We start from the raw sequence: 121,088 nt of genomic DNA on the forward strand, positions 1-121,088 counted from the left end.
TACACAGGGAAAGGGGCACAAACTGGAGATGTGCTCCAATTGTAGGCAAGATTTTCATTATCAGCAGTAGTGGGAAAACAGGTCTGCCCTTACCTGGATAGGCCAGGCTAGCCTGATCTCATCAGATATTGGAAGCTAAACAGCATTAGTCCTGGTTAGTATTTGGATGGGAGACCTTGAAGGAATATCAGGATTATGATGTAGAGACAGGCAATGGCAAACCACCTCCGAAGTCTCCTGCCTTTGAAACCCTACAGAATCACCATAAATCAGCTTTGACTTGATGGTACTTTCCACTCCCAGGAACAGGCTAATAGTTGTGTCAACAGCTTACCAAGACGGTCCTTATAATGCTATACTGCAGGACCTGACAAAATTTCCTTTAGTTCTAAGAACCAGGCCAAAAATGTATGTGCCATTCAAATTTTTCAGCTGTCAAGATTTGGTATTTCAGGGACTATATTTTCTCATTTTTCCAACCACAAAATCTAATCTTAACCTCTTCTGAGATTCTCATGATTTTATTAAAGTTATGATAAATGTTTTGAAGCATACGAACAAATATAGCAGTAACACTTATTGTTTAGCAAATTACCCAGCTTTACCATAATTCCATTATTTTTTTAAAGCCCCCTTGAATTGAATACTGGAGATAGTGTAAAAATCATCTAATGAAGTGTTCATCTTCAAAAAAGTTAAGTTTATATATAAACAATGTAAAGTACATATATAAACAATGTTCATATACATCAGGAGTTCTGAACCTGGCGGTCACAACCCCTAGGGGGGTCTAATGACCCTTTGCCAAAGGGTCATTGCTGCCCCGCTGCCTTCCTAATGACGACCAGTGATGCAGAGGGGAGGGGCGCCAGCACCAGTGAATCAGCCAGCACCCACACGCAGGCATAGAGCTCTGCCCCTGCGTGCAGGCAATGGCTGGTGTGCCGCCAGCACTGGCGCCCCCCCCCAATGGCCGCCTCAGGCTTCCGTGCTCGACAGTATGCCAGAGTGTGCAACCCTACAACAGTGAAGTTCCCAGGGCATAAACGATCGCGCCATTAGGTATGTTGAAAATCACTGATATACATAATAGAGCAAAGAATTCTGATGGAAAACTATAAAGCAGACTTGTCTGTGTACTAATGAGAAATGCTTCAATAAAATCACTGCTGGAAATACTAGATATCACAATTAAATTTCTAGATACCATGGAATCTGCTATACTGTAGAGCAGTATTCTCCAACTACCGGGCCATGGAGCCCTTGGTACCGGGCCACGGGGGGGGGGGGAAGGCATGGACGCCACTGGGCGCATCTCTCCCTGTGCCATAGAGCTCACTGTGCCAGGAGCGATTGGCAGCTGAATCGCTCAAGCCTGGGGGACAGGGAGGCCTGGGGACCAGGGGGGGAAGTGGGAGAGCACCGCTCTCCCTCTTCCCCCTGGTCCCCGGGCCTCCCTCCCCACCTCGGTCCCCCAGCCTGAAAAAGGTTGGGGACCACTGCTGTAGAGCACAGCAACAACCCTACTAATCTTCAAAACACATTTCTGTTTGCTGAATAGACATCAGACCTGAGGATACATCCTGCTCTGGAAAACTGGAAGTGGAAGTCAGTCCCGTGTATTTAATATTTGTATTGGACTATATTGCATTAATATTGGCTTTATTATATATTGTTGTAAGCCACCCCAAGATGCATAGTACAATAGGGGCGGACTATAAATATAAATATACTAGTAAAAAAGCCTGCTGCAGTCAGGAATACAGTGGGCGCTAGCGGGGTGATGGTGGGGGAGGTGGCATGCGGGTGGAGTGGCAGGGCTCGGGAGGCGTGAAGCATCCTCCCTCCCCTCTCACACACCTTTTGTTCGGGAAGGCGGTGGCGGGAGGGGGTGATGGCATGGGGGGTGGCAGTTGTTGTCTGGGGTGGGGAGGGTCATTGCCACCTCGAGACGTTCAGTGCTGCCTGATTGCCTCCAGCCCCACTGGCCCTCCGGCATAAGGACTGTGACGCCCCCATCGGTCCTCCAGCAGTGGCTCACTGTCAGCAATGCTGCTTCTCTGGTGGCAGCTTGGTGACGCCTGCGTTGGTTCTGCAGCACAGCTCATGGGCACTGGCTCTCCGCTAGTTGTCCTCTGCCACCTTGGTGCTGGCACTGCCGGTTATTGGGCGCCTTTGCCACTGCCGCCAGCGGCCAGGTGAGGTCGGCAGCAGGTGGGGAGGTGGCGGTGTGAGCAAGGTTGGGGATTGGGAGCTGGGCTGGTGTGCATGCATGGCAGCAGCCTAGTCAGGCCACCAGAGGTTTGCCACCCTTTGCAGCTGCTGAGCGTCTGGACAGGCGCTCCAGGGGACAGCCAGATCCAGGGGGCAGCCAGCTTTGCTGGGCACGGCCGGATTGGCCTGTGTGGGTGGAAGCGCAGTCTTAACACCAGATGTGTCCCAGAGAGTACTCTGCCCACAGGGGCCTTTCCCAAATATTAGGGAGAACAAATGGTAAGGATTAATAAATTTTGGCAGTAAGATATCCAGCTGTGTACCTGCACTAGAACTGGGAATGTTCTGGCAGGCAGTGCATAAGACTAATGCACTTGAAATTCTAGAAATATGCCATAGTTAAAACAAGAACCTACATTTCTGTGGTTGTGTGCTTTTTCATTTTGTATAGTTTTAATCTCGGGTTTTGAGAGAGAAAGAGAAAGAGAACATGAATAAACTTGAAAGGGTGAGGTTGGACATTTATCATGCCATTACTTAACATTCTAAAAAGAGAAAGTTGCCAGACACGTAAACTATTCTACGTATAATTTCACTAGAGTGCAAATACTTAGCTTTTCCTGATCTCTTTTGGTATGAACAAGTTGAAGTCTATGTCTTAAGAACTTTATACAAAAGCTATTTTACTTCGAATCTCCAGGGTCTGAATAAGAACTCTCAAAAGAGTAAAAGGAAAGTTGATTGGTTAATTTGCCAGATTAATTTTGGTCCTGCATGTAAAATTAAAGACTGATTTTCTATACTTGTAATATATAATATACAAGTAAGAGCTACAATTGAGAAACCAAGTATCTTGGATAGACGCCCTATTACAGTTTTTGAGAACAAAGAGTATAACTCTATAAGGCATGCTGGTACACTAACTGAAACTCCCAAAACTGTTTTAAAAAGTTATATATTTCTTACAAGGGAGAGTCAAGAACATAGTGAGATATAGATATTATCACTATACTTAGAGCAAATGTTATTTTCTCTAAGAAGTTAACTACTTTCATGTACTTAGAAGATATATGCCCTGACTGTTCAGCATAAACAACAAAGCCTATTCTATTTTCTTTACTTAGCCCGTAAGACCGTTTATGCACTGGAGGTTTCATGCCGGGCTGCAGGCTGGAGTTTTAGTCATGGCAAGTTGCCCTACCTTTCCTGCACCCACATGGGGGAGCATTTGGCCTGGTGCACCTCATCCGGCCTGGATTTGTGCTCCTGCATGGGAGCTGGGGCAGTGAAGGTCCCATGGCATAAACGGTCTAAATGATCTCTCCTTCAAGCCTCAGTTCATCTAATGTGTGTGTAAAGAGCCGTCATGCCACAGTTGACTTATGGAAGTTCCAGCAAATGGGTTTCAAGGCATGTGAGAAAAAGAGGTGGTTTGCCATTGCCTTCCTTTGCAGAGTCTTTCTTGATGGTCTCCTGTCCAAATACCCACCATGCTCAACAATCAAGATCTGGCTATACCATGCCACCTTCCCTTTCCAAAGTATCTGAAACAGGAATGGTATCATGTTAAGGTACACACACACACACAAATATTTAGTTAGCATATATATCAGTTTCATCATCAACTTGTTACTAAATAAAAATTAAAAGCTAGTGAAAAAAATCACAGAAACTTAATCAAATATAAGAGTATTAAAGGAATCCATACCTGGGTTTGAAAGAACAGGTGTCTCCTTTGTGGTATAGCCAACAATTCCTACTTTTTCTGAGCCAACATTTAATATGGAATAAGGATGGAAAAGTCCTGAAATTTTATTTGCCAATTGCTTGCTGGCTTTCATATTTGCACTTAAAATAGGGAATTTAATATTTTTAAGTAGTGGATCCAATAATCCATCCACACCATTGTCAAATTCATGATTTCCCAAGGCCTAAAAAAAGAGGTAGAAGATAGAAAATTATTTGCTATGGCCAGAAATCCTAATAAATTTTCATTCTTGTAAAAAATACTATTAAGAGAAATTGTTGCACATAGAACATGTTCTACAGATCTGTACTCAAGCAACACACTATATCTAAATTGAGATTTGATAAGGTTCTTCATGATGTTCTGTTAGATAAATTGAAGGACTGCAATCTGGATTTTCAGATAGTTAGGTGGGCACTCAAAGAGTTGTTGTCAATGGTGTCATCAGACTGGAGGGAGGTAAGTAGCGGGGTACCTCAGGGCTCGGTGCTCGGTCCGGTACTTTTTAACATATTTATTAATGATCTAGATGAGGGGGTGGAAGGATTACTCATCAAGTTTGCAGATGACACCAAATTGTGAGGACTGGCAAATACTCCGGAAGATAGAGACAGAGTTCAACGAGATCTGAACACAATGGAAAAATGGGCAAATGAGAACAAGATGCAATTTAATAAAGATAAGTGTAAAGTTCTGCATCTGGGTCAGAAAAATGAAAAGCATGCCTACTGGATGGGGGATATGCTTCTAGGTAACACTGTGTGTGAACGCGACCTTGGGGTACTTGTGGATTGTAAACTAAACATGAGCAGGCAGTGTGATGCAGCGGTAAAAAAGGCAAATGCCATTTTGGGCTGCATCAACAGGGGCCTCACATCAAAATCACAAGATGTCATAGTCCCATTGTATACGGCACTGGTCAGACCACACCTGGAGTACTGTGTGCAGGCCTCACTTCAAGAAGGATGTAGATAAAATTGAAAGGGTATAGAGGAGAGCAACGAGGATGATCTGGGGCCAAGGGACCAAGCCCTATGAAGATAGGTTGAAGAACTTGGGAATGTTCAGCCTGGAGAAAAGGAGGTTGAGAGGGGACATGATAGCCCTCTTTAAGTATTTGAAAGGTTGTCATTTGGAGGAGGGCAGGATGCAGTTTCCATTGGCTGCAGAGGAAAGGACATGCAGTAATGGGTTTAAACTACAAGTACAACGATATAGGCTAGATATCAGGAAAAAATTTTTCACAGTCAGAGTAGTTCAGCAGTGGAATAGGCTGCCTAAGGAGGTGGTGAGCTCCCCCTCACTGGCTGTCTTCAAGCAAAGGTTGGATACACACTTTTCTTGGATGCTTTAGGATGCTTTGGGCTGATCCTGCGTAGAGCAGGGGGTTGGACTAGATGGCCTGTATGGCCCCTCCCAACTCTATGTTTCTATGATTCTATGATTCTATATAGATGCAATAATATTTAAATATATACATCACTAACCATACTGAGATTTGACCACCCCATCCTTACCTGATTGGCTGTTCATGGGGCTGTGCCACCAACAGAGAGAGCACTCTGCCAATGAAGGCCAGTCAGCTCAAATTGCATGCAGACAACTCACTCCCTAACTGATCCCCCCTCCTGGAAATATTCCCTAATAGGAGAAATAGGAGATAAGAGATGACCCTCAGTCAGGAATGGCCCACTTTGGTAGTTTAGCCCTAATCAGAAGGGAATCCTCAGCCAGGAAAAGCTAGAAATCAGCTCTCCACATCCGGCTTCCTGCCAGGTACAGAGGCTTGCTGGGTAGAAGAGGAATCAGCCTCAGAGCATACCCTGCTGCCAGTAAGTTGTCCTGGTCTCCTGGTGTCTTTCAATTCAGAGGACATGGTGGTGGGAAGCGCGCTGCCTCCTGGGATAGCTTCTACGTGCCTTCTGGGGGAGGGGGCTGCTGCTGGCACAGAAATGCCCCCCTGCTGGCCCTCTGGGACTCAGAGCAGCCAGGAAAAGCCTCTGTCCTGGGAATATTTACTCAAGTGAGGTTCCAATTTGTAATATGATAAGTGAGAAATGCTTTGGGGGTAACCATCACAGGCAATTGCAGCACAAAAAATAATGCTGATTTGGGTGGGACTGGGAAGATGTAAGACTTTCCCTTTCCATATGGATACTACCTTGGTCTTGCTGCAATCTTTCCAAGACCATCGCAACAAAGCAAATTTGACACCAATGGCATGGAAGATGTAGAAACTTTAAATGAGGCACAGAAGCATCATGGGGACATGTGGAGGGGGAGACACTGGTCCATTCCGCACGACTTTAATATAGCACTAGTATTAGATTTTGTTTTCGCCAGTAAAACTACGTTCCACATGATGTCGTGAGCGATCTGCAACACTCCTGCAACACTAGCGCCAAAATCGCTTCATTGTAGTGATTTCCGGGGAATCCAGAAAAGTGCCAACAACCTGCAACACTTGCGAAAAAGACCTGTGCATTCTCAGTGTAGCGGTTGCTACAAAGTCCCTCCCCCTGGCTCTCTCCTCTGAACTTCCGGTGAAGCGATCGCCATTTCCCCCCCCCTCGGAGTGGGGAAAGCAACGAGCCAGCGAGGTTTGATTCACCTAGTGAGGCTTTTCCGGCTACAATCCCTCCACAGAAGTGCTTTAGAGCTCCCCTAAGTCCTCAAGCACAACACAGCCTCCTGTTTGCCAGTTCCCTTTAATTTTGCCCAAAAATCGCGCCCATGCAAGGGGGGATTTTTTTTTCACTCGGGGGAGCGTGGTAACGATGACTCGCCAGCTCACATGCCAGCTAGATGGGTCTCTACATTAGGAAGCATCAAGGCATATTCGTTGAAACGTGTGTTTTTTTTAACTGTGCTTAAAGGGAAAGGGGTTTTTTGGGAGCATGATAACAACCGCCCATTGGCTGTTCCATTTGATTGATGGCCAGGGGCGGGAACAAGCACAGAAAAAAATTGCTTCCTTTCTAGCGATTCCTGCGAGACTGGAAACCTGTGGGGAACAAATGAAACGCTACTGGATTCCACTAAAAATGAAGGTATGCGGAACGCCAAGATTCCACTATTTAAAGTAGCGCTTTGTGAAACCAATTGGCAACATTGGTCCTTGTGCGGAATGGCCCACTGTTTCCCAGTAGCATTAACCTAGTGGAAGATGATTTTATAACCTGTTTTTCACTGCCCAAAGGAGCCTCAGAGTAACTTATAATAGCCTTCCTTCCTCTCTTCCCAACAGACCCCCTGTGAATTAGGTAAGGCTGAGAGAGCTCTGAGAGAAACTGCTCTCAGAACAGGACTGTGACTAGCCCAAGGTCAACCAGCTGTCCCAAGGTCACCCAGCAGGTGGAGGAGCAGAGAATCAAATCCAGCTGGCCACCTTAGAAGCCACTGCTCTTAACCACTACACCAAGCTGTACGAATTGCCATTGTTTTAAAGCACTGTAGCTAGAGCACATGCAGAAGAAGCTGCTGCAGAAGGATGGTGTAAGTCTTTGTTGACATTCTCATTGCCTGTTATAGAATTATTTTTGTTTAAATTTCAGCCTTCTGGACAATGGCTTCTCAGAGCAATCCAAGGAGGCAGACACTGAGGTATTTTGTACATGGAGAGGTGATTGTCTGGTTAAGAAGGTTTGCAGTTTGAGAAGGGAGAAATGTTTTTGTCTTCTGTGTTCTCCATATGTTTGTGTTTGTGTGTGTAGTGGGGAGTGCTATACAGCCCCCCCCCATTCCCATCCCAAGCAGTTCTTTCTTCCAGAGGAAGTGATCTTTGCTGTCTGGAGCTGTCATTCCCCAAGTCCCTGGAGGCTGACATCCCTGATCCTCCCTGGGGCACTGTGCCACAGAGACCTCCCCACCCAAGCAGCCCTTTTATCTAGGGGAACTGATCTCTGCAGTCTGGAAAGGAGATTTCATTCTGGGGATTCTCCAGGTCCCCTCTGGAGGCTGGCATCCCTGAACAGTAATAGGGATGCTAGCCCCCACCTCAGACTGGGAGATCCCACTTCTGGGGTTTCTTGAAGCCTGAAGAATATTTCAGAGGTTTCTTAATGGTAAAAAAGTTGAAATAAACTGACATAGAAGCAATAACTGATAACCCCCCTAAGTTCTTTGCCATGTTTTCATGACTGGTTGTAACATACAAATGGTTTTACTTTGATATTGAACTGAACCGATGAACATACAGACTGAAAGGTTTTCAGTTCTTCAAGCAAATTTTGCTATCAATTAAATATTTTCATTGAAGGAAGAAACTGTGACAAGTTTTTTAATTATTTGATGTTTATTGTTATTAACAGTTACTGGCCCACAACATTTCTCTTTGTTTCCTACCTGGAAACTAGCATCCCTGCACCTCCATGAGATCCAAAGCCAGAGAGTCCCCCCTCCCAAGTAGCCCTTTTCTCCTGGAAATGACCTACGATTCCAGCAAATCCCCAGTTGCCCACTGGAGACTGGCATCCTGCAACCTCTCTGAGGCACAGTGCCACAGAGTTCCCCTCTTCCCAAGCAAGCCCTTTTATCTCCAGAAGCCTGGAGATGGGTTGTCATTTGAGAGTTCCCCCTCCAAAACAGCTCCCTGGGGAGCTGATCTCTATAGTCTGCAGATTCCAGGATATTTCCAGGCAGCACCTGGAGGTTGGTGACCCTAGGGTCAAGAATGTTCCTTGAAGTTTGGAGGTGGAGCCTCAAGAGCCCAGGGGTGGCCAGGAGATTTTGCCATGTAGCTAGCCCCCAGGAAGGCCACAGTGCAGATGTGCATCCTAGTGCCTGTTGTTTCCCTGGATGCAACAGGCTTTGCCTCTAGTTAAAAACCACTTTAGGCCTAAGAAATAGCCTCACATACAAAGTTTGACAAAATATCAAACAAGGACCAAATGACCCTAAACAAATACATTTCAGCACAATGCCTTTCTTCAATGGTCACGCATACACCTAAATTGTCAAATATAATAGCTTCAGACATATAATAAGTAATAGAATAAAAAAGATCCAGTAGATGTTGCTATAAAGGAAGAAAAAAGGGGAAAAGATGGGAATTGTCAGTATTGAATTTGGTGCATAATGATAAAAATATAATATCTATATTACATAAAGAAAAATAGTTTTAAATTTTGTTTTAAATAACTTACTGGTCACTCTAAGCCAGTGGTTCTCAACCTGGGGGTTGGGACCCCTTTGGGGGTCGAACAACCTTTTCACAGGGTCATGGCAGGGTGAGCAGCTTGGCCAGGGAGGGGGGGGCGCCACCACTGTTGCTGCTCCTCCTCAAGTTGCCCACCAATTTACATACAATTTATATACAGTCATGAACAATGGATTTTCACACCATTGGTCAGTTTCAGTTTAATTTCTGTGAAAGAACACTGGCATAATTTTATGGTTGGGGTCACCCCAACATGAGGAACTGTATTAAAGGGTTGCAGCATTAGGGAGGTTGAGAAACACTGCTCTAAGCCTTGGTTACCAAAGCTTACAAGTGTCTCTTGTTCAGTGTCATCTCTGATGTTTTTTCATAAAATGGTAGCAACTTACAGTTTAAGAAACCTTTTTTATTAATTGTTCTGGTTTATTCTTATTGGTAATGCTGCTTTTAGGCATGGATTAGATTTTAAATAAGTTTTAAAAGAACCTTTGAGTAATACAGGAATGTGGTTTATGAATGCCTTAAATCAGGCTTTCTCAACCGAAGTTTCATGAAACCCTGGGGTGTCTTGTATGGGTGGGAGTTCTTTAATTGTTAAAAATATTTTTAAAATGTGTTAAACATTTATCAGGTGATATGGCAATATATGGTCCTGTCACCCTCCCCCCCTCCCAAAATGGCCAACAATGAGAGTGGAAGGGGTGGGAAGGGGAAGGGCCCTGGGTGGGTATGTACACTGCTATGCTTCCCAACCATATTCTGCACAATTACCCCACTTTGGGAGTTTCTCGAAGCCTGAAGAACGTTTCAGCGGTTTTTCAATGGTAAAAAAGTTGAGAAATAAATAAACAAATAAATAAATTGTGAACTTGTGATGTTCATACTTCAAAATACCAGTACATTTTGTTAAACTCAGATCAGATTTTGATGGACTAACTTTCAGCTGAATTGTGTGCTGGTAAAAGAACTAGTTTCTTGGGTCACATGTTTGTATATAGGAAAATTTTGTATCTAGATAAAGAGCACCTAATAGTGAACAGAGTCCATGCCTATGAACAAATGCTGTTTCCATAGTACTGTGATATGGAGCCAAGCTTCAGTGTGGCATAAATCATACTCATAATTGTTTTGAAGTTATCCCTTAAGCAGTCAACTGAAACTGGACAAGTCCCAAGGGAAGATAAGTGTGGGAGGTAGTATTATTGAAGCAATGATATTCAATGATGATTCCATTGATTGCAGAAGAGATTTAATTCAAATTTTAGACCTGAAATGCTTCTAAATATGCTCTAGTCCACAAACCGAGTTTCTGATTTTTGATAGGGTCCACTTTTTGCAAGGTAGATGGCCTTTCATAACTGCAAACTATCCACTTGAACTAAACTGACACCCTCTAGATTCACAACACAGATGCACCTAGTCTTGAAAATGGTGAAGTGATTTCAGAATATTAAACACGATTCTGCATTTCATCATCCGCTGTTGAGATATAAAAGGAATATGAGCTCCTTTTCCTGGACTAAGCACCAATATTTATTCCTACAGTTTTTGGAATATATGGACCAATTTCAGCTCTGAATGAAAACACGGGACAAATTAATCAAGATGCTGAAAGAGCTATGATAAATTTCCCCCAGTGTTTTAAGATACGAACAGAATATATGTGAGGAAGTATGTATAATTTGGATTAGAGTTTGGGGAGAATGGGGGAGAAAGGTAGGGGGAATTTAAATGCTTCCCTGCTATGCAGTTTCAGGAATTAAAATTTGTGTAGGGCAATGCTGGAGGGCATTGTGTAAGGCAAGGCTCAGTGCTGGAGCATCTATAGTGCTCAAAGTGACCCTGGAGAGCCACTGCAATGCATAAAGCACATTTTGGTGTGTATGTGCATGGCTCCCCACCACCACCACAAACTGTTATTCCTCATATGAAGAAAACTAACCTGAGGACTTGTCATAACGTGGTGAATTTGTTAAACTGTACAAATACCTGTTTATAAAATCATCTTTATTTAGAAGAAGAAGAGTTGGTTCTTATATGCCGCTTTTCTCTACCCAAAGGAGTCTCAAAGCAGCTTACAGTCGCCTTCCCTTTGCTCTCTGCACAACAGACATCCTATGAGGTGGGTGAGGATGAGAGAGCCCTGATATTACTGCTCGGTCAGAATAGCTTTATCAGTGCTGTTGCAAGCCCAAGGTCACCCAGCTGGCTGCACGTGGGGGAGTGTGGAATCAAACCTGGCTCACCAGATCAGAAGTCTGCACTCCTAACTACTACACCAAGCTGGCTCTCCATTTACCATTATACAACCTAAGTGGAAAGAAAAAGAGTTTAAAGTGTTCTGTACTCCCATATATATATGGTGATTCTGGAATGTAGCAGAATCCTCAGATCTTAAGTTACAATACAATCTTAACCAGAGTGACGTTTCTCAAAGCCTACTGACCTCAACAATTTTAAGACTGCAATTCAATGAGACATCAGGAGTATTTTGCTCAAAAACCAGGTTCTGGTGTGGATACTGCTGTATGGAGTTTCCCAAGGTGCTTTCTGCACAAGGACCAATTTTGCTGAATGTTTGCAGTATGCTATATTTAATAGTGAAATTTCGTCATTCCGCATAACTTTAATACTACTGGAATATTGAAGACCCAGTAGCATTGTATTCATTCCACACATGTTTCTGGTCTCGCTGGAATCACAACAAAGGAAGCAATATTTTTCCATGCTTCTTCCCGCCCCTGGCTGCCAATCCAACAGAACAGCCAATGAACTGTTGCGTTTATGCTCCCAAGAAGCCCCTTTCCCAAAAAGCCGGTTAGCGAAACGTGGAAAAAACGCAGCTTCCTGGTGACCGGGGCGCAACCAGACACGGTGCTGGGATTGCCGCGTGCATAATCGGTTACTCTGGGTTTTGCTGCCGTTGCGCCCCGTCCCGTGCATAACTGGTGTGCTTTGTGTCTTCCCCCTCCACGTTTTCCATGTGACCTGAAATCGCTGGTTCGGCGGCCGTGCATAATGGGCCTTCGGGGTGATCAACCCCAAGCTCCTTATTTTTCTGGTATACCTAGGCAAATTTATGGCATTCCCACCTGCTTTCCTCCTTGAAGGGTTTTGGGCAAAAGCCAGGCTTTGAACCAGGGCAGTCTCTCAGGTTCTCAGGATGTATAAACTAGGGTGGATAAAAGCTCATATTAAGAAGGGCAAATATTTAAATCAGGGGTAGTCAAACTGCGGCCCTCCAGATGTCCATGGACTACAATTCCCAGGAGCCCCTGCCAGCATTCGCTGGCAGGGGCTCCTGGGAATTGTAGTCCATGGACATCTGGAGGGCCACAGTTTGACTACCCCTGGTTTAAATGACATCAGCATTTGCAATAAGAGAACAAGGCAAGAATTGAAAACAAAAAATACACAAAGGCAGCGCAAACCACCACGGAGTTACAACTTACACCCTTATCTATGGACTGCACTGTACTTTACAATTATGTCCAAGCAGAAAATCCTCTATCTGGGGCATGGATCATAAAGGTGTATCGCACATTTGTACCACCCATTCACAATCAAATTAGAGCTCAATGTTCATGTAAAAAGATAGGATCCGTTATTACCTATTGCCGTTATGGCTTGAAATATGCAGCTAAACAGATTTTCAGTGAGGATTTTTTAAAAAATTCATAGCAATCCATAAACCCACTATCAAATCAAGGCCAACATTGTTCTTTATGGACATTTAGTCCTGTGTTTTGGTTCATGATGGTCCCGTGAGGGTTGAGTTGGGAGAATCCATACAAAGCCAACAAGGTACCTTGTAGGTCAAACTGTAATCTTCTTTCATTTCCTAAACTTGTCTTCTACCCTCTATGGAGGACCATCCTCAAATACAAATGAGGAAAGGCAGAAAAGCATTTATGGGTGCTTGAACTACATCTATTTATATATCCCCTGTTCTTTTCCCCAACAGACACCCAAAGTCCTTAATGTTAACCTTTCCCCATTATAGCCTCAAAATAATACTGTGAGGTATATGATACTGAGGCAGAGTGACCAGCCCAAGGTCACCCAACAAACATCCATTGCACAGTTGGGATCTGAACCTAAGTCTCCAATATTATAACCATGATACCACATTCTCTTTTTATATTCCCTTTATACTGTGGGTCTTAAAGGGGCTTTTTGTTTGTTTGTTTTTGGAGGGGAGGAGGTTTTGTTATCGAATCATAGCTGACATGGCATTCCCAAAGGAAAGGTTTCAGGGCAAGACATTCAGAGGTGGTTTGCCAATGCTCTGGCTCTGCTTTGCAACCCAGGACTTTCACCCATCCAAACACAGGGGGGGGGGAGGGTGCTGACCCTGCTTAGCTTGGACTAAATGTATTATCAATTCATTAACAATTATAACAAACAAATAGAGCCAGCCCGGACTTAGTGCTGGCTATCCAACAGCAGCGTCAGTAATGCCTCCTTGATGTCAGTGACCTTTGCTTGAGCTTAAATTCAGTTTTGCACCGAGGGCGGTCTAGGTAAGTTTGTAACTTCCTCTTATTTCTACCCAAGGCAGAACAGGGAGCTAGCCTTTCCATCATACCCTAATGTACCCTAATGTACCCCTCCCTGTTTTTTAAACTGAAGATCGAGCCTGAAACACAACTTTGTTTATTTTTAATGGGTCATAAATAGAAGTTATGTCCAGGCTATAGCTGGAAAGCCAAGCTACAGCTACCACGAACAGAAGAATGCTCTCCATCGCAAAATTAGTTCCTATCAGTCGGCGACTATACCCCGCATCCCTTCCTTGTCATGACTCTCTCGCTCTCTCTCTTTGGGGCGTCTTCCTTCGCCAGCACCGTTCTCTCGCCTTGCTCTTTCCCCGCGAGGTTCCCAACCTCGCTGCAGAAGCGCTCAGCAAGCGGCACGGACGGGGGCCCGCCTGTGCGCCTGCTGCCGCCGGAGGCAGGGGGGCTGGCAGGACTCACCATCGCGTCGTAGCGCAGGAGGTTCATGAAGCGCACCACCTCCTGGCCCTTGAAGTAGCTGAACCAGACGGTGCCCTGGTACTGGTCGCCCGCGTCGAGGAGCAGCACGTGGGGGTGAGTGTCGCGGATGCGCCGGACCGCGGTGGCTCTGCGCGCCACGCCGCCGTAGCAGTCCTGCCCCACGCACTTGCCGGAGTCGCGGCTCGTCTGCTCCACCCGGGCATGGACGTCGTTGGTGTGCAGGATGGTGAGCTCGAGCGCCGCCGCCGAGGACGCCACGGCGAGCAACAGCAGCGGGAGCCTTTGCGCGCCTTTCTGCCGGCAGCGCTGCCGCTGCATGTTCCCAACACGCACGCGTTGCTCGCTCGCTCGCTCGCGGCGCACTGGCAGGCGCGGCCGGGGGCAGAAGCGCTTGAGGCTCAGGGTGCCAGGAGGGCGGGAAGAGAAACGGTGACGACCGCGCTGGGAAGAGCCGCCTGCCCGTGGAGGCGTTTGGCAGGCCTCGGTGGAAGCGGCCCTATCTGCCGTGCCCTGTCCTGTCCTGCCCTGCCCCGGGACGGCGGGGTGAGGTCGCGTTGCGGCTTCGACTGTGCTGTTCTGCCCCTCCTTTCCACGAATCTCCTTGAGAAATGTGGGCCTTTCCTGCCTCGGTTTGGGCTTACCTCGGCATTACATTAATACACCGTCCAGCGTCATTCAAAGGGCTCAGAGATGCATACGCAAAATTTGATCTCCGCAACAGTACCGCGAAGCCGACTAAGCTATGGCATAGCGCAATGGCTCTCAGAATGTTTAGGTCCGCTGCCCCCTTGGTTGCATAGATAGATCTCTGGTGCCCCCTACCCTATCCTACCTTACCCTACGATGTGTCGAAAGTATTGTTTAGGAGAGCAGTTGGCATGATCCACTCAGGAAGAAAATGATAATGCATTCCCAAACAGTAACAACTGCACATTTATTAAAATCCAATTACACGTTTTTCGAATAATATTTTTGCTTGGAGAAAAGCTGGATGACCACATTAAAACCACATTCTATCAAATATGATGTTGGGAATTCAACGAGGAACTTCTTAGCCACTGCCTGTAGTGCAATACATTTCTTTCTGTGACCAAAACTCTTTGTACAATTTACTAAACTTTGTCATTTTGTAACTCAATTAGTTCTTCCTCCGCTACCCCAGCTTCCTCAGTATCTGAAAACGGATTTGTTACCTAATCTGGAATTTCCATTTAAAGCCCATCCCAGACATATCTTTGTGCAGAATATCCAAATGGTCACAAAAATCTTGTATCCAACCTTTCTCTTTTAACTCAGACAGGCTCAAAAATTGGTATAGTTCATGACAGCCTACACTGCTGTTCAGAATTAACTTTGAAAAAAATGAAAAGATGAGCGATTTGGCCTTAATAAGACTGTCCTCATTTCCATGCAAGTACAAATTAATTTAGTTTAACTTTGCAAATAGTACTGATAAATACATTTCAGAGGGTAAATGTGTTGGTCTGCAGATTTGAATCCAGTAGCACCTTAGGAGGCATTCAGGTCTCAAAGGAATGTCATGCTCAATCTCTTTGAGTTTATCACTGGGTAAATCATTCATGTCTTCAGAAAACTCCACGACTGTATCAGGATAGTCATAAAAGAGTCACATAGTTGCCTCTTGATAGCCAACTTCAAAATAAAGCAGCAGATATTCAAAATCATTCTTCTGAAATATTCAGTTATTGAGAGCATGGATTGTAACTGCAGTGGTGACTGTAATGACTTTTGCAGGTAATTACTGAAGTTTTTTGCAACCAGATGCTGATAAATGACAGTGAATGGTGATGACACTTGCTTTTTTCAAGTTAGCAATACAACAACAGTAGTGACCTATCATTGATGGCGCTCCATCAGTTGCACAAGTAAGTATTAGAGTTCAAGTCCAGTGACACTTTCGAGACCAGCAATCTAGATAAAATAAGATGCTACTGGACTTGAACCTTAACTGTTCTGCAGCAGACCAAAACTGCTATCCACTGAAACTAGAAGGAAGTTAATAAGCAAAAATTCTCTTTGAAGAGCTGCTCAAAAACTTGAAATATGGATTCCTTGTTAACATCTGTTTTTAGTTGTCTTGCACATCATAACTCTTGTGCAGGTCCCCATGTGTATTGTTATTAGAATGTGTCCCTGGCAAAGTATACCCATTCCCTTCTGTTATGGATGAAGGGACAGTGGAGCTGGGAGACCAGAAAAATACTTCCCATGGTGAAGATTTCCTCTCCAGTTCTAGAACCCCCAATTAAGAGATCTCAGGAAGCAATCGTTGGAAAAAATCTCCCTCTGCCTGTGGCCTTGAAGGAGGTGTTAGAGCAGACAGTAACGACATCTGGTATAGAATAATTTGGCATGGAACTTCTGAGGAACCAAGGAATGCTAGTTCTTTCATATTCGTTAAGTCACCAACGCTGTGAGGCTGATGTATCAAAATTTGTTTTCAAAATTTGTTTTCAGGCATTTTCAGAAAATGTCACATCTCCTGAAATACAAGCCTTTTCTTTCAGAGCCCATATGACTTCTTTCTGTATATAAAACCAATCATTGGCAAAATATACAAAAGGCAATATAATGTATCACGTTTCAAAGGGGAATTTATTGTTAAAGTTACAAGCATGAGGTTGCTTCAGCTGCTTATGAGTCCAGTTTCTTTTTATGCAGTCAATGGAGAGTCCTAGGGATCTGTTTTGCTATGGTGCTTGCTTTCTCTGGCACAAGAATGTCTCCACCACCTGTAGAAGAGCTTGCAGTGGCAGACATTTCCATGTGCCACTAGCAAGGAATGTCACTGTCGGAACAGGCTATTGGGATCCATTCTGTAGTTTGTAGCTAATGGTCATTCCATTGCTAATTAAGGTTAACAAAAGAAATGTTATTTTTTAATTTTGATTCCCACAGGTAAAAAGAAAGAGACGCAGGTAATAGTTCAGAAAACCTCTTTAGTTAAGTGGAGATGATGGGTGCTTTTCCAGTAGTTTAAAGATGATAGTCATTTAAGGCAAAGTATATTTTGATTCGGCTTCATTTTCCCAAAGTTCTAATACACCTTTACTGTACTGACGGTTTCTAGTTTACCTGTCAGTGGGTTTGGTGCCAAGTACACGTAAGATCTTCAAGTCACAATGTGTGGCTCAGAAGGTCACAAGGTTCACACTGTTGCCACTCTCCCTTCCCACTTGTCCCTGTTTCCTGTCTCTTCTCTGTTCCTTCTCCAACCAACCTCATTAGCAGGACTGGGGGTGGAATTGTAGAGGAAAATATGAAAAAGATAACAAGTAACCATACCTTTGAACTGGATGAACTTTGTTTCCACATCTGCACTGTAAGAAACTGATATCAGATTAACAATTTTAAAAGACCTGTAGAACAACTTATTTGGCCTTGCAGTTGAAAATGCGTTATTTATTTTTCTTATATTTATATACAGCCCTCTCTTGCAGCTCAGGGAATGGCCCATGAGCCTCAGAAAGCTCTCTGTGGAGCTTCAGAATGTCTCCTTTCATCCTCATTATGTTGAGGGAGTTGTTCCTTTGAAGTATGAAGACTTGTGATAAAGGAGTTTTAATACGCTATGTTGTATGTTCACAAATTGTAACCAAGTGGTAAATCATCATAGGTTTTTTTTCTTGCTGCAGGTTACACCATCTCTTATTAGTTTGCCATAGGGCTTCCACAGAGGTAGCCATGTGTATCTGAAGCAGCAAAAATAAATGCAAGTCTTGTAGTGCCTTGAAGACCAACACATTTTTACATTCTTGCATAAGCTTTCATGAACTAGAGCTCACTGCTCCAGATGTAAACTTTGCATGTGAAGAAGACATCTCTAGTATACAAAAGATTATCCTGGATTTTTTTTTAATTCACCTAGCAAGAGATGGAACTTTAAGGTGCCATGGGACTCTTGCTAACCTTTGTGTGGCAAGACTCTTGCATCTTTAACACCTCCATGGCAGGCAGAAATTTGATGGCATGGAGATGTCATGATGAGAAAAATTCTAAAGGAGTAGCCATATTAATCTTGCGGTAAAAGTGAAAAAGAGTCCTCTTGTGGCATTTTGACACTAACAGTTTATTATGGCATAATCCTTTGTGGGCCCCTAGATGAAACTCCTGTTCTGGTATTTTGGCCTATGTCCACAAATCATCCCACACCCTAATGTGCATGAAGCCTGACTCAGAGTGATGCAAGATATCTCTAAGCTACAGAGGGGGAAAATCACAGCAAATTAGATTCCATTGGCTGGGGGGAAAGTGACAATTTGTGGAAAGAACCTGAAGAAAGAATGAGGAACAGGTGTTTCACTGAGAAGCCAACACTCAGAAGTGAAGAAATCACAGTTAAGGGCTTGTGACCAGCTTCATGTGCTGCCTTAAGAAAGAGGGAGGGAGATCGGAAAAGGTTAGGAGGAAGACAGCAAAGATGATTTGGGATTTGGAACATAAACCTAATTGATAATAGGTTGGAAGACAAGGGAAAGAAAGTCCTGCTCCTTTAACAGAGGCTTGCTATGTGAAAATGTGAATTTTCCCCTGATAATGATGTTATCTGTTCAGTCGCGTCCAACCCTCAGCGATTCTATAGGAAAGTTTTCACCATACGTCTCTGTCAATGTCTGCTTCTTTTAGTTGGTTCATGGTCATCCCTGTATGGGCTTTGATTGCGTTGAGCCAGCGGATCCTTTGGCGACCACATTTCCTTTTGCCGCGGACCATGCTGAGCATTTAGAGAGGTTTGTTCCTCTCTAAAACTATCTTGTTGGTAACTTTGCTGTCCATGGTATTCGCAGCCTTCGTCTCCAACACCATAATTCAAATGTATCTATTCTCCTCCTGTCTTCCTTCTTCAGGGTCCAGCTTTCACATCCATAGGTTGTTATGGGGAAGACAATGGCTTTGACTACATGGCAGTTTGTATTAAGGCTGATACATATTGCTTTTCCATATTTGGTTCATGCTTATAGCTTAAAGTTAATAGTATTCTATTAAGTGTCTATTAAAGTGATAGGGCTTTCCCCCCCCCTCCAGGCAATTAGCAATCCAAGGAAACACTTTCTAATGGGAATAGTTGATCAACATTGGAACTAATTAGCTTGGGGGTGGGGTGCTTTCCCTTACTGGAAGTCTTCAAACAGAGGCCCTGCAGCCACCTGTCATATATGTTCTCCTATATTAAGCAGGAGATTGGACTGCTTTAAAGGCCATTGCTTTCAAAGGATATTTAGAGCTATATAATTTCCTGCTTGGATCAGTAGTGGTACAATTAAGAGTAAAATGAGAGTCTATGGAGAGGAGGAAGTTGTGGGTGTGGATGAAGTTTGATGAAGGAGGACCATATTCACATAGACATGGAAACAGAAATATTACCCTCAGTTGGTTGAAATATCTTATGCTTAGTGGGTGAAAATGAGAAGTTGAAGCTTTTCATAGCATGGAGGCAAATACATCATCTGGTAAATAACATTTGCAGCAGATAAAACTGATACCAGAGGAAAAGCTAGAGGGGCCAGTTTAATAGCTGGGAATCCTAGTTCTGAGGAGGAGGGAATTTTTACAAAATGGGGCCAAACAAGAGAGTGTTACAGTACTATGCTGAGCATAGATGGAAAGGAGCCAAGGGGTGTTGACCGCTCCCATGTTTTGATGAAGCAGAAATCCCTTTGTGGTATTACGAATGTGTTAACATAAACCATTTTGGAATGAACTAACCACTCCCTATTAAGCCAAATGATTTTTTTTTTAATGTTGAATTGCTTTTTGTCATCTGAGCTTGTACTGAAACACACTAGGAAGATGCAGTCAATAGAGTTGTGAATTACCTGGAAGGCTGGGGGGGGGGGGAGTCCATTCCCTTTACTAGAGGCTGAATAAGTGATTTCATTCACCTTCACAAAGGACACTCAGTGTGACACTCCTTTTCACTGGGCGGGGGACTGCTGCCCCCAGGCTGGCTGTTCCCACCAAGACTGTACTCTGCTAGGGCCCCACACATTCTTAAACTGGCTCTGGTGCTACAGAGATTCAGGTGGGTAGCTATGTTGGTCTGAAGTAGCAGAACAAGATTTGAATCCAATGGCATCTTTTAAGACCAGCAAAGTTTTATTCAAGCTTTGTGTGCATGCATACTTCATTGTCGGAGGTAGTGTGCAAGCACACAAAAGCTCACATCTTGAATAATACTTTGTTGATCTAAAAAGGTGCCATTGGACTCAAATTTTGTTTTATTAACTTCCATGCCATGAAAAACCCATTTCAATACATTAATCCTCTATTAATGGAAACAGGTCATTTTTCTCCAGATCTGTTGACAATGCTGCTGCAAAAGCATATACCACAATAAAATTTGATTGTACTCAAGGTGCTTGAGAGCTGTTTGTGGTGATGGAAAAAGTGTTATTAATGAGTATATACATGGTCTTCTCTTGTCCCATGAAGTAACTGCTGCAACTGGCTTTCATAGCTTTGTGGTTAAGGCTCACAGTTTCCTAAGATGAAGAAGAGTTGGTTTTTATACCCCACTTTTCTCCACCAGGAGTCTCAAAGTGGCTTACAATTGCCTTCCCTTGCAGGCACCCTGCAAGATAGGTGGGGCTGAAAGAGCCCTGATGTTACTGCTCTGTGAGAGCAGCACTATCAGGCTGTGATGAGTCCAAGGTCACCCATCTGCTGGCTGCATGTGGAGGAGCAGGGAATCAAACCAATTCACCAGATTAGAAGCAGGCATTCTTAACCACTACACCAAGCTCTCATTTAAGCAGATTCAGGTAGGTCACTGTATCGGTCTGAAGCAAAATAAAGGTTGATTTCAATTGAACCTTTAAGACCAACAAAGTTTTACTAAAAGTATAAGCTTTCATGCCTGAAGAAGCTTATACCTTGATTAAGTCTTTGTTGGCCTTAAAGGTGCCATTGGACTCAAACTTTGTTCTCTTTTAAGCCTGGTTGTGTGGGTGTGAAAACATTGAGTCCTTCATTATAGATTGATGGACATATATATTTAAGGCCTCCTCTTGACATAAATAAATGCTCTATTTCACAGCAGTGTGTGGGTTTTTACTCCTTCCTCTTGTCTTTAAACCTTCCAACAGAGATGGCTTCAAAATCCCTGCAGCATCTCAACTAAACCTTTTCAACCACATCCCACTACTACACTACTGCCTGAATGTTCCTATGTCTCCCTAGAGACAGGAAATTCTGGTTCTGTGGGCAGATGTCAAAGTCACAACGGAAGCAGTAAGGAACACGTAGGACAAAACTAAACATGCTTCTGCATGTGAAAAATTATGCAGGGTAGGGTCTGTAAATCACAACTAAAGAATTGAAATAGATGTCTGCTTTCCCGCAAGGGCAGGATCTCTGAGTCTGAGGGACTCCAGCACAACAGCTAACTGTAAAGGTAGTATAGTTACTTAGGCTAAAAAAGCTGACAATATATTGGGATTGTAAGAAAGTTCAAATCTTGTTGCTGGACAGGAAATAAAGAAGTTCAAAAGCCCCAATAAAGTACAGAACAAACTCTTTTAGTGTTTTAATTCTATCCTGATTCAGATTCCTTAGCAGCTCAAAAGTTTTCTCCCTAATGCTTGTGATATCCAAAGATGGTAAAGCTATTCCAATGCTTCTTAACTTCATATCTACTAAGATGATCCAAGATGACTTGTGGGAGTCCTGCTGTGATCACTGTTGTAAAACTTAGCAAAGAATCATGATCTAGCAAAAACATTCTAAATTTAACTGCAACAGTCCAAGACGTCAGTGAAATGGAACTATAGCCTGCTTCTAAAACCAGTTGGAATTTTAAACACATTTTGGGACCCAACATAGGGCACAAAGTGATTCCACTTGAGCAGAAATTGCTGATACTTATAATGATGCTCCACAAAGCAGAAGAGGGTGGATTTTAGCATGATATACAGAAAGAGCCATACTGACTGTCTCAATGAAAAAAACCTTCAAATGGCAAAGAGATGAACTTTAATTCTCTCAAGCATGTAATTGTAATGTGCAGTTCATTTATTAGAGGACAGACAATTGTACCCCATATAATAACAAAAAGAGTGTGCCTGCTCAATAAGGTGACCATTTATAATCTTCCTTTTGAATTATAATGACCTTGACATTTTTACAATATAATTGACCTTTCTGTAAAGACGTTTTCATTCAATCAAATTACCTACAACTATACCCAGTTTCTCATACCCCCCCCCAGTATTTTGGCTATCAAAAATGTTTGCTTTATTAAAGTTTGGGAATAAAAGGACTCCCTACAACCATTGTGAGCCTCATGCAACTGTTGAGTTCCTTATAGGAGGAAGGTTTACAATTCCCCGTCTCAGACAAAGGATTAGAAGGGGCTGGAATATTTGCATCTAAAACTTCAAAAGGATTCATGGTAGCCACAGAAGATTAGGAGGTAAATCATCCAGTCATCTTTTGTTAAATTGTAATCATTTGTCTTTGACTGGCCTCTTTTTACCCTTACTTAATATTTTAATAAAAATTCATTCAAGGTCAAAACTTAGTTTATCCTATAAATCATATAATTATCAGTTTATTTGTGTATACCCTCTTCTAATGAAATTCTATAAAACCCAAATTAAAAATCCTTAACACAATTCCTAATACAGGAGAATAAACCCTCCTTTATAAATCCTTATCTTGTAAGGATAAGGTGCCAAACAATTTAGTTGTTATTTTACACCTGCTAGGGCGAACACCCTAATTTGGCAGGTTTCTACTTCTTGGGTGGAAGGATGACAGCCTGAAGCAGCCACAAAAATTATAATAAGCGTAAGAGGATTAGAAAATCATGTGTTAACTATCTGCATGTAAGGGATGAAGGAGTATGCAAGCTCCAAGATAATATATTCTAATTAAAAACAGCTTTCTCAACTAAACATCTTCCAAGGCTCAAGGACTACCTAATCTGAAACAACACAAAAATAAATAACACAAATGGAAAGGGAAAAAAAGAAACTCTTCTCATACACAGCCTAATGAATCTCTTTCCTGAGAACTGAAAAATAAGTAAATTCTTGTGTAAAAGAATGATAAGACATCCCAGATTAGGATCAGTTGCTCAAACAGCTTTTACTCTATACTGGGTTCTCAGATGTTTGATTCAGGAAATGCAGATAATGTACAAGAAGTTAAGCAATACTAAATAGAGCACCAAACAGGCATGCTCGACTTCCAAGTGGTGCACCAGAGGGGAGGGCAGTTACCTTAATAACAAAATAGTCACAGTGCAATAAGGAGTGATTTGGGGGGGACTAGGAGGTGACTCAGTCTTGTCTTCCTGCTTGTAGGAGAACCTGGTGAAGAGGGTGAGCTGATACAACTAGCAGAACTGTCTGCCAATATGAGACTGGCCAGTATGAGAAGAAGACAGGGTAGGGTCACCATGCTGAATGACATGACTGTAAAAATAATGGAGCAGGCAAGGATGCATAACGAGTAATCTGATGCACATGGAAGGAAAGGGAAGAACAGGAACTGAAAGCAAAGTTTGAGGATGGGGAGAAAGATCGGTCTTTGAGGAAGTTATGCAGCAAAATATGATTGTAATGATGTCTGCAGTAAATGCTATATCCGGTTTTGGGGATGTTTCCATAACATTCAGCGTTCCTTGTTAACTCAAACTCTCGTGCAACTGTGCACCAACCCAGCCACCTGGAACCGCAGCAAGAACCAGCACAACCAGCTGCCATGGATGCATCAGCAACCGCAGAGTTTGGCTGCTGGTACTGGATTCCTAGCAGGAGATGCTGCTGAGAATGCGGCCCCTCAGCTGACCACAAAAGCCACCAGTGGGTCAACTAAGCAACAGGGTAGAACCAAGAAAAGTGCACACACAATCTTTTATGAGCCAGAATAAATGTAACAGTTCTTTTGGATACTATGGTGTTTTATAGTGTGACAGGTAGACAATGGTCAAGGTTTAAAGGGTCTGCTAAGCGTTAATGTTCGTTCATTGTCATTACAAGAACATAATCTGTACTGGTTTGATGTTCTTTGTCTTTAATAAAGTTGAGGCAGCAGTATATTTTATTTTATTAAACTTTTTCAAACATAATTTATTAAACATTTGCAACTAATTATAGGACCTATATACAAAATTGCAGATAATAGGATATATGTCAGGGGAGGGGCGGGGGGCCAGGACTGAACAGTGCACCAAACAACAATAGCAAACAAATTACTTCTGCTCTTCCTCAGTTCTACTTTGTGCAGGGACCTCTGTCTTCTTTCTGTCGTGTACAGGGACTCTCACCTCCAGCATCCGTGTTGTTGTTGTTAGGTGCGAAGTCATGTCCGATCCATTGTGACCAGCAACTTAGCTGAATGTTAACTCAGTGCACTGTGGGGGCCAAAGAGTACATCAATGTTTAAGTGGTTTTGACGCTGGTTTTTTGACGTGCAGTTTTCTGTACATCTAAGGTAGTCTCATCTCCTCAAGCACCCCCACCCCTTGGATCTGATGTTGGCTCTGCCAATGGCTGCTCTGCGTCCCTTGATGTTCTTGAAAGCAATCACAAAGGCCATGTTATAGTGTTAACTCCTTTACTTTTCTGCAACTTTACTTGCCTGCCATACCCATCTTCCACCAAAGTACTGCTATATGCTAACCTGGCCTAGTTACTGGAGAGGACAGCTGCATCTCCTGCATCTGAGGTTCCTCTGTCTCCCCCATGCCTGGCCTCCTGCTCCACCCCAATCCTGTGGTGCTGCCATTGTCCCTGCAGCCTCTGGTTGCCTTGCCAGGCTTCCTCTAGACCAGGGGTAGTCAACCTGTGGTCCTCCAGATGTTCGTGGTCTACAATTCCCATGAGCTCCTGCCAGAGTTTGCTGGCAGGGGCTCATGGGAATTGTAGTCCATGAACATCTGGAGGACCACAGGTTGACTACCCCTGCTCTAGACCTTGTTGCATATTTTGGAACAGGAAAAACACGAAGGGGGACATTGTAAGGGGGGCATTGCCTCTTAGAAGCTTAACTATCACTAAAGAGCATTATGCATTGCACTGCACAGTTTGATTTCTGGGGGTTTGTGATATTAGGTTGCTTAAAGGGCTGATGTGTTTCCCCAACACATCCATCCTCCTCTCTCAATTACTACTAGAATCTGGGTGATTTCATCTTCCCCACCTTCTCAATTGCTGAGAAAACAAAAACAAAATAAAATTTTGTATATGTGACACCACCCTAACCATTAGTGGCCCTATAATAATTGGGAAAAGGGCCAGTGGGTGGGGCATGTCCAGCGCCCAGAGAGTATCTGGGCTTGGTTTCTGGCTGGCCCCTGGAGGAACCGCCCATCCTAGTTGACCGTGAGCCTTTCTGTGTCCATCGCCCCACATAAGCCTCACTGCCATGGCTGACATGTCTGCAGCCCCCCACCACCTCACCTGGTTGGTGGCAGGTAGGAGGAGCTGGTGGTGGTGCTGACAGTGAGGAGGCAGTGGCAAAGAGGCAGCCCGGCTAGAGACCGCTGAGAGGGGAAAGTGACAGTGCTGAGAGCAGAGAGGAGTCCATAGAGGTGGCAGCGGCCAACCCTGTGAGGAGCCGGCGGTGCCAGCGGGGAGGAGGTCACGGCCCTGGCTCCCCCACCTGACAGGTCGGGAATGAGGTGGTGGTGGTGGCGGCAGCAGCTGACCCCGGGCCTGCCAGCCCCAAGGGCAACATATGCTCACCCCTCCACCTTGGGAGGGGGAGGTGGGTGAGGGGAACAGAGGCTGCTCCGTGCCTCTGCAGAGCTGCCTTCTGCCCATACCTTTCTCCTGCTAGCACCTGCTACATTTAGGGCTGCAGCGGGCTTTCTTGCTAGTTAGGTTATAAAAAAGTACTAGTGTTGTACTCTCTAAAAGTGGAATATGAGAACTGTGATTCGCCATGCTGTGTTAGCTTTAAACTTGTAACAATGTCCCTTATGTGCTTTATACAGTGTGGGGGAAAATCACAATGCCACCTGTCATGTGTTAGGTTACATAGTGTGAGAAATGGAGTATGTTTTCCCCTCTTACCAGTGGTTTTACACACCCAACCATGTACTCAATTAAGCCAGTGATCTGACAGTAGCACAAGATGTGTTATCCACTGTTGAAATAGTTGCAATATGTGTGCAAGACATGGTGCTGCACCAGAAGATATAGCCTACATTGTACTTTTCTGTCTTAGTGGAGTAATGTGGATCTTTAAAGTGCACCTATTCATTTGATGTACCTAGCAATCTGCATTGAATTTGGAAAGCACATGCCCAGAGTGCATGCAGGAAACAACAAAGTCTCATGAGGCTTCTGGAGGGGGCAGGGAATTCAGGTCAAAATGGACCTTGCATTAAAATGCTACAAGCAGCCATTTGCCCAGCAGAAGTGCCTAACAAGGCTTGCTCAGACACAGCCATGAAGCTGATCCATTCTGTGTTAGGCAACCTTAAAAGCAGAATGGACTCTGGTAAGATAACTTGGCAGGAACTCACCCAAGTGCCATGGCACCTCCAAATACAGTCAACTGGCTGCATCCCACAGCTCCATCAACATGGCCAGAATGGAGAAATATACTGAGGATGGTCTCCTCCTCTGCCATCTGTCAAAACTGACCAAGAACCCCCCTGGCCATATCTGCTGTGTCGCAGCACTATTGTGTTTGACTGCTAGAGTGCTTTTACAGCAGTGGTCCCCAACCCGCGGGCGGCGAAGGACTTGGCGCCGGGCCGCAGCTCTCTCTTCCCGCCCCCCCCCGAAGCAAGAAGCTTGCCAGGCCGCGAGCAAATCGGCCATCGAAGTGGCCAATTAGCTCGCGGCCCGGCTAGCTTCTTGTTTCGGGAGGGGGGGGAAGAGAAGCTTGCCAAGCCGCAAGCTAATCGGCCACTTTGGCCGATTAGCTTTGCGGCCGATTTGCTGGCGGCCCGGAGGGGCCGGGAGCGGGAGCCGCGGCCGCCGGCATGGCAGCGGCGCAAACGTGCGTGTGTGGCAGTCCGCGCATGTGCGTTTGCGCTGGGGCTGCCACACGTGCGCGGGGCCCCGGGCCACCCTCTCCTGCCACTCAGTGGTCCGCAGCAACCGGAAGGTTGCGGACCACTGTTTTACAGGATAAATTCAAACTGTCCAATGGAGCTAAATTCTCTCCCGATTCCTCCTGCTATTTTCCCACCCCACAGCTGGGGACTGGACATGCATGGCAGTGGCCAGTATCCCCCCCCCCCGGCCACCCAGCTGGCTGAATGTGGAGTGGGGAATCAAACTGGTCCTCCAGATTAGAGGCTATTGCTCTTAAACACCCCACTATGCTTTTTACAAGATTGTTTAAGGGTATAAATGAGTTGAGTCTATTTTGGAGGGGGAATTTGAACTATACATATGTATTTGTGGCTGTTCATTTTTAATGAAAGATTCATCTGCCTTCCTTGTTTTATATCCATCCCACACTGGACTCAGTTGTGTAAAGCATGGGCATTTTAGCTAATATGCGACATGTTCTTTGAAGCAGAGAAAACCCTGAGCTTAAGGAAAGTGCCAAGTTCTAATAATTTCCTAATTCAGAAGTCTGCTGAAATATGTATGAATGTTACATGAGGAGAATTTTCAGGGCTAAGTGAACTGTCCAGTCATACCACATTCTTTAAAGTTCTCTGGTAATGTGGAAATCTTGGAAGAACTTCTGAACAAAGAATATGAAGAATTTGGTAGTATGGACCTTTTACCTTAATATATTCCTGTCTATAGCGTACATACATATTGTCATAACCCTGAGGAAGCACATCTCTGAAGAGACCAAAGCAGACTCAGAACTTGTCATAGAGATGAATAAAGTAGCTTTACTGGAAACCTTAAGGGAGTTCCTACAGGAAGTTGCCACCACAGATGTACATCTTATGGAGTCTTCCAGGAACAGATATGCTTGTGTCCCCCCTCCCTCTACCAGAGTTTTGCTCATCAAACTGGGATGGGCACATGACACCTTTGTACACACAAGTAGAGCTTAATGTTCATAGTAGCTAATATCTTGATGTCTTCACATGCATCTCACAAAAGAGGAAGACAAAACTGGAAAGAACATAACATCATGTAATAATATGATGTTCTTATAATAACGTAAGAATACAATGTCTTGATTCTCTACCTCTGTGGCTCTGGAGAAAGGGGATCAGCTTGAAGGGCTGTCCCCCGTTTTCCAGCACTGACAAAGCAGTGAGCAAGGAGCTCGTGATCTACTACGTGAAATGCTGCTGTGAGGTCAAGCAACACCAGCAGCACTGACCTGCCTTGATCCAGCTGTCATCAAAGGTCATTCATCAGGGCAACCAAAGCTATCTTCTCCCCATGACCAGGGCAGAAACCAGACTGGAATGGTTGAAGACCAGAATTTCCACCTTCCCCAGAAAAGCCAAATAAAAAATGGGGCAGTTGGCTGGCTGGATTCTGAGGACCCAATGATGTTTTTTTTTCCAGTAGAGGTCAAAGCACTGCATCTTTTAGCCCTTCCGGAAAAATCCCTGTGGACAGGGAGAGATTGATTATCTTCTAGAGGGGGCCAACTATTTTCATTGGTCAATTTGAGATATAACACAATATTTTAATTTATGTGAAACTTTTCTATCTTCCTAAGCAAGCCTTGAGTTTATCATCCAAGACTGGTTTCCTGTTCCATGGCATCTCTGATTTATTAACTGAAACATTTTACCCCACCTTTCCTTGTGGTTCAAGTGGGCTTACAATAGTAGCTGAAGAGCATTTCTGATTAAAACCAAAATAAAATCACAAACCCCAAATGTCTCCCTTGCCCACCCCGCCAAAAAAGATACCATTTAATCCCATCAAAAGCTTCAGCCAACAAGCAAGCCTTGCAGTGCCTCCTAAAGATGTCCGAGGGACTCCCATCTCCTCAGGGAACCTTTTCCACTGAGCAGGAACCATGAAGGAAAAGGCTGAAGCTCTGGTTAATACCAGACACTTTCCCCTAAATGGTGAGATTGCCAACAGTGGTGAGTAGGGAAGATCATGATGGGCTCACAAACAAAAGTTCATGATGAACTGTAGCCAGTTCATGGTTCATGATGTGAAGTTGCTGGCAGGTCAACCAGCACAAATTTCTGTAAATTTCCAAGCTATTTTTAAAATAAGAAGAGTTGGTTTTATACTACCATAGTACCCAAAGGAGTCTCCAAGTGGCTTACAATGACCCTCTCTTCTACTCTCCACAACAGCTACCCTCTGAGGTAGGTGAGGCTGAGAGAGCTCTAACAGAATTGGGCATATCAGCAGCAGTCTTTTCCTTGAAATGTGAGCCCTTGCCGGTTTATCCATGACCTGATCACATTCTGGTTAAATTACTGCAGAGTGTTCTCCTAAGGATTGTCTTTGAAGTCATTCTGCAAACTCCAAATAGTGCAATGCTGCTAATGGGTATGAGTCTATGGGCTGCAGAAACCACATCCTGCCATACCTTAAAGAGCTTAATTGGCAGCTAGTTCATTTGGGGGTATAATTCAAGGTTTTTCCCTGGAATAAGAACACTTAAAGGACTGCCTACTCCCATGGGAACATGCCTGATGGTTAAAGCTAGCAATAAATGCCCTGCTCTGTGTTTCCCTATCTTTTTAAGGACCTTTCTGCATAACCCATTTTATTCTTGATATTTACTGAATTTAGGCTGGGATGGCTAAATTTGAATGCTGTGCATACAGTCTGCACCTTTATGTTCCTTCCAATATTTCCATGTGGATTCTTGGAAGATAGACTCTGCATTTCAGTCGGAAGAGTCACAGTTAGTTTGGTGGGGAGCAGACCATCTTGTTTGCATGAATCTCCTGATTAGTCAGCTTCACTGGGGGGGGGGGGTGTTCATTGGAAGATGAAGGAGGTTTTTTTTATCTGTTGTGCTGTGTTGCCCACAGCCTTCAGTTGGGGGAGGTTGGGTGGTTTGCGTGCCTGCATACTTGCTTGCTTGCTTGTGTGGCCACCCAAGCAACTTTCTAGCCCTATGCCTGTGGATGTGTGAGTGCTTCTTCCCTTTCTCTGCAACCCAAAGCTTGCTCCTGTTCTATTAGTTGATTTGAACTGGATACCATCAACTGTTGTGAAAGTAGCAGGGAGCCTTAGGGAGAGAGCAGGGAGAAGGGACTACTTGGTGAACTCACCCCAGTTCCTCCCTCGTCCCACTCTGTGTCAGAAGCCACTGCTCCACAAATGACCCCAGTCTAGCATCCAGAATTCATTTTAGCTAAACTGAGTCAAGCTGTCAAAAAAGAAAATATTTGGAAGTTGGAAAACAGGAACAGATGGAGACTGTCAACATAAAGAGGGGGTGGGGTCCGAGAGGAAGGTACAGAGGGGGAGGTACAAGTACAGTGTGGGCAGTGTTGGATTGGAGGGGTGTAGAAGGGTGGCAGGGGGGGGGATAATCTGACAGAATCTTTATACTTTAGATTGAACTTCAGCTTTTGAGATGGGGGGAGACCACCCCAAGCGATATTCAAATAAGTTGGAGATAAATTGGCCAGAAAACGAACTGAAGATTGAAGTGAGGAAAAGTGATGCAGAAGCCAAAATTTATTCCATAGTGAACTTGAAAGGAAAGCAGAACAGATTTTTTTTAAAGATAGAAACACACTGTGAAAAATGCAAAAAAGACCCCAATAAAGCTAATGGTAATCAAAGAGAGGATCTCTTCTGTCGGGTTCTTCAGCTATGGAGTTCTATTATCACAGGTGATCATCTTGCACCTTATCAGGTGAATCTTTGGATGCCTCATTAAAAAAAAAATCTTACCATTTGACAGACACTGTTTTGTAATTTGTTAACTGTTTTGTAATTCTTGTGTACTCATTTTTAGTCTTGATGCCAAGCTGTTTTCTGTATGCTTTTATCTTACTACTTTTTATTCTACTGCTTTTGATTTTTTGATTTGATTGGTGGTGTAGAGTTAAATTTTAAACCATTGTTCCAAACTGTACCATAACACCTTCCCCCCATTATAAATAAAATTTAAGGGGGAAGTGTTCCAGATCTCAAGAAACACCACTTAAGAAAAATTGAAGGCAATGTCCACAAGTCTGCAAATATAACATGAGATGCCGTTTGTATATCCAGGTTAGATATATTACGTCAGGCAGTAAATGCAAACTCCTTTAAAAGGTTTTTGTTTACTCAGCACATTGCAAGGGACGTTTTACAGAGCCATCCTAGCCCAGCAGAACACCAGTTATGTAACTGCCTCCCCTAAGTGCTTCCAAATAGAGAACTGGTTCAAATCAAGAAATAACAGCATCCCTTATGACTTGCTAGGCAACTATGAAGTTGCTTCAAGAAAAAGTGTTTCAGACAGTGGTGTTTCAAGCTAACGTATTTTCTAAGGAACTTATAACAACCACCACATGTATACAGAGGCATCACTACAGCAATCCTATCAAGCTTCATAAGCAATATACTGAACATAGGTGGTGTCTAGTAAAACAAACGAAACATCCGAAGTATTTCATTGAGGACATGCTTCAAAAAGAGTGGACCATTCCTGCAGACCTCTGGGTCAAGGAAAGACATTTTATTGGGATGGTAACTTGAAGTGTATTCAGTGTTTGAATCTATTGAATTCACCAAGTCCTTAAAGTTGTCAAACTGCATTTTGTTCCTAAAAATAAGGAAAACATCACTTATAAAGCTATAAAATGTGATGATGTCATGAAAGAAAGGGTCATTAAGAATAAATATTCCCTCCAATCTTGCCATGTATACATCCACTATGCTGGCCACTGTTGGGCTACCCATGGCAACTCCCTTAATCTGGTAACAAACATTGTTTTGAAATCTAAAGTCATTGAATTCCAGAATGAGATCTAACAATTCCAATATATGGGAGGTGAAGTGAATCTCTAGCATTAAGATAACATTCAAGAACTTGCTTTGTCTCCTCATGAAGAATGGAGGTATATAAAGATTTTACAACAAAGGTAGCCAAAACTGCCTCCTTTGGAATATGTAAACCGTCCACTTTGGTAATAAAATCCTTAGTTTCCTTTATATATGAAGATTTATGTATTACAGCAAGTTGGAGGAAAAAATCCAAGGATTTTTAAAGGGGCTGTAGAAGTAAATTACTTCCACTAATAATAGGGTGTCCTTGTGCAGAGAAACCATGCTTGTATATTTTAGGTAACACATAACAAATGCTATACGGTAATTGAGATTAATCAAGAAGTTGTCAATACTCTCCTCTATAGTGCCCAAGCACACAGCCTCATATATTACAGTTTTTAATTTGTGCAGGTGGATCAAAGGCTAATGGTCCTGGAGTTGCCTATTGACTCCTAATAAACAATCCTTCTTATCTAAAATTACAATAGCACCACCTTTGTTGGCCTCTTTGATAACAATAGAAGAATCCTTAGTTAAATTATCCATAACTAATCTATCCTCCCTGCTGAGATTGTAATTTGGTCTATGGAAAGTACTTTCCAATGTATTAAGATCCCTCAATACTACACTTTTAAAGGTGGTACTAGCCTCATTGTCAACTTGTGGGACAAAGGATGATTTTGTCCTAAATGGGGAAGTTTTTTCACTTTCAGCTGCATTCCCAAACCAAGCTCTTAATTTGATAAAATATAACAATCAGTAGAAATTCTTGTTTGAAAGGAGCTGTATTTGGGAGTGGGAATGAATCCTAAACCCAAATGCATTAAATCGTTTTCTTTCCTAATGAATCGTGGGGATTAGCGATCCCCAACCTGTGGGCTGCGGACCACATGTGGTCCTTCGACTAATTGGAGGTGGGCCCCGAAGGACGCCTTCTCCCCCCCCCAGCCCTTTACAACACATTGTTGTGGCGTGTCTGTATCTTATTTTGAAGGGATGTTTAAACATTCCCATAGTGATCAGAGAGCGTTAGGGCAGTGGTTGAGATTAGAGGAGTAAACTACCCCCCCCATGGGCCTCAGTAAAAGGCGTTGAGTGGTCCCCGGAGCGTGGTCCCCGGTGATAAAAAGGTTGGGGACCACTGGTGGGGATGACAAGTTCAAAGTTACATTCCGCATCTCCCCTGCATCTTCAACCCCAAAAAGAACCTCTTATTGGAGTTCCTGAGTATTGATCTAAAAAAAGTCATTCCTGAATTTCTTCATCAAAAGTAGGCCTTAATTCACCATCTTTAACCACTCCTGTGGAGCGGAATAAATAAAAGAGTAAGCCCTAAGGGAGAGGAGAAAGGGCGGGCTCTGTCTGGCATGAAAACTCAGAGGGCCCAATCAGGAGCCACAAAGCCTCTGGACAGACCATCGGCGGGGCCATTTGGCAGGCGCAAAGCGCCTGCTGATTGGCCTCGCCAATTCCCGCCCTGGCAAAAAAGGAGCAACTGCGAGCCACTCATAGCGCAGCTCGCAGTTGCTCCCTTGCCGGCGGCCTGATGCGTCGGGAGGCACTTCTCTGGGGTTCCCTGGCGGTGGCCTGACACAGCGAGAGGCGCGAATCGCCTCCCGATGCATCAGGCCGCCGGCAAGGGAGCAACTGCGACCTTATCGCCAGGGCGGGAATCAGCGAGGCCAATAGGCAGGCGCTTTGCAATCGTCTGTCCAGAGGAAGGGGCCAATCGGCACCCTTCCTCATCCCAGACAAGATCAGCACCCTTCCTCATCCTCATCCCTGGACCGGGGGTTGGGGACCACTGACATAGTTAGTAACTTTGGCTGTCCATGGTATTCGCAGCATTCATCTCCAACACCATAATTCGAAAGGATCTATTCTCCTCCTGTCTTCTTTCTTCATCAGGGTCCAGCTTTCGCATCCATAGCTTGTTATGGGGAAAACAATGGTGTTGACTAGCCGGCACTTTGTATTAAGGCTGATATCCTTATCTTTCCATATTTGGTTCATGCTTAACATTGCATTCTGGCCCACTGTTATTCACTTTGATTTCATGGCTGCATCCACCACTTCAAGTGATCATATTTGGAAGGCATTAAAAGCATGGGGAATTATTCTTCTGTATGTTATATTGACTTTGATTGTATTTTCTGTATTTTTCATATTTTATATCTTTTCAGATGTAATATGCTGTGAAAAAAACAAAGGTGAAACAAGGTGTTCAATATTGGAACCTTGTTGTATATTGGAATATAAAATAAGACAACTTAAAAAAATCTTTTTGGGTTGGTTTTTGCCAGTCATACAACAATTTCTTTTGTTTTACTGATGTTGCTCCTCCATTCTTAACCAGGAAAGGTAGATCATCTGACCTGATTCAAGTATTGCTTTTAATAAATATTTAGAATCCTGCCTTTTTACAATCTGCCATAAGGTTGTGAGAGCTGAAATGCAAATCTAAATTTTGTCCACTCTTGATCTCCATTAGCTGCATTAATGGTTGCACTAATTGAATTTTCTCTCTCCTGATATGCCAATACAGTTTTTGTTACTCTCTGCAGGGAAGAAGGAGTTTAAACCTTTTCCAAGAGTCATAATAACAAAACAGAGCTTGCCCTTTCTGGATTAAGGTAAGTATTAATCACCACAGGTAGGGTTTTTTGCCCTTGTAAAAATGGTAATGACTGGGGAAGGCACTGGCAAGGCCACCCTGTATTGAGTCTGCCATGAAAACGCTGGAGGGCATCACCCCAAGGGTCAGACATGACTCCGTGCTTGCACAGGGGATACCTTTACCTTTTAAAAGCTGCTTCCACAGTGTTACTTACAAAATGGTAGGAAATGCCAGGCTTAAGCAAGCTGACTGGAAAAAATCCTTAACTCTGAGTTTTAAGCAGTATAGTTCTACTTGAAATTGCCTTATCCTAAATCTGGCCCATCTAAACTCCGTATTATCGCTGGTCTGACCAGCAGCGGATCTTTCTTTCTCACTAACTACTGCGTGAGATCCTTTGCAGATATCAGGGACTAGACCTGGGATTTTCTGCATTCCAAAACAAAAATATAATGCAGAGAGAGAGAGGGGGGCCTTTAAAGTTTAAAAGAAGGGGCACACCCATCATAAATGAATTCTCCCAAGAGTTTCAGAAAACACTAGAGAATCTCAAAATATGCATTTAAATTATTGTTACTTATCTCTTTTTCTCTCCTGACCATATTTTGATAACCAATCATGGTCAAGACTGACAAATTCCTGTGGCACCTAAAGTCTACCATTTATTTCAGTGTGAGCTTTTGTGAATCAGTACTCACTTATTCAAATACATAGAAAGGAAATTGTTTGGGGAATTTTTATGGGAGAAACTGAAGCAGCAGGTATGGAGGCGGGGAGAAGTTGAGGCAGAGATAAGCTTGGCAGGAATCTCATCATAACTCTTCCAAGTGTAATTTGAAATGAATGAAATGCAATTAGTTTTATACATAATTAGTTGGGCCAACTGATGGCCCAGACACAACTTTAAGGCAGGCTATGCAGGTGGGCTATGGGGAGAGAGGAGGTTGAATGGTCTCAGCAAATAGATTTTTTTTGGGGGGGGAGCCCTGCTTTCCCACACCTGCATAGCCAGCCAGCCATCTCTCATAAACCAGAGGTTCAGATTCAGTCCCCCAGTGTGGAACCAGGGGCCACTGCCCCATGGCTGCCTCTGTGTTTGGGGGCAGGGCCTGGGAAGGGAAAGCATTGCTGACGCCCTGGTCATTCCCAGAGCACTTTGGGTAGGGTTGCCAACTCCAGGTTTGGAAATACTTGGAGGTTTGAGGGCTGTGCCTGGACAGTGGGGTTTAGGGAGGGGAAGGGCCCTTGAAGAGTATAATGCCTTGCAGTCTACTTTCTGAAGCAGCCATTTTCTCCAGGAGCAGTGGAATAAATGTTTTAAAGAAATAAGTCATTTATGTAGTTCGGAGATCAGTTGTAATTCCAGATCTCCACCCCCACCTGGAGGACGCCAACCATAATTGGGGGCCTGGGGGGACAGTAACATCACTTTGGGTCTTCAACTGGAAGTGATGTCAAAGCATCAGCAAGAATGTTTCCCCTCTCCATTTCCCTCCTGCTGCTCACCAGGGCAAGGCAGGCCATGGAGGGCAGGAGTGACAATTCTGTGGGCACCTGGTAACCTTAGCCAGACTGAGTCAAGGATAGAGATTTATGGATTCCTGTAACTTTTAACTACAAGACACGCAACCATCTGTGACCTCCTTTCCTTCATAATATTTCTTTAAAAGGTCAGTTCTAATTTTAAACTTCACCCTATTTGGAGCTCACCACATTCCTGCAGCGAAATCAACCATTCCCTCCAGCCTGCCCCTGGAGTTGCCAGCTGCAGCTGGGGAAATTGCCAGCAGGGAGGCAATGCCATAGAGTCCACCCTCCAAACACTGCCGTTTGCTCCAAGGGATCTCTCCAGTAGTCCCAATATTACTTGTAATTCCTATGGCTGCCACCTCTAGGTTGGGAAATACTTGGAGCCTGAGGAAGGTGGGGTTTGGGGAGTGGAAGGACTTCAAAGGGGTATAGTTAGGGATGCCAGTCCGCAGGTGGGACCAGGAGATCCCCTGGAAGTATAGTTCCTCTCCAGAGATCAGTCCCCTTGTAGAAAATGGCTGCTTTGGAGGGCGGAATCCATAGTATTGTAGTCCTTGCCCCAAATCCTGCCCACTTCCAGATCTACCCCCTGTCTCTATGTATCACCCAACCCAGTACTGGCAACCCTAGACATAATACCATAGGGTCTGCCTTCCAAAGTGGCTGTTTTTGCCAGGTGAACTGATCTCTGACACGTGGAAATCAGTTGTAATTATGGGAGAGGATGGCAACCCTAGTAATTTCAGAAGAACTCCAGACTCCTCCTAACAGTTGGCAACCTTAAGTCTTCTCTTGCTGCTGGCCAAATTGACTGAGGGGGTGGTCCGGACCCTTGCAGTTGATAACATTTCTAACTACTCATGCTCGGTCATCTTTTGCTCCCTGGGTTCTGACTGATTGAAGCCATTTTGCTAATTGCAAAACCCTATGAGATAGAAATAAAACAATATATTTCCCCTTGTTTCTCCCCACTCATACTTCACAGACGTAACCCAAATGTTATCCAAAAACAAAACGCATGACATATCTTTTGTGATATGACTTGCCCCGTGACATCCTTCTGTGCCAGCTGACTTAAGTGGACTGGGAAGAGTGTAACTCTTAAAGATCGCACTGTCTGTTCCTAATTTTGTTGTAACAACTTTTGGGCATGGTTCCATAGACACTGGGATAAATGTGTTCAAAATGAATGTGTACAAAGTTGTAAACAAAATTAATCATCAAGGAAATTAAAGAAAGAAGCGATATGAAGTACTGCTATATTTATAGCATTGAAAAGTATGGTGGATTTTGCTGGTTGGTTGAAGTCCATTGGGACAAGATTCCAGCAGTCCTCATCAGCCTGTAGACCATGGAGCCAATAAAGTCGTGTTACTTATTTTGAGATTATAGTTTCAAATGAGGTTTGTGTCAGGTTTGTGTAATGTGAGGGGGAGAGTATGGGAATCTTTATCTAGGCTGGCAACCCTCCAAGTGGATCCTGGAGTTCTTCCAGAATAATTTACAATTCTTTTCCAGACTACAGAGTTCAGTTCCCCTAGAGGAAATGGCCATTTCAGAGAGTGGAGTCTATGGAATCACATCTCTGCTGAGTTGTCCTCAAATTCTAACCTTCTGAAGCACCACCTTCAAATCTCCAGATGTTGTCAAGCCAGAGTAGATGACCCTCAAGCCTATAGTGGCTCTTATTAGTCTTGTAACACATCTTTCACATCATGCTTTAGGACAAGGGTCCCCAATGTTTTTTTAACCCGTGAGCACCTTTAGAATTGTAACATAATGATGGGCATAACCACAAAATGGCTGCCATGAGAAGTCAAAGAGTAAGGCTGTGCATAACTCGGATAGTAGGTCTTCAACATTTGAGGCAGAAGTCCTGTTTCATTTAAAAATATATTTTGCTGTGAACACATAAAATAAGTGTACATACCAATCTACAGGATCAGTTCATCCAGGTAGCACATGTAGCACATCTTAAGGGCTTTGTATTTCCAGGGGCCTCACACTTGCCTTCCCCCCATGGATCAGGGTGTAGCCTCTCTCCTCCCCCCTTTCCCCTCTTTTAGAACACACCCCTTTCCACTGTGCCCCCCCTCTGTCCCCAGTCTGGCTGTTCCTGCCAAAAGTGTACTCTGTTAGGACCCTGCATATCCTTACATTGGCATTAGTGCTATGTGCCCCACGAATCTTTAAACCACTCCTGCACAGCTAGCAGAGAAACTGTCATCTGGCAGGATCTGTCTTCATTTTGCAGGCATCTAACATACTTATGGAAAATCATGGGAGCTTCTATTCCTGGCTATCCCTTTACTGATATGTAACCTGTCTCTTTCTGAGGGAGACAGGCTCTAAGTGGATCTCCCTGTCTCCCTATGAATGGATGTGTCTTCTGGAATATACTAGTTAGAACTGGGTTGTTGGCAGTTGGGACTCCAGCCCTTGTTTAAGTTGTTGACCAATTTGCTGTTCTGCACATTAAAGATGGTTCTGAAGACATCCTGCCTGATACATATCTCTGGCCTTAGGGCAAATCGTTTACCGACCTCCACACTGAGTACACTGTGAGAAGACAAACAGCACGAGCCCTTCTCTCATCAACCAGCCACGTTTAACCTGCGCTGTTACTTGTAATCATGAGAGTTCTCGGTACTGAATGGCTTGTGAGCACTCCTTGAGCACATACACAATAAAAGAGAGATTCTAGCCAGATTTTGGTAGGAACAAACAATTTTTGAAAAGTGAACACGTTTGATGTAGTTAAGTGATTATCAATTTCCACCTGGATGATAGAAATACATTAAAACTGGAAAAATCTGATTAGTTCAATACAAGTTCCAGTTAGGTGCATTAAGCTTTTTAGCCATGCAATCAGTATTTGATCAGAGTCAAGTCCCACTATGTTTTTAGAATATCATTCCACTTCCTTGTATCATGAATTTATTATATGTGTTAGAGCCAGTTTGGTGTAGTGGTTAGAAGCGTGGACTTCTAATCTGGCAAGCTGGGTTCGATTCTGCGCTCCCCCACATGCAGCCAGCTGGGTGACCTTGGACTCGCCACAGCACTGATAAAGCTGTTCTGACTGAGCAGTGATATCAGAGCTCTCTCAGCCTCACCCACCTCACAGAATGTCTGTTGTGGGAAGAGGAAAGGGAAGACGATTGTAAGCCGCTTTGAGCCTCCTTTGGGTAGAGCAAAGTGGCATATAAGAACCAACTTCTTCTGAACAGTCTCCTCCCTCCTCCAATATCTGTGGCTTCGTTTATTCTCATGGGGTGGAGTCCCTTTTGCTGGGTTCTGTTAGAAATGTTCACTGCATGAGCTCCCCTTCTTTAAACCAGTTGCTGCTGTTTCTGTATCTCCTTTCTAATAAATAGATGTTGTTTTGAATGCTATGTGAACCTCAGAGCAGGAATCTGAGTGTATATCCTAATCCTATCCTGCAAGCAAAAGTGGACATCACAATTTGCTCAGCTAAGATTCCTTACAGAAAACTGCATTATACTGTAAATATCAGAAACTCTTATCCTCACCCACTTTTCAAAAACAATTGTTAGGCACCAGGAACAGTGACATTAGGTGCAGTGGCCCCCTTGGGTGGTATTTTGGGGACCTTTGCTTTAGGAGAAGGATGCACCATCTGCACCCATGAGCTTCCTTAGCTGAGACAGTGACATTCCTGGCATGGATCTAATTGAAATGGAATTGCTTCTGTATGTAATGGTATGCACAGTGTGCACTGAGCCCAGCACCACCACTGCAGCTGCCAGGATCATTATCTCTTCAGTAAACCACCCATGCAGCAAGGCACCAGAAATACTACTGTTTGGAGTGTTCAAGTACTTTCACTGTTACAAACTGGCTTCGGCAGTTGTACAGGCCTGTTTAAATGGGGCAAAATACCAGGCCCCGAATGTGATTGTAGAGCAGCCTACCATGCTATTGTCCATCTGTCACAGGAATGTGAGCATCGTGCTTTCCAGGTAGATGTGAAGGAGCTGCAATTGAGTGGACTAACAATTAAGATAGTACTATTTAGGAGGATTGCCCAATCTGTCTGCATGAACACTGTACCTACTTGGCTACATATTTTATATTATTATATCTTTCCAGTACCCCTTCAAGGATCTCTGCCTTGCCGTGGCAAGGGGGCTTGTGTAACTCAGTGAAGCTATGAGCTATACCATGCAGGGCTACCCAAGATGGACAGGTCATAACTGAGAGCTCTGACAAAAGGTGATCCACTGGAGAAGGAAATGGCAAACCACTCCAGTATCTTTGCCATGAAAACCCAATGGACAATTTCGAAAGGCAAAACGATATGACGCCGGAAGATGAGCCCCTCAGGTCAGAAGGTGTCCAATATGCTACTGGGGATGAGCAGACGGCTAGTACAAGTAGTGCCAGAATGAATGAAGCGACTGGGCCAAAGCCGAAAGGATGCTTAGTTGTGGAAGTAACTGGTGGCGAAAAGACAGTCTGATGCTGCAAAGATTTTTATTCCATAGGAACCTGGAACGTCAGATCCATGAATCAAGGCAAGCTGGAGGAAGTTAAACAAGAGATGACAAGACTGAACATCGACATTTTAGGAATCAGTGAACTATAATGGACAGGAATGGGTGAATTTAATTCAGATGACCATCAGATATACTACTGTGGACAAGAATCTCGCAGAAGAAATGGAGTATCCTTCATAATCAATAAGAGAGTAGGAAAAGCAGTCTTGGGATACAATCCCCAAAATGACAGAATGATCTCAGTTCGAATCCAAGGCAAACCATTCAACATCACAGTAATCCAGGTCTATGCCCCAACCACTGCTGCTGAAGAGGATGAAGCCCTACAACACCTTCTAGAAGCAACGCCAAAAAAATGATGTGCTTATCATCATAGGGGATTGGAATGCTAAAGTAGGAAGCCAAAGGGGGCTTGCGTAGCTCAGTGAAGACGGACAGGTCATAGCTGAGAGCTCTGACAAAAGGTGATCCACCGGAGAAGGAAATGGCAAACCACTCCAGTATCTTTGCCATGAAAACCCAATGGACAATTTCGAAAGGCAAAACAATATGACGCCGGAAGATGAGCCCCTCAGGTCGGAAGGTGTCAAATATGCTACTGGGGATGAGCAGACAGCTAGTACAAGTAGTGCCAGAATGAATGAAGTGACTGGGCCAAAGCCGAAAGGTAGAGGACAGGAAGGCATGGAGGATTATTGTCCATGGGGTCATAATTGGTCAGACACGACTTCATACCTAACAACAACAACAACAACAAAATCTTTCCTGTGTGGAACTTTGCCATACGAGGGGAAAATAATCCTCATACGATTTCTGTAAGTTAGACTGAGCTAAATAACAGCAGTTAGCTGCTTCTTAAACTTGTTAAAACAAGCAGTACTTTGCCTGGCAAAGTCCACACTTCTTTTGGCTAGGGACATGCAGTTTCTTTAATGAACGACAGTCATATAGATCAGTGGTCCCTAACCTTTTTATCACTGGGGACCACTCAATGCCTTTTACTGAGGCCCAGTGTGGGGGGGGGGTGTAGTTTACTCCTCTACTCTCAACCACTGCCCTAACACTCTCTGATCGCTATGGTAATGTTTAAACATCCCTTCAAAATAAGATACAGACACGCCACAACAATGAACATAAGGAACATTTTATTTTCATGGAAATTTTAACTCATGACAATGACAAACCAATGGGAACCCTGAGCTTGTTTCTCTGCAACGAGATAGTCCCATCTGGGAGCGATGGGAGACAATGACACCCGAAGTGTGTTGTAAAGGGCCGGAGGGGGATGAAGTAAAGGGCCGGGGGGGGGGGAGAAGATGTCCTTCGGGGCCCACCTCCAATTAGTCAAAGGACCACATGTGGTCCGCGGCCCACAGGTTGGGGATCGCTAATATAGATGAGTGTGAAAAATTGCTAAAAATTAATAACATTAACAACATCTAGGAGTCTTAGTAGACCATACATTGAACATGAATCAGCAGTGTGACTCAGTGGTTAAAAAGGCAAATGAGATTTTGGGCTGTATCAAATGGAGTATCGTGTCCACATCTTGGGAGGTGATGGTAATGCTTTACTCTGCTCTGGTTCAGCCTCACTTGGAGTACTGTGTTCAGTTTTGGGCACCCCAGTTGAAGAGGGATGTTGACAAACTGGAACGTGTCGAGATGAGGGCAATAAAGATGGTGAGGGGTTTGGAGACCAAGACGTATGAAGAAAGGTTGGGGGAGCTTGGTCTGTTTAACCTAGAGAGGAGACGCCACAGAGGGGATCTGATAACCATCTTCAAGTATTTAAAAGGGTGCCATATGGAGGATGGAGCAGAGTTGTTCTCTCTTGCCCCAGAGGGACAGACCAGAATGAATGGGATGAAATTAATTCAAAAGAAATTCCATCTAAACATCTGGAAGAAGTTCCTGACAGAGTGGTTTCTCAGTGGACAGGCTTCCTCGGGAGGTTGTGGGTTGTCCATCTTTGGAAATTTTTAAACAGAGGCTAGATAGCCATCTGATAGAGAGGCTGATTCTATGAAGGCAAAGAGGTGGCAGGTTACAGTAGATGAGCGATTGGGATGTGAGCATCCTGCATAGTGCAGGGGGTTGGACTAGATGACCCAGGAGGTCCCTTCCAACTCTATGATTCTATGATTCTATTATTCTAACTCTCTTGTAGTCGCTGTCGCTAGGAACATTGTGCAAAGCCAGACAAATTTTAAGACTAAAAATTTAAACAGATTTTCTAGGGATTAACAGCAGCAGCCTAATAATACTTTCCTGGGAATAAGGGCCACTGCATATATCTGAGTATGATTCTGCATAGACCTGTTTAGGATTGCACTGTAAATCCTATTAAACTCAACAGGACTTGTTTTTTTGAATGAATATGCTTAACTATGTTCAGACCAGACATATTCATAAAACTGCAATATAGACAATATGAATGCTTACATTTTGCATATCATAGAAAACAAAACTTCCCCAGATCATAGCACTTTTGCTAGACAATCATCTGTTTCCCTAAACAACTATAATACCAAAAAATATACATCACTGATATACAATTGGGGAAACTCTTGAACGCACTATTGTGCCGCCTGAAATTATACCCAGAAGTGTATCCTGATAACTGGGGAGGGCAGTTTGATATTAATACAAAATGTCCAGAAGGAAATTAAGCCCAAATAAAAATGTTAACTGCGATCCTAAACAGAGCTGCAGTGCTGCACCTGTCTAGGCACATGGACTTCAATGGATTTATAAGTGTAGCTTTGTTTAGGAATTTATTATATAAATACATTAAAGGATATTTACTTTTGCAAAAAGCTGATGCAGAAAAGAAAAGGTCAAACACCATTCAAGCTAACTTTTGGGCATCTCACATATATAGAAAAGATTTTCAGCACACGAGGATAAACTGTGTAGGATTCTCTTTGCATAATTTAATGCTGCTCTCTGCTGGTCCAGAGCTGCCGCTTCAGCTTCAGTTTTTCATGGTCGTTTTATTATGACTGTCATTCTCAGGCAACAAATTTAAAGCCCCAGCATGTATGTATATATTTAAAATAACATCATTTTAAGGTATAATAATGGATGGAGATTATACTTTATAATAATCACAATAATCCTAAGAGCCCAGAGTGAATGCCAATAGATATATCTGCTGTCTGGGAATCTAGTCTATGAACCATAATGAATTTATTATCAAGAGGCCAGTGTTTTTTTCTTCTTTTTCTTTTTGGTGTTGTTAAAGGGGAAAAGCACCCAGTATTCAGTTACAAGTTTCCACTGATTTCTATCATGTCTCCCCTCCCTCTGCAGATCTCAGTTTGGCTATATTTAAGGGTTCACTCTCTCTTCCTCTTTCTGAGTGGAGCACACCAGTGTGCAAAGATCAGGACTTGGCACTCAGTCACAGAAAAAGCCCTTGTATGAGAGAGTAATATACGACAATATAAGGGTTTAGATCAAGCTGCAGTCAAGAAGCTGAACTCTTGACTCTGATTTAGGCTGTTGGTTAACTTAACTACTGAAATTGCACTTAAGGATTTTTTTAAAGTTCAAAAATAAAATATTTTATTCAACGTAGAAGGGAAAGGTCAGATGAAATCAGAGGTAAAATTTCTGAGGTAAATCAATATAGGCTCAGACTGCAGTTCAAATGTTTCAAGCAGCTAAGAGTTTCTTAAGCTTTTCACAGTTACTTAGAATTGTTAAGATTTTGTTTCACTGTTTCTTAAACACTCCAGTATACTTTGTTGAGCGTATCTGGCTCTTTTGGTTTCCAAAAGGCAGGGGTGCTCTGCCCATGATCCATATTCCTACACTGAACACAGTACTGCTCTTTCTAATTGATTCCTCAGGATTTAAAAGGCAGGTTCTAAAGACACCACCATACCAGGGGTCTCTCTATTCCTTAGCTATCTCCCTGTTTTAACAGGGAAGGGAAATTCTTCTCTCACTAGAAGATTTATCCTCTTTTCTGACCCAAATGGAAGTCTTCACCTAATTTCTCCTACCTACCTCCCCAGTACTTCATCTGTGTTAAACTGTTCTCAGTCAGGGCTGAACAAAAACCCTGGGCAATTCCGCACAACGAGCCATTTCGCTAAGTCTGAGTGCTATTAAAAAGAACTGGAAGCAAAAGCAGCAGGTCTCGGTAACGCACACAGCCAGTTCAATCGAAAAAGGCTCTCCCACTAGTGCTGCTATCGTAACGCACAAGTTTCCGGTCTCGCCGAAATCGCAACAAAGAAGGCGATATTTTTCCGCGTTTCCTCCCTCCCCTGGCCGTCGATCAAAGAGAGCAGCCAATTAACTGTTGTGTTTGTGTTTTCCTTTAAAAACGTTTTTTAAAACACAAAAAGACCAGTAGCAACGCATATTCATTCATTCGATCAGAAAGACCTTTTTTTGCTGGCTTAGGAGCTGGCGCTTATTCGTTTACATGTTCTGAAATTAAAAAAAAAAATCCCCCCCCCAGTGCTATTTCTGGCTGAAATTAGTGCAGTGTCGAACAGGGGGCTGTATTGTGCTCGGAAACTTTATGGACAATTGCTTGTGGAGGGATTTCAGCCATAGAAGCATCGCTGATATGTTGCTTTGGCCAATTTAAGGGGGGGGGGGAATGGCGCCCGGGACGCCGGAAGCTCGGGTGCAAGACGTTAGGGAGGGACATGTTTGCTACCACTGTTTTGAGAACGCACATGTCTTTTTCGGATGTGTTGCAGGTTGTTTTCAAGAGTCAAGCGGTTTTTTAAGGGGGAATCCACTTTTATGGATTCCCCGAAAATCGCTACAACGAAACGATTTTTGAGGGAGTGTTGCAGGAGTGTTGCAGATTGTGTACAACATTGTGAATAACGCAAAATAAATAGCGCTACACAATGATAACACTTCAGCAACATTAGCGCTGTGCGGAATGGACCCCTGTCAGCTCTAAATACTTTTCAGTCAGAGTTAATCCTAGACTCTTCATGGCTGAGTCTTCTCAGTGATCAAAACTCTTCTCTGCTCAACTGATGCTAACCAACCAAATCTCTTGGAACAGCCTGTCAATCAAGGCTCTCCAGCTAAGTGAGGATTTAACCCTTCACAGTCCTTTACTTCTGAGCTTCTAAACGTTAGTTCTCATAGAAACTCAAAATTGATTACAGAGTATAAAACAATTCAATTGAATATTATGATACATCCGGTACATGACCAATCAAACAAAGATCACAAATATGAGCAACTGTGCTAAAAAATACCAGACCTGCTATGTCAAACAATGCAAAAAATGGATTTACAAAAGTCGAAGACAATACAGCAAGTAGCATGGTAATATAGATTACTATACTATACCTATAATATAGGATACTATACTATTCCCTTTATAACAGTATCTTCATGAATCATTCAGGTCCATTCCTCACGACTTAAATATAGCAGAAGTCTTACCTTTGGTAAACGCTACAAATTCAAGGTTCCGCATGATGTTGCACACAATCTGCAACACTCCTGCAACACTCCTGCAAAAATCTCTTTGTTGTAGTGCTTTACGGGAAATCAGGAAAAGTGGATTCCCCCTGAAAAAATCGCTACACTTCTGAGCACAAGCTGCAACACATCAGCGAAAGACATGTGAGTTCTCAATGTAGCGGTAGAAAGAATGTCCCTCCTCCGCTCATGCCCCCGAACTTCCGGAGACGCGGTTGCCATTTCCCCCCCCCCTTAGACTGGGGAAAGCAACGAACGAACGAGGCTTCTCAGAGGCTTCTCCGGCTAAAGTCCCTCCACAGAAGTGAAGCGAACTTCCAGAGAAGCGAGTGCCCGAGAGTCAGTGCTTATGCCTCAGCAGCAAAAAGATCTGTGGTCAGAACGGCTCTGCCTGAGCTCATGTGGAGTGGCGCTGCCCGGCAGGCGAGATGACAGGCGAGAAGGAGCCCTAGAGCGGGGCTGGGCAGCAGTGGTAGCGGTGGTAGTGGCGGCAGCGGCGGCAGCAGTGATGGCGGCAGGGGGTCCCCCGCCCCCTTCGCAGCCCCCCCAACTACTGGAGTGTCAATCGCCCTGCAGCAAGTCCAGAAACCTCCCCCCCTCGCTTTTCAGCATGCCAGCAGCCCACAGTTTGCAAGGGGATCTTTCCCAGTCAGCGCGCTTGTTGTCACTCGCCATTTCCCCCCCCCCCCTTAGACTGGCGAAAGCAATGAACGAGCGAGGCTTCTCTGGCTAAAGTCCCTCCACAGAAGTGATTAACACAGTAAAACAAAGCTCCCTACCTCAAGTGTCTTTAAAGTTCCCAAGCACAACACAGCCCCCTGTTCAACACTGCCTGTAATTTCGGCCACAAATTGCGCCCGTGGGGGGGGATTTTTTTTTTCTACTTGAGGAGTGTGTAAACGATTAATCGCCAGCTCCTACGCCAGCAAAAAGGTCTTTCCAATGCAACGATTGAACACAGATTCGTTGCAACAGGTGTGTTTGGTTTTTTAAAAAAAAGTTCTTAAAGGGAAAGGAGCTTTTCGGGAGCATGAACACAACAGCCCATTGGCTGTTCCGTTTGATTGACAGCCAGGAGCGGGAAGAAGCACAGAAAAAAATCGCTTCCTTTGTTGTGATTCCAGTGAGACCGGAAACCTGTGGGGAATGAATGAAACGCTACTGGGACTTCTATATTCCACTAAAAAAAAGGTATGCGGAATGACAAAATTCCACTATTTAATATAGTGTTTCTGCATTCTGTGAACAATTGGCAACATTGGTCCTGGTGCAGAATGACCATCAATTTTACTACTATTTTACTATGATTTACACAATGGTAAACCTTTTGCATGAACTCAGATCTCAGACATAAATGCAGCAATGTTGATACCTCATATTATTTCATCCTTCTGTGGAGCAGCCTTTGTAGTACAGAATGGAACACTTTGGATTCTGCTTGTTATCTCATATTAAAAATACATTCAAAAGTCAAACCTCACTCATATAATGTTTAAAGAGATTGATTAAAATAAAAAAGAGAGAGGATCTGAAGGAAAGGGGAAATAATGCAGGAAAGAGGATATAGGGGAGAGTGAGGTGCCTCCCCACAAGTCCTTGAGGATTCTCTCCCATGCAAGTGGGGGTTGGCCCAGTAGCTGGTGCCACACAGCTGGGCTGTACAGGCTGCTGCAGGGGGAGAGAAAGCTGAAGATAGAGGGGCAGATAAATGTAGATTGGCTATTGGATGGGAAGAAGAGAAGGAAGCAGGAGAAAGTAAGAGGCTATAGGAGCTTTCAGGAAAGGGAAAGAGGAAATAGTGCAGGAGAGGAAATGAGATGCATCCTGAAAGTTCTTCTAAAACATATTTATCACTGTACAATTGGAAACAATAACATTAAATAATATAAGTCAGACTTTCTCTGGGATTTCTTGATAGTCCTGGGAGTGGGAGTTAATTAATTTGTAATATATATATATTAAATTTGTTAACCCGTTGAGTGATATGACCATATTTGGGCATGCTGACCTACCCCTCTCCAAATGACCCATGATGGGCCTGGTGGGGGTGGGAAGGGGAGGGGCATCAGGTGGGCAAGTACACAGCCATGCGGGGTACCTCAGGGCTCGGTGCTCGGCCCGGTACTTTTTAACATATTTATTAATGATCTAGATGAGGGGGTGGAGGGACTACTCATCAAGTTTGCAGATGACACCAAATTGGGAGGAGTGGCAAATACTCCGGAAGATAGAGACAGAGTTCAACGAGATCTGAACACAATGGAAAAATGGGCAAATGAGAACAAGATGCAATTTAATAAAGATAAGTGTAAAGTTCTGCATCTGGGTCAGAAAAATGAAAAGCATGCCTACTGGATGGGGGATACGCTTCTAGGTAGCACTGTGTGTGAACGAGACCTTGGGGTACTTGTGGATTGTAAACTAAACATGAGCAGGCAGTGTGATGCAGCGGTAAAAAAGGCAAATGCCACTTTGGGCTGTATCAATAGAGGCATCACATCAAAATCACAAGATGTCATAGTCCCATTGTATACGGCACTGGTCAGACCACACCTGGAGTACTGTGTGCAGTTCTGGAGGCCTCACTTCAAGAAGGACGTAGATAAAATTGAAAGGGTACAGAGGAGAGCGACGAAGATGATCTGGGGCCAAGGGACCAAGCCCTATGAAGATAGGTTGAGGGACTTGGGAATGTTCAGCCTGGAGAAAAGGAGGTTGAGAGGGGACATGATAGCCCTCTTTAAGTATTTGAAAGGTTGTTACTTGGAGGAGGGCAGGATGCTGTTTCTGCTGGCTGCAGAGGAGAGGACACGCAGTAATGGGTTTAAACTTCAAGTACAACGATATAGGCTAGATATCAGGAAAAAGTTTTTCACAGTCAGAGTAGTTCAGCAGTGGAATAGGCTGCCTAAGGAGGTGGTGAGCTCCCCCTCACTGGAAGTCTTCAAGCAAAGGTTGGATACACACTTTTCTTGGATGCTTTAGGATGCTTAGGGCTAATCCTGCGTTGAGCAGGGGGTTGGACTAGATGGCCTGTATGGCCCCTTCCAACTCTATGATTCTATGATTCTATGCTTCCCAACCATATTCTGCATTCACCTTACTTCTGGGGTTTCTCAAAGCCTGGAGAATGTTTCAGAGATTTCTAAACAGTAAAAAAGTTGAGAAAAGCTGAGCTAAGTTCTCACATCTGTTGTAACTCTTTTATTATCTGTATGTTAATTTGCTGCTATCTACTGCTATCTACGTAATTTGCTAACTTAACAACTGTGTTAATCTAATCTTAGCTATACTTATCGCTCAGTTACTGTGCATCTTGACTCTATTAGCACTTCCTGACAACTAACCCTTCCCCACCATCTCTCTACCTATATGTAAAGCTTGAGGAAGTTTATTATATCTGAAGAAGTATGCATCTACACATGCTAAGTCACTCAGTTTGCACTTAGACCCAGAATTAAATTTTGTTGATGACACTGGACTCAAACTTAGTTCTCACACTGAAAAACTAGGGCCCTGGAATTATTTATTTATCAGGGAGGGCTAAGATGGCGTCAATGTGAAGACCTCTCTCTCCTCAGGTTTCAGTTTTATTTATTGCTTTCCCCACCTTGTTTGACCTGATGAAGCTACTAACAGTCTGGCTTTTCTGCATTTGCAGTCTACAGCCCTGAACAGTACTTTGTTTACTTTGGGTGTTGTTGGATTCCATGACCTTGATTTCAGGCTGAGACTGTTGGCTACTGTCTTGAGCTCTCGATAAAATGAGTCTGAAGTCTCCTTAAAAAAAACAGTACCTCGACTGGTAGGATACTGATAGGTCTCTGAACTTTGAACTTCTGTGTTGGCTGTTCTAAACTTGAGGTGTTGCAGAGAAAGGCTGCAGAGCTGCTGGAGTTATGATGAAGTTGGGTAGAAATAAAAGGAGAAGAAATGGGGAGCTGGATTGCGGGGAGGATGAGACCTTGCCAGCAAGTAAACAAAAGAGGATTGATGATTTTTTTTTCAAACAAAGATTCTCTGCTTTATAACGTTCCAGTGTCAAATTGTTCCTTTGGCAGGAAACCAGGAAAAGAGCAATTGGCAAGCTCCCTTGGATAAAACAAAGTCTATTTTAACCCCAGAGAATGGTGACTTAATCCTTGACCTCAGCAGACTTAATGAGTCTGAAGATAACCTGCAGATTTGATAGCCAACACTGTAATAAGCATTTTTGAGATGATAGTTGTGTTGAAGAAAGGTATGTGAACTCTCCTTGAGATTCAGTCTGCTAATGAAGGAAAAGTAAAAAAAATACAAAATACAAAGTGTGTGACAGTTATACAAAAGAACAGAATCCACTGTGTAAACAAGAATTGGTACAATGTGAAGGAAAGCTTTTATCAGATGTTTTGAAAGCACAAATAATTTATAGAAATAATACAAAGATCTAAACAATCTGTAGGAATGTCACTGGAAATTTCCAAATCCAAATGAGGAACCTGTAATTTCTGTGTTCCAGTCCTTAATGCTTCCTCAGTGGACTCCAACAAGAACTTTGCTGCCCAAGTTGCATTTCTACAGCTTGTTTATACCTTTGTATTATTTCTACGTAAAGAGCCTCTTGTGGCGCAGAGTGGTAAGGCAGCCGTCTGAAAGCTCTGCCCATGAGGTTGGGAGTTCAATCCCAGCAGCCGGCTCAAGGTCGACTCAGCCTTCCATCCTTCTGAGGTTGGTGAAATGAGTACCCAGCTTGCTGGGGGGTAAACGGTAATGACTGGGGAAGGCACTGGCAAACCACCCCGTATTGAGTCTGCCATGAAAACGCTAGAGGGCGTCACCCCAAGGGTCAGACATGACTCGGTGCTTGCACAGGGGATACCTTTACCTTTACTTTACCTATTATTTCTACGTATTGTTTGTGCTTTCAAAGCATTTGATAAAAGCTTCACATTGTACCAGTTCTTATTTACACAGTTGATTCTGTTGTTGTGTATAATTAAGTAGAAGCAGCAGGTGCATGTTGGGGATATGATATAAGGTGCACTCATGCACACAACTCAACCCTCAGAATCTATAGCTGGAAACACAAAACAGCAGAAGCCTCATCTACAGCAGGGATCCACTGGAATGCAGAATCTTGTTCTTCAAAAAGAAAGGGTATGGCTGACAATCTGCCCTTATGGAGGGTATTTACCTTCATGGGGGCCTTTCTGGACCAATAAACTCTATCAATCGAAATCAACAAAGATTTTAAACAGCCCAAATCAAACTATCAACATTTTACTAACTTTTAGGACAACATTAATCCCCAAATTAATTTTGCTGCAGAGGAGAAGGCTAGAGCACACAGGGATATTTCCAAGCAGGGTTTTAAAAAAACTCCACTATTAATCTCCTAATCAATTTAAAGGTACAGTCATAGGAGAGTTGGGCACAAGCACAAAATTCTGCCAAGTAGGCTTTAAATAAACAATCTAATTATAAAACCCTCTCAGAGGCTGGAGGGGGGGTATATGCTATTTAGATAACTCAATAGAGGATTTATTACACTCATTTGGGACCCTGCCTAGGATGTAACAGGATGCAATTATGTTGTTCCTATCTTCCCTCAGAGACAAACATATGGAAGCAACGGTTGCTGAATCTGACATGGAAGTGACCTGCATCAACTCCCTTCCCCAAAAAGTGGTAATATAACTTGTGTGCTAGCACAAACTCCAGCGAGAGGTTTTTCCTGCCCAAAGGGCTTTGATACTAGTAATCTTTATCCATTGTTGTTCCTCTATATATTTATGAAACAGCCTAGGGGTGGGACGTGTCTGGCTGTCCAAGTTAGAATAGGGCCAATCAGGGTACAGTGAGCTTTTCCCTGATTGGCCCTGCCCCTGCGGCTCCCACCCTCTGTCCCTGGACTCTAGCCTCTTTGCTCTCAGATGCCTCAGTGCCTGGAGCCAGCAGCAGGTAAGGGGAGAGGGCCCTGGGCAAAGGGTCGTGGTGGAGGGCCTCCTAATGAGGGCCTCTTGGCCTGCTAGGCTGGGCCTGCTGACGAGGGCTTCCCAGCCTGCTGACTGCCTGCTAAGAATAACGAGCTGCCCAGCCCCCACCTGCCCCACTTAATCTGGCTGCGAGCTGTGGCCCAAAGCCACCTTAAGGTGCCGGGCCAGGGGCCAGGGGACCCTTTCAAAGCTCGTTCTTAGGAAAGGGCTTTGAAGCTAGTTATATAATAAATATATACATTCTACATGCAGCTTTATCGGGGGGATCTTTCAGATTCTTTTTAGTTCCATTTCTACACACACACTAGGCTTTGTTCTAGTGTGTGTATTGGAACAGAACTTTAACAATCTGAAAGATTCTCCCTGATGAAGCTGCACACAACATATTTATTGGATTTCTGTCCTGCCACTCCCGGCACAGCCAGCTCACGGCAGCTCACAACCATAAAACCAGTACAGTCAATAAAACAGTTTAAATAAAACATCAATTTATAGTAATCAATAACAACATTGGTTGCTTATACTAATAAATACATGTCAATGTCTCCAGAATTGTATTATTTTTGTAACGGAGGCTTGGATAATAGACTAGAAGGAAAATGGTTAAGCAATAGTAACTGGTGAGATGAAGAGTATCACTGATGGGTAAACTCAGAATACATTTATATAATTGTTTAATGGGTGATTTTAGGGGTTTTTACTGTTTTATGGATTTTGTAAACCGCCGCCAGACTTTTGAGAGTGGCAGTATAAATATAATAAATAAATAAATAAATAAATATAAATAAATAACACATTAAAAAAATTATATATAAAAAATACTGTCTACTCAGACTGACAGTAGATCTCCCAAGATCTCCAGCACAGGCCTTAATATCACCAGTCTTTTACTTGGCTCTTTTAACTGGAGTTGCCAGGAACTGAACCCAGGACCTTCTGCACGCAATGCAGAGTACTGCCCACTGGACACGCTTCCACTGAACAGCGGTCCCTTCCCCAGGGGTAACTCTGGGCCTGCCACATGGTCTCAGCCTTGCCTACCTCACAGGGTGACTGGGAGGATAAAACAGAGAAAGGATACAAAAATTCGGCAAGCCAATCGGAGAGAAGAAAGCAGGGTATAAATATCTAAACAAACCAACTGCAGTCAAAGTCAAAGATAAACAGCCAGAATATTGTTGTTCTTTTACTGCTGAAATCTGTGTGCTTTAAAGAGCTTCTCTTTTCTTAGGGTTACACTGATTAAAGGTGGAGGCACAGGTGGGGGGGCAGCAGTAAAGATAAGAAGGATTTTACCCCCAGGCTGATGTGCCCAGATGCAAGAAAGCCCCACTTCCATATTATCCATTTGCCTTGTGACTTCTCACCATAAATGTGACACTTCAGATTTTACTCTCTCTTACTCTCCAAGGTAGTATTGCCAACTACAGGTTGAGAAATGCCTGGAGATTTTAAGGATGGAGCCTAGGGAGGGGAGGGGGCTCATCAGAGTATGGTACTATAGACTCCACCCTCCAAACTGACCATTTTCTTCAGCAGAGGTGGCTTTGGTCTGGAGCTCAATTGCCAAATAGTGGAAGATCTCCAGATGTCAGCTGGAGGTTGGCAACCCTACTCCAAGCACTCTTAATGAATTACAAACTAGCTATCTACATGACAAGAGTTAAAAACTTAAAGTTTAAAAACAGGACACCAAGGAACAGAACTGGGATACTGCCCCCCTCAAATGATCTCCTTTCAAAAATTCCAGACAAATTTTTCAAGTCCTTCACTGCCTGACATGCACAATGCACCTTTTAACCCGGGCCAGGTTATACAATGCAGATATTAGTTAAAGCTCTTTTCTTCTTATAATCAAGGGGCTATTTAATTATTAAAGATTCATTTTATTCACTCATTTTATTTATTCATTCAGAATGATTAAAGCTTAATTTTCCTCTTCACCGATTTGTTTTCTCTTCATTTTAACTACTGCATCACACTTACATAAATAATTAATATTTTCCTAGATATAATTGAAAACAAGATCAAATTCACAATTTATTTAAAGCACTCTTCAGCCTTTATCTTGTTCTTGGTGTGCATATGTGAAAAACGGAAATGCAGTGGAAAATGCTCTTCCGCGAGGTTTATGGATCATCTAAAGCGGTGATCCCCAACCCCTGGTTCAGAGACCGGTATTGGTTCGTGGATCAGTCGGTACTGGGCCGCAGCTCCTCCTCGTCCTCCTCCCCGGCTGCTGCCCCTGTCGCTCTGCCGCTGGCTTACCTTTGGTGCTCTCCAGTGGCTGCCATGGCTGGGACTCTCCCTCAGCCTGCCACTGAGCAGCTGCTGCTGGTGCTCGACAACCTTCTGGGTTGTAAAGTACTATAAAGATGCCACTTCGGGTGTTTTTTTTAAAGGATCTGATTCTAGGACCCAGTAAACTGTGTATCTGTGCCAAAATGATTTGATATGTACCCTAGAATTTCTCTTCTAGCAGTTTAGATAGAATCATAGAATAATAGAGTTAGAAGGGACCCCCTGCACTATGCAGGACACTCACAACCCTATTGCTCACCCACTGTAACCTGCCACCCCCTTGGACCTTCATAGAATCAGCGTCTCCATCAGATGGCTATCCAGCCTCTGCTTAAAAATTTCCAAAGATGGAGAACCCACCACCTCTTGAGGAAGTCTATTCCACTGAGAAACCACTCTGTCAGCAACTTCTTCTGGATGTTTAGACAACATTTCTTCTGAATTAATTTCATCCCATGGGTTCTGGTCCATCCCTCCCGGGCAAGAGAGAACAACTCTGCTTCATCCTCTACACCAGTGGTCCCCAACCCCTGGTCCGGTGACTGGTACCGGTGTGTAGATCAGTCTGTACCGGGTCATGGCTCCTCATCGTCCTCCTCCCCGCCTGCTGCATCGAGGGCTGCCCTGCCACTCTGCCGCTAGCTTACCTTTGGTGTTTTCCAGCGGCCGCCAAGCTGGGGCTCCCCCTCAGCATGGCACTGTGCAGCTGCTGCTGGCAGTGCCCCCACAGTGGGCGGCAGGAAGTCAGGGGCGCCGGCAGGAAAGCAAGCGGAGCAGGGGCTCAGGCAGCGGCAGCAGCGTCCTTCGGCAAAACACTACCCCCCCCCTCGGGCCTCAGTAAAACTGTCAAGCATTGACCGGTCCCCGGTGATAAAAAGGTGGGGACCACTGATCTAAAGTTCCAAAGACAAGTGCATTTAATCACATTTAGAATCATAGAATCATGGAATCATAGAATCATAGACTTGGAAGGGATCTCATGGGTCATCTAATCCAACCCCCTGCACTTTGCAGGACACTCACAACCCTATCGCTCATCCACTGTAACCTGCCACCCCCTTAAGCCTTCACAGTATCAGCCTCTCCATCAGATAGCTATCCAGCCTCTGCTTAAAAATTTCCAAAGATGGAGAACCCACCACCTCCCAAGGAAACCTGTTCTACTGAGAAACCACTCTGACTGTCAGGAACTTCTTCCTGATGTTTAGATGGAATTTCTTTTGAATTAATTTCATCCCATTCATTCTGGTCTGTCCCTCCAGGGCAACACTTCAAGTAAATTTACTGGGCATGTGTTATGTCGTATGAAGCATATGAACTGTAGAATTGGGATTTATCTTTTACCTGCGACTCCATCTTGGTTTTGATATTTTTCAAAGCAAAATGTCAAAGCAAAATGTTTGGTTGCTGTGAAATCAGAGAGGGTTTACTCCTCCGCAGACATTCTACCATAGCAGCACTCCACCTTCACAAACTGAATTTGCTAGATGAGACCTGAAATTGTTAACATGTAGTACTCAGGTGTGACAATCCACCTTTTAAAAAATAACCTGAATGGTTGTTAAGCATTCGAGCACTTTTGGTGTCCATAAGATGGATATATTTTGGGGGATGGATATATATATTTTTTTAAAGGTTGGACATCTGTGTGACAGGCACAGAATACAGTACTTCCACTCTTCTTCACTGCTGCCACTAAAATTTATTAACTTTCCTTTTTTTGGATTGTGGCTTTTAATATCAACAAGGAAATACCTGCAAAGTCAGTGGCAGCTAATTAACCTTCACTGGAAATTAGCAAATTAATAAGCTGCTTGAGGACATGTTTTGTAGTTTTTCTTCAAATAATCTCCCCTCCCCCTGCCCTCCATAGCCAAGGAGTTTTTGCTTTTGCTTTGCTGTTGGTTCAGACAAGCGTTGCAGAACTTGAGTTTCATAATTTGCATGCTGCTTAGACCTTAAAACCCAACTGTAAGCGGTTGGTAGTATTAAGCTAATAAATAAAGAGGGCATCTTCAAACACTAGGAAGGAAGACAAAAACGAAGCAAACGAAGGGTGGTAAAATTTTTCCTATGGCACTCCCGGTATTGTAAAATGCATGTTGTAAAAATTCCCCACCTGATTTGAAAACTTCTCTGCTGTTTTAGACAGGGAATGTACATGTTTGATCTCAAAAACTCCTAGGTGGAAGTGCCTTGTTTAATTCAGTGGGGGGTTTTATAGCTTACTGAGCAGAGCAGAAGCATTTCACAGTAAATGTCTTACCGCACCTTTTTGGACTTGTCACCTTCATGCCTTAGGGTTTTTTCTGTGATGAGCTAGATGTATTCTGCATCACTTATATCCATCTAAAACAAATGACATTATTGAGGGAACACTTCTGTAATCTCTGTAGTGTGGAGAGTAGAGGTGAGCTTGTCTATCTCACTCTAGACAGGATGTGCCCTAAAATATATTGAAACCCTGAGGAATATCCCCCCCCTTCCAGCAATCTACTATCCTAAATGGGTGAAAGTAGACCAGTATTGGCTGGGAGGGAGAACTGAAAGATGGTGACCAAAGTGGTACCTCCTATCTACTGCGTCAAGCTTCCCCCCAATCTGTAAAAAAACCTTTAAATCACATTCACTCCAATCCTACAGTATTTCAGTTTGATATTGTTAGTTTTAATATTACTGATAAATAAAGTTGTTTCCGCATTATTTGTGTGTGTGATGTGCCATCTGGTCACCTCTGAGATGGCAACCCTATGGATTAATGACCTCCAAAATGTCCTATTGAGTTTGCAAACAGAAGGCTGTGACTTGTGTATTCAGTCAATCTGTCTCATTGTTTTAGCAGTAGATAATATCCATTTTATTTTGATGGATTCATGAAGGTTGCAAAATTAGGAAAGGGACAGAGGGATTCTGCATCTTTTGAGTACAGCAGTGCTAACTTTTTAAAGCAACAAATCCAGGCCAAGGACAAATAAGCAATTGTGAGGACTTTCACATTCAAAATGTTCTTTCCAGTGTAACTTCATTAAAAAAATCCTGGACTTCAGTACACTTGTGCCATTAGGGGGCACTCCTGATCCTACACAAGAATGATGAGATTCATGCTGCAACATGACCTGCCTAATCTGGAAACATGCAGCACATGCTGGCATCTGGATTATGAGTCAGCAGGTGATAAAGTCAGATATTTATGACATCTCCCTTTACCAGCCTTGACAGAACAGTGCTAAATATCGTATCACTTGATAGCAAAGCCAGTTCCAGTAAATTAGTTTGAGGAGGTTACCTCACAGTGTAACATTTAGGCTGTGAGTGAAGTTTGCATAAAGGAGTGATTTACAGTAGGATTAGGAGGTTGTGCTTCCTTCACATTGACTTCAGAGTCAAAAGCATCCTGGCATGACTATTCAAGGCTGAGTGCTACAGTTTGTAGCTGATTTTTAAATGTACTGCCCACAATGCTGAGCCACTCAAGGGAAAGCTGTGCATGGAAGTTAGCACGAAGTGACTACAAGACAAAGCTCAAATCAGCCCTTACAAACTCGACTGTGTTCCAGGATGAACTATTGAGAGTACAGTGTTTTTGATATGTGGTTAATTATGAAGGTACCACATAGTTAGATCTTTATGCAGCAAACTGTGTGGAACAAGTAGATTTTCATCACATGGAAGACTGAGTACTTGAAAGGTACTGTGCTTCCCACATTAGATAGGGTCTAGTTGACAATCTCTGATTCAGTGTTGATTGTCTGAGATAGGAAGTGAGATCACAAGCATCAGCCAATCAACACTGAGACAGGAAGTGAGGCCACAAGCCTAATGGATGGATGGCCAGACTCCCCTCCAGATACATTTGCCGGATGTTTGGAAGCAATGGCTGGATGGCTCCGGCAGAGTTGCCTGAAACACAACCCCTCCAAGATGGAGGTCCTGTGGCTGGGTAGAAGGGGGCAGGATCAGGAAGTATGCCTCCCATACCTGGATGGGGTGCAATTAACACTGGCACCAGTAGCCAGGAATTTGGGCATGACCTTTGATGCCTCCCTTTCTAGGGAGGCTTAGATCATGAAAGTAACTTGAACAGCGTTTTTTCATCTGTGCCAAGTGCAGCTACTAGAGCACTATGTGGCCTCTGAACACTTGGCAACAGTGATCCATGCAACCGTCACTTCCAGACTAGACTACTGTAACTCACTCTATGCAGGCCTTGGCTTTGACCCAGAAATTGGAGCTGGTACAAAATGCGGCTGCAAGGGTCCTCACTGGAACATTGTGGAGGGCCCATATCCAGCCGGTGCTATGCCATCTGCACTGGTTGCCAGTCTGCTTCCGGATCAAGTTTAACGTTTTGGTTCTAACCTTTAAGGCTTTACACGGCCTGGGTCCTACTTATCTGCAGGACCACTTATCTGCTTTTGCCCCCCGCAGGGCTCTTCGCTCAGCGGGTATGAATTTACTGGTGGTCCCGGGCCCCCGGGATAGACGCCTGGCCTCGACCAGGACTAGGGCTTTTTTGGCCCTGGCACCAACCTGGTGGAATGAGCTCCTGGAAGAGCTACGGGCCTTGCAGAAGATGTCAACTTTCTGCAGGACCTGCAAGACAGAGGCTCTTCTGCCAGATTGAGGCCAGAGTGGTACCCGGCATTGTCAGTTGAGGATCTCTAAGCTGAAGCCAACTAGGTTCCTCGCTCCCAGATAGAGAGTGACTGACCCATGCTGTACAGGGGGGAGTGGGTTTATAATATATTGTCCGCCATCTTGATATCATGTTGTTATTCTAAATATGTTTTAATGGGTTATTTTAGGGGATTTTATTAATTTTGTAAACAGCCATGAGACATTTGAGAGTGGCGGTATATAAATATAAAATAAATAAAATGTATACAATAACACATTTAAAGTCATAAAAATGATCAATATAATTCAACATATCTGTGAGCCCGATCTTATTGCTTTGGTCAGTAAATAATAGGTCTCCAGAATGTCTTCTTGAGAGCCAGTTTGGTGTAGTGGTTAGGAGGGTGGACTTCTAATCTGGCATGCCGAGTTTGATTCCGTGCTCCCCCACATGCAGCCATCTGGGTGACCTTGGGCTCACCACAGCACTGATAAAGCTGTTCTGACCGAGCAGTGATATTGAGCTTGATCTTATTAGTTTAGTCAGTAAATAATAGGTCTCCAGAACATCTTCTTATCATTAGAGAAAGTGGGGAGAAAGTTGAAAAAAAGAAGCAAGTAGCAACCTTTGAATCAAATAATAAAGTACTACTTGCTTTTACATTGCTTCAAATTTTATTTTATCAAAATAACATTTATCAAAATAACAAAACAACAGTTCAACAACCCCAAAAGAAAACATTTAAAGAACATTCTGTACGTATGCAGGTGCTGTCAAATTGCAACCGAATCATGATGACCCCAGCAAGGGGCTCTTATGACAACTGAGGAACAAAGGTCCTCTTTCATCCTCTGCAGAATCTTACTTGGTGGGCTCTCATCCAAATATTGACCCACTTAGATTCCAAAATCTGACAAGATTTGACTATACCGTACTACTGTCACTTCTCCTTAAACCATTAGCAGCAAAAAATAATAAAAGTGCACAGGATGTATTTTAACCAGTTTCAACTGACATACCAGCTATTGCTAGGTAAACATTTGGCCACTGTCTACCAAGTTTACTATGGCAAATCTAGACAGCATCCTAAAAAGCAGAGACATCACCCTGCCAACAAAAGTGCGTTTAGTCAAGGCTATGGTCTTCCCAGTTGCAATGTATGGCTGCGAAAGTTGGACCATAAGGAAGGCCGAGCGTCAAAGAATTGAGGCTTTTGAACTCTGGTGCTGGAGAAGACTCTTGTGAGTCCCTTGGACTGCAAAGCGAACAAACCGGTCAGTCGTAGAGGAGATCAACCCTGACTGCTCTTTAGAAGGCCAGATCCTGAAGATGAAACTCAAATACTTTGGCCACCTCATGAGAAGGAAGGACTCCCTGGAGAAGAGCCTAATGCTGGGAGCGATTGAGGGCAAAAGAAGAAGGGGACGACAGAGAATGAGGTGGCTGGATGGAGTCACTGAAGCAGTAGGTGCAAACTTAAATGGACTCCGGGGAATGGTAGAGGACAGGAAGGCCTGGAGGATCATTGTCCATGGGGTCACGATGGGTCAGACATGACTTCGCACATAACAACAACAACTACCAAGTTTCCAGACTAGTTCACTGCAGTGCTCTCTTTATGTCACTGCCATCCAAGGGGATCCATAGATTTTGATTAATATAAAATATAGTTTTGGTTATTTAGCAGGTTCAAGCCAGGGTATTAATAGTTCACCAGTCCATTTAGGGGCTCTACAATTCAAGCTGCTCGTTTAATCCCTAAATATACAGCTATATTTTGTGTTCCACATTTCAGTGAATGACTGACCTTCACAAGAGCCAGTTTGGTGTAGTGGTTAGGAGTGCGGACTTCTAATCTGGTAAGCTGAGTTCAATTCTGTACTCCCCCACATGCAGCCAGCTGGGTGACCTTGGGCTCACCATGGCACTGATAAAATTGTTCTGACCGAGCAGTGATATCAGCGCTCTCTCAACCTCACCCACCCCACATGGTGTCTGTTGTGGGGAGAGGAATGGGAAGGCGACTGTAAGCTGCTTTGAGCCTCCTTTGGGTATATATATAAGAACCAACTCTTCTTCTTCTTTTCTGAAGTGCTCTTGGGAGTAGTAGAATGCCTTTTCCCTTGGGGGATGCTGTTTCTTTGGTTAGCCTCATGGAGGTCACTAAAAAGTCCTTTGTTCAATCTGTGTTGGTGATTACAACTTCCTAACTTTGTTGCTGTGCCTTTTGCCAGTTAAGTTACTGCTTTCTGATACTTTAAAGGTGTTGTTTTTATTTTTACAAAAGTTGAAATGTTTTCAAAAGTGAAACAGTGGCAAAATTTGTTCTTAATATGTAAGGGAAAATTTAATTATGAAGTAACAAAATGGGGTGAATACTGCAGTTTCTGTTTGTGCATTCAGTGATTTCTTTTTTTAAAATAGAGTTTTATTTGATTTTCTAATTAATTACAGATTAGAAAAAGCAAGATATAAAATTAACATTTACAAACATGTTAAGAATTAATTCCAAGGTCTTTGAAATTCCTCAGCTGGTCTGTGGTTTTCAAAAATTTCTAAAGTTTATGGGAGTGCCTTCACTCCAATAATGTGGCCACACACTCACTGCCAGATTGTTGCAGCAGAGGAGTGGGCCATTGAAGAGGTTGTATGATGCTGGCAGACTCAGCTGCAGGGCTCTGCAGAAAGCAGCTTTCTGGCAGTTGGACCCAAAAGGGAGTGGGAGGAGAGGCGGAGTTTACATTACCTTAAAAGGCAAAGCTTAGCCTCTTACCTCTTTGAAGCCGTGGAGGGAAGCTTCCCATGCACCCACCCCAGGGCATTACTGTTTATCTTTGTTATTCTGGTCTTCATTATTTGATGTTCTTTGTTGCACCTGGCAGTTTTTGACATGGGGTGGAGCCTGTTGTGGGAGTCCGGTCTGCGCCTCAGGCTCACTGTCTTAAGCGCCCCCTTAATAGGTGGCGTGGATGTGAGCCAGTGCCAACTTGGAGTGAATCTGCATTGGGCTTTTTATCCCTGGTGATCTCAAATTAAAGAAAGTCATCTACATGTTATTCAATTTCCATTTTGATATTTAGTGCTTTAAATTTTCCCTCTGCATTGTCTATGATTGATCCGCAGTGACACTATCTTTCCCCTGAGATATCCAGGAGCAGATATAACTCACTATATTTGAGGAAACCATTCCGAGATCCCCCAGTATAAAGTGTAGATCTCTGCATTTTGCTGGTTTAACTTTCTCCCTGGTGCCTCCAGTGCTGACATAGCAAAGCAGTCTGTCACTGACTGGTCAGAGCATCAGTTCAAAGACTGCCTGGTTCCTGGTTGCCACTCCCTTGCAAGCCCACACTTCTATGAGCAGAGATTTGCCTCTTGGATTTACTTTCCACTCCTTGTTCTCTGTGAGGCTGTTGCCTCCCCTCCCCCCCCCCCACTCCTGCAGGAAAATAAAGATAAACAAGCGCCTCATGCACCACTTGCTCCTCCCCTGGCTTGCTCTGGCTGTAGATTTGGGAGTCAAAAAGCAGGAATGAAGCACTCTCTAGGCTCGTGCTCCTTCAATGCTGGCTGAAGCTTCACCCGCCACCCTCCCTGCAATCAAGTGGGAAGGAGATCGAACATTGGGACAATGTGAATGCAGAAGGCCAACATGTTTAAAATCAGGAAAAAGGAAGGCTGTAGATACAGGTTCAATTTGGCAAGATTTACAGTGGAAGAAAATGTGAATGCAGATTCTACCCCGACTAGGGAAGCATGTGGACTCACATCTTCAGGTAGCTGTGGGAACCAAACAGGGGCCTGTGCTTTTCCAGAGGGTTCCAGCTGGCAAGGGGATACACACTGTAGGTTAAGGCAGGAGTATGGTCTCCCCATAGTGCTGCTGGGATAAGGGTCCTTGCAGTCCAGTGACTGTAAGAAGAGGTTCCTTTCCATGTTCTGCCAGTGCTCCTGCTGGAGATCAGTAAAGCTGCAGCCTTATTTAAGCCAAAAATCCTGTGTAGTATCCTCTTTGTGGACCTAAATTCCTTCCTGCTAGGCAATAATTTCAGTCGAGGGACAGATCCACAATAGTGCAGCTATCCACTTGATTTGGGAAATGCATTTTTTTTGGAGGGGGGCAGCCTCTGGACCAAGGCATATCATATTTAACAGCGGGCCACTGTTAAATATAAAAGGCTAAGGCCTAAGTGGGTGGAGAGTGGGCAGGGCCTGTCTGGGTGAGGGCCCAGTCAGAAGGTGCGAAGCACCTTCCGATTGGGCCCTAACAAGGACAGTCCAGAAAGCGATGGGGAAGCGGCGCCATGGCGTGAGTACGGAAGGATGCCTTCCCCCTGGGCCCAGAAGCTTCTGGGCCCGGGGGGAAGGCCACACCATGGCTGGGGGAAAAGAAGAGGGGGGGGGGGAAGAAGGCCTTCCCCCTGGGCCCAAAAGGCCCCCTCCCCCCTTTGTAGTGCCCATTGTATTTAAAAGTACAACGGGCTTTAAATCTAGTTATAGATATTTACTTTCTACATCTCAGAGTTTGCTGCTTGCTGTATCTGAACAACTGAAAACCATCTGTCAGCAAATAGAGCACTTGCTTGGAACTAAATACTGTTAGGGTATTTAGGACTGAAGTATATGCCAGGGTAAGCAGGTAAAATGTCAGGTCTTCCTCACTGTTGAAAAACATGTCATTTGAATAACTATCACCTATGGTATAAAAATTGATAACTGTTGTTCAGATAACAAGGATGAAGGCATTTTTTCTTCTCACCAGACTGCTAGATTTCAGCTCTCACCTCATAACTGTAAATAATAGCTCTGGGATTAGTTTTGTTGCAGACAGAGATGGAGAAACACAAGAATGAAGAAAATCCAATATTTTTTCCTCTCTTCCCTTTGGTAAACTACCGCTCTGTTGTGGTTAGTGGTAGGATGTGCAGAATAGTGTTTGAGATTCCATAATGGCCTGTTTTGTATTTGAAGCAGACTAGTATCATGTGTGGTTCAATGGGTTATGGGGTTGGTAATGCAAAACTGCAAAACGGGTGGAACAATAGGAAAAATGATTTTTGTCCTTCCATCATTAACAAAAGGCAAAAAACTAACAACATACCCATCCACCCTCAATGGTCTTTAAAATGTATGTTCCCAGAGACAGAGATGGTCAAACTGGGTTTGTCTTTCTCTCAAAAAGATGAATTGAACATGCTTTTAAAAACTGAAATGAACTTTAGCTATTTTAAGAGTCTTTTAATGTTTGTGGGGAAAATTCAATACCATTGTGGCTTTTTGCTCAATGTATTTTCAGAAAAGGGTAAACAATAAAAAGTATTGGCCATCTTCTTTTGGAAAAAGAAGATGGCCAATACTGCAGGATTTCTAACCATTTTTAACCATATGTCTAGTTTTATTTATGGAACCTGGCAATAGGTAGTTGTTTTTTTTTAAGCAGAGCTTTAGTCATCTGACTCCATGGCTCCAGTTTTGATCTTCTAGAAGGTGCAGTGACAAGTTTCCAAACCACATGCTTTTCATTCTATTGGGTCAGTTTTTAAATGTAATAATTGTATGTATTACTAGCAGTAAAGCCTGTTGCGTGCTGTAATACAATGGGCGTTAGCTTATGTTTTGGTGTGGGTTTTGCGCCTCACTTGGAAGCTGACAATCCTAAGAGAAGGTCTCACTGTGCACCACAGTCCTGATCCAAGGCAGGTTCAAGCACACCTAGGAAATGTGGAATTCCAGAACATGAACCTACACCTATCTGGCTACCTTGCCTCCTCTCCTCTTGACTGGAAATAGAGGCCGGTTGGGTGGCTGTGGAGGCATTACACCCTTTTGAGGCCCCAATTTCAAACTTCAAGGAATATTTCCATCCCATGGATTGCTAACCTCAAGGTACAGCCTGGAGATCACCTGGAATTACTGCTCATCTCCAGACTATAAAAATCAGCTCCCCAGGAAGAAATGGTTGCTCTGGAGGGTAGACTCTGTGACATTGTACTGTTTTGAAGCCCCACTTCCAAACCTCAGTTTCACTGGGCTTAGCTAACACAGTCTGTTGCTTGGCTGGTGATGTCTGCCCTTCTGAAGCCTGAGACCAACTGTTGGCAACTGCAGTTCCTGTTGCTGTCCGCAAAGCCAAATCGTTGCCTATTAAGACTGGAAAACCTACTTCCCCCCAAAGTCTCACTGTCTACTTTCCTGTAAAACCTTTATATGTGAACTCCCAAGCTAACTCCACTTGAAATTCTGGGCCACTTTATGCCTTTTATTTCATGGCAAATACTGATTTTTATTTATCAAGCCAGGCTTCACTTCAGCCAGTTGCTTGTTTACCATTTCCTTATTTAGTTCTTTCTGCACTTTCCAGACTCGCAGGACCCTTGCTGGTCTGTCTGTTTACACCAAAAAATAAAAACTCTTGCTTTTAAGGGCTGGCAAGGGCCCATAGCCCAGGTGGGACCCCCTGTCACCACTCCACCCCAACCTCAGCCTGCAAGTCTCTACCACTGTCCGTACTATCCAGTTGGTATGTCTTTCTGTTTGCACCAAAAAAAATAAACTGTTGCTGGTAAGGGACACCTCTACTGCTGTCTCTACTATAGCTGTTCATCTCTAGACTATAAAGATTAGCTCTGCAGGCAAAAATTGCTGCTTTGGAGGATGGACTCTGAGGCATGATACCGTTTTGAGGCCCCCATCTCCAAACCTCAAGGAATATTTCCAATCCAGGATAACCAACCTCCAGGTGGGGCTTGGAGATCTGGAATTACAGCTCATCTCCAGACTATAAAGATCACCTCTCTAGGCAGAAATAGCTGCTTTGGATGGTGGGCAGGGCTGTTGTGCAGATGAAAAATTTGAGGCCTCCTGCCCAGGTTGTTATGGAGCTGAAACACTTGAGGCCTATTGCATAAGGTTGTTATCCAGATGAACCAGGAGGCAAAAGAACCCCTGAAACAGCATCCAGTTTCATCTGCACAACAACCCTGCAGGATAGGCCTCAAAGATTCAGAGAGTGGAGAAGAGACACACATGGCTTGTCTGCAGCAGCAAGGCCAGCCACAGCAGTATAGGGAGAGGGGGCTTTTCTTAGGCTCCCTTTCAGCCAACATTTAGGTGTTGCTCTCAGAAACACCTCCATCCCCTCAGTTATAGTGACTGTTAGAGGATCCATTCACAGCAGGCCAGAAGGTAAGGGGGATGCAGAATCCTGAGCAAGAGCAACAATTGGCCCTGAGTGAGGGAGATTCCACCAATAGGAGGCTTTGGAACCTTCAGCATTTTGTCAAGGTGTGTGGTCACAATTTTATGTATATAGATACTGTCCCACTATACAAGATAGTCCCCCCTTTTCACTTTGAGTAACAATGGAAATTAAGCATTTGGAATGGCCTCTGAGCACTTAAAATGAATGGGCAGGTTTTTGCCTGACAAAAACTTTAGCTTGAAATACTAGGAATTAAACCTAGAGCATTCTGCATGCACAACATGTATTTTACTACAGGGCTACAGCATGAATCTGTCCCTGGATTCGGATGGCTGATGGAGAGAGAGGGACAGCAGCAGGGAACTGCTGTTTGGGATGCAGTTGAATCAGGCCCTAGCCTGTATCCCAGTTCAGTATTTTCCAGAGAAATGCTTATATTCTTATATCCAAACAAGGACATGGCTATACTAAAGAGTATTCCAGTTTTCTAGCTTTAATAATTTGTGCATTCTACTTTCTTCTTCTGTACAGGCCCACAGCAGACCAGTGACCTGTACAAACCTCCAATTCCTGCCTCATTATCTAGAAGATCTGAAATTTTTTTGCAGAAAGCTGGTCATACTTGTCATTATAGACTTGAGGATTTGAAATCTTTCACATGTAGATGAATCTAGGGAACAACATATAGCAATATGCTAACCAGGGCTGAATCTGCACAGAGCTTTTATTCCAATCCCAGGTAGATTCAGTCCCTACCATCTACACTGAATACGATTTCCATTTTGATTTTGGACAATTTAAATATTCCCTCTGCAACAAGCATGATTGATCCAGAGTGACCCTACCTTTCGCCCCACAACATCCTGGAGTGGATCTAACGCTCGATATTTGAAAAATTGGCATGAGTAAAGGTGCAGCTCTCTGCTTTTCCCAAACTAACTTGCTGCCTCGAGCCTCCAACGCTGTAGAAAAGCCCTGATTGGCTAGGGCATCAGTTCAAAGGCTTCCTCTTTCCCAGGTTGCAAGGCTTCCCTTAAAGCGGAAGCCCTAACTTGGATTTATTCCCCCTCCTCTACTGTCTCCAATCCTGTCCTCCCCCCCAATTCAAGAAAAGAAAGACGCTCCTGCTGAGCTTGCCCCTCTTTCTGAGCTTCCCTAATCACGTGCAGAATACTTTTCTGTTTCAAGGGGGGGGGGGGAAATAGAGGAAGACCCGAGTTCAAACTGATCTGAATTCATAAACAAAGTAAGTGCAGAATCAGTCTAGATCTCAGTCTAGGACCTCAGTGAAGAAAACTGACTCCTCTTACCACATATTTTATCAAGCAAACAAGAGCTGAACTCGCATAAAGTCTATGTGGTCCTTTCTCATTTAACCCAGAACAATATTAACCAAATAGCATAATGTGTCAGTCTTATGAAAACCTAAGCCAGAGCTTCTGTATAATTAAGACAAAATTTTGGAATTTCCTTAGCCAGGTTTGTTTAGACAAAATGGGAGTAGGCACAATTCCAGGCACATGATAATATATATAAAAAGGAGATGTGATTAGCTATGTAATATTTTATTGTATGGAAAACCATGATTGTATTTTACCATGGAAAATGCCCCTTCAAGTCAAATATTTCATTTATGACATTCATATATTAATGAAAACCTGAATGGAAATCTCACTAAACTCCATGTGACCATATACATTTTTCTATAATGGAATTTCCACCTTTAAAAAAAAATCTAGTTTATGCTGAAATGATACTTGTGGAAAATCTCTAGTCTGTAGTCTCAAACCTGTATGTCTACAGACTGAAATCTTTCAAATATATTTTTTTTAATGTAAGATTTGTGTCCAGGCTACATTTTTATGTAGTTATTTTGTGGAAAAATATAACAAATATTTCCTATCCATGTGTTGTCAAAATGAATTACAGATGAGAGGAAATGTCCATTCAGTTCTTCTAATAATAACTGGGTCATACTAATGACAAGACAATGGTTTTCAAACACTTTCATATAGGATGGTTATAATTATGTGTCTGTGAAATGATGGATCCCAAATTTTGAGTAACTTTTCAGTATGCTGTTTTTAAAAAATAATATACTTCTGAAGTGGTTACATCAGGGGAAAGCAACATATCCGGTCCACCAAGACTTTTCCTTTTGTCCTCCTTTTGGTGACTCAACCACAGGCTAGTGTTTGTGAGGCGAAAGTTTTCTGAGTGAAAGGCCTTGGGGAGCAACTTATACCCTGCAGGCATTACATTACCCACTCATGTTGGTTTGGCTGATACATTCTTTTTTGTTAATTATTTTTTCATCAATCTCTGCAGAAATTTCAAAATATCTTTCAACTGTTTTGTAATTGGTACTGAATTAGGAAGGACTATCTTCACTACAAAATTTGAGTCTAGCAGCACCTTTAAGACCAACAAAGACTGATTCAAGGCCTAAGCTTTTTTGTGCATGCAAGGTTCCTCAGACAATGAGACAGGAATCATACGAGTACAGATATAAGGAGAAAATAAATGAGTAGCAAATTAGTAAACTGTATCACAACATCCTAAATATGCAGCATGATAATTCTTTGCTAGAAAAGCTAATCAGTCCTTTGGATTTAATTGTAAGTCACAACAAACATTGGGGAAATAAAAATGGCAAGGTTAGTAACTAATGGCAGACACTTTCCCAGTTGTGAAAAGAAATAATTAAAAGAGACTAGTTGCTTGCCCCCATCCGTCTCCACCCAAGCATGGAAGCATCCCCACAAGTGACAAGCTGTACTGGCAAGTTATCTTGTCCTGAGACCAGAGAGTTAGATTCTAAATTACATTACATGCTACTTACATCACATTACAGTCACATTGTCCCAAATAAAATAAAAAGAAGCAGGGATCGTAAGGAATGTAGACATAAGAATTGAATGAGGTTAACATACATAGTGGGATAAGAAACAAATATCCCTGTTGAGTTCTGGGGATTCCATTGTTTTGAGTGTTGGAATAACTTGCATTTCTGCAATCTTTTTTTCCAGTCTGTTCTTGAAGTTTCTTTTCAATAAAACAGTTACTTTGAGGTCCCTTATTGAATGTCCTGGAAGGTTGAAGAGTTCCCCTACGGGTTTTTCAGTCCTGTGATTTTTTATTTATGTCAGACTCATGTCCATTAATTCCTTGGCAGAGGGTTTGACCTGTTTGCCCTATGTAGGAAACAGAGGGCCACCGTTGGCATTTAATTAATGGCATGTACGGAGCCATTCTGCACTTCTAAAAACATAGCATTAAGCCAGCACAATTGCGTAACGCTATTCAAAATTGCACCCCCTGCCATTTCTCACCTTGCTCTCTCAGATTCTTCTCCCGCTTTCTCCTGCCTTCAGGTACTCCACACGGCAGATTAAAATGGCAATGGAGAGGGACTCGCTATACCAGTTAGTCTCCCCCTACCTGTCAATCATGGCAGCCAGCCAATCAACTTTCTCCCAGTTTTAAATGGAAAGTAATGCAAGCGATCTTTTTTTTTAAGACGAAATTGTCCATTGCTCTGCCTATGCATCTAATCATAGATGTATCTAATCATAGATGCCTAGTGCATATTTTAATGCCACCCCATTTTGGTTGAGAGGAATGCTTTGTGTGGCAACTGGTAGGTGGAATTAAAAAAAAATTCTGCCTGGCTTAAGCAACACGTATTCCTTGCTCCAGGCAGGTTGATACAAAAAAAAAAAAGAAAAGAAAAGAAAGGGAAAGGGAGGCAGGCATGAGGGCAGGCAGAGATGGAGATCATGGTACTTCTGGCCACTTGGTTTATGCTCAGCCATTTCGCTAGTGGTTGCTGATTGCTCTCTTCCTGCTCACACTACAAGGCTGGGGGAATCCAGTTTTGTGGATTCCCCAGCTAGCACTTTAAAATGTAGGATGTAGCTGCCAGTTTGCTGCTGGAATGCTAGATGCTGACGACGTCATGTAAAACATAGACAAAAAAGTGTCTTCAATAGGTAACCCTTTCACTACATTTTCTGGGTGTGGAATGGTCCACAATGTTAGAAGATGAGCATGTAAATAAGCCTTTGATGTGGTAGGTGATGTTAGGTCCAGTGATTGTGTTATAGGAGTGTATGTTGTAGCAAAGTTGGCATCTGGGTTTGTTGCAAGCTCTGTGTCCATGTTCAAATTAGATGTTGCATTCTTGTGGGTGAGGTTTGAGATTGGGGGGTTGTTTGTGCGCAGGAAAAAATTTGCCCCCCAGTACTTGGGAAAGAGAACTGTCATTATCCAGTAGAGGGTGTAACTCACTGTTGATGCATTGAACTGTTTTGATTTAAGATATATATATATATAACTAACTTACAGCATCTACTGGATAATGATAGTTGACTTCCAGGAGGGTACCTTGGGCTCAAGGATTCAAAGATAATTGACAGTTGTTACCATAACAATATAAGGCCAATATAGCACGGAGGGTGGGAGGGAAGCTATTCTGGCTGCGGTTCTGGTGGATGAGGCTGTACTCCACACACATGCCTTTTAAGGCACCCTGAACCCACACCTCCCGCCCCACATCTCAGGCGGGATGTGCCAGTACCACACCCATCCTGTGATCCACTGATCTCACCCTCCCCCAGTGTGTCCTCTTTACTGCCTCGCTCCTCCATGTCATCAATGGCAGCTGAAGGTGAGTCTTTGCCTCTATTTGTTTTTCTGTGTACTTTGGCAAAGAACCCTCCACCAGCAGAGGGCTCTTTGTTGTCTAAGAGGATCCAAAATAGAATAACAACATTTGCACATATATGAAGCTGCTTTATACTGAATCAGACTATCAGTCCATCAATACTCAGATTGACAGCAGCCCTCAAGAGTGTCCATTGGAAGTTTTTCATATCACCTGATACCTGATCCATTTAACTAGAGAAGCTGGGAATGCAACCTAGGACCTTCTCTGTGCAGAGCAGAATCCCTTCCACTGAGCCATAGCCCCTCCCCAGTAATGTATTCTGAAAGGGTTTTTTCTGATTGTGGTGTATAGAAGAGCTATAGGGAACAGGCTGAAAATAGTAACTAAAGGAATCCAGTTGTAGGAATAGGACCTGTGTTCGAAACTTCAGTCAAAGTGAAACGTTACTTAGACTTCACTTTCCTCAGTGTCTTGTTCTTATAAATAAAAAGTGTCTTGTTTTGATTAACCCTGTGAGTTGCATGTCTAAGGGGAATAAGCATATACATACACAATTTAATATCTTGGTCAATACAGATATAGGATAGGAATGAATGGTGGCAGGAAGTTATTGGAAAAGTGTTTGATTCCTGACTCCAAGAGTCTCCAAGGGCTGAGTATTAAAGGGGGGTGGGCTACCCTGTCTTTGGGAGTGAGGGAGAGGACCTGAGGTGGGAGATGGCCATGGTTTAAAAGAGACAAGAAGAGTGGCAAATGTGACGTCCTGACCAATGTATAAACCATAACCTGAAGAAAAGAAGTTGTAAAGAATGATAAGGATGAGTGAATGAACAAGTGGTGTCACATGATCCTTCACCATGTCTGTTTTGCCCAGATCTTCACAATTGCACTAGATAAGAGATCAGGAGAGCCATGACAATTTTTAAATAACAGCTATCAAGCACTTGACAGGGTGCAATGAAGCTGCCTCACATGAAGCTGCCTTATACTGAATCAGACCATTGGTCCATCAGAGTTGGCATTGTCTACTCAAACTCTCTTTGGTCTCAGATCCTCCAGTTTTCCACATTACCATCTGGTCCTTTTAACTGGAGATGCTGGAGAATAAACTTGGGACCTTCTGCATGTCGAGCAGGTACTCCACTGAACCACAATCCCTCCACACAGATGGGGGTTAACCTTTTTACACTACACAGTTTTCAGTATTCAGTTTGTTTTTCTGGAGAGCTGGTAGGTATCCACATGCTTATCAATATTCCTGATCTACAGTTTCACAGATCCGTTCCCTTTAGGTTTGCCAGATCCTGGTTAGGAAATTCCTGGAGATTTGGAGGTGAAGCTTTGCAAGAGTGAGATTTGAAGAGAAACATGACTTCAGTAGGATATAATGCCATAGAGTCCATCCTCTAAAGAAGCCATTTTCTCCAGTGGATTCCATCTCTAACTACTACACCATACTGGCTTTTGTAGTGTCGCTGCTATTGAATAGCATCAAGCAGCTAGGCCTGAGTCATGCAAATCAGATGGTGTCATCACCCAATATTTGCTGCAAGGCCAATTTCCAGGAAGGACCTGGATATCTCCCATAATTACAACTTTCTTCCAGATAACAGAGCTCCATCTCCTAGAGAAAAACGACTGCTTTGAAAGACTCTATTGAGTTTTCCTCAGTGGTTGTTTTTCAAGTTTTCCTTTTAAATTATATATATGTGGCCTTTGGCTCCTAGGTTTGGGGAGGTCTAGTCAAAAGACTCTTCCCACTGGGTTGTAAACTGCCACCCAGTGGGAAGAGTCTTTTGACTAGACCTCCCCAAACCTAGGAGCCAAAGGCCACATATATATAATTTAAAAGGAAAACTTGAAAAACAACCACTGAGGAAAACTCAATTGAAAACGGTTAAATCTGGAGGCCGTTCTGGTTGTGCTTATATACATATACATATATAAAAAAGAAGAGATAAGAAATGTTTATTTGTATTCATTGTGAAATTATTTAAAATAGCCCGGGATAGGTTCTGTTTTCTGTTGCAATAATTTTGAACCGTCCCCTTTTTTTTTTCGTGGTGTACTTTGTAAGACTCTATGGCAAGCCTGGGGCCCCTTTTAGCTTTGCAGAAAGATTTGTCTTGCCTGTTCACAGTTCCATTCACTAGATTTAAGTAACCAAAGATTTGGCCACCTTTGCTATTAGAATAAAAGAGCCTGCAAAATGGAGCTCTTCTACCAGGCATTTGGCTGGGGCTGGTGATATGTTAACATCTAGGGGGCTCCACCCATTCATTCTGCCATTTATTTTACCATCCACTATCCATTATCATCTATCGTTAGACATTAGAATCTAACCTGGCCTGGATGAAACTAGAATGCTTCTGGAAATTGGGCTGCTGTGGCAGATATTGCATACTTGAATGCTGTTTTAACTGTTTTAATTTGTAATTTAATTAAAATTTTTATATGATTGTATATTATTTATATTGTTGTATGGTTCTGAACTGGGCTAGTGAGAAAGCCGCATAGAAATCCAGTCAAATCAATAAATATAGACCGAATACTGAAGACTTTGAGAGCACATCAATTGAGCTACACCTTGATTTTGATATATCTGCCACACTTTTGGTACCTGCTTTAATTGTTAATCTGATTTTTTTTTAAAAAAAGAATAAAATTTGAATGCAGTAGTACCTGAAAGACAAACACATTTTTTTACTCAGACAAGCATTAACTCAGAAAAGCTTGTACACTTAAACATTTTGTTGGGCTTTCAGGTGCTACTGCTCTCGAATTTTATTCTACTACTAGTAACTAAGCCCGCTGCACCCAAAATACAGCGGGCGCTAGCAGGGTCACGATTAGGGTGTTAGCGGCTCTGTGGGGCGGCCTGTGAGGCACGGGAGGCTGTGGCCCCTCCCCGTCCTGTGGCCTACCTGTGGCTGTGGGGGTGAGGCATGAGATGGCAGTGGGTGGCCGGCCCTCTATGTGCAGGGCAGCAGCGAGGCATCTTCTTGTTGGGCACAGCCGCCGCTACCGCCACTGCCGCCGTCACTGGATCCTGCAAGTCGGCGACCTGCCCTGTCCAAGGAGAGGCAGGTAATGGTGCTGCGTGCGGCTCGCCATTGGTCCCTTGCCACCGGACTGACAATCGGAGGGCCCAATCGGCAGGCGCTTCGTGCCTTCCGATTGGGTCCTCCGATTGTCATTCTCAGGGAAGGGGCCTATCGGGACCCTTCCTCATCCCGGACAGGGCCCGCCGACGGAGCTCTTACTGTTTTATTTTATCCGCTCCGCGAGGAGCGGTTAAAGATTACTAGAGACTACCATTTACCCAAATGGCTATTTGGCTATTTACCCAAAACCAGATTTTGTAAAACAATGTTATACAATCCACCTTCCCAGTATACTGACTGGGATTAGAGTCTTACATTTTAAGCCTTTTCAGATGACATTTTCTCAATAAATGCAGCAGGATATCAATAGTTGTGTTGGTTTATGTTTATCCCACTTTTCTCCCCAATGAGGATTCGAAGCACTTAGAAACAAGAAAATGCAAGGTATTAAAATCCAATTTAAATGAGATATAGGAAAAATATATAATAATAAACCACATCCCAGTCCTAGATATGCTGGCTTGAGTCACTAGCAGTGCTATCCAAAGCAGAATTACTCCTTGAAGATCATTACAGTCAATGGGCTAAATCTGTCATATCACAAGTGAAGTACAGTTCACAAAGTGCCTTCACCCATCCAGGCCTCTGCCATTCTGTTGCCTATAACTATTTTTTCAAAATAATTTTCCTCTGTTAAACAATAAATTATTATTTATCATTTTAAAGAAACTGAACACTACCCACATACTGATAAAGCCCATACCCATTAGATAGCACTTGTGACATCAACAAGTAAATTCACACACACACACAATCCAGTGGCACCTACATATTGGTTGAAAGGACAGCCTGCTCCACCAGCTGCCAGCTAATGGATAAAAAGAAGAAAGAAGAAGAAATTCACACAATAGCCCTTAACTTGCATAAAAACATTAAAAGGCCTGAGAATGGCACAATAAATAATAAATAATACATTATTTTCTTGTTTACTGGAGTGCTCATATAGTCCTTTAAGTTTTCATTGTCCTGATAAACACAAGTACATTTTCTTCATTCTTCACACACACACACACACACACACCATAAATCCTTTGTGCTTTTCTATTTAAAAAAAAAGTCCCTTAGGGCAGTGGTCCCCAACCTTTTTATCACCGGGGACCACTCAATGCCGGGGACCACTCACCGGGGACCACTCAACGCCTTTTACTGAGGCCAGGTGGGGGGAGGTAGTTTACTCCTCTACTCTCAACCACTGCCCTAACGCTCTCTGATCGCTATGGTAATGTTTAAACATCCCTTCAAAATAAGATGCAGCCACGCCACAACAATGAAGTGTGTTGTAAAGGGCCAGGGGGGATGAAGTAAAGGGCCGGGGGGGGGAGAAGGCGTCCTTCGGGGCCCACCTCCAATTAGTCGAAGGACCACATGTGGTCCGTGGCCCACAGGTTGGGGATCGCTACCTTAGGGCACGATTCAAATCTGCCCCCCCCCCCGAAGTCCCATTGATTTCAGCAGGAATATTATGCATAACAGCTTAATGTGAATAATGAATTCACAGCCCCTGTCTCTGCAAGAAGGGGAAACACACACAACTCTTTTTTTTTTAAATATACAGTGGAAATACATTCCATCCCATTATAGAATACTATTGCTCTCTCACTGGTGGCTTACTGTACCATAATTGTGCTTCTTTGTTTGCTAATCTTCCATATCTGAAGCCTTCCCCTTTGCTGTTTTTTTAATAGAAGTGAAGTGTTATAAACTTGTGTCTTACATGCAACTCCAGCAGAATTGCTATCTCCAACTCTCCGTTATTTGGAGTTCTCTTTCATCAAAGCATTAAGCCTGCTCCTTAGCGTGTCTGGATAAGGAAAGGGTTCTCTATTCATTTCAAGTTAAACTGATACATGTGGGAATAAAGAGATGAAATGGGGCCTACTGGCAGCAGGTGGCCCAGGCAGCTAAAATGAAGCACATACCTCTTAGGCTGTTTGCTCATACGCCGCCTTCAGAATTATCCATATTTTTCTGATTGTGTATGTTATATCCTCCAGTTCAGTTATGAATCTCTCACAATGTCAGATTACTTTCGGCACCAGAAGGGTTCCACTTCTCTTTATAAGGTGCAAGAAAGCCTTACATGGAAACAGTTGCAAGCTTACATACACAGTAAACAAAGAGCTGTAGCCAGTTCTAGCAATGCACAATGTATCAGAAGTAAGGATCTGTCCACATTCAATCTGTTTCCTTTGTTCACTAGCACCCCACTTTCTTCTGTGTCATATTCCCCATTTCTATAGGTAGACTACGAAATGCAACATGTCTTTGGACAGATTTAGATGCATGCTTACCACAACAAAGTGTTGTTATCAATAGGCACGTCCCCCCCCCCCCACAAATAATGCCCATTTTGCCAGTTATAATGTTTCATAGAACTTGTGTTAATTCAACTATGTTACCAGAAACAGGCACTTTGAGTATACCATTTGGACATGTGGTATAGGACACAATGCATATTTCCATATTGTATTCTACTTATCTGGTGATGTCCATGGTGATTGTGATCTGATAATGTCACATTGAACAGCAATGCTAATACATTTTTTTGCACATCTGTAACTATTTTACCATACTGAATCTGTGCATTCATGAGCATGTGACTTTGATGAGATGGACTACTCATTACACAATTAAAAAAATAAAATGAACCATATGATAAATACAAAACATAAATGGTTCTCAGTTGAAGTTCAGGGCTTATTTAGGTGAGGCTTAGCTTTTTGTTTTGCTTTGTTTTCTACTGAGAACCACCTTGGCACTTAAAATAAATGGCTGCTGAAATTTCTGGGTGCCTTAGGATCTTGGCTCCTGAGGGCTGCTGAGCCCTGACTTAAGTCTTATCTAGTCTGCATCATATTCTGAGCCCAAAATAGGTCTGGGAGTTGCTGTTTGCCCTTTTGGGGATATCTGTGAGTAGCTGATGAGTTCACATGTAGCCCTTCAGTGCATGTTAAGTCACCCCAAAAGCATGAATGGATGTTAAATATAAGGAAAAGGCGGCGGGGGGGGGGGGGGCTTAAGTTCCTCTCCAGGCATGCTGTGGTCTGAATGTGATTCTAATTTTTAAAATGAAGCATTTGAGACAAAATACTTTATTTTAAAATTGGATCACATTTTCTTTCATATTCTTCATGATATTCGTGACACGGCTAAACCAAACCAAGGGCAATAAATATTTCACAAATATGAGTGCCAGGAAATATGACCAAATATGTATTTAAATCATCCCAGACAAATGTCTTTGAAATGTTTTGATCCCACTCTCATCATTTTAGCCAAGTGTTCCATAGAGAGTTGGGAATACATTTTCAATCCACTTCTAAAAACTTCTGAGTTCAGTCACACCTTCTCTTCATGAGATATTTACTGCAACCATCTATGTCAGAGTCTGCAGGAGACTAATCAAAACCAGCAATACCAGTGTTTCACTCTTTTGATTTGTGCACACTGAATGACTGAAATCTATTGACAATGTTCTAAATTAAAATGTTCAGAATCTTGAAACATTTTGACTGTAGAGTTCTTCTAGGAATGATAAGCATATCACTCATACTATATCCCTGTGTGCCTTTCTTTTCCATTCTCAGAGTCCACGCAGGCTGTTTTATATCAGTTTAAAACTTCTTTTTATCTTTATTTGCTGACATTTTAATTCCTTATGAAATGCTAGATAAAGCTGTGTTCTCAGAAGACTGGCAGCCTCGAGAGGAAGTTTGGTCTGCGGCATCTGCCCACCATCTTGCTGTGCAGATGCTAATTACCTTGACATGCAAATTTGCCAGAAAGATGTTATTAAAGTATTTCCAAGGGCACAATCTATTTCCTTCCATAGCAATGTTGAAAATTCCATGACAAGCCTCTAGCTTTGAATGCATCTGGCTTATCTTTGAGCTATGCTCAACCAAACAGTGTTCCAAGTTATGAACCAAGCTTTGTTCATTCGGCTTTGAAGCATCTGGAACATTCATGCAACTAAGGACTGCTTCACACATGATTAAATTCACACGCTGATCTCACTTTTGTGTATAAAACTGCATGACCTTGTGTGTACATCATCATGCTCATACCACATGCACTGGCTGCCAATAGGGACTTCCTGCAATATTCTCTTTCAGATGTTTGATGATATGCCTACACAATTTATTACAATGGCATGTATCCAACCTTAGGGTAGAGGAAGTTCTTCCAGTTTAAGAATCTCCTCCCCCCAATTTTTGGCTTTTCTACGGGAAAAAGGCTCTTTAGAAGGAACGTTTTCAAACCTGTCTCAACAGAATGGTAACATATATTCTTGAATGAAATACTCATGTAGACAATTTGTCATGCTCATCAAGACTGGGGAAATTCAGAAATCTAACATGATGGTATATTTATTTATTTACTTTATTTATATCTCAACTTTCTCCCAAATGGGGATTCAAAGCTGTTTACATCATTCTCCTCCATTTTATCCTTCCAATATGAGTTATCACATTACCAGCATATTGTTGAGATGATTACTGTCTGTGGCAGCATAATGTTGAGGTCTCACCTCATCATCATGCCGGTGATATGACATCACTTCCAGGTATCGGCCAGATGTGACATTGGACCACCAGTGCAAAGCCATTTTTTTAAAGATTCCAGAGGGCAGGGAAATCAGCAGGCAACAAAAAGAGGGTCAGGAAGTGTCTTACTGAAGTAGCATTTCTGGTTTCTCTGAATCAAGAGTTTTCAGTGTTAGGTTTTACATAATAAAACCTCAGGAAATCACTGTTACACATTATGCTTATAATATATCAGCGCACCTTTCAGTTGAAACAAAATTATAAACCAGATCCAGTAAAACCCTTGCTGGTGTACTGTAACAAAACTAGATACATAGTTCCTTCAAGAAGAAAAGCGAAATAACAATTTGATATCCATCCATTCTGTTTTTAAATTCACATCCAGCTGATTCCATCAGCTCTGCTGTTTCAGCTATCAGCTGCATAACCCAAATCTGAATTTTTATATACGTATGTCTGACTTGTTGAATTGACCCTGTTTGTATTTTGAGTGAAAAATAAAAGGTAATTAGAGGTCTGGGGGGTTGCCTTGAAACCATATTTCCCTTTCTTTAGTCTACTGGTTATTCTCTCCTGGTTGAGAAAAGCAGAAGGCAATGAACTGGGGGCACTTGGTGAGAACCAGCATGGTGTAGTAAAGAGCACTGGCCTCTAATCTGGAGAACTGGGTTTGATTTCCCACTCCTCCTCCATGTGCAGCCAGCTGGGTGACCTTGGGCCAGTCACAGTTCTCAGAGCTCTCTCAGCTCCACCTACTTCACAGGATGTCTGTTGCAAGGAGAGGGAAGGTAGGTGATTGTAAGCAACTGTAAGACTCCTTTGGGTAGTAAAAGGTATCCCCTGTGCAAGCACCGGGTCACGTCTGACCCTTGGGGTGATGCCCTCTAGCGTTTTCATGGCAGACTCAATACGGGGTGGTTTGCCAGTGCCTTCCCCAGTCATTGCCGTTTACCCCCCAGCAAGCTGGGTACTCATTTTACCGACCTCGGAAGGATGGAAGGCTGAGTCAACCTTGAGCCGGCTGCTGGGATTGAACTCCCAGCCTCATGGGCAGAGCTTCAGACAGCATGTCTGCTGCCTTACCACTCTGCGCCACAAGAGGCTCTTCTGGGTAGTAAAAAGTGGAGTACAAAAAGCAGCAACAACAAACCAAGCTCCCTCACTGCTACTTTTCCCCTCTCTCTTTCATTAACCAACCTAGCTCCCATGATTTTTTTCCTTCAACTAGGGCTCTTGGGAGAAACTGGGCATCCAGCGATAAATGTTGCATCTGCATTAAAGATGTTACTCATTGTTATATGAATAATACAGGCAACTGTCATCAGCTTCGGAGAGTTAGAGCAGTGTGTATATAATCCATCAAAACTTTGTTTACATCCAGAGTTGGCCAGGCATTCTATATTAACTTTTGCCATGGAGAACCATGTTAAAATAGCAAATTTACCAATGAAGTTACTGTGGTCCTGTTAAGAGCTTTTGTCTATATACAGTGTACAATGCCTATTCTGCTGTCAATGATCAATCCTTTTTTGCTGCAACCATCCATGTTGTGTCCCACAGTGTCTCTAGGGGTCCAAGAAAAATTGTAGGCAGGCTTTAGATAAGGGGGCTGCAAAGAGAAGGGGGCAGAGATCCATTCTGTGATGCCTTCACAGTTCATTGAATTCAACTCTGCATTTAGAACTTGGTTTCAAAATTCAAATTCAAATTCAAAAAACCTTTAATGGCATATAAAACATCATGAGAACAAGGGTAATTCATAATTATAATTAATTGATAAAAATTATAGTCTAGATAAACAATAAAAGAAAATAAAATAAGCAGTAACCAACAGTAGATTCCTCCAGAATGCCCAGCAATCAGTAATTTCCACCAGTTGTAGGTGCCCCTGGTCTAGACCTGATTCTTGCCTAGCCAACTGTCCTTTTGTATCACAGTAGCCAAGAATTCGGCCACCAGTTCCGTTATTTCTGGGGACCTATCGGCTAACAAATGTCTGGTTATTCTGTCCATAGGGCCAGAAAGGTCCATCGTGATAGGGACAACAAGTCGTTGTCTAAGCATAGCATGTGATGGGCAATAGAGTAGAATATGTGGCACTGAGTCAGTGCCTAATTGACTCTAATTGGCAAAATTTACAAAGTCTGTTCCCAATTGGTACATTGCTGTATCTGCCTGCTAGGACAGTTGATGGGAAGATGTTTAATCTAGCAAGCATAAAAGCACGACGATGGAGTGGGTTAATAAGACTTTGCATATAAGTAGCTTCCTGACCTGTGTTGGAAGCAAGGCCGAAGAAGAGGGGGGAACAAGTCCAATTGATTCCCGCTTCGATGGTCTGTCTCTCAATATCACGGATTCTCTGTCTAATAATATTGTATATATGAAACTCCTCATAATTAGCCAGGGGCTCCAAGTTGATACCCAGAGTGTGAATTTTATGTTGGATCTGCCAGTACCATTTAGAAACAAAAGGATCACTTAGCAGATCATACAAGAGACTATTAGGAGTGGAGTGATAATGTAATTTTATCCAGAATTTGATAGTGGATAACCATGCTCTAGATGACAACAGACCAAGACCCAGCTCATTACAAAGGGTGGCAAGACTAATCATATTTGGAAGACCCAAAATACGACGAAAGAAAATTGCGGCTATACGATCCACTTCATCATTCAAAGACTCAATCCAGATTGGTATCCCATATAAGAGTTGATTAACAACCTTTGCCTGAAAAATCTGGATCGCTGCTGGCACAAACTGGTTCCCACTACGAAAGTGAAAACGTGAGACTGCCTTTAACTGGTTCTTTGCCGCGGCAAGTGCCGCTTTCTGATGCAAGGACCAATTCATTTGGTGGTGAAAACTAACGCCCAATTATCTGAAACATTTTACTTGCTCCACAGGATTTCCATCTGCTTTCCATTGGCTGCATTTCCAGGTCTTAGAGAAGATCATTATCTTAGTTTTATCAAAATTGATAAACAGGCTGTTTTGGGAACAAAAGGATGAGAATGCTGAGAGTAGACGCATGAGCCCAATTTTAGAGATGGAAAGAAGAACTGCATCGTCCGCATACAACAAGAGAGGAATAGGGTGGGAATTTAACCTAGGTGCGTGACCTTCAGATTCAGCCAATTGACTAGGAAGATCTGCTAAAAATAAATTGAATAATGATGGGGCCAGAAGGCATCCTTGTTTCACTCCTTTAGTGACCGGGATCTTTTCAGTTAAAGAACCGTTACTGTCAAACCTCACTTGACAGCTGTTTGAAGTGTGTAATTTACGAATTAGGAAAAGCAATCGCTTGTCCATTTCCAGAGCAGTTAATTTATTCCATAATAGGGATCTATTGATGGAATCAAATGCTCCCCATAAATCAATGAAAGCTGCATATAATTTGCCTTTTAGAAGTAAGGAGTACTTTTCTGCTAGAAAGGATAATACAAGACAATGGTCAAGTGAGGTACATCCAGAGCAGAATCCTGCTTGTTCTTTGCCTGGTAGATTATTAATAGTCATCCAGTCTAATAAACGTCCCAATAAGTGTTTTGAATATAGTTTCCCCAGTACAGATAATAGACTTATGGGGCGATAGTTGCTAGGAATGTTAGTGCTACCTTTTTTGAAAATTGGGACTATAATGGAGTTCAGCCATGAATCGGGTAGGACCCCAAATTTATCAATTAAGGTGAATAGATGAGCCAGTGGTTCAGACCACCATTCTTGGTTGTTTTTAATTAGGTCTATAGGAATGCCGTCAGGGCCCGGTGCTTTACCTGATTTCATTGAAGTTATGAGATCACAGATCTCTTCTTGAGAAACAGGAGGCCAGAGAGGTACATTAGATGGAATCAGGGAATCATCCAAGGCCTCTGTTAGTACCGATTCTGAAAAAAGATTTGAAAAATGTCCCATCCAATCAAAGGCTGAAATAGATGAAGAGTAGTTCACATTAAGTGGCTGAATGGATCCCGATACCTCTGCCCAGAAGTCTTTAGTATTTCTTGATTGGACTGCTTTCAGTAATCAGGTCCATTTCTTCAAGGCATGGTCATGTTCCTTTTCTGCCAAAGTAAGCTGGCATCTTTTTCTAGCCTCAAAATAGTTGGAGGCAAATTTAGTAGAGAACTCGGAACGTAGTTGTTGGTAAAGTCATCGTAGATTATTTTTCTGGGCCCAGCATTGGGAATCAAACCAAGAGTTCCATTAAAATTACTGGGAGTATGACTTGATTTTATTGAATTCACAATAGAGCGGATAACCTCTTTGTATGCTGCTATGGCTGCAACTGGTAGTTCGTCCTCGAATATAGCTTGTTTGAAAGACTGTGCCTCAGCTGTACAAGTCCACTGGTTAAACTGGGCTCTAACGTCATTAGACCATTTCAATCTCACATGAGTCAAATGTGAGGTATGGTTAGAGGATACCGTTGGTCTAGGATCATCAGGTATTCCTAAAGATAGCCTCATCTGGATGGGAGAATGCTCGCTTTCTGATCGAGTATCAATCTTAAAATCAATGACCTGTGGAATTAAATTTGGTGATACTAAAATAAAGTCCACCACGCTTGCTCCTCGAGGGGAGATAAATGTGAAGTCCCCAAATTTATCTCCTGGGAGAGATCCATTTAATATCTGGAGATTGTGTCTGGCACAGAAATCTGCCAGATAAGGCACTGCTTGGTTGATTACTTGGTCTTTGGAAGCCCTAGGGAATGAGAATGAAGGTGGAATCAGCTCATTACAGTCCCAGTGCATGTGTGCCGCAAGCTTATCGTTGTTAGCACCTAGCCTTGCATTCAGGTCACCTACCAGGACAAGGGAAGCCATTGGATAGTTAGCCATTAAGGATTCTAGGTAGTTTCTCAATGTCGACCAAGCATGGGATAAAGAGTCGATTGTAGGGAAGGGAGGGATATATGCATTTATCAAAAGCAGCTGACCCATAGTATGTTTAATAGAATTGCTTGGGCATAGGGAGGAGTTGCCTTTAAATACGTTACTTTAAGAGTAGATGGCAAATAGAAGGGGAAGAAATCCTGGCAAATTTCCTGGCAAATAGAAGGGGAAGAAATGGAGATAGTGACAGATTTTATTTTCCTGGGCTCCAAGATCACTGCAGATGGGGACTGCAGCAAAGAAATTAAAAGACGCTTACTCCTGGGGAGGAAAGCTATGGCAAATCTAGACAGCATCCTAAAAAGCAGAGACATCACCCTGCCAACAAAAGTGCGTTTAGTCAAGGCTATGGTCTTCCCAGTTGCAATGTATGGCTGCGAAAGTTGGACCATAAGGAAGGCCGAGCGTCAAAGAATTGAGGCTTTTGAACTCTGGTGCTGGAGAAGACTCTTGCGAGTCCCTTGGACTGCAAGGCGAACAAACCGGTCAGTCCTAGAGGAGATCAGCCCTGACTGCTCTTTAGAAGGCCAGATCCTGAAGATGAAACTCAAATACTTTGGCCACCTCATGAGAAGGAAGGACTCCCTGGAGAAGAGCCTAATGCTGGGAGCGATCGAGGGCAAAAGAAGAAGGGGACGACAGAGAATGAGGTGGCTGGATGGAGTCACTGAAGCAGTCGGTGCAAACTTAAATGGACTCCAGGGAATGGTAGAGGACAGGAAGGCCTGGAGGATCATTGTCCATGGGGTCGCGATGGGTCGGACACGACTTCGCACATAACAACAACAACAAAGAGTAGATGACAGATTCACAAGGCAACAAAATCCTGCCTTAGGTCGGCCTTTAGAGTTGGTTTTGAAGGCAGGGCTGGTATATGAAGAGAATCCAGAAATTCAAAGTCCTTCATTATCCAAGTTTTCTGAAGAAGCACAATGTCAAAAGAACGCAAGTATTTCATTAAGTCAGGATCATTAGATTTCCTCCCCCATCCTGAGATGTTCCAGGATACCAGACGTAGACTTGAGTCTTGTGACTGCATTCTGAGGAGATAGTCAGTCCTCAAGCATAATCAGATTGATGGCCTCAAAGGATTCTGGACAAACACAGCTGTTGGTATTAGACTGTCAAAGGGGAGGAATTTGAGTGGTCACAGCTGTAGAGTTGGAGGACGAGAGCGGCATCACATCTGGTGAAGGAGAGTGGGATAGAGTAAAATTTGATAGCAAAGCAGTGTCACTAGCTCCACAGATCTGTAGATTAGAGGATTGCTGAGATGTCGACAAACTTGTCAACTTGTCAGGGTTATCTGGATAGGGGTTACAAGTCAATCTCATTTGGATGCGTTGAAATTAGTGCTGTTGTTTGATTCAAGGAGGAGCTCCACTTCTCCTGAAATCTAGTAACATTGTTAGCCACTGCAAGGACACTCTCCTTGAGGCCAGGCTCCATTGAAATGTCTCTCAGATCACTTGGGCTACTTACTTGGTTTCAAAGAATTAATGGAGCTCAACTAGATATGACAGTATTACTGAACCTATAATAATTGAATTAATACCTCCACCATTTCAGGTATTCCCTTTGTTTATAAATGTCATGAGGACCTAATCTTGACCAGAACCATGGTGGGAGGGGGGCCTTGCACAATATTTTCAACACTGGGGCTCTTGCTAATGGGGAACCACACTGAGATCCTGATCAGTTCTGGGCCCCCATGGTATTTGTAAACAGAAGGAATTTCATCCCTAAAGTGGCAAATGCATCCCTGTGGTAAACTTGGGGATGCTGTTATGTATATTCAAACCTATAGATTCTAGTTTTTTCCATAGCTTTTCTAAAAACCTGAGATGAATGACTGAGATAAACCAAACAATTAAATACAAAAATCCATTAAACTGTCTTCTTCCATGACATTTCCCCACAGCCAAACTACTCTTATCTCCACTGTGGCCCCATTTCTGCACTGGGAACTTTGATGCTCCGGCATCAGGGACATCCAGAAGACGTTCCTGACACAGTCGTTCCTCAGTGGAACAGGTTTCCTTGAGAGGTGGTGAGTTTTCCTTCTCTGGAAGTTTTTAAGCAGAGGCTAGATAATCATCTGAGAGAAATGCTGATTTTATATATTTAGGCAGATTGTGAGTGGGTTGGCAGGTAGTTGTGAGTGTCCTGCATAGTGCAGGGGGTTGGACTACATGACCCATGAGGTCTCTTCCAATTCTATATTCTATGATTCTCCTGCTGTATGCCCCATAGCAAGGAGGGGAGAGAGAGGAGAGGCTGGTTTACCAGCAGGGCCAGGACTCCAGAAGCCCTCCCACTATTGCACCCCAAGTACCAAGAATAAGACCATCACTGTCCCTTTCATAAGAACAAAAAAGGTGCCATGTTGGATCAGGCCAATGGCCTATCCAGTCCACCAGTCAGTGTCACACAGTGGCCAAATTTCAAAGGCCATCAAGAACCCTTGTACCACACAGGGAAGGCTGTGTGAATTACAAGTCCCCAGAGTCCTTGTGCCAGAAACCAACCAATAGGAAAGCGTTTCTGGAATTCTAGCCCTGCTGGTGGGCCTTTTGATGGTTTTGGCCAGCCTCTGCCTGGCTGGTATCTCTAGCAATGTTTTATAATGTTATTGTTTATGATCTTGTTATTATTGTTATATTGTTATTACTGTTACCTGTTACCATATGTTAATTGTCTCTCCTCCTGTTTTCTGTAAACCGCCCTGAGCCCTCAGGAGGGCAGTATATAAATATAATAAATAAATAAATAAATAAAGTCAAATGTAGGTGGGGTGGGTCTAATATGTCAATTCTGGTGACACAGGAAGAGGCCTGGTAATACCACTTTCTGTGATGTGGGAGTGGTCTGTTGATATCACATCCAGTGGGAGTTTCTGGGTGATGTCACTTCTGGTGGCACATGACTTCTGGGGATGTTGCCGGATGATATAACTTCTGGGGGTGATATAAGCGTTTAATTAAATATGTTTCTGTAGAATCCTTTCAGCTATATCACCTTCTTTAGGTTGTAATGATCATAGCTAATTCTAGGAAGATAACTTCTGATGTATAGTAAGAATAACTATATAATAAGAATGGCCTCAATTACAAAATGGGCTTATATTTAGATGCTTGTCATCTGCTTTTCTACAATATATCATAGAAACTTTTCTATAGCATCAAAAGACTTCTGACTGCTTGCCTACTGTTTATTACAGAAGTTCTGCACTATCATGAGACTAGGACTTAATTTGGGTTACAGGATCACACAGACTGTCCTTATTATTCTTCAAATTAATATGTTAGGACCATCTGTAGTGCAACTGTATCTGTAACCCTTATAATAAAAGCAGGAAAGGGTAGAAGGAGGTCCACCCCTCCTTTAGCCTCACCGCCTAACTACCAATCAGGTCAGCGCTGTCCCAGCTGCCACATTCCTGATTGGCCATCTGTCCAATGAATGGCTAATCAGGAAGGAGGTCATGCCACTGGTAATTGCCTCCCCCTCCAACTTCTTCCATTTGGAAGAAGTACCAGCCTGGTAAGCAAGAGCTGGGATGGAGGGTGGAGATCCTGGGACTGTGTGCTGGTGGGAGTGGTAGGGAGGGAGAGAGCCCGTGGCAGTACTCGCCCCCACCCTGAGCAGCCCTGGCTGCAGCCTTGCCATGCCTCGTGGAGCTGCTGGGGTGGGGGGCAGGACTGGAATACCAGCCAGCATTTCCCCTCCACCCCAAAAGCCCTGTCACAGCCTGCTGGGCTTCATCAGGCCTTTGGTGGGTGGGTTCCCCCCAAAACTAAATGCCCACCAGCGACTTCCCCACCCAGCCCCCAAAACCCCACCATGGGCTGTGGGGCCCTCGCTGTAACTTTGGGGGGCAGGGGGCCCAAAAACAAACTGCCTGCTACTGACTCCCCCCACCCCCAAAAGCCCCACTGCAGCTTGCTTGGCCCTCAGTGGCAATTTTGGGGGTGTGAACAAGCTGCCTGCCGCTGCCTGGGCCTTTTGGGGGCAGGAGGGCCCAAAATGCACTGCCTGCCAGTGACTCCCCCCTGCCCCCAAAAGCCCCGCAGTGGCCTGCACAGTCTTTGCTGGGCCTTTTTAGGCCAGTAGGGCAGGAGAACAACTGCTTGCCACCAACTCCCCCCCAGAAAGCCTCCCCCCGTGGCCTCCACAGCCCTTGGGGGTTGCGGGGGGGGGGCTGGCTGCCTGGCAGTGCCTCCCATCCACAGGCCTGCCAATGCCTCTCTTCACCATGGCTGGCCTGGCCAGCCCCAGGGGGTGTGGCCTAGTGCCCATTGTATTCCTGGATACAGTGGACTATGCCTGTGGTTTATTATAAAACACAGTAAGCCATTATTCACAGTTATTGCTTGTTTCTGGTTCTTTACACTGTGACCCTGGCCTATCTTTATGTTCCCGGGAAAAGCCAGTCATCAAACTATATTTAATAATAAAGTGAATGGCTCATGCCAAACTAGGTCATCTTCACAGATTGACATTTTTACATTCTAAATTTTCTACATCCACAAAGATGCAGAAAAATATTAGTAAATTAAAAGAAGAATCTTCCAAAGTGGCCTGATGAGGACTGAAATGTTTTCTGCTCCCTGCATGTTTGATAAAGAAATGGCACCTTGGAATTAAGCTTGATTCACATGGTATAAAGCACTTTCACTGTAACTATGTTCCCTGCACCATTTTCTTGATCTTGTAGCCCAGGGGCTGCTATTTGCCCTACTGGAGAAGCATGTGTAGCCATCTAGCATACACGTTTCCCCACTAGGGCAAACAGAAACTCTACAATGCTGTTTCAGAGCAGGAAAATTATGAGGGTAAAGTGGATTAAACCTCTCTCTGCAGGTGATAGACTCAATCTGAATCTTCCCCTCACATGCCTTGGAATCATGTTACAAGCACAGATTTCCCACTGCATATCTAATTGAAAGTCCTTGTAGAGGCCACAGGGGGGAACACAAGGACTTTCTAATGCATGAACCAGCCTTGAGTTAAAGGGAGAGCAGGGAAGAAAGAAAACAGTGAAGTGGCCTGTCCAACAACAAAACCTGATAGTACCTCTGAAGGAATGGTGCCAGTTGCCAGAATTACCCAGTTGTGTATCTCTTCTGTCTGTGATTTCTCACAGGCTTCCAGTTAGGCTCATGGTTGAGTGCCTGTCACTAAGGCAAAATCTATAGAAAGAATGGCTTTCTTCACACTCAAAAATATTTCTTGATATGAAGAAAAGTATTACTATGTATTCTTTTAAAATAAAATTCTTCCTCAAACAATCTGAATGTACTCAGTAATGTACCATGGAATCTCGAATGGAGAAAAAAGTGGAATCTGGAAATTAATTGTGTATAATATGGTAAGATTCCCCCCCCCCTATTTGTCAGAAATTTGACAAACAGGATCCCATGGGTGAAATATATCATTCCTGAGATGTTCAACATGATCAGATAGAACCCCCTCACCAAAAAAAGTTATATTCGGAAATGTGTTTCTTGTTGAAATGAATGGACTGACAACCCATTATAAAGAATTACACATAATAATGAATAAATGAAGCTAGTTTTCTTACAAGGAAAACAGAATGAGAACAAATCTCAGAGAAAGTTTGGTGTATAAATATAAATATTTTAAATAAATACATTGGATATCTCCTAATAATTCTTTTCTCACCATATGGCACACCATGGTTCTCTGTTTTAAACTTTACATATAGAATTCAGCAGAATTTCAACAATTGTAGCTAATATGATAAAATTAATATTACATTTTTTTTAATTAATGTTGTTAAATCTGAGTAATTTGTTCTTTCATTAGACCTTTATGTATGTGATGTCGTGACTTTACCCAAGGAAAAGTCATGACATCACATCACATCGCAGTTTGAGTGTTGTTAAGGTACCTTTGTTGTCATTAGGAAGAAGAGTTGGCTTTTATACCCAGCTTTTCACTGCCCAAAGGAATCTCAAAGCAGCTTACAATTGCCTTTCCTTCCTCTCCTGTGAGGTAGGTGGAGCTGAGAGAGCCCTGATGTCACTGCTCACCAGATTAGAAGCTGGTGCTCTTAATCACTATACCACGCTGGCTCCCTCATGAATGAGATTTCCTTGTGAATAAATACTGAAGATGTATTCTACTATAAACCACCTTAAACATAATAAGAATCTGGAAGCACCTTTGATAGCCCATTTTGTAGAAAAGGGACATTCGTTTGATCTTTTTTTATACTAAGCAACTATATACCATATACATATAATCCCTTTGGGGGTGCCAGTGCATTTGATCAAACTGTTGTGGTCACTCTATGCAAACCAAGAAGCCACTGTACACACACCATTTTGTGACACAGACTGGTTCAAAATAGAGAAAGGAGTGCACCAAGGGTATATTCTTTCTCCCTTCCTGTTTAATTTGTATGCTGAGATCATTATGAGAGATTGAACTCAAAGAATCAAATGTTGGAATTAAGATTGGGGGAAGGAATATAAATAATCTTTGGTATGCTGATGACACTATCCTCCTATCAGAAAGTAAGGAAGGCCTAGGACAGTTGATTACAAAAGTCAATGAAGTAAGCAAGAAATCTGGCCTTTTCTTTAATGCTAAAAAAACCAAAAACAAAGACCACTGCATAAAACAGATATGCTACAATAGCAATTGATGGTGAATAGATCAAATGCGTTCATTTTTCTTGGATTGCAAATTGATGAGACTGGTGATAGCAGTATCTTAACACCGCCCGTGGCGCCGCGGGCGCCACGGACTAAATAAAACGGTAAGGCGTTCTGAGGCGGGATGTGTCCGTGATGAGGAAGGGTCCGCATTGGACCCTTCCTCTGGACAGACAATCGGAGGGAGCAATCGGCAGGCGCGCAGCCCAGCCCCGAGCAACTGGCCCCGAGCAGGCGCGCAGCCCAGCCCCGAGCAACTGCGAGCCGCGCGCAGCGCGGCTCGCAGTTGCTTTTTTGTTGCCGCCCGCAAGGGAGCTGCCGGGGGCTCCCTACAACACAAACCTACGAAGAGCAACTGAAAGAAAAAAGAAAACCAGTCAAAAAGCCCCTACGAGCTGCGACAGAAGCCGCCGAGGAGCGCCCCTCCTCCGACCCGTGTGCACAGCTCGCCTTCCGGGGCCTCCCTGCCCTCCTGGCTGAAGAAGAAAAGAAACCTCTGAGTAGCCACGGAGAGAAAAAAAAAACAGCCAAAAAGCCCCTACGAGCCGCAACAGAAGCCGCCGAGGAGCGCCCCTCCTCCAACGCGTGCGCACAGCACGCCTGCCGGGCCCTCCTTGCCCTCCTGCTTGCAGAACAAAAAAAACCTTTGAGGAGCCACCCAAAGAAAGGAAAAAAAACAGCCTACAAGCGCTGCTGAGCCGCGTCAGCAGCCGCCGAGGAGCACCCGTGAAGAGCTGCGGAGGCGCCGCCAGCCTCCTCTTAAAGGTAGCTCCAGTCCCTTGCCTGCGCCACGCATCGGGCCGCGCCCGCGGGCCGCGCCCGCGTATCGAGCCGCGCCCGCGGGCCGCGCCCGCGGGTCGAGCCGCGTCCGCGAGCCACGCCCGCGGATCGGGCCGCACCCGCGAGCCACGCCCGCGGATCGGGCCGCACCCGCGAGCCACGCCCGCAGATCGGGCCGCACCCGCGAGCCACGCCCGCGGATCGGGCCGCACCCGCGGATCGGGCCGCGCGGGCGCGGCCTGCACGGGCGCGGCCTGGCCCTGATTCCCTCTCCCCACCCTCCCCGCAGTAAGAAGCTTCCCGGGCCGCAAACTTGCGGCCTGGGAAGTTTTTTACTGCGGGGGGGCAGCGGGGAGAGGGAGCCGCGGCCCGCAGGTTGGGGACCACTGTGCTAGAGCCCATTGTCTTCTTTATACAATGGGCTTTTTTTACTAGTATGGAAATAAAATGTCAAATTGCTCTGGGCTGCTCAGCAATGATGAGCTTGAACCGAACATGGAAAAGCAAGGACATAAGTCTGATTACCAAAAATAGGTTAGATAGATCTTTCATATTTCCAATAGTCACTTGTGGTTGTGAAAATTGGACAATGAAAAAAATCAGACAAGAGAAGAATCAATTTGTTTGAAATCTGGTGTTGGGGAGGGCTTCTGTGTGTTCATTGGACAGCAAAAGTCATGGACGAGGATATACCACAGTGCATAAAGCCTGATCTATCCCTGGTAGGCAATATCACGAAACTCCAGCTCACTTGCTTTGGCTGTATCATGTGATCCAACTCATTGGAGAAAGCAATTATGCAAGGATTGGTCAGTGGAAAAAGCAACCAGATTGACAAAGCAGTGGTTAGATATGAACAAAATGGACACAGGCCAGAATATTACACAACTAAAAGAAGCGGTGCAAGATTGGAAATTGTGGCAGCAGTTGTGCCATAGGATCACTAAGGGGCTTTTTGCACGGCTTCAAAATAGCACAATGGTTGCTAATTGAAAACGCTACTGATTTGGAATAACGCACGACGTCGTAGACAATCTGCAACACTCCTGAAACCGATCAGCAAAAAGCGCTTCGTTGTAGCGCTTTCAGGGGAATCCCAAAAAGTGGATTCACCCTCCGGAAAGCGATACACTCCTGCAACCAATCTGCAACACTAACGATAAAGACCTGTGCGTTAACATTGTTGCGGTTTCTTCAAAGTCCCTCCTCCTGAGCCTGTCCTCCAAACTTCCGGCGAAGCGATCGCCATTTTTTTTTCTCTGAGCGAGCGGGGATAAACGCACCAGCGAGCCTCTTTCTGTTTAGAGGCTTCCCTGGCTTCAGTCCTTCACCTTTAGTCACTAAGCACAAACCACATAAAAGCCCGTTTGCTGAAATAAAGTCCCTTTATTTTTTACACATTAATTCAGCCGAAAATCGGGCCCGTGAGGGGGGGGGGGATTTTTTTTTTTATCACTCCAGGCAGCGTGGCAACGATCATACGATCAAACGACAGCTCACATTAGGCAGCTGGATGGGTCTCTCCGTTGCAACGAATCTACCCAGATTCGTTGCTATGGGTCTGTTTTTTTTTTTAAAACCTTTCTTAAAGGGAAAGGGGCTGTTTGGGAGCATGCTAACGGCTGCCCATTGGCTGCTTGACGGCCAGGGGCGGGACGAGCTTGGCAATAGCGCTTCCTTTCTAGCGATTTCTGCCGAGACCGGAAGCCTGTGGGAAACGCTAAAAAACGCAACTGATTCCACTACAAAGGCAGGTATGCATAACGACGAATTCCACTATTTTAAATGGCGATTTTTCATTCCGCAAACAATTTGCAACAAAGATCCCCGTGCGTAAAGGCCCTAAGTATCACACTCCGCTGAATGGCTAACATCATCATCATCGCCATTTCTGATGTGCTCTCAAGTGACTGTATCAGGTGCTTGCTGAGGAATAGATCAAGGTGCCTTAAATTTCATATGAATGGACCTGTCCCTAACAGTCTTTAGGATCCTTACTCCTTTGTTATAGGAAGAAAATAAGGAAGATCATTGTTACATACGTATCAGTGTGTCTATGCATATACTCAAGAGCAATCATTGTTTTGTACTTGCGAGAAAGGAAAATTAAGTGCTCTCATTGCTGGAACACATGTACTAGTTTGACAGCCAGCAATAACATGAACACTCCCAATATGACATATGCTTACTTCATCATTGCTCTCTCTTTTTTGCCATTTCTTTTGCTTTGCACACCTTTTGCTTTCCCGCCTTCAGTCCCCAGCAGGAGCTTGGAAGATCTATCCATTATACCCAATCTATCCGGTACATCAGAAAAATGTATTCTGATGCCTGCGTAGGAAAATATCTGTGGTCAAATATGGGGCAAACCAGGTTCACTGGGCCATTTTCACATAGGTTATATGACCCAATTAAGATCAGTATGAATACAGAGTCCCCTCCCCGCACTTCCCTTTGTGGATCCATGCACCTCCCAGGGGTTTCCCAGCTTCTTCTCAATCTTTCTCAAAGCTGATTTGCTGAAAACTTTGGGGAGAAATTATAATAAACCCTAGTTGGACTTACCTGCTGCCATATCTGCCATTTTCCTTGATTCCATAGTAGTAAGTTCCTCACCCCAAGACCGGACAGCCTTTTTATTTTACTGAAAATAGCAATTTCATTTCATACTAATAGTTGTACCAATAAAATCCTGGGAAGGATTTTGCTTTAGGATTTCAGTCTGAATGTATTTCTTCTAATTTCTTCTAATTTTCCTTCTAATTGCTTTTTAAATTTATATTCTTCTTGACTATTTAATTCATTCTTCTTGACTATTTTAAAGCTGTTTTCAATGGATTTGGGGCTTTGTTCATCTGTTTTGTAGATTCAGGGTACACCGAATAGGCTTCCCCTAGGTTTGGCTTTGTCCCATTCTTACACTCCCCCAGTTGAAAAGCCTGCCCCCATGCTATCTGAGATCCTGGAAGGACAGTTGAAGCAGATGGTACTGAGCTATATAAAGATCTGATTTGGTATTGGGCAGAAGAATGTAGATGGGAATTTGCTACCAGTAATTGTAATTGTATTTTATGTGGCCTATTATGACTTGAATGTAAACTGCCACAAGCTGGCAGGGTCTGGGAGTGGTGGGTAATAAAATAAAACAAAACAATACGGTAGCTTTAGATGTATCCTTCTGTGTTCTGTGCTCCCCATGCTATACCTAGGGCCATTCTGCACGACTTAAATGTAGCAGAAGTCTTACTTTTGGTAAATGCTACAAATTCAATGTTACGCATGACGTCACACACAATCTGCAACACTCCTGCAACTCTCCCGCAAAAAGCGCTTCGTTGTAGCGCTTTTCGGGGAATCGGGAAAAGTGGATTCCCCCTGAAAAAAACGCTACACTTCTGTGCACAAGCTGCAACACATCAGCAAAAGACATGTGCATTCTCAATGTAGCGGTAGAAAGAAAGTCCCTCCCCCGCTCTTGCCCCGAACTTCCGGAGAAGCGATCACCATTTTTCCCCCCCTAGACCTGCAAAAGCAACGAACGAGTGAGGCTTCACTTCCCTCCACAGAAGTGATTTAAAGTAAAACAAAGCTCCCTAAGTTCCCAAGCACAACACAGCCCCCTGTTTGGCACTGCCCGTAATTTCGGCCATGGGGGGAGGATTTGTTTTTCTACTTGAGGAGCGTGTAAACGATTAATCGCCAGCTCCTACGCCAGCAAAAAGGTCTTTCCGATGCAACGATTGAACGCATATTCGTTGCAACGGGTGTGTTTGGTTTAAAAAAAAACAGTTTTTAAAGGGAAAGGGGCTTTTCGGGAGCATGAACACAACAGCCCATTGGCTGTTCCATTTGATTGAGGGTCAGGGGTGGGAAGAAGCGCAGAAAAAAATGCTTCCTTTGTTGCGATTCCAGCGAGACCGGAAACCTGTGGGGAATGAATGAAATGCTACTGGGACTTTTATATTCCACTAAAAATAAAGGTATGTGGAATGACAAAATTCCACTATTTAATATAGCGTTTCTGCATTCTGTGAACATTTGGCAACATTGGTCTTTGTGCGGAATGGCCCCTACTATCCTCCAGGTCTCAAACAACAAACAGACCAAACAGACAAACATTATAGATACGTCCCCAATGTATTTAGGCAATGTAATTAAAACAAACTTTGTATTTTCTTGCAAAAAGGACATAGGTAGATCCTATTGCTTTAACCATAGGCTATCAACCAAATGGCTCTGGTGTTGCCCTTGAAAAATAGCAATAAAATAGCAACTGAGAATATGCAGAGAGACTAGTTCTCCATGTTGATTTGTTGCTTTCCCTGTTCCTAATCCTAATGAACGCGGAAGACTAAAGCTACATTTGTTGTATCATATCTTCATATATATTTTTGTGGTACCTTATCTTTGGAACTCATCCTGTCCATATCTCTGCCTGACACAGTGCTACCCTTAATTCTTCCTCCATTCTAATCCAATACTTCCTTTCCTTTTTGCCCCTCATATATCTATTTAGATTGTAATCCTGTTGGCCGTTTTGTTATTGTTGTTATGAATTCTCTGTATTTCACAGAACTTTTAATGGATTAACCAGAAACCTGTTATAGTGCTGCTTCAACCCCTTCATGGGCTCTTTTAGTAGCTTTTAGACATAATTACAATTCTGGTATTGATATTATTAATAGACAAAATTCTAAATCCTGCCTGAAGGAGTCTCAATGTGGCTTACCTTTACCTTCCCTTCTCCACAGTGGAAACCCTGTGAGGTAAGTGGGGCTGAGAGAGCCCTAAGAAAACTGCTCTGCAAGAACAGCTATAAGAGAACTTTGACTAGCCCAAAGGTTACCCAGTTGGTAGCATGTGGAGAAGTCCAGATTAGAGTCTGCCGCTCTTAGCCACTTCGTCCTACTGGTTCTCACAATGTAGTATGTCTTGGTCCACATTGACAATGAAAATATTTAATTTCTATGGTTGCATTAAGAAAAACAAAATAATAACTTTTATAGAAAATGGGAAGGGAAGAACAAAGAGGTATGAGACAATTAAACAAGAACACAGTGAACTTTGAGGGAGTTTCTCAAGCTACGGGTCAATGCTTAAAGAGAGTTGCCAGAAAGTGCAAAAGAGTTTGGAAACATCAAGCATTTGTTCACACTAAATTGTTTCATGTGGATACACAATGTCATCTGGATTTTTTTGTGACATGAGAAAGATGCACAGGGGAAATAACTTATTTTAAAATAATAATGGCATGATCACTCATGACAATGGGGAGAAAACAACGGGCACATTGAAAGGGATACTGAAGAATTCACAAGGCTGGAAAAATATGTGCATATAAACCTAGGTATCATCTACTGCTGTAATTCCTTCTCACAATGCCAGAAATATTTTTGCTGGCATTCACAGCAGGAAAGGAAATTATGCTAGTAATACTTTTACATGGCTAAAGCAATATGAAGTTTAGATGAAGCTATGCTGCAGCCTGCCATGAAACCACTAAGGATAGCAGGGGTAAGCAGTCTTTTTGTCCTAAGGCCCCCCCCCCCAATACACCTGTAAAAAACGTTACGGTGGTGGTGGTGGTAGTGAGGGGTGGGGGGAGAGACTAGAATTATGTTCGGTCAAGCACACAGGGACTAAACAGTGTGGCTGAGGGGCAGCACACTATAACCCAGGGCTGTCCTGTATAGTATACAGTTTAAAATACTTGCTTTACTTGTATTGATCAGGCATGATCTTTGTTTACAGAAATGTTTGTCATAAAGCATGAGACAATATGTCATAACCTCTAAGCCCCAATCGGTTGACCCAAAGCCACCCTTCCCCTTTTACAATCCTAAACAAAAGAGTATTACGGGTAAATTATGCAAAAGAACCAGCCTAAAGACTACTTGAACCCCTTACTCCCTTATGCTCTCTCTAAATTTCCTCATGATGGTATTAAAACTAGAGTTAAAAACTGGTTTCTTCCAGGAACAGAAGCTTGAACCACTGATGAACTGTTTTAATTGTCATTAAAATAAGTGGTATTTCTAAGTACTAAAGGCACATCTGAGAGGAATGGAGAACCAACGCTGCTTCAGGGTGACACCAGGTCGCAAGCAAATGCAGCTGAACCTCTCCAGCCCTGTTGTAATGACTCACGAGGGAGAAAACACCCAATTAGCTAGGCGGTTGGGCTTGAGACATTGCTGAGAAGCCAAAGGGATTCTGGGACATACTAACAGATTCCGTTCTTGTCCAAACAAAACGAACACAAGCAACACATCTGCTGAACATTAAAGAACCCTCAGTGTGGCTGAAAGACTTAATCATCTTTTAAAAAAAGGGTATGAACAAATTGCCCTTGGCTTTTGCTTTTCCTTCATGACAGTGAATAACAATGAAGTTCTAGCCAAGCTCTAGCAGAGCCAATATTTCACTGAGGAAGGTAGAACTGACCTCCCGTGTCTTTCTAATTAATTATCTCACCCAACACAAGCAGCATAGGAACCTGGCAAAGGGACAGGGAGATGTTTGTAGTCATGTGTTATCTCCCTGTTTAATAATAAGCTACAAAATAAATGGACTCTGAAGTTTCTCAACTAGTTAACTAGACATGACATTTAATTATACAGAATTAATATGTATGACAGGGGAATGTGGGAACTCAGTGAGGAAGATGATTTCTCTTGGCTTTGGCGAACTACTAAATTGGCTCATTTGAGGGAAACAACAGGAATACCACATGGCCCAACAAGTCCTCATTGGAACTTGACTATGTAAAGTAACAGAGCATGTTATGTTGAAGATCCATTATGATGAAGGTCTCCAATGTATGTTTTATCCTTTAAAAAACTGAGTTTTGTGTGTGTGTGTGGGGGGGTTAGGGTATGGTTCTGGGGAGAGGAACATTTAACTCCCCGCCCCATGCAAAAATATGTTGAGACTACTCAAGAAGTAGTCTTGAGTATCCCCTTCTTAAGATCCCTCTCCAAGCCTATCAGTGCTTGAGAGCAAGTAGTAACAAATGAAATGTATCTAAGGTTGTGATACAGATGCAATATATTCGCATTGTGTCAAGGGGAGTCTGCAGTTTGCGAATCGATCTTTTCATCCCCATCTGTTGGACATTGCCATCAAATCTGTAGCACGGGTAAACAGCACGAGATGGGCAATAGCCAGGTGCATTGACAAGACAAGAAAGGAAGGGGACTCTTCTGTAGAAGCCAAGGCACAAGCCCTTCCACATATTCAGTAGAGGAAAGAACATGCTGTAGTGTTCTGCCCAGTGATGTGGAAGCATTTTCCTTGCATAATGAAGAAAGGCAGCTGCCGTTCATGCTGCTGGAATTCTCAGCTGTAAGAAGTCAAGTACAGACAGCTTCAAGGGAGATTAGATAAACATATAGAGAAGAGGTCTGTTAGTGGCTATTAGCCACAAGGTTTAAATGGAATGCTATATCTGGTGCAGTGATGCTCTATATTCTTTGTGGTTGTGGGACAACATTGGGAAGGCTTCTGGAGTTCTGCCCCTGCTGGTGTACTTCCAGATGGCACCTGGATTTGGCTACTGTGTGGCTTGATCCAACATGGCTTATCTTATGTTCGTATGCCCTAATGTTCAAAGATTGAATGCCTCTGAATGTGGAGGTTTCTTCCAGTCACCATGTCCAGAGCTTGCTTTGGCAGCACATATACTAAAATTGGAAAGAACAGAGAAGATTAGCATGGCACCATGTCTAATAGCCACTAAAAGACCTATATTCCATTAATCTCTTTTAAACCCGTGAGGGATAGTTTTGTTAATTGTTTTATTGGGGGGAGGGGAAGATTAATTGGTAGTGTGCTGCCGGGTATGGTCAGGGATGCTACTGTCACAGCACAGTGCTGGGTCAGGAAGGAAGCCAGGAGCAGGACCCCCTTAAATGATACTGGGGAGATTATCAGACCAGAAACAAGGTCCAAAAGCAAACTGAAGAGTCTAAGCCAAGAAGTCCGGATGTCTACAGTGTCTAAAGCCAGAGTTGTTCTGACCAGTCCAGGGTCATCAAAGAGTTCAGGAACAGGAAAGTGGAGTCAGGTTGGGGGAGAAAGGATCAGACAAGGAAGCATGTCTCACATGTCTTGATGGAGTACAATTAACAGCCTCAGGAACCATCAGGAATTGGAGAGTGAACTTTGATACCTCCCTTTTGATGGGGATTCAGGTCACAAACGTAGCTCACCAGGCATTTTGCCATCTCTACCAGGCTAAGCTCCTAGTGCCCTATCTGGCCTTGGATGATCTAGCCACAGAGATCCATGCAGTGATTACCTCCAGAATGAATTACTGTGATTTACTCTACACAGGCTTGCCCTTGCCCTTGCCCAGGAAATTATAGTTGGTGCAGAATGTCACTGCTCAGTCCTTATGAGGACCCCATGGAGGGTTCATGCCCCATGAAGAGCCAGCTTGGTGTAGTGGTTAAGAGCGGCGATTTCTAATCTGGTGAGCCGGGTTTGATTCCTTGCTCCTCCATATGCAGCCAGCTGGGTGACCTTAGGCTCATCACAGCACTGATTGAGCTGTTCTGGCCGAGCAGAAATATCAGGGTTCTCTCAACCTCATTTACCTCACCGGGTGTCTGTTGTGGGCAAAGGAAAGCTACTTTGAAACTCCTTCTCATAGAGAAAAGTGGTATACAAAAACAGCTCTTCTTCTTTATATTCAACCTGCCCTCCAGCAGCTGTACTGGTTGCAAGTAGAGGTTCAAGGTACTGGTACTAACTTTTAAGGTCTTAAGTAGTCTGGACCCTGTGTATCTGAGGTACTGCCTTTTCCAATATGTTTCCCAAAGAACATTACATTCAACAAATACCAATTTATTGGTGATCCCTGGCCCAAGAGAGATCTGTCTGGCCTTGACCAGAGCCAGGGCCTTTTTGGCCCTCCTATATCTTTTCTACACCAATGACATTGTGCTGGACTGCCTCTGGGTCTTTGCAATGGGGCAGTTTGCCCCACCGCTTCCTTTGTCCACAGGGGAGACTGTTTTTGCTAGTGTACCCTGTACACCCCCAGATGTCTGCCTCCAGGCAAGGCAGTCATGGTGGAGAGATTCCACTGCACTCCACGGTGACACGGGGCATTTCTGTTCATTTTTAAGAAGGTGAGATTGTGTTATAAGGCGATCCCAATCTCAAAAATGAAAAAAAAATGCCCCAGTCGGCACTGCAGAGCTGACTGAGGCATTTCTTCCCCCTTCCACAATGCCATAGTCAGAAGAAGAGCTAGACCTACACAGCCTGACTCTTCCCCTTCCTGTTCTACATGGACCTGCCATGACCTAGGGAAAATGGAGATATCTGTGCTTACTTGCCACAGGGCAACAGAAGACCTGAACTGAGACAGGCCCAGGTCGGCACCAATATCATCTGGAAGCAGAATTATCCCTGAAACCAGACAAGTGCCGGCCCAGGCTTAATTCCTGCATGGAAAAGGTCCTAATCTGCCAACCTCCTAATCTGGTGAAATGAGTTGTCACTGGATATTTGTGACCTGACAGAGTTGTCAATATTCCACAGAGCCTGTAAAATGGTACTTTCCCACCAAAACTATGGTTGAGGCCAGGTAGGCCAAGAAATACTGCCGGCCTCCCTATACTGAAACTATACTGAAATGTATAGGGAACATTTTCCCCATCACATCTACTGAAATCACTAGCTAAGCTCTGGTGCCTATGCAGTTTACTGCATTTCATAATGTTTCATGGTTTTAAGTTATACAACTGTTGTGAATTGCTCCAGACCTGTCATTTGGGGAGGAGCAATATACACTAATCAGTAAAATCCTTCTGTGCCTGTGGCCACTACTACATATTCTGGCAGCTGTTTCCACATTTTAATCACTCATTCAGTAAAATAGTTTTTCCTTTTGTCCATCCCAGATCTACTACCCATCAGCTTCATTGACTGTCCACTCTTTCTACACCATGCACTATTTTCTAAGCCTTTATTCTGTCCTTCCCTCCAGTGGCTCTTTTTAAAATTGTGAAGTCTTAGACTCTTCAGCCTTTTCTCATGAGGAAGATGCTCCAACCACCTAATCATCTTGGTTGCCTCTGCTGTACTTTTTCCAGTTCTGCAATGTCTTTCTTGAGTTATGGTGACCAGAACTATACACAATATTCCAAATGAGACCATACCATAGGTTTATAAAAGTGTCACCAAATGGTGTACGTCTTGGTTTGCGTAGAGTGACTGCATCAGTTTGATCAAATGCACTAGTACCCCCAATTTTTTCAGGGCTTCCCACAATTTGTTTTGATTCACACTAAAAAGCTTTCTTGTAGTCAATAAAGCCATCATAGTGCCAATCCTGAAAAAAGGCGACAATCGAGAATACTAGAATTACCATGGCATCAGCCTCTTGTCAGTTATTAGCAAAGTGTTTGTGAAGATCATACAAACAAGGTTACAGGAACATCACGAACAGACTAGTAGAGAAGAGCAAGTGAATTTAGGCCACATCAGGGCTGTATTGACCCAATGTTCACCAGAGCATTCTGGTGTCAACTAGCAGAGCAAAGAATTAGGTGCGGAAAGAGAAGTGTCATTTTCTTTATTGACTTCAAATCCACTTTTGACTGTGCCCACCGGCCTTCTTTATAGAAGGTACTAGAAACTGAAAATGTGCCCCCCAAAATAATCACACTCCTCCAAACAGGATATAATGGTTCAACAAGCCAAATGCTAATTTGAAATAAGCTATCAGAGGAGTTCATCATCCAGACAGGAGTGTGCCAAGGAGATGTTGCCTCTCCCCTAATTTATAACATTGTATTCGATGCCATTATGAGAAAAGTATTCAAGAATTGGCATGGAGTTCAAAATGGTCAAAACAACTTCCTGACAGATCTAATGTTTGCAGATGATAATGCCATATTTGCCAATATTTGCTACTAACATCTTCTATGACATAAGTGTGGACAAAACCAAAGTCATAACCACAGATGGATCACCAACAAATGTATACCTCAATGGAGCCCATATTGAGCAAGTCATAGAATTTAAATACTTAAGCTCATTGGTGCAAGGAAAGAAAGTGTCATCTATCACTGAAGCCCACAATAGGATTGGCCAAGCAACACCAGCATTTGCCACACTCAAATGGTGCCTCTGGAAAAAGACAAACATCTCTCTCAAGACCAAAGTTCATGTCTTCCGGACAGTAATTTTGCCAATCTTTCTATATCGATCAGAAACATGGACTTTACTAAAACCTGACATAAACAAACTCAAGACCTTCCAAATGTGATGCCGGAGGCAGATTCTGGGTGTCTCTCTATGTGATCACAATCTGAATTAGTCAATTCAGACAAAATGTGACAACCAGCCACAAATTAATGAACAAATCCAAAAACAGACTGCAATGATTTGGCCATGTCTGCAGAATGAACACCAGCAGACTGCCTCGTAAACTCCTCTGGTGAGAACGACCTACTTAATGGAAGATCCAATGACTGGTGCCAAAGAAAACATGGCTTAAACAGATTGAGGAAGACCTTAGAAACCAGCTATTGACTATCCATATGGCCAAAACTGCTGCCACCAATTGCCAAGAGTGGAAACATATTATAAAGAAGGCAAAAAATCCAGCAGTATTGGCTGAGAGGACAACCTGCTCCACCAATCGCCCACTAAAGGATAAAAAGAAAGACAAAGTCAATACAGCAGATAAATGGTATCAACATTCAAAAATGAGGTGTGGAATGTTTTTAATCTTGAAGGTGCCTCAAAATGCCATTTATTTTATGAAGTGTTCTAACAGTGTAATCCGAAACAGAATTACACCCTCTAAGTCCATTGATATAAATAGGTTTAAAAACATTTATCTATGTTTAGAATGGCACAGCAAATGGCACATGTTAAATCAGTGTTTGGGGAGGCAGAAGAAGGCAAAGATACATGGGCCTGTAAAAGCATTCAGTTGCTGGCTTTGTACAATGAAGGAACCGCAAAGATAAAAAAACTATCAAATAATGCCGAACATTAGTCATTATAAAATAATGTTGTGTGGCAAATGCATAGAGTGAAAGGTAAATGTCTAGAATCTGCATAACAAAGTGGTGCGCAGAGATGTAATTATTGTGCTAAAAACAGATTGCCAGAAAAATCAAGGCAACATCCATTTGTGGTTCCAAAAAGTATACTTACGGGTGGAAGACTGCTTAATGCAGATTATTTGCCTCTTAACACTCTTTAACTCATTAGTTTTATAATCGAGAAAGGAAAAGAATGCAGAAGGGTGTTGTAGGCATTTACATAAAAGACTGTTTCCAGGATTGCAGTCCTATAATGGAAATTTCAGATGACCAGGCTATCAAATGCCAGCTGTGATCATCATTTGAAAACTACAGCAATGTGTCCACCAACAGCCAGCTGGCTTTTCTACTTCGATCATCCAAGGGAGTCTGATGAAGAAAAAATGTGGTAGTAAAATGCACCATATTGAAAGATTTCTAAGGAAGTGCTAAATAAAGTGTTGTTTATCAAAGGAAATGAAATACAGGATCACAGATAAAATACACTGAATTGGGCTTAATGTCTCTTTTGGAAGATTTATTTGGTGATTAGAGTTTTGTCTTTATGCTTGGGAACTGGATAAAGGCATCACTTGAGGGACTTCTTTAAAAATACAACAGATAATTCACATACAGCTCTGGAGTTTTGTCAAGACTACTTTGAAAATGCAGTTAATAAAACCACATGGGTTTAGAATCTCAAACAGGACCTATGAAAACTACATTCCTGCTCCAAAGGTGTTTCATATTTTTTGAAAGAAAAGGGGTGCAACCTGAAGCCCTAATGCCAAAGCACCTGCAAGGTAGAGGTTAAAAACTGAGAGAAATTCCTCATGGTGCTTTTCAGCAGCAAGCAATAATTCCATTCCTGGAGGATGTTAACCACCATCAAGCAATTAGAGATTTTATTCATATTTTAATGTACATATAGAAATTTATTAATACAAACACTTCAGCTGGTTTGCCTTTTTTGAAGCCCTGGACTCAATACACCTTCAGTGGCTGAATTCTCATTAGTCATCTGACCTTTGATGTCTTCAAAGGAAAACATACTGTTTTCTTCGTGGGAGCACCAGTTCCATTACAAATGGACCAGATAAACTGCACCTTATTTTCTCCTATGCTTTTACAGTAATTTGATTGGTAGAAATCACTAGGGACATGGGAAATCTATTCAGCATGGGCGGAAGAGGCCAAGAGGGCACTCGTATGAAAGCAGGACTAATTCCTGCTTCCACATGATACAGCCACCAGGCCAGCTCCCTCTTGGGCTTGATGCACGTAAGGCCACAGTTGTCCCACTTTAAGGGAACGTGGATATTTTCCATCCATTCCCATCCACATGGGCCTCTACTGAGCTAGGCCCTGTTAGCCCGTGGGGCTAACAGGACCTAGCCCAGTAGAAGCCCGTGTGGACAGGAAGAACCGGGCCTTCCAGGCCTGACTCCTCTCTGTCCTATGGAAGCCAAGGGGCAACACAAAATGCCCCCTCAGCTCCGTGGTGGTTCACAGTGCTGTGGGGTCGAATGGGGCATTTTTGGGGTTTTGTGCAGGATGATGGGATTGTGTTCTCATGCAATCCCCATCTTCCTGCATAACCCCCCCCCCTCCTGCATGCAGCAGAACTGTTCTACCATGGCTGTATTCCCCAGGGGGACATATTTCAGCAGCAGACTGAATACGCCACTGAAATATGTCCCCCACAGGGACACAGAAAGTGGTGGACTAGTTCCACCACCGAAATGCATCCCCCGTCGGGACACAAAAAACAGCAGAGCATGCTGCTAAACCAAAACGCAGTGGTGACACCCTGGACTGGTGTAACTGGTGCGGAATTGACCAAGATTGGGAAGCATGTTCTGCTGGTGAGTGTGTGTGTGTTTGTTTGTGTGTGTATGTGGAGGGAGGTAGAGGCAGTGGCTCAGGTAGTAAGGCCTCACAGGAAAGCGTCTTCTTCTGGCGAGGAGGTGTGTGTTTGTGTGTGTGTGTGTGTAGGGGAGGTGGCGGCAGCGGCAGTGGCTCGGGTGGTAAGGCCTTGTGGGGAAGCGTCTTCTGCTGGCGAGCAGGTGTGTGTTTGTGTGTGTGTGGGGGGAGGGGGTGGCTCGGGTGGCACCACCCCCACTTCAGAACTGCTCCAGGAGAAAGAGAGCAGGAGTCCAAGGCTTTAAAAAAATCCCCAAACTGATACTAACATACACAACTCTCTACATGTGGAAACCTGTGCAGCAGCAATTGGCTGGACCTTTCTCATTGGTAAGTTAATTTTCTTCCATGCAGGCATAGAGAGGCTTTTCTGCCACTTTCTGAATGGGCAGGCGGACCAACAGGGTGCGGGGGGAGAAGAGGAGCAGAAGGAACAGGGGTGTGACACAGGAGAGGCTGGCCAGCTGCATATGGATTTTTTTTTTAGTGCTCTATCTTCCATGGCAACGCATATGCATTTCAACAAGAATGCATTGACATGCTTTGGTTTCACTTCTTTTTTAAAATCATGTTCAGGGCAACCTCTGATTGGTTGCCTCCAATGACTGAGAGGCTGAGGAGTGGTGAGTGAAATAGCGCATTGCTCTTTCTTGTGCATTTTTCCTGGTGAGTGAGGAGGGGAAAAGGTGAGATATGGTGGCAGAGTGTGGAGGGGAGAAGTAGCACCATTTACTATCCTGCAATTGTGGGCAGGACACAAAGCACAATTTGGCACTCTCTGTGGAAAAGCTCTATGTCTACTGACATTCACTCATCACTACTGCATACCACAGTATCTATAACCAGGAGGTGGAAACAAGATATTGTTATCCAATATCATGACCTCCAGGACAACAAGATCATTGGCTCATTAATTAGCAACTTTTAGAGGTGAGAAAATATCCTGCTTCCAATTCTCTCTCTTCCTTCTTTTTTTGTTTAAAGAGCATAACAGCAATAACTGGCAAACATACAAAACACAATCCATTTGATGTAGTTCCCAAATAAGATGAGGGAGAAATCTTGAGACTGGATAATAAAATAGTCAAGTTCTGGGGAGGATTGTGGAACAGGCAGGTAACAAAAAAATATTCAAATAGGTGCAGAGATACAGTGTTACACATTCACAGCTAAATAAAGAGCGATTGGCCAGGAAAAAGTACAGGAAAAAATCCTTCCAGAGTTGTCAGCTTTCTAACAGGAACTTGTAGCTGCCCCTCCTACAGATGTTTGATCCTCAGCAATCTGCCAGTGATAATGTTTAGCTGTATGCCATGGAAATCACACACCAGTTGCCTTATATATCTTAAACCTATGAAACAGGAACCTCAGAAAAAGGTTAGTGTGATAAAGTGTTGAGAGTATTGAATTAGCATCTTTCCTTGAGTTTGTATGGAAATGGCAGAAACTAAGAGGAACTAAAGAGCCTTTTGATGCGGGTGAAGGAGGAGAGTGCAAAGGTTGGCTTGAAACTCAACATTAAGAAAACAAAAATCATGGCATCCGGCCCTCTCAATTCCTGGGGAAAAGATAGGGAAGAAATGGAGGTAGTTTCAGATTTTATTTTCCTGGGATCCAAGATCACTGCAGATGGGGACTGCAGCATAGAAATTAAAAGACGCTTGCTCCTGGGGAGGGAGGAAAGCTATGGCAGATCTAGACAGCATCCTAAAAAGTAGACTGCCAACTCTGCCAACGAAAGTGCGTCTGGTCAAGGCTATGATCTTCCCAGTTGCAATGTATGGCTGTCAAAGGAAGGACCATAAGGAAGGCCGAGCATCAAATAATTGAGGCTTTTGAACTCTGGTGCTGGAGAAGACTCTTGCAAGTCCCTTGGACTGCAAGGTGAACAAACCGGTCAGTCCTAGAGGAGATCAGCCCTGCTTGCTCCTTAGAAGGCCAGATCCTGAAGATGAAACTCAAATATTTTGGCCACCTCATGAGAAGGAAGGAGAAGAGCCTAATGCTGGAAGCGATTGAGGGCAAAAGAAGAAGGGGACGATAGAGAATGAGTTAGCTGGATGGAGTCACTGAAGCAGTGGGTGCAAAATTAAATGGACTCTGGGGAATGGGCAAGTATCACTTAGCAAATTCTCCTCTTTTACCCATTATGCATGATGGTGGCCATATCAGGCTGCTGCCAATTCTTTGCGATGGGGCAGTTTGCCCTGCCGCTTCCTGTGTACCCATGTTTTTGGTGGTGCACACGGTCCACCATGGATTTCTGCCTGCATACAGGCAGCCAGGTCAAAAAGGTTCCACTGCGTGGGGGGTGGGAGTGCTGGGGACTTTTTTTTTCTGTTTAGGAGCATGCTAGCAATACTGTGTTCCTAAGCAAAAAAAAAAGCCCCAGACAGCTTAGCAGTGATGCGCAGCACTGCAGAGCATTTTGTTTCCCTTCTGGAATACTGTAATTGGCCCATTGATACCCAGGGCAGGAAATATCCGCTTTTCCTTGCTGCAGGGCAGTGGAGAGCCGGAATCAGGGCAGGTCCAGGACAGATCTCAATATTGTGTGGAAGCAAGGATTAGCCATTCTGCCAGACAAGGGCCGGCCTGGGCCTTATTCCCCATGTGGAAAAGGTATTTATCTTCTTTTTAAAGTTTATTTAAGTGGTATTTCTCATTCCGTTACATGCCAGAAGGAGCAGAGTCACTAACAACTATCTAAATTATTCAAGTACTTAGTCTTGTCATGTTCGGACTTGTATTTGGTGATGGTATTTCTTTATGTCCTCTGTACTCTTTGAGGATCGACAGTCTTTATGCCTCATTTCCCCCACTATTAATGTTTTAATTAATTTGTTGTTGTTGTTAGGTGCGAAGTTGTGTCTGACCCATCGCGACTCCATGGACAATGATCCTCCAGACCTTCCTGTCCTTGGCAGAACTTAGTTAGTTTTAAATAAATAAAATACCCCATAACTCAGGACTCTCTTGTTAAACAACAACAACTCTGTATCTAGGTAGTAAGGCTGAACATTAGGATTGGATTGTATGGAATCCTCGTAGCTGTGGTACATACCCTTATATGTGGGCCGTTCCGCATTCGGCCAAAATAGCACAATGGTTACTAATTGAAATCGCTACAGTTTTGCCGTTATGCACAACGTCGTTGACAATCTGCAACACTCCTGAAACCGATCTGCAAAAAGCGCTTCGTTCCAAAAAGTGGATTCACCCTCCGGAAAGCGCTACACTCCTGCAACCAATCTGCAACACTAACGGGAAAGTTCTGTGCGTTACCATTGTTGCGGTTTCTGCAAAGTCCCTCCCCCTGGCTCTCTCCTCTGATCTTCCGGCGAAGCGATCGCCATTTTTTTTTCTCCGAGCAAGTGGAGATCAACGCACCAGTGAGCCTTCGTTTACCCAGCGAGGCTTCCCTGGCTGCAGCCCCTGGGTTTAAAGTCACCAAGCACAAGCATCGCAGAGGCCCGTTTGCTGGTTTATTTTCACTTTATTTTTCACACTGTTTTCGGCCGAAAATCGTGCCCGTGAAGGGGGGGGATTTTCTTTTTCACTCGGGGGGAGCGTGGCAACGATGCAACGCATATTCGTTGCAACGTGTGTGTGTGTTTTTAAAAAACCCTTCCTTAAAGGGAAAGGGGCTGTTTGGGAGCATGATAACGGCCGCCCATTGGCTGCTTGACGGCCAGGGGTCGGGACACAGCTCAGCAATAGCGCTTCCTTTCTAGCGATTTTTGCTGAGACCGGAACCCTGTGGGAAACGATAGAAACACAACTGGATTCCACTACAAAGGCGTGTATGCGTTACACCGAATTCCACTATTTAAAATGGCGATTTTTTGTTCAGCAAACAATTTGCTACAAGGATCCCGGTGCGGAATGGCCCTGTGTCTTGGAGTTTTTCTTTTTAAGAGTTTCTATAGTCTGGCCTTCATTACTTATCTTCCCATGAGACTCAAGGAGAAAGCAGAAGAGGAAGAATCTGATGGTCTGTAGAAAACTTTGGGCACCTATATGTAATTTGTCTATGGAATAGACTATAAAATATTGTCCAACTGTTTTGAACAGCCCATTGTGACTTCATCAGTAATAGGAAAGTGTGACAACCCTAGACCTCACAGCCGTATTTGACATCGTTGGCCATGAGCTCTTAGCTTACTGCCTTGCTGATGCTGGGATATGGGGAACAGCACTCCAATGGTCCTTTCTCCAGGGTTGCAGACAGAGGGTAGCAATTGGAGAGAGGCATTCAACTTGATACCAGCTCACATGTGGAGCCCCATGGGGAGCGGTCCTCTCTCCAATCTCATTTAACATCTTCATGTGACCTCTCGCCCAGCTAGTGTAGAGCATTGGGCTGGTATTTGGTTGAGGTTGACTGAACCAACATCTACTGGGCCCCCCAGAATCCCTTCCCTGACCTGAATCCTGAACTGACCAACATTTGGGGTCACAGTTATATGTTTTACGTTGCTACCACCAGTTATGGAATGTTAGGGAACCATTGTTATATGTTATTACTGTTGTTTATTGACACTTGTTTGACTATTACTGAATCACACTGTACTATGTTTTCCTATGTTCTGTGTAAACTGCCCTGAGCTGTAGTATATAAATATTATAAAAAATAAAATTTAAAAATACTGGGTTTAAAAACAGTTTCTCCAGTGCTATGGAGAGTACTACCTCCTATCCCAACAAAGGCATGACCATCTCTTCTACACAATTGTCATCAGAACAGGAATAGCCCTTGGGACAAAGTAGAATGCCAGAATTTCATCAGGAATGCCACAACTATGATTACACTATATGGAATTGATGACAATATGTCCCTTTTAGTTTCTTGAGTGAAATAATTGGTAATATATTAAACAAACTTCAAATGTATGTAATCTGAAATAATACACAATGGGATGTGGAAAATGATCAGGGCTATGATGCTGTAGTTACATTTGCTTAAATCTCACTGAAATCAAAGGGATTGAAGTGGACTAGTTTTGTACAAGATAGCAGCAGATCCATCCATCCTGAGCAGTTGTCTCTCTTAAAAAACTTAGTTCTAACACACCAGCCCACTGATGTTTTTTTCTTGTAAAAGTTTAATAATATAACTTAATGTTTTAATTTAGAAAGATGTCATCTAAAATGCTATAGAATAAGTCTGAAACACTAAGTAATGCTCATAGGTATGTTAAAGCTGCAGAAATATGTCTCTAATAATCATCTGGCATTAAAAATAATACAGTTAGAATCTCATTAAATCTAAATTGAAAGCTTACTTGGGAAGCAATTTAAAAATAGATATTGAAACCCAAGAATTCACACTCTTCCTTATTTGTTCTCATTACAATGCACACCTAAGAATTTGGTAATTTTTTCCAGGTGTTTGAAAATAAAATAATACTGGTTTACATTTGTAGCCAGTTTCAGATTTTAAAGTAAACAAGGTTCTTGAATTAAAGGACATGGCTTGTCCATGATATATCCCATCTGGGAATGTTTAATTTTAAACACATCATTAAAAAGCAGCCAGTTTAATGTTTTTTAAGAAATTTCCTACCATGGCAAAACATTTGGAGGAAATTTCCTTTTTGTTAGAAACACCAGGAGGAATCTTTTTCAACACTCTAATTCAGTGACAGCCACAATGGGGTGAAAACACAGATGTAGTAAGTAAGAATTACTTAAAGACAAAAAAATCAAGTGTAAAAGCAAAAAGCTAAGAGGACAAGCATGTTTAGGAATGCTGAGGAAAAATACATATGGGCAATAAAGACCTAATACTTGATGTAGGTAAAGATTGTAGGAAGATCCATTTCACACTTGATAATTTTTCTACATAGATATTATTTCAATGTACTCCCCTGGTGTAACCTTAACATCAACTTGGTCTATAAACTTCAGCTGCATTCAGATGTAACTGTTAACCATGCTAAGGACAACTATTTACATACTAGGCTTCTTTCTGGGTTCTCCTTTACCCTCCTTTCTGCATACACAGTTTACTTTTGATTATCGCTGAATTGGAGTCAGTATGGCTTTACTTTAAATCCTGTGCCTGCACTGTGTACCTTTTTAAAATCTGATTTTCTCTTGGGAATCACAGAGTATGTGTTCTGCATACAATCTTCCCCCCCCCCAAAAAAAACACCCAGATAATGTCTCAGCACTAAAGGGTTTTTTTGTGTGCAGCATGGTTGGTAGTTCATCTCAACTTAATGGTCATTTTCACATTGGGCATGTTTTTTTGAAATTTTAAGTAGAGATTCCTCAAGCTGCATTTACTGTCGTGTTGCCATCTTAGCAGACAGTTTAGTGCCCCCCCCTTTCATTGGTGTATAAGCTCCAGTACTTCTTAGGCATTTAAAGTTTCATTCCTCTTCTTTTATTTTACAAGCATGGGTTAGACCTAGCAATCTATGAGCTCTTTAGTAATGTTGCAATGCTGGAGAAGCTTTTCACGTGGATCCTAAATTTGAGAGAAAGAATAGTGAGTAAAGAAACATAATTCACTTCCTCAAGTGGCACCTTTTTTTGCCTGTTTTAGCATCTCTATTGATGAGTTTGCCAAGCATACAACCAACCTCTCAAGCTCCTGGAAAAAGAAAGTGCACCATCATTCCTAATAGTACTGTGGGTCCCAGGGTCTTCTCTTACACCTCTTGGTAAAAGGCTCAAGTAGTATATGATTGTATCTGGATTCTGGTGGAACAATGTGGGGAGGAGAAAGCTGAAGAAAGGAGAACAGAGAGAGTGGCTCTGTGAGGTGGCTAAGGACAGGCAATGTCTGGAGGAATGACAGGGGAAGAAGGTAATTGTGGGCTCCCAGAACTTTCTCAGCACCTTTCTGCCCTGCAGAGCATAACTACAGTATTTGCTGGCGTATAAGACTACGTTTCCCCCCTGAAAAACATGCCTCCAAGTGGGGGGGTCGTTCTATACGCTGGGTGCACTTCAGTTGGGATAGACATATCTGCCCATAGTGGCCCATAGTACTGTATTTTGAGTGGAAATGTTGGGGGATCGTCTTATACGCCCAGTCGTCTTATACACCGGCAAATACGGTAAGTTTGCAGGGACAGGTCTCCCCATGGACTCAGCTCATTTCCAGGTTCTGTTATGCAGTCCTGTTTGAACCAGGCTGCCCAGCAAAGCCTGCAGGGAGAGGTATTCTGGCAAAATAACAGAACACTGTTTGGCAGCCCCCCCCCCCCAGGCATACCCTTTAAACTGGACCATCCAGCAGAGCCCAGCAGAGTCTGTGGGGAGAGGTCTTAATTGTGGGCTGTTAGGCAGTCCAGTTTGAATCAGGCTGCCCAGCAGAGTCTGCAGAGTCTTCTCCTCTCCAGGCTTCTCCCCTCCAGTGGTCCAAGCTTAGCGATTGTGTCATATATTGCTGAATTTATCCTGCTTGTGAAAAATCCCTTAAGGAAGTACCAAGGAAGGGGGGAAGATGCTAGAAGGTGAAATGTGGGTGGTAGAGAATTGTGCAGTAAAAGTGAAGGGAAATGCAGAACAGAGAAACAAATCCCGAAATGACATATACTGTGAAAACATGGGAATATACCAATACATAAATGTTCTGTTCAATGCTATCACTGGTTATTTTTGAAGCATGAATGCAGGTACATGGGTTAACTGAAGTTAGAATTCATCCTGCTTACTGGGATCTTAACCAGGTTTGGTTATGCACAACAGGAAAACTCACAACAAGTCTGCAAAAAAGGTGTTTCATTTTTTTGATTCTGCATGTGCCAGTGGTTACACAATGGAGAAGCCATTGAAGTATTTTTGATTAAGCATTGCACTCAACCCTCATGGTATTTTCTGCATCAAAGTATTATAAACTTTGCTTTGCTACTATTCTTTCCTGTAAGTCGCTTCCAGGGATGCTGTTTATGGCATGCATAAATGTTATCGTGTTTTGTGTCTTTTCCACTGAGCTGTCTTACACCAATGGCTGAACAGAAAGCCCAAGAACTACAATTCCCATGAGGCTCTGACAGCAGCATGTGTTGGTCAGTGACATATAATGGATGAAGTACTCTCCCATTTGAGGAAAGCTCTCTCAAATGCAGAATCTATTACTTCACTCAACTGTGGTATTTAAAAAGATTCTCCTGATAGTCTGACTCTTAGAGGGTATGTGGGACATATACCTGCTCTGGAGCTACTTGGTTAGGGCCCTCCTCCCTTGGAAACACACACACACAGACATACAAAGACGCCCTTCCCTTTCCCTCACCTTTCCACTTACCTGTTGGTTTCCCAACCTCCTTGGTTCCTTCCCCCCTCCCTCACAAACACACAAACATAAACACATGCACAGAGACATACAGAGACTCCATTCCCTTCTCCCCACCCCACCCCCACCTGCTGGTTTCCCAACCTCCTCCTTGGTTCCTTCTCCCTCCCTTATTCACAAGCATACATATACAGAGACGCCCTTCCCTTCCTCTCTCCCATTTCCCCCTTTACGTGTTGGTTTCCCAAGTTCCCTCCCTCCCGAGCAAACACACACACACACTCCCTTTCCCTCCCCCTTCCTGCTTACCTGCTCCTTCACCGCTGACTGAACCCCCATGACTGCCCAGGCTGGAGCATCTGCTGCCAAGTCCTCGGGGGTGGGCCAGTCACTGCATTGGCCCCTGCTGTGTCCGCAGCAGTTGGGTAGGCCTCCAGAGCTGGTGCGGACACTGCCAAGGCCTCAGGAGTGAGGCCTTCAGCCATCTCGTATTGTAATCTCAACTTGAAGCATCTGTTCTTGTTCTCTGGGGTGCTACTGGACTCAGATATAGCTGTTCTACTGCAGATCAACACACCAACTGTATGAAACTGTCATAGCTAAGTGCAGTTAGTGTTTAACCACACCTTTCCATGAGAAGGGAGGGCACGGAGGGAGGCATAAACTGGAATGAGGCTCATACACATTTCCCCTAAATAATAGTTATACTGTGGTAATCTCATTGCAACTGTTAACAGGTGATAATGCTGGGGAAACTTTAATTACCTGACTTCTACAGGTCAAGTTATATCAAAGACACCCCAAACATCCCTGCCTGCTCCCCTTTTCAGCCAGTGGGTGTATAGAATCTGTGCCCACTGCATTTAAATATGCATATTTATCACATCTGGTGGTGTATATGTGCTTACAAATGTTATATCCATACAGGAAAATTGTCACATATGAAACAGTCATGATTTAGCTGTACTCCATACAACCTAACCTTAGGCCACAGTGTAACACATTCTAGTTCAAAATGAAGATTTCCTGAGATCATGGGCTTAGGTGTGGTACAGTTTTCAGTTTTGCAATGCGAAAACTGGCACCAGAGCCACCTCATACCACTGCTGCCCTGTGGAAATAGTTGTATGAATTGGCTTTGAGTGACCCTAAATCAGCGGTTCTGAACTTTCTGGGGCAATGACCCCAACTTCGGCGGCAGGCATGCGGGTATGCGTCGTGTGCACACAGGCACGGGCACATGGGCATGCACGTGCAGGTGCACAACAATCAAGGTGTCGTGGAGCCGACGAGTGCCGTGGCTCTGCTGCCTCCACCTGCCGCTGCCGCCAAAGTTGGGGTCGCAATTCATGGAAGAGGTTACCCTGGGGAAACGCCTCTCCCTCCCCAGCTGCTGCGCCTGGCCTCCGCGAGACAGAGAGAGAGAGTGCAACTGGGAGGGACAGGTGGGGAGGACACCCCAGCACAGGCACCACGCCACCTCCCTGCCTGCAGGCTGCAGAGGAGATGGTTGACTCCGGGATACTTGGGGCCTCTTGCTTGTGCCCCCGGGTCAGCTGGGGCTCCTCGAGGAAACAGGAGGCGGTGGGTGCAGCAGGCGGTGGACACTCTTTCCCCCTTCCCCGTCCTGGCGAATGGTTGCTACCATGCATTCCTCAGGGCTGTCAGTCACTCAGGTGGCAGGCGTTCTGGTGTGCCACTTGCACCAGTGGCAGTAGCAGGAAGCTCTGGGAGAGTGCAGACAGGAGGGGAGTGAAGGTAAGGGAGGGTATCCATTTGGGAGGGAAAGGAGAAAATGGGGGGTGAGGAGGTCTGCCTGCACCAGCTCCACCAACCACCACCGCCGCTCACCTCCACCTGCCACCGCTGCAGTTGCCACCACAGCAGCCAGCAATGGGGTGACCCTGCGGAAGGGGCCAAGCGACTCCAAATGGTGTTAGGACGCTGAGGTTGAGAACCACTGCCTTAGATCAAGCGACTGTTTATTTGAGTCTTTTTAAAAATTCCAGTCTACTCTTCTCAGCCTACTGAATCTGGCATAGTATGCTGGGCTACAAGTCCAGGATTCATAAGGAGCACTGAGACTGTAGTGTGTAATATGACATACTACAGTATGTAGTATGTGGACTGTAATATGAAATACACAAGCAGTAGCACAGAATTGTACAGCACACAGAGAGGTGAAACTACCTCTTTGATGTCAGGGACGGTTAGCCTGAAAGATGATAAAAGTGGAGACTTGTGTTTGATTTTGTACCTATTCTGTAAGGAAGCACAAAGATTGACTTTCAGTCACCTGTGAACCATATGTTGGAAGCAGTCATTTGCAGCTAGCTTTGGAGGAAGCATTCTCAAATTTCTTAAAACACACACAGGAACCAGAGCAGCTTTTGCAGATGCACCACAAAACAATCTGCTGTAGTGGAAATGTCAAAGACCTGAGTCTGCAACCTCAACATTATTTACGTAGGAATAAGACCTACTGAAACCAATAAGTGGGCCTTAATGTATAGTGAATATAATTAGGAATGAGCTATCTAGTTTTAACCCTGATTGGTCCTGCTAAGTGCTAGCCTTTAGTATCTTATGGGGTCTTCTCAAGTGAATAGAGTGGATCCAAATATGTTTATATCTTAAAGTGTTTTACGGTCTTTTATATCTCTTATCACACATTATTAAAATATTGTCCTAAATGTAAAACTATGGTTGATTACTTAATGACATTGACTGTTTTTAATTTTATTGAGATCAAATTAAGAACGTGGCATTTTAAAATGCTTTAATATGCTAAACAACTGGAATCACATGATGGCATCCTGGAACATCTTCAGAGTTTTCCACCTGCCTGACTGCAAAGCAGATGATTAAGTCTACATGCCACGTAGCTCTCACCATCACCTTTCTGACCCTTTGACATAGTACAGCTTACAGCGCATAAAAAATGTAATAGTGTTCATCATGCAGACACTCAGAGCTTATTGCCATCTAGTATTTTCAGGTTCTGGGTCAGCTGCTACTGTTTCTTTCCTTTTCTATTATAGCCACTTCTTCCTTGCTAGGGAAAGGAAAGACAGGGCTTTTAGAGCAGAAAATGGGGAGCATTTATCTAGTAGTGAAGTCACAGAGAAACCTCATTTCTTATAGATGGAGGTAGTCACTGCAAATCAAAGGGTTATTCTACATGCACAAAAATAATCTATTTTGCCATGTGTACACATTTTGCTAACTTACACGAGGGCTTTTGGTCCGATTTTGAATGTTATTTGAAAGTGCCCCCCCCCACTTATCATTGTGGTATTTCCATGCACTGCCTGGGTTTTGTAGTGAGCCAGTTTAGTGTAGCAGTTAGGAGTGCAGACGTCTAATCTGGCATGCTGGGTTCGATTCTGCGCTCCCCCTCATGCAGCCAGCTGGGTGACCTTAGGCTCACCACGGCACTGATAAAGCTGTTCTGACCAAGCAGTGATATCAGGGCTCGCTCAGCCTCACCCACCTCACAGGGTGTCTGTTGTAGGGAGAGGAAAGGGAAGGCTGCTGTAGGCCGGTTTGAGACTCCTTCTGGCAGAGAAAAGCAGCATATAAGAACCAACTCTTCTTCTTCTTCTCCCCATTTTTCCTGTGACATTTCTAATACATGGAAAGGCACCCATTAAACAGAAAAGTGAGCCTGGAACTTCCTGTTGTATTGTTACAAAGCCAGAACAATGTGTAGATCAAATATCTGGATTCCTAACTGTCTTTTTAAAGAAGTAAGTCTATACTAGTAGGGATGGGAACAAACTGGGGAAAAACAGTTCAGTTCCATACATGTTTTGGGGTGTGCTTGGTCCACGAACCACAAACCATCATCAACTTTTAGGGGACAACAAATTACCATAATTGACGCAGCCATTTTGACAGGCACAAGTTCAGGGGGCTCAAGGATGTATAGAATGGATCTTGTCCAAGCTAAAGACATCAAAGTCACAGGGGACCTCCCACAGATACTCCTCTACATGCCTTCCAAGCCCCACCCCCGTCTCCATTGCTTTGAAGTTTTGAGCGGAGACTGTCTGGAAATTTAGCATTTCATGAACTTGCATAAAACTTTAGAAACAGCTTGAAAGTTTTTGCTTGTTGACCCACCAAGAACTTCACTTCATGAATCAGCCTAGATTTATCACAAACTTGTGTTCATGAGCCAGTTCATGCCCATCCCTACTCTACAGTCCCTTTTTGTTGCGGATATAAGAGGGAAATCTTTGAAATGAATTGGGATAGATCCTAACGCTAAAAAAAAGAAAGCGGAGACTTCTGAGTACCTGATTGACAAATTATGACATAATTAACAATATTAAATTACTGGCTTTAAAAGCCCTCTGATGGCAAAGGGGAGGAAGTGACTGTCGTGGACAAGAACAGGAAAATCTGAACTATCCCACCCATTCAGCAGCTGTCCAAACTTTGCTGAGACCTTCCCAAATTTTTGTCCTAAAGCTGATCTGAGAAAGATCAAAGAATAGTTAGGGAAACTCTCAAGAGGTGCATGAATGTGCCATGATGTTGTGGAGAACCCAGAGAATCCATTTTCCAGAAGCATAGAACTTGATGTGAATTACTGATGTGGAATTACTGATGTGGAATGGCACCAGAGATCTCAGTGGCCTTCCCACTTAGATATATTAAGAAGTGTTGGAATTCAGCCTCTGTTTCCAATCCCAGTTCAGTCTGACTCTTGTTTGTGGTCAGTTCAGTTGGCCCCCCAGCTGTATGTGCTGCATTGCTGGGGGAAGGCATGTGGATGTTGCACAGGATTGCTAGCTCAGCCCTGGCACCTGGTGGAAGATTGCAGAGGCAGGGTTTTAGCTGATTGGCCTCATGCAAATGCTATTTCTTGCTATTTCAGTCAAAAGTGATGTTATTACATTGCTAGGATTTTGTGTGATTCCTGGAATGTTGTGGTGGAGTGATTGCATCACTTTCAGTTCATGTCAGGAATGGCAAAACACTGATTCACCCTCCAGTGTTCTGCTGCTGTCATGCTGAGTGGTGGTGGGAAACAGGAGCCATGGCACATGGGAAATGGCAACCTAGTGGTTCACAGCTATAGTGCTCCTGGCAGCCACAGTGGTGTCAAAGTGAGCTGTAAGCACCACCCAGCATTGCCTGGAGAAGAGTGTAAAGGTACTGTGGGAGCAAGGACTCCTGATAAGGCCTGGAGTTCTCCCAGAATTATAACTGGTCTTCAGACTACAGAGGTCAGTTACTCTGGCAGAAGAGTTGCCAGGCTGAACCTAGCAATTGGCAGGAGGGCTCATGTTGGAGAGATGGGGTGTTTGTGTGACAGTGATATTGCCAGCATCACTACATCACTTTGAGATACAACATAAAGGGTAGCTCTAGGAAAGATTTTATTGGTAGAATCTTAGCCTAAGGTAATTATGCTTCCAGCCACAGACCCCTATGCTCCTTCCCCTCGCCTCTTGGATTTCAAGAGAGTTTGAATCTCTCCCAGCCCCCTCTCCACATTTTTCTCCCTATTGTACTCTGAACGCTTTTATACGTTAAGAACATCTAAAATCTGGTCATTTAATAGATACCTACACAAGGATGAAACTCACCCTTTGATTTCTCTGAGCGGATTTCCTACATCTTGTGTGGAACAAGCGGCAGCTGGCTGTCTTGCTGGTGAATATGAGCTGCCTTCTTCTTTTTCATTGGCTTCTGATTTGTAGGGCTTATTCATAGGCAGTAACATGAGAGTTTTCAGGGGGTGGTTCATTCATTTCAATCTCTCTTCATTTTATATAAGGAGGATGCCACTGCACTGAAAAAGCTCTCTAGTGCCTTCTCAATTATTCAGAGGCTACTTAGAAGCTAAACAAAAAATCCTCCCCTGCTAAATTATTAACTGCAGTGTGTTTTTATGGCTAAAAGGACAATGTCATTAGGTATGCATTATAAAGCTCAACAGGTCAGCTTCAGCACAGGCGCCTCAAAATGATTCTGCCTTGAGTTTCGTATTTTTCAAAGAAAATGTCTTCATGCTTGATGATAATTTCTATGAATTGCCTAAATCCATTAGGAATCAAGCACAATGGTTGGAAAATGGGGACATAACAACCACAAAGAATGGTTGGGGTTACAATGGGTAGTAATCTTGGCTTCACCTGAGTAAGCCCTGCAGACCTGTCTGCATTTACCTACATCCAGTAGGATTCAGTTGCACAAATAGATGCATTGGACTGGTAAGTGTAGTGCTGTCAAACCACCAATTTAAAATTGCCCGGGCCTGAATGAACAGTGCTTTGAGCTAAGGGCTGATTTGTATGTGACTGTGGTCACACATAGTGGCTGTGTCAACCTATAAACATTATAGTTCACCTTGTGGATTTGATTTCTGTTCTGGTGTCATCATAAATATGGACTGGTTATCTAGTAAGGGACAATATAAGAATAACTCACCATAACATTAACACAACTGGTTGATACTTGGATGAGAGATCTCCAAGGAAGTCTAGGAAGGCAACGGCAAACCACCTTTGGATTTATTTTGCCTTGAAAATTCTATGGGGTTGCCATAATGGGGCTGAAACATGATGGTGTGCACATCAGAGAGAGAGTCACTGCAAAATAACTTCTTAAATAGGCATGTATCAGTATCTCCTGGCCCTCCTGCAGCTATTTTGAGAGCAAACAGCCCTCTCCTGTATTGATTGTAGAGTGCTAAGTACAGTAAATGAAAGACTGGTTCAACACTAGTGATGGAGAATTCTAGGTTACTAAAGAAATCTTCTTGTTAAGCAATTGAGATGGGTGAGCTGGACCCAGATAAAATGGGGCAATATCCCCACAACAGGTGGGGATGTAATGAGTTTCAACAGTCTTCATAAGCTGATCTATTAAAGTTATGTGTTGATAGAAAAGCAATAAATAATTATTAGTCTTCTGATTGGCATGCAGTTACTTTAGAAAAGATTATTATATTTCCAGTTATTATTATATTTCCAGTTATTGTGATTTTTATCTGTTTTGCACTGGCCTTTGCCTATAGCAAGATTGGTTTTATTTTAAATTACTGATTGTGAATTGCCTTGAGAGCGTTATTGGGGGAAGTGTGGTATATAGCCACTGGACTTCACAATGGCATTGTGGAGTGATTTAAAGCAGCCTCCATGGAGTTATATATAACACATAAACCAGCCGTAAGCATAGTTTGTCACACACATTATTTAGCTTGACTTGTTCCCAGTTTACCGACTTAGTGAATGATTTACATTGTGGACGATGGATATAGCAGGTAATTTTATCCAATAGTAAACCAGCTGCATTTCACAGTTTGAGACTGAGCTTGTTCACAAGCGTGTTACACTAGTGATGGAGTTAAGGTGGGACAGTCTAATGCATTCTCAACAGACTGCCATGTCCCTGTTGCTGTATTATATCACTTCGGATTGAAAGGGGATAGCTAAATGTTTGTATGTCCCTGGATCCTTCATAAAAGCTCCCTGAGCATTGTAAAAACCCCACAAGTTCTTTAATACTAATACTTTTAGAGTTGCCAGCTCTGAGTTGGGAACTACCTGGAGACTTTGGGGGTGCAGCCAGGAGTGGGAGGGATTTGGGGTGGGGTGGGACCTCAATGGAGTCTAATGCTATGGAGTCCACCCTCCAAAGTAGTCATTTTCTCCAGGGGAACCGATCTCTTTAGTCTGGGGATGAGCTATAAAATAAGGACTAGAATCCCTAAATTCTCTTAACAAAACAAAAGTTGCACCATTATGTAAAAAGCTTCATGATGTCATCAAGAGTATTATTTTTTGAGACTCGATTAAAGATTCAACATGCCTTAAAATAAAGTTCTTTAACTTTTAATTATGTTTGTATACCAGTGTAGCATAAGGATCCTGTCATAATAGTA

At 43.4% G+C, this 121,088-nt stretch overlaps 1 protein-coding gene and 1 long non-coding RNA gene across 3 annotated transcripts in view; one reads left to right on the forward strand and one right to left on the reverse strand.

The window, feature by feature from the left end:
• The window catches only part of NT5E (5'-nucleotidase ecto), a 39,043-nt gene extending 24,473 nt beyond the window's left edge, over positions 1-14,570 (reverse strand). Inside the window, exons 1-2 of the mRNA XM_077305242.1 lie at positions 14,096-14,570; positions 3,923-4,145 (exon numbers count right to left, since the gene is read on the reverse strand). Of these exons, the coding sequence (XP_077161357.1) occupies positions 3,923-4,145; positions 14,096-14,434 (562 nt within the window). The 5' untranslated portion in view covers positions 14,435-14,570. The remainder of the gene's footprint in view (positions 1-3,922; positions 4,146-14,095) is intronic.
• A 19,979-nt stretch (positions 14,571-34,549) lies between these two features.
• LOC143821376 (uncharacterized) lies at positions 34,550-109,540 on the forward strand. 2 transcript variants are annotated; one of them, XR_013225786.1, is made up of 3 exons: positions 34,550-34,619; positions 85,426-85,554; positions 107,795-109,540. It is a non-coding gene; the product is annotated as an uncharacterized LOC143821376 (long non-coding RNA). The 2 variants fall into 2 exon arrangements; XR_013225788.1 differs by lacking the exon at positions 34,550-34,619 and adding an exon at positions 51,724-51,794.
• Positions 109,541-121,088: the final 11,548 nt, after the last annotated feature.

This window comes from Paroedura picta, chromosome 1, assembly GCF_049243985.1.
Source record: "Paroedura picta isolate Pp20150507F chromosome 1, Ppicta_v3.0, whole genome shotgun sequence".
Lineage (NCBI taxonomy): Eukaryota > Metazoa > Chordata > Lepidosauria > Squamata > Gekkonidae > Paroedura > Paroedura picta.